General features: G+C 43.8%; 5 protein-coding genes across 7 annotated transcripts in view; all 5 read right to left on the minus strand.

Moving 5' to 3' along the window:
- Positions 1–13,102: 13,102 nt before the first annotated feature.
- Positions 13,103–26,289, minus strand: LOC124036530 (FYN-binding protein 1-like). 2 transcript variants are annotated; one of them, XM_046351231.1, is made up of 18 exons: positions 25,796–26,289; positions 23,956–24,835; positions 23,597–23,701; positions 22,081–22,154; positions 21,823–21,845; positions 21,396–21,442; positions 20,670–20,823; positions 20,431–20,590; positions 20,195–20,324; positions 20,045–20,064; positions 19,815–19,863; positions 19,470–19,498; positions 19,249–19,306; positions 16,577–16,676; positions 16,138–16,300; positions 16,024–16,054; positions 15,858–15,892; positions 13,103–13,280 (listed from the first exon to the last, which is right to left on the minus strand). In XM_046351231.1, the coding sequence occupies exons 4-18, from the start codon at positions 22,109–22,111 to the stop codon at positions 13,258–13,260; spliced, it is 1,053 nt and encodes a 350-aa protein (XP_046207187.1). In that variant the 5' UTR covers positions 22,112–22,154; positions 23,597–23,701; positions 23,956–24,835; positions 25,796–26,289; the 3' UTR covers positions 13,103–13,257. The 2 variants fall into 2 exon arrangements, with proteins under 2 accessions (XP_046207187.1, XP_046207186.1); XM_046351230.1 differs by lacking the exons at positions 23,597–23,701; positions 23,956–24,835; positions 25,796–26,289 and having other exon boundaries at positions 22,081–23,467.
- Positions 26,290–30,023: 3,734 nt separating this feature from the next.
- lg05h5orf34 (linkage group 05 C5orf34 homolog) lies at positions 30,024–45,953 on the minus strand. Of its 2 annotated transcripts, none has more exons than XM_046351233.1 (11): positions 45,651–45,953; positions 45,482–45,571; positions 44,953–45,249; positions 44,550–44,716; positions 44,319–44,420; positions 43,979–44,099; positions 40,540–40,631; positions 40,162–40,231; positions 38,383–38,465; positions 38,170–38,216; positions 30,024–30,982 (listed from the first exon to the last, which is right to left on the minus strand). In XM_046351233.1, exons 1-11 carry the CDS (start codon positions 45,858–45,860, stop codon positions 30,771–30,773), a joined length of 1,491 nt encoding a protein of 496 aa, XP_046207189.1. In that variant the 5' UTR covers positions 45,861–45,953; the 3' UTR covers positions 30,024–30,770. The 2 variants fall into 2 exon arrangements, with proteins under 2 accessions (XP_046207189.1, XP_046207188.1); XM_046351232.1 differs by having other exon boundaries at positions 44,550–44,827.
- Positions 45,954–46,362: 409 nt separating this feature from the next.
- Positions 46,363–59,484, minus strand: LOC124035261 (polyadenylate-binding protein-interacting protein 1-like). The gene is made up of 11 exons (XM_046348709.1): positions 59,123–59,484; positions 55,855–56,003; positions 55,309–55,506; positions 55,072–55,184; positions 54,844–54,955; positions 54,398–54,523; positions 54,063–54,169; positions 53,749–53,863; positions 53,478–53,532; positions 53,314–53,395; positions 46,363–48,224 (listed from the first exon to the last, which is right to left on the minus strand). The coding sequence occupies exons 1-11, from the start codon at positions 59,310–59,312 to the stop codon at positions 48,137–48,139; spliced, it is 1,335 nt and encodes a 444-aa protein (XP_046204665.1). The 5' UTR covers positions 59,313–59,484; the 3' UTR covers positions 46,363–48,136.
- Positions 59,485–63,819: 4,335 nt separating this feature from the next.
- LOC124035262 (fibroblast growth factor 10-like) lies at positions 63,820–86,014 on the minus strand. The gene is made up of 3 exons (XM_046348710.1): positions 84,648–86,014; positions 69,706–69,809; positions 63,820–64,836 (listed from the first exon to the last, which is right to left on the minus strand). The coding sequence occupies exons 1-3, from the start codon at positions 85,261–85,263 to the stop codon at positions 64,645–64,647; spliced, it is 912 nt and encodes a 303-aa protein (XP_046204666.1). The 5' UTR covers positions 85,264–86,014; the 3' UTR covers positions 63,820–64,644.
- Positions 86,015–96,211: 10,197 nt separating this feature from the next.
- The window catches only part of adamts12 (ADAM metallopeptidase with thrombospondin type 1 motif, 12), a 66,528-nt gene continuing 39,660 nt past the window's right edge, over positions 96,212–123,079 (minus strand). The window contains exons 16-26 of the mRNA XM_046348327.1: positions 112,503–112,747; positions 107,828–107,969; positions 107,432–107,558; positions 104,276–104,486; positions 103,466–104,005; positions 102,726–103,088; positions 102,289–102,441; positions 100,198–100,374; positions 99,965–100,111; positions 99,686–99,836; positions 96,212–98,386 (exon numbers count right to left, since the gene is read on the minus strand). Of these exons, the coding sequence (XP_046204283.1) occupies positions 98,271–98,386; positions 99,686–99,836; positions 99,965–100,111; positions 100,198–100,374; positions 102,289–102,441; positions 102,726–103,088; positions 103,466–104,005; positions 104,276–104,486; positions 107,432–107,558; positions 107,828–107,969; positions 112,503–112,747 (2,372 nt within the window). The 3' untranslated portion in view covers positions 96,212–98,270. The remainder of the gene's footprint in view (positions 98,387–99,685; positions 99,837–99,964; positions 100,112–100,197; positions 100,375–102,288; positions 102,442–102,725; positions 103,089–103,465; positions 104,006–104,275; positions 104,487–107,431; positions 107,559–107,827; positions 107,970–112,502; positions 112,748–123,079) is intronic.

Raw genomic sequence — 123,079 nt, forward strand, 5'->3', positions numbered from 1 at the left:
GGCTTGGTTTTTGCTCTGACATGCACTGTCAACCGTGGGACCTTGTATAGACACGTGTGGGCCTTTCTAAATCATGTCCAATAAATAGAATTTACCACAGTTGGAGTCCAATCAAGTTGTAGAAACATCTCAAGGATGATCAATGGAAACAGGATGCACCTGAGCTCAATTTAGAATCTCATAGCAATGGGTTTGAATACTTATGTAAACAAGGTATTTGTTTTTTAATTTTTAATAAATTTGCACACAAAAAAAAAATTCTCACTGTCATTATGGGGTATTGTGTGTAGATTGATGAGGAAAAAAGTTAATATATTTTAAACACTGTAACATAACAAAACGTGGAAAAAGTCAAGGGGTCTGCAACACTGGAGAGAAACTGCTCTACAAATGGGTTAGAGAGGTGCTCTATAAGCACAGGGGTTAAATGTATCTACGATACAGCTGACACTCTTAGCAGACAACCTGAGAGACCAACACACACAGCTATTACTCCTCTGAACCAGCAGACACACACGGTTGCTGCTTAAGAGGACTAATAACCGGTGGCGATACAACGCACAACACACACACACACACCAGTGTTGCTACTAGAGACTACAGCTAACCCTTTCTCAGACAAGCTGACAGCACCATCACATCCAGGTATCTAAACGTGGGGTGGGTGGAGAGGTCCACCCACCGAGGGATGTAGACTCTGGATGGCCTGTGGTGTGCATCAGCGAGGCTGGAGCCTGGACAGCTCACTCTCTTAGCAGACAACCTGAGGTACTCCACCTCAGTCTGCTTCTCTCTGTCTACCGACCAAGACTGGGCTGTAGGGAAGAACCCCTCAGGAGCCCAATCTGAGCTAGAACGAATGGAGAGTTCAATGTCTTCACAAACAAGCACACCCAAACGCACACACACCTGGCCACAATAAAGACACACAGATGAAAAGGAGAGTGAAGAATGATTAAACACAGCAGGAGAACATTGATTTGACCAGACACAGAGACAGACAATCATGTACGATTGAGAAAAGCATCTGAGCTGACAGCTAGCAGCCAAGATGACAGCTAGCAGCCAAGATGACAGCTAGCAGCCAAGATGACATTGAAAACCCAACAGGAGAAGTTGTGTATTACCTGTCTATGTTAATGTGTGTTTGTGCGCATATATTGCATTACCCATACATGTATGTGTGTGTGCAGCGCAAGTTACCCTATGTGCATTAGTGTGTGTGTGTGTATGTGAGACCGAACTGACCTGCGCACCATCTGCCTCGAGTCCAGACTACCAGTCTTCATAGTGATAACGTCAGTGAACAGTACGTCTTTAGCAGGCGACGCTAACGCCTTGCTATGAGACAGAGACGGGTGGATCCTCTGCTGCTGCAGCTTCTTCAGAGTAGCATAGCCTAGTGCATCCCGCGGGCTGGTGTACATGAAGCTGCAGTCCGCCAGGCTATTAATAGCCGCCATGGAGGGAGACTTGAGACTCTGGGTTCTACGGGGGAGGGTATGTGAGTAGCCAGCGGGTAACAGGGAGACTTGGAAAGGGGCAGGTGGTTAGTCTGGGCCTGGGGTGGGCTGAGGGAGTACAGCGTTTTCACGGTCTTGGCCGAGACCACTGTGTAAAGGCTGACGCAGTCCGAGGAGTCTGGTTCGGGCTCAGGGTTTCCAGTGGTCTCACAGGAGGGGCTGGAGATCATGGAGTTGATGCCGCTAGTGGTGGTGTCCGTGTTGAAGCTCTGACTGCGGCTTTTAAAATGAGTCCCTCCCCCTTCAGAGGAAGAGGAACCACCATCTCCTCCCGCTAGACGTTCCCGGCTACTCTGATCCCTGGAGGGAGGCTCTCCAGGACCCCCCATCTCAGTACCTCCTCCACCAGCCTGGTCTAGCCTCCTCTCTGCCAGCTGCTCCTCTGACCCCTCCACCGAGCCGCTGGTCACCACAAAGGAGGTTTCCAGGCTGACTGTGGGACTCTTGGGTAAGCCTCTCCCATTGAATACAGATGTAAACACATCTCCCTGCGACGAGGAGTAGATAGAGGGCTCTGTGACCGTCCTGTTCCTTCTCAGCCCCCCCAGTTTGGGCTCGGTGGGGGTGCAGCTTCTTGCTGGGGAGGTTCCTGGGAGTTGAGGAAGCGGTTGCGTACGAAGCGGGTGGAGGCCAGGATGGTGAAGGGGCTGCGGTCCTTCCCGGGTTTGGAGTGCAGGTAGGCATCGTTTGATTGGTCCAACATGTCACACTTGGAAGGTACATGTCTGAGGACACACACACACACACACACACACACACACACACACACACACACACACACACACACACACACACACACACACACACACACACACACACACACACACACACACACACACACACACACACACAGCAATGATTTTTCTGCCTAAGAACACATATCCATAGTATATAAAAGTAGAATAAAAAACTGGGAAAGCAAGAGCTGCCGAGGATGTACTTGAAGGAAAACTATCTTTTGGTATTTGTGTCATTAGTCCATTGCTCATGTGATGCTGTGTTTTGTATCATACAATGTATTTTAGGTCATATAACGCAGTGTTTTGTATCAGCAGCAGTAGTGGCAGTAATAGTAGGAGTAGTGATAATAGTAGTAGTATCAGCAGCAGTAGTGGCAGTAATAGTAGGAGTAGTGGTAATAGTAGTAGTAGCAGCAGCAGTAGTGGCAGTAATAGTAGGAGTAGTGATAATAGTAGTAGTATCAGCAGCAGTAGTGGCAGTAATAGTAGGAGTAGTGGTAATAGTAGTAGTAGCAGCAGCAGCAGTAGTGGCAGTAATAGTAGGAGTAGTGGTAATAGTAGTAGTAGTTGTAATAGTAGCAGCAGCAGCAGTAGTGGCAGTAATAGTAGGAGAAGTGGTAATAGTAGTAGTAGTTGTAATAGTAGCAGCAGTAGTGGCAGTAATAGTAGGAGTAGTAGTATTAGTAGTAGTTGTAATAGTAGGAGTAGTGGTAATAGTAGTAGTAGTTGTAATAGTAGCAGCAGCAGCAGCAGTGGCAGTAATAGTAGGAGTAGTGGTAATAGTAGTAGTTGTAATAGTAGCAGCAGTAGTGGCAGTAATAGTAAGAGTAGTGGTAATAGTAGTAGTAGCAGCAGCAGAAATAGTAGGAGTAGTGGTAATAGTGGTAGTAGTAGTGGTAATAGTAGTAGTAGCAGCAGCAGTAGTGGCAGTAATAGTAGGAGTAGTGGTAATAGTGGTAGTAGTAGTGGTAATAGTAGTAGTAGCAGCAGCAGTAGTGGCAGTAATAGTAGGAGTAGTGGTAATAGTAGTAGTAGCAGCAGCAGTAGTGGCAGTAATAGTAGGAGTAGTGGTAATAGTAGTAGTAGTTGTAATAGTAGCAGCAGTAGTGGCAGTAATAGTAGGAGTAGTGGTAATAGTAGTAGTAGCAGCAGCAGAAATAGTAGGAGTAGTGGTAATAGTGGTAGTAGTAGTGGTAATAGTAGTAGTAGCAGCAGCAGTGGCAGTAATGTCCGACAGATCTCAACTCATTAAAAGGAGGAAATGGCCACCGCCCGACCTCACTGCTTTCTCTCCCCCAACTAAATCTAATGCAGCCATTGTATGCGTCCACAAATCAACGCAAGTCTGCTGAATCTTTCATCTGAAGTATGTGTTGCGCTCTGGAGAGCAGGCCATCAGTTATTGTTTATAGTTCTAGTTATTTTGGTACATTTGACCCCTTTTTCTCTCCAATTTCGTGATATCGAATTGATAGTTAGTCTTGTCCCATCGCTGCAACTCTGATGGACTCAGGAGAGGCGAAGGTTGAGAGCCACGCGTCCTCTAAAATACGACCCTGCCAAGCCGCACTGCTTCTTGACACACTGCTCGCTTAACATGGAAGCCAGCCGCACCAACGAGTCGGAGGAAACACTGGCCAGCTGGCTACCGAAGTAGGCGCCCGGCCCCCCACAAGGAGTCGCCAGAGCGCAATGGGACAAGGAATTCCCAGTCAGCCAAACCCTCCCCTAACCCGGACGATGCTGGGCCAATTGTGTGCCGCCTCATGGGTCTCCCGGTTACGGCCGCCTGTGACACAGCCTGGGATCGAACCCTGGGCTGTAGTTACGTCTCAAGCACTGAGATGCATTGTGCCTTAGACCGCTGCCTGTTAGGACTGATTTATTACTGGAGTGGCCCTGCTACAGGTATGAAGGAAGGGGGAGGAGTATCAGTTTGCTGGAGACGGTGAAAGAAAGCCACCATAGATTGACAAAGTGTGATGTGTTGGGTGTGAACCTCGAGCTCGATGCCTGTGTGTAGATACTGGCACATGACTGTGTGTGTGTGTGTCTCTCTCTCTCTCTCCATAATACCACCACACCGGCAGTCAACGAATCACGACCAGAGTTAAATTACACGTGACCGTTTACTCACGGTAACTAAATGGTCATCAGTAACCTACCAAACATTCTAACTGCCTGATGCTCAGCACTCCATTGTCCCTCTAATCACTCTGACATCAATGCAAATGTAATCAAAAATCATATCCAACACTTCATGAGAACCCATGAGCTCATGTTGCGTAACCTTTCTTTGGGCTATGCAATTACATGAAAAAGAGTATTGATGGCCTCTATTAAAAAGAGTAGGAACCCATCAGCTTTCTATAGGCTAGGCATAGTATATTTATTTTTCAACTTTCCTAAATATTAAGCACATTGCTTCGCTTTACAACAGTAGTATAGCCTACCTGGCTGGCATTAAAATGAACCACGGAAAATGCGTCCTCCATTCGCTATTAAGTGCATAGATGACATGTATTTTTCCCCTGATCCGAGACAGGTGCATAATAATGGTCCATTCTAAATCAAAACTCATTTCACTCATTTATTATTTAGAATATGTAAAGACAAGATAAAATTAAGACTGAAAATATTATCACTTTTGAATGATGTCTATTATCACTTGTGAATGATGTCTATTATCACTTGTGAATGATGTCTTTATTATCACTTGTGAATGATGTCTTTATTATCACTTGTGAATGATGTCTTTATTATCACTTTTGAATGATGTCTTTATTATCACTTTTGAATGATGTCTTTATTATCACTTGTGAATGATGTCTTTATTATCACTTTTGAATGATGTCTTTATTATCACTTGTGAATGATGTCTTTATTATCACTTTTGAATGATGTCTTTATTATCACTTGTGAATGATGTCTTTATTATCACTTTTGAATGATGTCTTTATTATCACTTTTGAATGATGTCTTTATTATCACTTGTGAATGATGTCTTTATTATCACTTGTGAATGATGTCTTTATTATCACTTGTGAATGATGTCTTTATTATAATATATTCTATTTAGCAGACGCTTTTATCCAAAGCGACTTACAGTCATGTGTGCATACATTCTATGTATGGGTGGTCCCGGGGATCGAACCCACGCTCTACAAGCGCCATGCTCTACCAACTGAGCTACAGAAGGACCACCACTTGTGAATGATGTCTTTAATATCACTTGTGAATGATGCCCAGGGTGTGCATGAAGTCAAGAAACAGCGCATGCCTTTTTTTAAGCAACTTATCAAAACATGTGATACAAACCTTTTCAAATTATAGTCGCACAACTGAAGTGGTCAAATAACTTCTTAAAAATAAACAAATTAATCTTCTTCACAACAGGTGTAGAGCCTAACTGGCATTCATAGGCTGCAAGTGTGTTTTAAGTTTGGGGAAGCAGTTTGGGGATGCACCTTTATAATAAAAGAGTCCCATCACGCTGCCTCAGATTGTATTAAAAATCAAAACAGTTAAACGTTTGTATCACAACCAAAGTTGCAGAAATAACTCTAAGTTAAGCATATAGGAGGACCTGTTTCTTTGTTAACCATTTTACACAGAATAGCCTAATTTGCGCACTCCCTCGGAAATTGTTTGGGGAAAATATTAAGCAAATCTTGTCTGCTAAACTAGTGTAGCCCACAGCCATAGCTAGATCAGGGCCTAACATCAAATCAAATGTTATTTGTCACATGTGCTGAATACAATAGGTGTAGACCTCACCGTGAAATGCTTACTTACAAGCCCTTAACCAACATTGCAGTTCAAGAAATGGAGTTAAGAAAATATTTACAAAATAAACTAAAGTAAAAAAGAATAATAAAAAGTAACAGGTAGTGTTACTATGCATAGATTATAGGTAGTCCGGGTGGCCATTTGATGAGATGTTCAGGAGTCTTATGGCTTGGAGGTAGAAGCTGTTTAGAAGCCTCTTGGACCTAGACTTGGAGCTCCGGTACCACTTGCTGTGTGGTAGCAAAGAGAACAGTCTGACTCGGGTGGCTGCAGTCTTTGACAATTTTTAGGGCCTTCCTCTGACAATGCCTGGTATAGATAGAGGTCCTGGATGGCAGAAAGCTTAGTCCCAGTAATGTACTGGGTTGATCGCACTACCCTCTGTAGTGCCTTGCGGTTGGAGGCCGAGCAGTTGCCGTACCAGGCAGAGATGCAACTAGTCAGGGTGCTCTCGATGGCGCAGCTGTAGAACCTTTTGAGGATCTGAGGACCCATGCCAAATCTTTTCAGTCTCCTGAGGGGGATTAGATTTTGTCGTGCCCTCTTCACAACTGTCTTGGTGTGCTTGGATTTATAGTTCATAAAAAGAAGTAAGTCAATTGGAATAAATTAATGAATTAATTTGGCCCTAATCTATGGATTTCACATGACTGGGCAGGGGTGCAGCCATGGTTGGGCATTGGAGGACATAGGCACACACACTGGGGAGCCAGGCCCAGTCAATGAGAATTAGTTTATCCCCACAAAATGGCTTTATTACAGACAGAAATACTCCTCAGCAGCCCACCCCCCCTCAAACGATCCCACAGGTGAAGAAGCCGGTCCTCGGTTGGCGTGGTTACACGTGGTTTGCGTTTGTGAGGCCGGTTGGACATACTATCTAAAACGATGTTGGAGGCAGATAACGGTAGAGAAATTAACCTTAAATTCTCTGGCAACAGCTCTAGTGGACACTCTTGCAGTCAGCAAGACAATTGCAAGTCCCCTCTCAACCTGAGACATCTGTGGCATAGTCACAAAACTGCACATTTTAGAGTGTCCTTTTATTGTCCCCGCACAAGGTGCACCTGTGTAATAATCATGCTGTTTAAATCAGATTATTGATATGCTACACCTGTCAGGTGGATGGGTTATCTTGGCAAAGGAGAAATGCAAACAATTTGTGCACAACATTTGAGAGAAATAAGCTTTTTGTGCATATGCCAAGACTTTGCAGAGCTGTCATCGAGGCCTACTTGCCTACTTTGAAGAATCTCAAATATAAATATATTTTGATTTGATTTGTTAAACACTTTTTTTGGTTACTATATGATTCCACATGTTATTTCATAGTTTTGATGCCTTAATTATTATTCCACAATGTAGAAAATAGTCTAAATAAAGAAAAACCGGTGTCCAAACTTTTGACTGGTACTGTAAATTCAGACCCTTTGCTATGAGACTCAAATTTGAGCTCAGGTGCATCCTGTATCCATTGATCATCCTTGAGATCTTTCTACAACTTCATTGGAGTTCACCTGTGGTAAATTCAATTGATTGTACATGATTTGGAAAGGCACATACACCTGTCTATATAAGGTCCCAAAGTTGAAAGTGCATGTCAGAGCAAAAACCAAGTCATGAGGTCAAAGGAATTGTCCATAGAGCTCCAAGACAGGGTTGTGGTCGAGGCACAGATCTGTTGAAGGGTACCAAAATAATTCTGTAGCACTGAAGATCCATAAGAACACAGTGGCCATTCTTAAAATGGAAGAGCTGGCTCTTCCAAGAGCTGGCTGCCCGGCCAAACTGATCAATGGGGAGATAAGGGCCTTGGTCAGGGAGGTGACCAAGAACCTGATGGTCACTCTGACACAGCTCCAGAGTTCCTCTGTGGAGATAGGAGAACCTTCCAGAAGGACAACTATCCTAAGCACACAGCCAAGACAATGCAGGAGTGGCTTCGGGACAAGTCTCTGAATGTCCTTGAGTGGCTCAGCTAGGGCCCGGACTTGAACTCGATCTAACATGTCTGGAGAGACCTGAAAATAGCAGGTTGGATGCTCCCCATCCAACCTGACAGCTTGAGAGGATCTGCAAAAAAAGAATGGAAGAAACTCCCCAAATACAGGTGTGCCAAGCTTGTAGCGACAAGTGCTGCCAAATGTGCTTCAACAAAGTACTGAGTAAAAAAAAAAGGGTCTGAATACTTATGTAAAATGTGATTTTTTTTAACACATTTGCAAAAATGTCTAAACTGTTTTTGTTTTGTCATAATGGGATATTGTTTGTTGATTGATGAGGAAAAAGACAATTTAATCAATTTTATAATAAGGCTGTAAAATTACAAAATGTGGAAAAAGTCAAAGGGTATGAATACATTCCAAATGCACTGTATATTGTTCCTTTATGGGGGGTTTTCTCATTTACCTTGACATTAAATGACTTCCCCAATCGGTGCGGATAGAGCAGCTTCCTAAATGCAATCTGTATCCAAAGTCATTAAGAGAAAACAGCATGGTTTAATCATAAAGTAAGACAAACATACACTGTGCTGCCAGTCACTATGTAGGGCGCGGGATGCAAGTAAAATTTTGCGGATGAGGAGAGAGCAAGAGAGGATGGAGGATGCTTGCCTTAACGCATGTCATAAGATGCACAGTGCTTCATCTGAATTAGGCTCACAAAATTACACTTACAGAGGAGTGGCTTCTAAGGAGGGTCTTTGAGCAGCACTAGAATTAAACACGTCTTGCCTTTTTGTAGTTAATGAATCCAATATGAAACTTGACAACTGTAGTATCCTTAACTAGCATTGAAAAAGTTAATCCATTATTTTAAACATCTCTACCTAATTTCGGAATCATTCTTGTAACGTTGTCAATAGGCTACAGCAACCTATGCTTCAGAGGGAAGGGGCAGGCAGCCTACACACACACACAGCCACTTGCAAAGATTTCCAGCTGGCAGGCAGATGTTTCTGAGTGACAGAATGAAGGATTTGCATAGGCAATTTGCTGCAATCTTTGTGGGACTGGAAACAAATGACCAGGATGTAAAACAACATTATTAACCGGTTCACATGCTTTTAAAAATAACAGTGCTGTTCCGGAACAGCATAGATCACTTTCGTTTCTGGTTCGGGTTCTGTTTGGGTTCTGACTTGTATGGTTATGGCATCTTTTGCATTGTCAATCTGACAAAAGCTTTGTTTTATTGGGTTAAATCTATTTTAATTGTACCTTTATTTAACTAGGCAAGTCAGTCAAGAACAAATTCTTATTTTCAATGCCAGCCTAGGAACAGTGGGTTAACTGCCTGTTCAGGGGCAGAACGAGAGATTTGTACCTTGTCAGCTCGGGGATATGAACTTGCAACCTTTCGGTTACTAGTCCAACGCTCTAACCACTAGGCTACTCTGAGCTTAAAACACTTTGCTGTAGGGTTGAAACAAAACTGCCATTCTCACTCCGTAAACCCCCAGGGTCCAGAGAGTAGGTTGGAATGGGCCAAAATTCCCCCAACTTATTGTGGGAAGCTTGTGGAAGGCTCCCCGAAATGTTTGACCCAAGTTAAACCATTTAAAGGCAATGCTACCAAATACTAAGAGTGTATGTAAACTTCTGACCCACTGGGAATGTGATGAAAGAAATAAAAGCTGAAATAAATCACTCTACTATTATTTCACATTCTTCAAATAAAGTGGTGATCCTAACTGACTCCTAATTGACCTAAGACAGGGAATTTTTACTTGGATTAAATGTCAGGAATTGTGAAAAACTGAGTTTAAATGAATTTGGCTAAGGTGTATGTAAACTTCCGACTTCAACTGCAATGTCCCAGATAACAACTGATCTGACATATTCTTTAAGTACCAACAGACAATTTCACCTGGTTGAGAAAGGGAAATATTGTTCCATTCCACAAAACTTTTGATGTTACCATACTCTCTCTGTTATCAAAGGGCTTTCCAAGAGACCATACTGTAGAGTGGAGAGAAAAGGGGAAAGGTATTTATAGGGGGGGTTAATAAACCTCACCCAACAGGGCAACGTCATGACACTACGAACAAAGCAGGTCCTACAGGCTCTAGTTTTGTCACACCTGGACAACTGTTCAGTCGTGTGGTCAGGTGCCACAAAAAGGGACTTAAGAGAATGACTACAGGGCAGCACAGCTGGCCCTTAAATGTACACAGAGAGCTAACATTAATAATATACATGTCCATCTCTCATGGCTCAAAGTAGAGGAGAGTTTGACTTCATTACTACTTGCTTTTGTAAGAAGTGTTGACAAGCTGAATGCACCGAGGTGTCTGTTTAAACTACTAGCACACAGCTTGGACACCCATGCATACCCCACAAGACAAGCCACCAGAGGTCTCTTCACAATCCCCAAGTCCAGAACAGACCATGGGAGGCACACAGTACTACATAGAGCCATGATTACATGGAACTCTATTCCACATCAGGATACTGATTCAAGCATTAGAATCAGATTGAAAAAAATCAGCTAGTGGGGGATCCATAATAAATATAAAAGGAGACGCAGGCCTCGATGCCACACACACAGCAATGGGTTGTGTTAACCTCTTGAAGCTAGGGGGCATAATTTTTATGTTAGGAAAAGTAACGTTCCCAAAGTAAACAGCCCATTTCTCATGACCAGATGTTAGAATATGCATATAATTGACAGATTAGGATAGAAAACACTAAAGTTTCCAAAACTGTAAAAATATTGTCTGTGAGTATAACAGAACTGATATTGCAGGCGAAAGCCTGAGGATAATCCAATCAGGAAGTGCTTCTTATTTTGAAACCTCTGTATTCCTATGCGTGCCTGTCCTTCATTTGACCACCTTGAAGTAATGGTTCCCCTTGCTCTGCAAGGGCCGTGGCTTTTGTGGAGCGATGGGTAACGATGCTTCGTGGGTGACTGTTGTTGATGTGTGCAGAGGGTCCCTGGTTCGCGCCAAGGTATGGGCGAGGGGACTGTCTAAAGTTATACTGTTACATTGGTGCCGTGACCTGGATCACTGGTTGTTGCCGGAAAAGGAGGAGGTCAAAAGGGGGGTGATTGTAACGATATGAAACGGCTAGCTAGTTAGCGGTGGTGCGCACTAATAGCGTTTCAATCGGTGAGTCACTTGCTCTGAGACCTTGAAGTAGTGGTTCCCCTTGTTCTGCAAGGGCCACGGCTTTTGTGGAGCGATGGGTAACGATGTTTCGTGGGTGTCAGTTGCTTCGTGGGTGCAGAGGGTCCCTCGTTCGAGCCCGGGGATGGGCGAGGGGACGGACTAAAGTTATGTTACACAGACTGGTGCCTTCAGAGTGGGAGAGGAAGTGGCATCAGGGACAATATGAGGGTATGGACACTAGTAAATACTCATACTCGCGGTCAGCTATATCCAACCATAACCTCTTGAGTTGTCAAAATGGCAAATTGGGCAGACGCCCACAGCAAACAGGGAAATCCTCCAGTTGGAAGTCATAGTAATAGCAACAACTGCAACTGCCGTGACCCGACTTCAAATGAACCTATTGGCTAATGTTAACTAGCTAGCTAGTTATAATAATTGAATAACGTTAGTTAGTTAGTTAGTTACCACAATGCAAATATAGGTATGTAACGTTAGCTAGTTAGCCAGCTATAACTACATGCCCAAATCATTAGCCAGGCAACGTTAGCTAGTTAAATGCGTAACTACCTTGCTCATCCTGGCCATAACAACTACATTTATAGCGAAGCTAGCTAGATAATGCTAGTCCACTAATCAAAACAACACTCGATAGAGGAGCGTCATCTTGACTCGGATGGCAGATAATGTTAGGTTCGCTGCGCCTCTTTGGTGCTTGCGACTCGGAAAGCTGGTTATCAAAGAATTCAGCAACCAATAATCAGTAGAATGCATTTTAATAGATTTACCAGCCTCATCATCACCTTAAGTTGCTGCAAACAATATCCATTATTACAATAATAGCGTTCACTCCGTATGAACCCCTAACGTTAAAACGACTTAACGTTACCTCTTGTCAGATCGAGCGGTACGTTCTCTTCCCCGCTGTCATTCCGACCTGTCCAAGACAACGGGGACATTGTAAGGCTACCCATCTGGGTCATCAGAAAGAAAAGCAAATAGTGGCATAGAATTTCAAGTTCATAAAGGTTATGTCGGGGTGATATTTCAGGCTTCCCTCGCATCCGAAGACTTCGGATAGAGCGGCCACGGATGCTTGTCGCCATGTTTCCAGAAATATACACAACAGCGGAAACTTGGTAAATTCTCGTGAGAGAATAGGGGATTGGGTTTATCGCGCCGACATTACTTTAGCGCCGCATATCTCTTGTGTCTCCGGTCTGGTCAGTGGTGGCAAAAGCACCCAATTGTCCTACTTGATTAAAAGTAAAGATACCTTAATAGAAAGTGACTAAAGTAAAAGTCACCCAGTAAAATACCACTTGAGTAAAAGTATTTGGTTTTAAATATACTTAAGATCCAAAGTAAATGTGATTGCTAAAATATACTGAAGTATCAAAAGTAAAATTATAAATCATTTCATATTCCTTATATTTATCAAACAAGACGGCCCAAATGTATTTTTTTATGGATAGCCAGGGGCACACTCCAACACTCAGACATAATTTACAAAGAACCATTTATGTTTAGTGAGTCCTGAGTCCACCAGATCAGAGGCAGTAGGGATGACCAGGGATGTTCTCTATATAAGTGCGTGAATTGGACCATTTTCCTGTCCTACTAAGCTTTCGAAATGTACTTTTGGGTGTCAGGGAAAATGTATTGAGTACAAAGTACATTATTTTCTTTCGGAATTTAGTGGAGTAAAATATGTCAAAAATATATAGAGTAAAGTCCAGATATCGCCAAAAACTACTTAAATAGTACTTTAAAGTATTTTTACTTCAGTACTTTACACTACTAGGTCTGGTGAATGGTCTGAGAGCTTATTTGAATTGAAATACCAACTAAAATACATAGTGAATGTTTCACATTCAAAGAGATATCCATTCATTCACATTGCAAACCAGGTTAAATAAACAAAACAACCATAATATAGCCAAGACACATTTATCAATAGTTATTTCAAGACAATCAATTAAACAGTTTAAGTCATGTGTTTTTTCAGCAGATAAACTAAAGATGACCAGTCGCGGTGTGCATTGCAGATGCCGTGCTGGTTGTCTCAGTACATTCTGACACAGAAGTCTCAGTCATTGTCATAAATGCAGTCTGCAAGAAAATAAACAAGTAGAACCATGTTTGAACAATGCATTGCATTCCAAACAAATACAATTAAAAATAAATGTATGTAGGCCTACATTTGAAGTCAGAAGATTACATACACCTTAGCCAAATACATTTAAACTCAGTTTTTCACAATTCCTGACATTGAATCCCAGTAAAAATTCCCTGTTTTAGGTCAGTCAACACTTTATTTTAAGAATGTGAAATGTCAGAATAATAGGAGAGAGTGACTTATTTCAGCTTTTATTTCTTTCATCACATTCCCAGTGGGTCAGAAGTTTACATACACTCAATTAGTATTTGGTAGCATTGCCTTTAAATTGTTTAACTTGGGTCAAACATTTTGGGTAGCCTTCCACAAGCTTCCCACAATAAGTTGAGTGAATTTTGGCCCATTCCTCCTGACAGAGCTGGTGTAACTGAGTCAGGTTTGTAGGCCTCCTTGCTCGCACACACTTTCCGTTCTGCCCACAAACTTTCTATAGGATTGAGGTCGGGGCTTTGTGATGGCCACTCCAATATCTTGACTTTGTTGTCCTTAAGCCATTTTGCCACAACTTTGGAAGTATGCTTGGGGTCATTGTCCATTTGGGAGACCCATTTGCGACCAAGCTTTAACTTCCTGATTGATGTCTTGAGATGTTGCTTCAATATATCTACATAATTTCCCTTCCTCATGAAGCCATCTATTTTGTGAAGTGCACCAGTCCCTCCTGCAGCAAAGCAGACCCACAACTTGATGCTGCCACCCCCATGCTTCACGGTTGGGATGTTGTTCTTCGGCTTGCAAGCATCCCCCTTTTTCCTCCAAACATAACAATGGTCATTATGGCCAAACAGTTCCATTTTTGTTTCATCAGACCAGAGGACATTTCTCCAAAAAGTACAACCTTTGTCCCCATGTGCAGTTGAAAACCGTAGTCTGTGCTTTTTATGGCGGTTTTGGAGCAGTGGCTTCTTCCTTGCTGAGCGGACTTTCAGGTTATGTCGATACAGGACTCGTTTTACTGTGGACATAGATACTTATGTACCCGTTTCCTCCAGCATCTTCACAAGATCCTTTGATGTTGTTCTGGGATTGATTTGCACTTTTCGCACCAATGTACATTCATCTCTAGGAGACAGAGCGCATCTCCTTCCTGAGCGGTATGACGGCTGCGTGGTCCAATGGTGTTTATACTTGCGTACTATTGTTTGTACAGATGAACGTGGTACCTTCAGGCATTTGGAAATTGCCCCCAATGATGAACCAGACTTGTGGAGGTCTACAAGAGGCACTGAGTTTGAAGGTTGGCCTTGAAATACATCCACAGGTACACCTACAATTAACTCAAATTATGTCAATTAGTCTATCAGAAGCTTTTAAAGCCATGTCACAATTTCTGGAAGTTTCCAAGATGTTTAAAGGCACAGTCAACTTGGTGTACGTAAACTTCTGACCCACTGGAATTGTGATACAGTGAATTATTTGTTAAATAATCTGTCTGTAAACAATTGTTGGAAAAATGACTTGTGTCATGCACAAAGTAGATGTCCTAACAAACTTTCCAAAACTATAGTTTGTTAACAAGACATTTGTGGTTGAAAAACAAGTTTTAATGACTCCAACCTAAGTGTATGTAAACTTCCGACTTCAACTGTATATTATTTCATCAGCCTACTTCTGTAAGTAGGCCTGTCTTGTCTGCAAACTAATATCTTCAAAGCAGCAATGTCATTGTTTAAACAAAGTGTTGTACAGTTAGTAATAAATAATAGTAAAACTTTATTTGGATAGTCTGTAGAGCATCTGCAGATGGACTATCTACAGATTATCAGTAACATTTAAACTAACTATCTACTAACCCTAGCTCTAACCTTTATCCTAACCCTAACCCTTATTCTAAACCTAACCTTAACCCTTATCCTAACCTTAACCCTTATCCTAATCCTAAATGTAACCCAAACCCTTATTCTAACCCTAGCCTTAACCCTTATCCTAATCCTAAATTTAACCCTAACCCTTATTCTAACCCTAGCCTTAACCCTTACCTTAACCCTTATCCTAATCCTAAATTTAACCCTAACCCTTATTCTAACCCTAGCCTTAACCCTTATCCTAATCCTACATTTAACCCTTAACCCTAGCCTTAACCCTTACCCTAACCTTAACCCTTATCTTAACCCTAAATTTAACCCTAACCCTTATTCTAACCCTAACCTTACTGCTTACCCTAACCTTAACCCTTATCCTAATCCTACATTTAACCCTAACCCTTATTCTAACCCTAACCTTTATCCTAACCCTAAATTTAACCCTAACCCTTATTCTAACCCTAACCCTTACCCTAACCCTTATCATAACCCTAAATTTAACCCTTACCCTAACCTTAACCCTTATCCTAACCCTACACTTAACCATTACCCCAACCCTCATTTTTAACCTAACCGTAACCTTAGCAAGCAGTTTCTTATCAAGTTTGTTGATAGTATGATAATCTGTAGATCATATACAGATGGAAAATCTGGACTATCCAAATAAAGTATGACCCAGATCATTTCTAGAATGGTTTTAAAACATACTTTCTCCTATGTCGTCATAAACATCTCCACCATCCCTGTTGAAGTAAAATCATATGTCAAAATATGAGTTTTGTGTATGTGTTTGTGTGCACGTGTGCATGAACGTGTGAATATTTTGAGTGAGCGCATGCGTATTTCAACAATCAGAAATAACTCGTGAACTTACTGTGCAACATTGACCATGGACACATAACCAACTAGAAAAGAGGAATACAGATTGCAATTAATTGTTCATGTTTGATTGTGAATAATTCATCCATAACAACTGATGCCAACTTACACTTCCCGTCTCTATTCCTGCCAATCAGTTTGCCGTATGTTGGCTTCACAATGACATCGATCACCTCTCCTGGCTTCAACTGTAGGTCTTTATTCCCCCATTTCTTACTGTCCAAGGTAGGATCTATGGTAACATCATATAACACCTGGATCTCCCCTTCAAACTGACAGTGGAAGATTTCAACACAGTTACTACTACTCAAATCATGTAAGTAAGTACAATATAAATCTGACCAAATAAAAAAGATACATTCATTGATTATCAATATTTTAGAAAGTTATCTGGGAATAACTGTGATTTTAAAATGTTTTTAAATTGTATTTAGGTTTTCTACTTTATTCAGATATGGATAGTTTGAAACGAGACGGGAGACAGTAATGTGCCCGGCTCAACTAAATTATGTCATTGTGCTTTCACCTGTCACAATTAGACATTTTACCTTGAATTTTTTCCTGAATTCCTTTTCCTCTTTCTCAAACTTTTTCTTCTTCTTGGGGTCCATCACCTCCTGCTTTCCCTTAGGTGTCAGCTGAGGGAGACTGAAATGGAGAAACACAAAATGATTTAACTTAGGTATTGATTTCAAGCTCATTTGTGTCTGAACGGACTATTCAAGAGTATAGCTGAACGGACTATTCAAGAGTATAGCTGAACTGACTATTCAAGAGTATAGCTGAACGGACTATTCAAGAGTATAGCTGAACGGACTATTCAAGAGTATAGCTGAACGGACTATTCAAGAGTATAGCTGAACGGACTATTCAAGAGTATAGCTGAACGGACTATTCAAGAGTATAGCTGAACGGACTATTCAAGAGTATAGCTGAACGGACTCTTCAAGAGTATAGCTGAACGGACTATTCAAGACTATTCGGAATTCAAGAGTATAGCTGAACGGACTATTCAAGAGTATAGCTGAACGGACTATTCAAGAGTATAGCTGAACGGACTATTCAAGAGTATAGCTGAACGGACTATTCAAGAGTAGCTGAAGCTATTGTATAGCTGGACTATTCAAGAGTATAGCTGAACGGACTATTCAAGAGTATAGCTGAACGGACTATTCAAGAGTATAGCTGAACGGACTATTCAAGAGTATAGCTGAACGGACTATTCAAGAGTATAGCTGAACGGACTCTTCAAGAGTATAGCTGAACGGACTATTCAAGAGTATAGCTGAACGGACTATTCAAGAGTATAGCTGAACGGACTATTCAAGAGTATAGCTGAACGGACTATTCAAGAGTATAGCTGAACGGACTATTCAAGAGTATAGCTGAACGGACTATTCAATTCAAGAGTATAGCTGAACGGACTATTCAACAGTATAGCTGAACGGACTATTCAAGAGTATAGCTGAACGGACTATTCAAGAGTATAGCTGAACGGACTATTCAAGAGTATAGCTGAACGGACTATTCAAGAGTATAGCTGAACGGACTATTCAAGAGTATAGCTGAACGGACTATTCAAGAGTATAGCTGAACGGACTCTTCAAGAGTATAGCTGAACGGAACGGACTCTATTCAAGAGTATAGCTGAACGGACTATTCAAGAGTATAGCTGAACGGACTATTCAAGAGTATAGCTGAACGGACTATTCAAGAGTATAGCTGAACGGACTATTCAAGAGTATAGCTGAACGGACTATTCAAGAGTATAGCTGAACGGACTATTCAAGAGTATAGCTGAACGGACTATTCAAGAGTATAGCTGAACGGACTATTCAAGAGTATAGCTGAACGGACTATTCAAGAGTATAGCTGAACGGACTATTCAAGAGTATAGCTGAACGGACTATTCAAGAGTATAGCTGAACGGACTATTCAAGAGTATAGCTGAACGGACTATTCAAGAGTATAGCTGAACGGACTATTCAAGAGTATAGCTGAACGGACTATTCAAGCTGACGGACTATTCAAGAGTATAGCTGAACGGACTATTCAAGAGTATAGCTGAACGGACTATTCAAGAGTATAGCTGAACGGCTATTCAAGAGTATAGCTGAACGGACTATTCAAGAGTATAGCTGAACGGACTATTCAAGAGTATAGCTGAACGGACTATTCAAGAGTATAGCTGAACGGACTATTCAAGAGTATAGCTGAACGGACTATTCAAGAGTATAGCTGAATTCGGACTATTCAAGAGTATAGCTGAACGGACTATTCAAGAGTATAGCTGAACGGACTATTCAAGAGTATAGCTGAACGGACTATTCAAGAGTATAGCTGAACGGACTATTCAAGAGTATAGCTGAACGGACTATTCAAGAAGCTGACGGACTATTCAAGAGTATAGCTGAACGGACTATTCAAGAGTATAGCTGAACTGACTATTCAAGAGTATAGCTGAACGGACTATTCAAGAGTATAGCTGAACGGACTATTCAAGAGTATAGCTGAACGGACTCTTCAAGAGTATAGCTGAACGGACTATTCAAGAGTATAGCTGAACGGACTATTCAAGAGTATAGCTGAACGGACTATTCAAGAGTATAGCTGAACGGACTATTCAAGAGTATAGCTGAACGGACTATTCAAGAGTATAGCTGAACGGACTATTCAAGAGTATAGCTGAACGGACTCTTCAAGAGTATAGCTGAACGGACTATTCAAGAGTATAGCTGAACGGACTCTTCAAGAGTATAGCTGAACGGACTATTCAAGAGTATAGCTGAACGGACTATTCAAGAGTATAGCTGAACGGACTATTCAAGAGTATAGCTGAACGGACTATTCAAGAGTATAGCTGAACGGACTCTTCAAGAGTATAGCTGAACGGACTATTCAAGAGTATAGCTGAACGGACTATTCAAGAGTATAGCTGAACGGACTATTCAAGAGTATAGCTGAACGGACTATTCAAGAGTATAGCTGAACGGACTCTTCAAGAGTATAGCTGAACGGACTCTTCAAGAGTATAGCTGAACGGACTCTTCAAGAGTATAGCTGAACGGACTCTTCAAGAGTATAGCTGAACGGACTATTCAAGAGTATAGCTGAACTGACTATTCAAGAGTATAGCTGAACGGACTATTCAAGAGTATAGCTGAACAGACTATTCAAGAGTATAGCTGACCCAACTCTGGCTCTGTGACCCTCTTCTCACCTGTTGAGAGGAGGGGTGGCAGTGAAGCTCTGGGACTCCACGTCATCATAAATCTCGTCTATGGACATAAAGACAGACAAATGAAGCAACACACTTCTTTAACTTGATTACACAGTACACTAAATAGAATGGTGATTTTATTGAAAGAATACAGGGAAATAATTTGACTGGGAAATAACTGGTAAGACTGTTGTTCCCTTTCCCAGTGACCATATCATTACCTCCCTCTTTAGGTAGTGGAGGGGGAAATCTGAGAATGAAGATCAAACAGTTATTGAACAAAAAGATCAAGCTGTTATTCACTGTATTGACATTATACATGCAAAAGGTTTCAGGGGTCATTCATAAAGGTAAAGCAAAGAAGGGATAAAAAACCATCTAACTATGTGTCAATGTAGCTCTGTTCCAGCATCACTTTTGCAATAATACTTCTGACCACTAGATGTTGTCAGTCACATGCTAAGCAACGATGAGGAACACCTCGTGAGTGAGACACTGAATTACATTTACTGCTCGATGCATAGAATACACACAAAATCACCACATAGTTACATAATTGCATATACCTGTTTGGATTGGATCCATCCACATCATCATAGATATCACCATCTTCAGCTGTCATAAGAAGAAAACAATGACATGGCAAAAGGCTTGTTATTGCTATGCGACTGGCTGAGTAACAATCACTGCCTTGAACGCTGCATATGCTGCAGTCTAGTTGTTTTTTGTAATTTTCTATATTACTGGTCTGTTATAAGTTCTGATGAATTATATATAATATCAATGTGAGACTTACCTTGTTGGACCTTGACCCCACTGAAAAACAAAAATCTAGACTATTGAAGCATAGACACCAATGGGTCACAATGACACATCACATAGACAACAAAGTAAACAACATTTCAAAGCTCTAACATTTAACATTTAGTTCATTTTTTTATTTTACCTGCAGGCATTGTCCAGGATCCCTACATCATCGTAAACCTCAGGCTTTTCCTCAGACTGGTTAGGTAGGGGTCCTTTCTTCTGCTCCTTTATAAGGTCAATGCCCACTGCCTCAGTCCTTACATAGCCATCTACAACACAGCAAGGAGGAGGAGGCAGTGAGAACAGGAAGAGAGAGGGTGGTGTGTGTATGTGTGTGTATGTATGCATGTATTTACTGTATGTGTATACACCCACAGTTTCCCTCATTGTTCCTGGCCAGCCAACGTCCCTCTGGGTTGTCAGTGATGCGTATGATATCTATAGTCTCTCCCTGTGTTAGTGGCAGGTCAGTCTTTCCTCCTTTACATTCCACCTGAGCCTTGGCTTTGTGAATCACCTGAATCGGCTCAGAGAGCTACAAACAGGGATAGGTGTTACTCCACTACACATGGCTGTAATAGATATAACTCCAGATATATGCATATCCTGCTTACCTTGTACTTTTTCTTTGCCTCTTGCTCCTTCTTCTCTCTGGCTTTCTGCATTTTCTTCTCCTGCTCTAGTCGTTTCTTCTCCTCTTTGTCGCTCTTCTTCTCTTGCCCTTTCACTTCGTTGGTTTCTTTCCATCCTTTCGCCTCCTGTTCAATCCTGTCGTGAGAGAGAAAGAGAGTAATTGTTGGATAAATAATTATACTGGGGTTGAGAATCAAACATATAAACTTAGCAAAAAAAAGAAACGTCCCTTTTTCAGGACCCTGTCTTTCAAAGATCATTCGTAAAAATCCAAAGATCGAAAATTGTCTGGGAACTTGCAGGTGCCTTGGTGGAAGACTGGGGTAACATCTCACAGCAAAAACGGGCAAATCTGGTGCAGTCCATGAGGAGATGCACTGTAGTACTTAATGCTGCTGGTGGCCACACCAGATACTGACTGTTACTTTTGATTTTGACCCCCCTTTTGTTCAGGGACACATTATTCCATTTCTGTTAGTCACATGTCTGTGGAACTTGTTCAGTTTATGTCTCAGTTGTTGAATCTTGTTATGTTCATACACATATTTACACATGTTAAGTTTGCTAAAAAATAAACGCAGTTGACAGTGAGAGGGCGTTTCTTTTATTGCTGAGTTTAGATGATAATACTACAGAGGTGTCACTATTATATATAACATCGTTTTACATTCTATTCATTATTTTTCTGTGATAAAGATTCCTCTCACCATCTCTCCTCTAAGTCTTCATACATCTCTTCATCACTCAACTCTGCCTGTTAGAGGATGGGACATACAATATTACAATCAAGCATTAAAGTGAAGCTGCAAACTAACAGAAATTATTGTTATCAAAGACGGATTAAACCTGTTGGAATTGGACTGTAAATATACTGTATCTAAATATGTAAATGACATTCAAACAAATTTTCAGTCAGAAGTGGCTTACTGAAGCTACATACTGCAAGGGTCTAGATATCGCTCTTAACCACTTCCTCTTTTCTCCCAGCATGTTATTTCTACAGCTATATGTGTCACACTTACTTTAACACCAATCATGTGCCCTGTCTAAATGCATGCTATGTACAGTGCAGTAACTAGTTGTACAGTTTCGAAGGCTCCATATTACCATCATCAGGCAAATCAGATATTATACCTCAATTTTTAGGTTGGGATGTCCTGTAATGAAAACCAAACAAACATATAAGTCATTTTCAGTTCTATGTTGATTATTGACATAATTGTTTATGTCTTAGCTTGTATCCACAACATTGAGTATTAAACACATTTTTATTTCTTAATTTGAAACAATCATCTTTGTTCCACCAAATGATTTAGAGTCTAGCTACACATATTATTCACAATGCCACGTAGCGCTCGTATAGGTGAGGTTGTGTAAGAATGGAAGTGGCACCTCCAGGGGGAAGGGGTGAAGGGAGATTCATGACCCCAATGTCGTCATAGCTATCCTCCTGGTTGGGCTGGATTCTGATCATCATTCATGGTTAGAAAGACACACACATACACACACGGTCATTCATGTTATTATCACAACACCAAAGACTTTAGAACAGGGATGGGCTACTTTGATGAGGGTGGGGGCCACAAAAAAAATGAATTTAAGAATAACCAGTGTTGTGTTCGAGACCACCTCAAGCAAGACCGATTCAAGACCAACACCGGAGCGAATCGAGTCCAAGTCAAGACCAAGACCGGAGGGGGAGCGAGACTGAGTGAAGACTGGGAGGGGGACAAGAGCTCTGAGATCGAGTCAAGACCGAGATCAGAAAAATTTGAGACGAATTCAAGACCATGACTGTAATTTTGTCAAATCGTCACTATAATAAGAGTTCAACATTTCCAGTATTTCAGAAGAACATATGGATTCTTTATACATTCAGAATGGTAAAATAAATGCATGCAGAGGGCAAATAGAGACGCTCTACAAATGTTTACTAACACAAACACAGCAGGGAACAATGAGGACCTTCTATGCTTTCAGAGAAAGGCTAAGGAATTACGGCATAATATAAATAATAATCATTATATTATTATTTTCAATGATGTTCTGATTTAGTCTCTTTAATTTTTGTTAGAAAGGAAAAGTTTTTTTTTATTGCAGCTCACATACTGTTGATAACCATCTCTTTGAAAATAACATATGTGTGTTTAACACATTGTTGCATTTAAACTTTAGATCAGGGGTTACTTTGTGTGCTAAACGTGAATTATTTTTTGCAATGGGAAGTAATAGTTGTACATTTCGATTGGGAAATGCTTACCCAATGGTTGTGTTTTTGTATTCTTATGATTGGGACCTACTGGCTTATTATGTCTCAGTGAATGGATTGCTGTCTTTCCATCAAGCCTATGCAGTGGTGTAGTTGTGCCTGGAAAAGTGGGTCCTGTGTGAAGCAAAGGCGCCCTTGGGAAAAATCCTATGTTTTCCTATTGGATTTTTCAGGTTTTCACTCTCAAAATCACACTTTTTTTAAATAACGCCAAATATGTGATGTTGTAAGTCAACAACAATGCTTAAACCACACCAGGAGACCACTGTTGATGTCTGGGAAAAATCGAGAATTTTTATGGGGGAGGATATCGTTGCCCTTTAATTCAATTGAGCAAAACAAATGCCTTCCCCATAGATACAAATCAGCATTATATCATTCTGTCAGGTAGGCCTACATTGCAGTCAACATTTAATTGGGAAAGTTTTTTGTGAAAGCCTTTAGAAATGTTCATGCAAACAGCACATGATGACTGGATTACACATCGCAAATAGCCAACTGACCAAGACTGAGGACCAAATGGGGGGGGGTAAAGGGGTGTGTGGTATGCTAGTGAGTTAGCCTACGGTGGTTAACGTTTGTATGCTAAGGAGTTTCTTCTTGAATCGATGATTTTCATAAGCAAAGTATTGTACTTACATAGCTGCAGGGGAGTTAGAGAGGAGGGAGGGTGTCAGAGGTGCAGGGAAACTGCTGGTGTGGGGAGAAAGAGAGGAGGAGGCCCCGCTGTGCTCAACTCAGGACCTGTCACACAACAACAAAGCAATAGAACCATGCTTGATGTGCATGTTTTCTCCTAATAGTTAAGGTTAGAATTTGAGGGTAAGCTGATTCTAGATCTGTGCCTTAGCTTCTACCTCTGGATCTGTCATTCTCTTTATGAGACATGATGACATATTTAAAGAAGAGGACTGGGTCTTGTGACATGTCAACTAGACCCAATAATTAGGTTTTAATGCAATTTGGGTGTACATAGAGGAAATGAGAAGAGATCTCACCTTCAGTCCTAAACATCTGTAAGGTAACATGGGGAGGCCTGTTGGGTTTCAGAGGAGGGTCCCCCAGAGAAAACACATTAGGCAGGGGTTTCTTCTTAGGGGCAGAGGGATCATCATTCTCTTCACGAGGGACCAGTTCATCCCTCGCTCCAGCTTGTGCTGTCAGGAAGTTGGGTTTCAGAGTGAGAGGAGGTTGGGGAGGCATACATTTGCTAGAGTTCAAAGTTGGGAGGCTTGCTTCACTTTCCTGTCTAGAGAGGGAGTTCTGCTGGGTGTGGGGTGGAAGGAATTTGGACATGGAGATCGGGCGCAATTTGGGGGTGGATGGTGTTGGATGTTCCTTCGGGGTCTCTTGGTCAAGGTTGGACTGCAGTGATGAGATGGAGATCTTTGGTTTGAGGGCTAAGGGCAGTTTAGGGAGTGTAGGGGTGTTTTCTGACTCACTGCCCTTTACCCACGGAGGTTTGGCTGAGCCTGAGGCCGGAGCCAGTTTGACCTTGTTGTCCGGAAAGGCTGTGTTGACAGGTCTTTTCAGAGGAGGTATAGTGAAAGAGGACTCAGGCCCTGAAGACTCTGTGTCCCTGATGGTCTCCACAGGCCTGGATTTGAAGGACTGGGGTTTGGGGAACAAGGTTCCTACATCTTCTCTGGCTGCGGTCTCAAATTTCTTCTGAAACACAGGCTTAGTTGCAGGGGAGTTAGTGGTGGTCAGGGCTCCTCCTGATCGGCTCTTCTCCAGGGCAGCTAGCTTGGCTAAGAGAGGGGAACTAGTGGAGAGGCTGGAGTGGGATGCCAGTTTAGGGTGAGCCCCTCCCTCCATGGGGCTGCCTCCTCCTGTGTTGAAGCGAGCTATAAGAGCCCTGATGTCTGATCTTTCCTCCTGGGTAGAAATATGGTGAGAGAATTACATACATTGTGTCATTTGGGCGTAACTTTGATTGTAAATAAGAATAGATGTTTCTGAACAATTCTACATTAATGTGGATGCTACCATGATTACGGACAATCATCAATACATTATTCACCATTCCATTCTTTTTGGGCACAAAATCATCTGAAACACAACCAAAACAAACAGCAAATGATCCCAACAAGTGTGTAGTCACAAGCTTGATGTAGTCATTGTATGCTAGGAATATTGCACCAAATACTCAACTTTTGACTACTTTAATACACTATGAGTGAATTTGAGTACTCATGATGACTTCTTCAAATTGGGGGAGCAGAAACATAAAGTCCTTTCACTTCTCAACGATAAATTAGATATGTATGAATTCATGAAAATACCCTCAATTAAAAGGTAACATTCTGTACTGTTGCCTCCTATGAGACATTTTAGCTTCACTGTCCAAATAAATACGGAAGTGCATACTGTATTACATTTATCTCAATGGCTTCCTCTCCTTTAATTGCACTGATCTGGAAACCAAGGACAGGACAGATGAAACCACGAAGGTGATGTTGATTTTGCCTGTCCAGTACTTTCCAATCAGTGAGGAGACTATATGATTTCTCTTTAGACCATTGGGATACAGATGGAACCATATTTTACCCATACCTTTAATTCACAACAAAATACATGAATACATGTGACTCAATGACTTGTTCTAACAGACCTTAAAAAGGTTTCCTTTCAGCTTTAGTTGGCAGGCAAATGTCTGTAAGAGACGTCCACACCATGGTATACATCAGAAATAAGATAATGAACTAAAAGGTAACTTCAAATGAACGAGAACGTTCTTTGGGAAAGTAATTCTGAAGACTTTGTAGATATACACCCTCACAACACTCTCACAAATCAATTTCCTCCCATGGCATCCACCCTGACACAAGCACTCACCTAATCTGTCCAAGTCTCTCCATACACTGTATAGCCCTGGCCTTGTGTTGGTCTGGAGACAATGTAACACTATCCTGTACAAAGACCCATGGTTTTATACATACACAGGAAGTGTACAGGCTATTACTATTCTGATCAAGGGAGGTGAGAAATGAGAAGTGCTATCAGCAGTCTGTACAGTTTATATGAACACAACCACTGTCACACCAGTGCTAAGCAACTGACATACATTGGCATTTTAGCTACCAAACCGTAGCTGCTTTGAGCCAACTGGTACAGTGGCTTGTGAACGTATTCACCTTCCTCTGCATTTTTCCTATTTTCTTGCATTACAACCTGGAATTAAAATGGATTTTTTTGAGGGTTGTATCAATTGATTTTCACAAGCCTACCACTTTGAAGATGCAATTTGTATTATTGATTGTGAAACAAGAAATAAGACAAAAAAAGGTGCATACAGTGCCTTGCGAAAGTATTCGGCCCCCTTGAACTTTGCAACCTTTTGCCACATTTCAGGCTTCAAACATAAAGATATAAAAATGTATTTTTTTTGTGAAGAATCAACAACAAGTGGGACACAATCATGAAGTGGAATGACATTTATTGTATATTTCAAACTTTTTTAACAAATCAAAAACTGAAAAATTGGGCGTGCAAAATTATTCAGCCCCCTTAAGTTAATACTTTGTAGCGCCACCTTTTGCTGCGATTACAGTTGTAAGTCGCTTGGGGTATGTCTCTATCAGTTTTGCACATCGAGAGACTGAAATTTTTTCCCATTCCTCCTTGCAAAACAGCTCGAGCTCAGTGAGGTTGGATGGAGAGCATTTGTGAACAGCAGTTTTCAGTTATTTCCACAGATTCTCGATTGGATTCAGGTCTGGACTTTGACTTGGCCATTCTAACACCTGGATATGTTTATTTTTGAACCATTCCATTGTAGATTTTGCTTTATGTTTTGGATCATTGTCTTGTTGGAAGACAAATCTCCGTCCCAGTCTCAGGTCTTTTGCAGACATTTACATTTAAGTCATTTAGCAGACGCTCTTATCCAGAGCGACTTACAAATTGGTGCATTCACCTTATGACATCCAGTGGAACAGTTACTTTACAATAGTGCATCTAAATCTTAAGGGGGGGGGGGGTGAGAGGGAATACTTATCCTATCCTAGGTATTCCTTAAAGAGGTGGGGTTTCAGGTGTCTCCGGAAGGTGGTGATTGACTCCGCTGTCCTGGCGTCGTGAGGGAGTTTGTTCCACCATCGGGGGGCCAGAGCAGCGAACAGCAGCGAACAGCAGGTTTTCTTCCAGAATGGTTCTGTATTTGGCTCCATCCATCTTCCCATCAATTTTAACCATCTTCCCTGTCCCTGCTGAAGAAAAGCAGGCCCAAACCATGATGCTGCCACCACCATGTTTGACAGTGGGGATGGTGTGTTCAGGGTGATGAGGGTGATGAGCTGTGTTGCTTTTACGCCAAACATAACATTTTGCATTGTTGCCAAAAAGTTCAATTTTGGTTTCATCTGACCAGAGCACCTTCTTCCACATGTTTGGTGTGTCTCCCAGGTGGCTTGTGGCAAACTTTAAACGACACTTTTTATGGATATCTTTAAGAAATGTCTTTCTTCTTGCCACTCTTCCACAAAGGCCAGATTTGTGCAATATACGACTGATTGTTGTCCTATGGACAGAGTCTCCCACCTCAGCTGTAGATCTCTGCAGTTCATCTGAGTGATCATGGGCCTCTTGGCTGCATCTCTGATCAGTCTTCTCCTTGTATGAGCTGAAAGTTTAGAGGGACGGCCAGGTCTTGGTAGATTTGCAGTGGTCTGATACTCCTTCCATTTCAATATTATCGCTTGCACAGTGCTCCTTGGGATGTTTAAAGCTTGGGAAATCTTTTTGTATCCAAATCCGGCTTTAAACTTCTTCACAAAAGTATCTCGGACCTGCCTGGTGTGTTCCTTGTTCTTCATGATGCTCTCTGCGCTTTTGACGGACCTCTGAGAGTATCACAGTGCAGGTGCATTTATACGGAGACTTGATTACACACAGGTGGATTGTATTTATCATCATTAGTCATTTAGGTCAGCATTGGATCATTCAGAGATCCTCACTGAACTTCTGGAGAGTTTGCTGCACTGAAAGTAAAGGGGCTGAATAATTTTGCACGCCCACATTTTCAGTTTTTGATTTGTTAAAAAAGTTTGAAATATCCAATAAATGTCGTTCGACTTCATGATTGTGTCCCACTTGTTGTTGATTCTTCACAAAAAAATACAGTTTTATATCTTTATGTTTGAAGCCTGAAATGTGGCAAAAGGTCGCAAAGTTCAAGGGGGCCGAATACTTTCGCAAGGCACTGTACCTATTCACCCCCCCAAAGTCAATACTTTGTAGAGCCACCCTTTGCAGCAATTACAGCTACAAGTCTCTTGGGGTACAGTATGTCTCTATAAGCTTGGCATATATAGCCACTGGGATTTTTACCCATTCTTCAAGGAAAAACGTCTCCAGCTCCTTCAAGATGAATGGGTTCTGCTGGTGTACAGCAGATTCTCAATTGGATTGAGGTCTGGGCTTTGACTAGGCCATTCCAAGACATTTAAATGTTTCCCATTAAACCACTCGAGTGTTGCTTTAGCAGTATGCTTAGAGTCATTGTCCTGCTGGAAGGTGAACCTCCGTCCCAGTCTCAAATCTCTGGAAGACAAACAGGTTTCCCTCAAGAATTTCCCCGTATTTAGCACCATTCCTTAAATTCTGACTAGTTTCCCAGTCTCTGCTGATGAAAACATCCCCCCTCAGGGGATGGTATTCTCGGGGTGGAAGAGGTGATGGGTTTGCGCCAGACATAGCGTTTTCATTGATGGCCAAAAAGCTCAATTTTAGTCTCATCTGACCAGAGTACCTTCTTCCATGTTTGGGGAGTCTCTCACATGCTTTTTGGCGAATACCAAACGTGTTTACTTTGCTTGGCTATTTTCTGGCCACTCTTCCGTAAAGCCCAGCTCTGTGGAGTGTATGGCTTAAAGTGGTCCTATGGACAGACTCCAATCTCCGCTGAGCTTTGCAGCTCCTTCAGGGTTATCTTTGGTCTCTTTATTGCTTCTCTGACTAATGCCCTCCTTGCCTGGTCCGTGAGTTTTGGTGGACGGCCCTCTATTGGCAGGTTTGTTGTGGTGCCATATTATTTCCATTTTTTAATAATGGATTTAAATGGTGCTCTGTGGAATGTTCAACGTTTCGGATAATTTTTTATAATGCAACCCTGATCTGTACTTCTCCACACCTTGGTCCCTGATCTGTTTGGCGAGCTCCTTGGTCTTCATATGACAGTTCAGAACAGGCATAAATATACTGAGATCATGTAACACTTAGATTGCACACAGGTGGACTTTATTTAACTAATTATGTGACTTCTGAAGGTAATTGGTTGCACCAGATCTTATTTAGGGGCTTCATAGGAAAGGGGTTGAATACATACGCACGCACCACTTTTCCATTTGGATTTTTTTCCATTTCACTTCACCAATTTGGACTATTTTGTGTCCTTTACATAAAGTCCAAGTAAAAATCTATTTAAATTACAGGTTGTAATGCAACAAAATAGGAAAAACACCAAGGGGTGATGAATGCTTTTTCCTTTTCTATGTATAAGCAATCCATAAGCTTGTAGGAAAATAATTGCGTTGATGTGGTCTGGTCATCATTTTTGCCACTTAATAATTTAAGTGACATGAGAAAGTGTGACCACCATGATTCTCTGAGGAGAAAGCAGTAATACAAGTTTTTCATCACAGCTCTCTAGTTTCTACAGTCCCTCCCATTGCTGGTGGTATACATTCAATAGCATTTTCCTCAGCGCTAAACACAAACATCATCAGCAGTACAAAAACACAACTAGCCTATTCTACTGTAAGACATTCTGAACAGTTTGGCTTTATTCATGAACATACACTAAGAATACAAAACATCCTTCCATGACATAGACTGGCCAGGTGAACCAGATGAAAGCTATGATCCCTTATTGATGACACTTGTTAAACCCACTTCAATCAGTGTAGATGAAGGGGAGGGTTAAAGAAGGATTTTTATTCCTTGAGACAATTGAGACATGGGCTGTGTGTGTGTGTGCCATTCAGAGGGTGAATGGACAAGACAAAATATTTAAGTCCCCTTGAATAGGGTATGGTAGTAGGTGCCAGGTGCACCATTTGTGTCAAGAACTGCAACGCTGCTGGGGTTTTCAAGAATGTCCACCACCCAAAAGACATCCAGCCAACTTAACTGTGGATTGGAGTCAACATGTACCAGAATCCCTGTGGAACACTTTCAACACCTTGTAGAGTATAAATGACACACATCCTGTATAGCACAACACAAAACATTAGTCATTTCCAGCCACTTCCTTCAGAGTTATTCTTTCCAGTCCTACTGAAGTGAGACCACCATGAACTGATGAGTGATTCAAAATGGGGAATCATGGCACTTATTAAACTGTGCACTTCGAAAAGCACTGACGAGGTGAAATGGACACGACAGATGACTTAAAATCATTATTACTTTTGATTGTCATTGTACAATACGCCTCATGATATTAGATGAAGACAGTACAGGAATTGCAATAAGATGGACAATAAGTATTTTTCAACAAACTGTTGCCTGGCTTCAACACACCACAACCATCATCTTTCAGAGTCTGGTCTAACCAATATGTCTAACCACACATGGGTTGAGGCTGTTGCTGAGCTGGAGGACAGTGTTAGACACCATGACCTATATCTGAGCCTCACAATCATGGAAAACTATTTTTCTTTTTCCTATTTTTCTTTTTCCTGTACTTCAACTGTAAGTAAAGCAATGAAACTGCCACTAGACAATGCTTACTTAGTGATACTGAAACCAATGAATAATTCTGCTTCACATGTTCCTCATTTGCAATAAGTATTTTCTGACAGCAAACCCGACATCACACAGGACTGTATGATCCGCTGCCCTGCATGACGGTGTCTCTAGAAAGTAGGAGGTTGTCGATATCCTGGATGGTTTTGGAGGTTCTCTGGAGGGCCTCCGCAATGCTCTCATTGACTGGCTCACAGTGGGCCACGTGCTCTTTAGAACCACAGCCCACCACTGTAGAAACCCTCTGGGCTTTAGGAAGATGACTGTTATCCAACAGAACTGGGTAGAGCTGGTTAAAGAACACACATCATCCACTGATTAGCCTATTGTTAATCAAGGACAGGTGCAGTGCCTTAAAATATTCATACCCCTTGACTTATTTTACATTGTGTAACAACCTGTATTTAAAATGGATTAACATTTTTATTTTCCCCCCTCACCAATCAACACACACACACACACACACACACACACACACACACACACACACCCTTTAATAATAATAATAATAATAAATGCCATTTATTTATCCAAAGCGACTTACAGTCATGTGTGCATACATTCTACGTATGGGTGGTCCCGGGGATCGAACCCACTACCCTGGCGTTACAAGCGCCATGCTCTACCAACTGAGCTACAAAGTGAAAACATTCTCATAGAAATCTTCACCAATGTATTGAAAATTATTAACATAAATATCTCATTTACATAAGTATCAAACCCCGAAGTCAATACTTTGTGGATTGTGCAACATTTGCCCATTGTTATTTTATAAATTATTCAAGCTCTGTCATATTGGTTGTTGATCATTGCTAGGCAACCATTTTCTTGCCCTAGATTTGTAGATATAAGTAAAAACTAGCTCAGCCACTCAGGAACATTCACTGTCTTCTTGATAAGCAACTCTAGTGTATATTTGGCCTTGTGATTTAGGTTATTCTCCTGGTGAAAAGTGAATTCATCTCCCAGTGTCTGTTGGAAAGCAGACAACCAGATTTTCCTCTGGATTTAGCTCCATTCTGTTTATTATTTTATCCTGAAAATCTCCCCAGTGCTTAACTATTACAAGCATACCCATAACATAATGCAGCCACCACTATGCTTGAAAATATGGAGAGTAGTACTTAGTAATGCGTTGTATTGGATTTGCCCTAAACACAACACGTTGTATTCAGGAAAAATAGTTAATTGCTTTACCACATTTTCTGCAGTATTACTTTAGTGCCATGTTGCAAACAGGATGTACAGTGCATTCGGAAAGTATTCAAACCACTTCCATTTTTCCACATTTTGTTACATTACAGCCTTATTCTAAAATGTATTAAATACACCTTATTTACATAAGTATTCAGACCCTTTGCTTTGAGACAAGAAATTGAGCTCAGGACAATCCTGTTTCCATTGATCATCCTTGAGATGTTTCTACAACTTGGAGTCCACCTGTAGTAAATTCAATTGATTTGAACAAAAAAGGCACACACACCTGTTTATGTGAGGTCCCACAGTTGACAGTGCATGTCAGAGCAAAAACCAAGCCATGAGGTCAAAGGAATTGTCCGTAGTTTTCCAAGACAGACAGAATTGTGTCAACAGAAAAATGTCTGCAGCATTGAAGGTCCCCAAGAACACAGTGGCCTCCATCATTCTTAAAATGGAAGAAGTTTGGAACCACCAAGACTCTTCTATAGAGCTGGCCGATCCCGGCCAAACTCAGAAATCAGGGGAGAAGGGCCTTGGTCAGGAGGTGACCAAGAAACCGATGGTCACTCTGACAGAGCTCCAGAGTTACGTCTGTGGTGATGGGAGAACCTTCCAGAAGGACAACCATCTCTGCAGCACTTCACCAATCAGGCCTGTATGGGAGAGTGGCCAGTCGGAAGTCACTCCTCAGTAAAAGACACGACAGCTCGGCATTCAACACCATAGTACCCTCCAAGCTCGTCATCAAGCTCGAGACCCTGGGTCTCGACCCCGCCCTGTGCAACTGGGTACTGGACTTCCTGACGGGCCGCCCCCAGGTGGTGAGGGTAGGCAACAACATCTCCTCCCCGCTGATCCTCAACACGGGGGCCCCACAAGGGTGCGTTCTGAGCCCTCTCCTGTACTCCCTGTTCACCCACGACTGCGTGGCCACGCACGCCTCCAACTCAATCATCAAGTTTGCGGACGACACAACAGTGGTAGGCTTGATTACCAACAACGACGAGACGGCCTACAGGGAGGAGGTGAGGGCCCTTGGAGTGTGGTGTCAGGAAAATAACCTCACACTCAACGTCAACAAAACTCAACGTCAACAAAACTAAGGAGATGATTGTGGACTTCAGGAAACAGCAGAGGGAACACCCCCCTATCCACATCGATGGAACAGTAGTGGAGAGGGTAGCTAGTTTTAAGTTCCTCGGCATACACATCACAGACAAACTGAATTGGTCCACTCACACTGACAGCGTCGTGAAGAAGGCGCAGCAGCGCCTATTCAACCTCAGGAGGCTGAAGAAATTCGGCTTGTCACCAAAAGCACTCACAAACTTCTACAGATGCACAATCGAGAGCATCCTGGCGGGCTGTATCACCGCCTGGTACGGCAACTGCTCCGCCCTCAACCGTAAGGCTCTCCAGAGGGTAGTGAGGACTGCACAACGCATCACCGGGGCAAACTACCTGCCCTCCAGGACACCTACACCACCCGTTGTTACAGGAAGGCCATAAAGATCATCAAGGACATCAACCACCCGAACCACTGCCTGTTCACCCCGCTATCATCCAGAAGGCGAGGTCAGTACAGGTGCATCAAAGCTGGGACCGAGAGACTGAAAAACAGCTTCTATCTCAAGGCCATCAGACTGTTAAATAGCCACCACTAACATTGAGTGGCTGCTGCCAACACACTGTCATTGACACTGACCCAACTCCAGCCATTTTAATAATGGGAATTGATGGGAAATGATGTAAATATATCACTAGCCACTTTAAACAATGCTACCTTATATAATGTTACTTACCCTACATTATTCATCTCATATGCATATGTATATACTGTACTCTACAACATCGACTGCATCCTTATGTAACACATGTATCACTAGCCACTTTAACTATGCCACTTTGTTTACTTTGTCTACACACTCATCTCATATGTATATACTGTACTCGATACCATCTACTGTATGCTGCTCTGTACCATCACTCATTCATATATCCTTATGTACATGTTCCTTATCCCCTTACACTGTGTATAAGACAGTAGTTTTGGAATTGTTAGTTAGATTACTTGTTGGTTATCACTGCATTGTCGGAACTAGAAGCACAAGCATTTCGCTACACTCGCATTAACATCTGCTAACCATGTGTATGTGACAAATAAAATTTGATTTGATTTGATTTGAGCCCACTTGGAGTTTGCCAAAAGGCACCTATGAGAAACAAGATTCTCTGGTCTGATGAAACCAAGATTGAACTCTTTGGCCTGAATGCCAAGCATCACATCTGGAAGAAACCTGGCACCATCCCTAAGGTGAAGCATGTAGGTGGCAGCATCATGCCTTGGGCATGTTTTTCAGTGGCAGTGACTGGGAGACTAGGAAATATGAACGGAGCAAAGTACAGAGAGATCCTTGATGAAAACCTGCTCCAGAGCGCTCAGGACCTCAGACTGGGGCAAAGGTTCACCTTCCAACAGGACAACAACCCTAACCACACAGCCAAGACAACGCAGGAGTGGCTTCGGGACACGTCAGAGCCCGGACTTGAACCTGATTGAACATCTCTGGAGTGACCTGAAAATAACTGTTCAGCGATGCTCCCCATCCAACCTGATAGAGCTTGGGAGGATCTGCAGAGAGGGAGAAACTCCTCAAATTACCAGGTGTGTCAAGCTTGTAGCATCATACTCATACAAAGTACTGAGTAAAGGGTCTGAATACTTATGCAAATTTAATATTTCCGTTTTATATTTTTAATACATTTGCAAAAAATTCTAATAACCTGTTGTTGCTTTGTCATTATGGGGTATTGTGTGTAGATTTAAAAACAATTGTAGAAAAAAACAATTTAATACATTTTAGAATAAGGCTGCGATGAGGGATGCACGATATATCAGTGAGAATATCGGAAATCTGCCGATATTAGCTAAAAAAATACCAACATCGGCCCGATGTCTAGTTTAAGGCCGATGTGCAAAACCGGTGTCAAAGCTGACGTGGATACGTATATGACGAAGTAGATGAAATAGTGCTACACAGTAAGAACACACTTCCAACAACTAAACAAGTTCAAGTCGAGCAGTCATCTGGAAGAGTAAGAACATTTCAGCGAGACAACTCAAAGGCGAAATCCATTAACTCCAAGATAATGGAATTCATTGCCCTTGATAATCAACCGTTCTCTGTCGTGGATGATGTTTGCTTTCGCCGACCAGTCGAACAACGGTACACACTACCAAGTAATCGTGGGGTTAAAACATAAAAAAGTACTCCAGGCTGTGAACAAGCGATTCGGTGGCATTCTCTCTGAGCCTCTTTACTGTGTCGCCACCATGCTTGATGCAGGCATGGTGGCGAAATGTTACATACACAGCTGGATGGAAACAGACGCGGCGACCGTGGAAACAGACGCGGCGACAGTGGAAACAGACGCTGCGACAGTGGAAACAGACGCTGCGACAGTGGAAACAGACGCTGCAACAGTGGAAACAGACGCGGCGACAGCGGAAACAGACGCGGCGACAGCGGAAACAGACACTGCGACAGTGGAAACAGACACTGACAGTGGAAACAGACACTGTGACCGTGGAAACAGACAGTGGAAACAGACACAGCGAAAACAAACACAGCGACAGTGGAAACATTTACATTACATTTAAGTCATTTAGCAGATGCTCTACAGACACAGCGACAGTGGAAACAGACACAGCGAAAACAGACACAGCGACAGTGGAAACGGACACAGCGACAGTGGAAACGGACACAGCGACAGTGGAAACGGACACAGCGACAGTGGAAACAGACCCAGCGACAGTGGAAACAGACCCAGCGACAGTGGAAACAGACCCAGCGACAGTGGAAACAGACCCAGCGACAGTGGAAACAGACACAGCGAAAACAGACACAGCGACAGTGGAAACAGAGCACAGCGAAAACAGACACAGCGACAGTGGAAACAGACACAGCGACAGCGGAAACAGACACAGCGAAAACAGACACAGCGACAGCGGAAACAGACACAGCGACAGCGGAAACAGACACAGCGACAGCGGAAACAGACACAGCGACAGCGGAAACAGACACAGCGACAGCGGAAACAGACACAGCGACAGCGGAAACAGACACAGCGACAGCGGAAACAGACACAGCGACAGCGGAAACAGACACAGCGACAGCGGAAACAGACACAGCGACAGCGGAAACAGACACAGCGACAGCGGAAACAGACACAGCGACAGCGGAAACAGACACAGCGACAGCGGAAACAGACACAGCGACAGCGGAAACAGACACAGCGACAGCGGAAACAGACACAGCGACCGTGGAAACAGACACAGCGACCGTGGAAACAGACACAGCGACCGTGGAAACAGACACAGCGGCCGTGGAAACAGACACAGCGGCCGTGGAAACAGACACAGCGACAGTGGAAACAGACACAGCGGCCGTGGAAACAGACACAGCGACAGTGGAAACAGACACAGCGGCCGTGGAAACAGACACAGCGGCCGTGGAAACAGACACAGCGGCCGTGGAAACAGACACAGCGGCCGTGGAAACAGACACAGCGACCGTGGAAACAGACACAGCGACAGTGGAAACAGACACAGCGACCGTGGAAACAGACACAGCGACCGTGGAAACAGACACAGCGACCGTGGAAACAGACACAGCGACCGTGGAAACAGACACAGCGGCCGTGGAAACAGACACAGCGACCGTGGAAACAGACACAGCGACATTGGAAACAGACACAGTGACAGTGCGCACCGAGGAAGAGAGGCCACGGACAGACAGAGCTGAAACTTCACTGCTTGATATGTATGATGAAATCCTAGTATTGACTCAACAATTGAAGAACGAAACAGCACAGCAAGTGAAATAAATCGGTTTTGATTATGATTTACTGGTAATGGAGATGTACGTAAATGCTAACAAAATAACTTTTTGGTCCATGTGGTGTGTGTCAGTTAAGAACAAATTCTTATTTACAATGACAGCCAAACCCAGACGACGCCACCCTATGGGACTCCCAATCACAGCCGGATGTGATACAGCCTGGATGCGAACCAGGGACTGTAGTGACGCCTCTTGCACTGCGTCCATGTGTGTGTATTTAACTATTTAACTGTACTAGAATGCTGAAAAGGCCGTAAAATTTTTAATATCGGTTATCGGCCAAAAATGTCATATCGGTGCATCCCTTGCTGTGACATAACATTTTGAAAGTCTGAATAATTTCCCGAATGTTTTGGAATATTTGATTCATGTACAGGCTTCCTTCTTTTCACCTTGTCAATTAGGTTAGTATTGTGGAGTAACTACAATGTTGTTGAACCATCCGCAGTCTTCTACTATCACAGCCATAAAACTAACTGTTTTAAAGTCACCATTGACCTCATGGTGAAATCCCTGAGAGGTTTCCTTCCTCTCCGGCAACTGAGTTAGGAAGGATGCCTGTAGGCCGTCACCGTAAATAAGAATTGGTTCTTAACTGACTTGCCCAGTTAAATAAAGGTTACATTTTTGTAGTGACTGGGTATATTGATACACCATCCAAAGTGTAATGAATAACCATGCTCAAAGGGATATTCAATGCCCCCCCCCATCTACAGTACCAATAGGTCCCCTTCTTTGTGAGGCATTGGAAAACCTCCCTGGTCTTTGTGGTTGAATCTGTGTTTGAAATTCACTGCTCGACTGAGGGACCTTTCAATTGGAAACAGACAGTGACAGTGGAAACAGACATAGTGACAGTGCACACCGAGGAATGACTACCTCCATCTCTGTATCCCACACATAATTGTATGTGTGGGATACAGAGATAGTCATTCAAAAATCATGTTAAACACTATTATTGCACAGAGTGGGTCCATGCAACTTATTATGTAACTTGTTAAGCACAATTTTACTCCTGAACTAATTTAGGCTAGTGATAACAAAGGGGTCGAATACTTGTTTAGAAAAACCTGATTCCACTGAGATTAGGGGGTATTGTGTGTAGGCCAGTGACAAAAACATCTAAATGTAATCCATTTTAAATTCAGGCTGTAACACACAAAGTGTGGGGTCTGAATACTTTCTGAAGGCACTGTAGCTGTTAGCCTGGATGCATTAGCCTGGTCTGTTTCTTCCTAAGCCAATGTGGTCTTGTCTTGCTAAAGACAACGATGTAGATAGTGTTGTAGAATTCAGAAACAGTTATGTACCCTACCCTGGCTTATTACCCATAAAAGCCAGCCAGAATAGTGACACTAAGGATACAGTTGAAGCGTTTGATCTTCTCCAGCTCTTCAGCAACACAGTTAGGCCTGAAACAGAAAACAAATAACATTTTACTAAGCAAACAATTGCTATGCTAGTAAGCACAACACTTACAGTTCCACCATTTTAAAAGACATTTCACTCAATACAACATAGCTGAGCATTAATGTCTAAACTTCGATGATTTTGGTACATAGACCTGCTTTATCTTACCTGCTTTGTCTTGTTTCTGTGGTATTAATGTAACCAGACTCAGAAATGTGTACTTCCTGTATAAAGGGCTCTGAACTGGTCTCCTGCACAGAGAGAGAAATACAATGCATCTCAATGCAAAAATACACACATGACTAACACACACAACTGTATGGATGGATGAAACATGTGCATGGTCTAACCTGGTTGTAGCAGCTCTGTGTAGCAGGGAGCTTTAGAGAGTGTCTAACCTGGTTGTAGCAGCTCTGTGTAGCAGGGAGCTTTAGAGAGTGTCTAACCTGGTTGTAGCAGCTCTGTGTAGCAGGGAGCTTTAGAGAGTGTTTAACCTGGTTGTAGCAGCTCTGTGTAGCAGGGAGCTTTAGAGAGTGTTTAACCTGGTTGTAGCAGCTCTGTGTAGCAGGGAGCTTTAGAGAGTGTTTAACCTGGTTGTAGCAGCTCTGTGTAGCAGGGAGCTTTAGAGAGTGTTTAACCTGGTTGTAGCATCTTAGTGTAGCAGGGAGCTTTAGAAGGGGTCTAACCTGGTTGTAGCAGCTCTGTGTAGCAGTGAGCTTTAGAGAGTGTTTAACCTGGTTGTAGCATCTCTGTGTAGCAGGGAGCTTTAGAAGGGGTCTAACCTGGTTGTAGCAGCTCTGTGTAGCAGGGAGCATTAGAGAGTGTTTAACCTGGTTGTAGCAGCTCTGTGTAGCAGGGAGCTTTAGAGAGTGTCTAACCTGGTTGTAGCAGCTCTGTGTAGCAGGGAGCTTTAGAGAGTGTCTAACCTGGTTGTAGCAGCTCTGTGTAGCAGGGAGCTTTAGAGAGTGTTTAACCTGGTTGTAGCAGCTCTGTGTAGCAGGGAGCTTTAGAGAGTGTTTAACCTGGTTGTAGCATCTTAGTGTAGCAGGGAGCTTTAGAAGGGGTCTAACCTGGTTGTAGCAGCTCTGTGTAGCAGCTCTGTGTAGCAGTGAGCTTTAGAGAGTGTTTAACCTGGTTGTAGCATCTCTGTGTAGCAGGGAGCTTTAGAAGGGGTCTAACCTGGTTGTAGCAGCTCTGTGTAGCAGGGAGCATTAGAGAGTGTTTAACCTGGTTGTAGCAGCTCTGTGTAGCAGGGAGCTTTAGAGAGTGTCTAACCTGGTTGTAGCAGCTCTGTGTAGCAGGGAGCTTTAGAGAGTGTCTAACCTGGTTGTAGCAGCTCTGTGTAGCAGGGAGCATTAGAGAGTGTCTAACCTGGTTGTAGCAGCTCTGTGTAGCAGGGAGCTTTAGAGAGTGTTTAACCTGGTTGTAGCAGCTCTGTGTAGCAGGGAGCTTTAGAAGGGGTCTAACCTGGTTGTAGCAGCTCTGTGTAGCAGGGAGCTTTAGAGAGTGTTTAACCTGGTTGTAGCAGCTCTGTGTAGCAGGGAGCTTTAGAAGGGGTCTAACCTGGTTGTAGCAGCTCTGTGTAGCAGGGAGCTTTAGAGAGTGTTTAACCTGGTTGTAGCAGCTCTGTGTAGCAGGGAGCTTTAGAAGGGGTCTAACCTGGTTGTAGCAGCTCTGTGTAGCAGGGAGCATTAGAGAGTGTCTAACCTGGTTGTAGCAGCTCTGTGTAGCAGGGAGCATTAGAGAGTGTCTAACCTGGTTGTAGCAGCTCTGTGTAGCAGGGAGCTTTAGAGAGTGTTTAACCTGGTTGTAGCAGCTCTGTGTAGCAGGGAGCTTTAGAAGGGGTCTAACCTGGTTGTAGCAGCTCTGTGTAGCAGGGAGCTTTAGAGAGTGTCTAACCTGGTTGTAGCAGCTCTGTGTAGCAGGGAGCTTTAGAGAGTGTTTAACCTGGTTGTAGCAGCTCTGTGTAGCAGGGAGCTTTAGAGAGTGTTTAACCTGGTTGTAGCAGTTCAGGATCCTGTCAAAACAATGTTTCACTTTCAACTTTTAATGTTTCATGCACAATTACAGTCAAATGCCTTTCTTGCAAACTCAAAAAAACTCAAAGGCAATAATATACGCATGAATAGAATTTGAAGTTAAAATAGAATTGGCAACAACCATGAACAGTTTTGTTGATTTACAGTAATTAATCATTCAAATGTTTCTGATGATTAATAACAAGGTAGTAGCACTGCCTGAAGTCTAGAGGTGTGCAACACTATCTACATCGTTGTCTTTAGCAAGACAACACCACATTGGCCATAGTCTACGGCAGTACCTCACCTGCTGGCTCGAGTCACCATAGAGCACACAGAGTAGACCTGCCCAGGTGTGTCAGGGGGGAGGCTGCTTAGGTGGTACGTCACATCCTTTACCTGAGGGAAACACCAGAACATAAGCAATGCTATCAGTCGGTCCTGAAACAGAACTACACACATACTATTAGATGTGCGTCAGCATCCCAAAACTGTTTAAGATTCCACAATTAATCATGGAAGCATCTGTAAAAGTCTGTAATGCCATAAAATCAGTATGATATGGTAATAACAAAATATGGCTTTCTACTGCATGTAAGCACATGACAGAATATAGCCAGCATAAATGTGTAGCATGACAGACTGACATGACAGACTGCTACTCTGTGCAGGGTTCAAATTACAGGGTGAACACTGGGTAGCACAAGTCTTAAGGAAATATCAACAGCTATTGTACGGGCACACTCAAGAGTAAATATGTAATTTTAAAGCGTGATTAGGTCAGGGTTTCTGGAGCAGGACATTTGACCGAAAGGATTTTAATTTACAGGACATTTACCGGCCCCATATGCATTGAATGGATAACCTGATTAGAATGTCCACTCACGGTGCTCAGAATGACAGAAATCACATTTAGATAATTATTCATTCATATTAACAGAACACGTAAGTCTAGGATGCATCGATGTGCAGTCGTTATTTCATTCTGATTTGCACTTTGAAGATGTGAGAATAACTGTCCACATTTACTTTACCTCAGGAAACAAGACAAGCACCGAACCGCAAAATCACTAGCCTGTCAATCTAGTATCCCCATAGTAGAAAAGTGAACCTGTTCTATTGGTCAGCTTGTCGAGAAAGAAGTACCCTATTTCAAAACAGACTCTGGGACAGTTGTAAGACGATAGATCCTAAATTCATACAACCAATAGGACTTTGCTACATTGATTTTTTTTTTTAAGCTATTGAGTCATGCAACAGATTAGAACATTTAACTTAAAATTCTGATATAAAAATTCTGATATAAATAATAGTTTAAGAGATAGCAATGCGCACAAGGCAGTAGACTACGTGCAAATGTTCATTCCATAATGCAATTCGTGGGAAAACACTGTTGTCAAAAGGGCACCGCACAGGAGCGCTTATATGTGACAGAGATGAAAATAGCCGTTGGAACGTGTAGAAAGAGGGTAGATCTAACATGGATCAACTAACATGGTTTGCTAATATGACTAGGATTGTGCTTTTGGCTACTGGACAATAAACAAAAGTTATATATATATATAAATTGCCTCCACGGATATGGTCTGATTTTGGCGAGGCTACTTTGAAGCAGGGTAAGACATGCTTCATACTACACATTAAAACATTCAGGTTTCAAACAATTAAGTATATGTTTTCAAAATGCAAACAGCTCAGTTGTGACACACTGTGACGTGTGACACTCTGATGAAGCCTGCCTTCCGTTGCCTATGTTTGAGATGCTGCAGCATCTGACAGATTTTCCACTCAAAGGCTCTGTATCTGTATGCGTGTGATAAATAACATACATAATGAAAATGCTGAAAACACACGCCAATTATATTCCACTAAATTAGGCGAATTAACTTAAATACCGATAAGCATGACAAGTCAAATGTATTGACATCAACTGGTACAGTTGAAGTCGGAAGTTTACATACACTTAGGTTGGACTCATTAAAACTTGTTTTTCAGCCACTCCACAATTTTTTGGTGAACAAACGATAGTTTTGGCAAGTCGGTTAGGACATCTACTTTGTGCTTGACAAGTATTTTTCCAACAATTGTTTACAGACAGATTATTTCACTTATAATTCACTGTATCACAATTCCAGTGGCTCAGAAGTTTACACACACTAAGTTGACTGTGCCTTTAAACAGCTTAGAAAATTCCAGAAAATTATATCATGGCTTTAGAAATTTCTGATAGGCTAAATGACATGATTTGAGTCAATTGGAGGTGTACCTGTGGATGTATTTCAAGGTCTACCTTAAAACTCAGTGCCTCGTTGCTTGACATCATGGGAAAATCAAAAGAAAAATCAGCCAAGACCTCAGAAAAAAATATTGTAGACCTCCACAAGTCTGGTTCATCCTTGGGAGCAATTTCCAAACTCCTGAAGGTACCACGTTCATCTGTACAAACAATAGTACGCAAGTATAAACACCATGGGCCCACACAGCCGTCATACCGCTTAGGTAAGAGAAGCGTTCTGTCTCCTAGAGATGAACGTACTGTGGTGCGAAAAGTGCCAAACAATTCCAGAACAACAGCAAAGGACCTTGTGAAGATGCTGGACGTAACAGGTACAAAAGTATCTATATCCACAGTAAAACGAATCCTATATCAACATAACCTGAAAGGCCGCTCAGCAAGGAAGAAGCCACCGCTCCAAAACCACCATAAAAAAACCAGACTACGGTTTGCAACTGGACATGGGGACAAAGATGGTACTTTTTGGAGAAATGTCCGCTGGTCTGATGAAACAAAAATAGGACTGTTTGGCTATAATGACCATTGTTCTGTTTGGAGGAAAAAGGGGGAGGCTTGCAAGCCGAAGACCATCATCCCAACCGTGAAGCACGGGGTGGTAGCATCATGTTGTGGGGGTGCTCTGCTGCAGGAGGGACTGGTGCGCTTCACAAAATAGATGGCATAATGACGAAGGGAAATGATGTGGATATATTGAAGCAACATCTCAAGACATCAGTCAGGAAGTTAAAGCTTGGTCGCAAATGGGTCTTCCAAATGGACAATGATCCCAAGCATACTTCCAAAGTTGTGGCAAAATGGCTTAAAGACAACAAAGTCAAGGTATTGGAATGGCCATAAAAAAAGCCTTGACCTCAATCCTATAGAAAGTTTGTGGGCAGAACTGAAAGTGTGTGCGAGCAAGGAGGCCTACAAACCTGACTCAGTTACAACCGCTCTGTCTGGGGGAATGTACCAAAATTCACCCAACCTACTATGGGAAGCTTGTGAAAGGCTACCCAAAACGTTTGACCCAAGTTAAACTATTTTAAAGGCAATGCTACCAAATACTAATTGAGTGTATGTAAACTTCTGACCCACTGGAAATGTGATGAAAGAAATAAAAGCGTAAATAAATAACTCTACTATTATTCTGACATTTCATATTCTTAAAATAAAGTTGTGATCCTAACTGACCTAAAACAGGGAATTTTTACTAGAATTAAATGTCAGGAATTGTGAAAAACATTGTTTAAATGTATTTGGCTATGTATGCAAACTTCCGACTTCAAATGTATTTCCATCAATTAATAGGCTAAAAAGCATTTTTCACAATGCAATTTTTTCTTCTCCCGGACAATTGGCCGGTGCCAATTTTATTAAATCGTCTTTTCTATTATAATTGGGGGGTTTATTGGCCAAAAGCCGGCTATTACTGGCTAACAGAAACCCTGGATTAGGTGACGTATTGTACCTCCCCAGGGCCAGGGCCAGCTCTGTGGTGGGTGAAGTAGCTGGCCAGCACTCCGTTAGACCTGATGACTGAACCATCCCCTGGTGAAACCTCCACAACTGGGATGGCTCCATCCACTATCCTGGACAGGAGAAACACAGACAGACAGGATGTAATGGTTAGACAGAGGAAAATAACTGGACACAAGGTTGGTCAACCACCCTTTTTTAAACAGTGAGATGTCACATGCTTTCTATGATTTATGAATATAGTATCTGATTTACTAATCATCTATATAACAAGAAACAGTAGCCTGTTCAAAAAAAGTCATGTGAATACGTATCATCCTGCAGAAAGGTACCTGTACAGCACCCCTTGGCACCACACCACTTTAACCAACTCTGTAGGGAGGTCTTGGTCTGCCTCCTGTTCATCTTGGACCAGAGAGTACATGGACTTCCACCTACAGTAAAAATACATGCATCTCTACAGTTTACTGCTAGATGTTTACATGCAGATAATTATACACTACCAGTTTTGGCAGTAATATCTTTGTCTATTTTCATATCATAAAATGAATCAATCAATCAACCTGTGCTGATGAGGGGAAGGGCATCTGAGAGGCAGGGCTTGGGGCAGGTGAGACCTCCTCTCTCCTCTAGATGTGCTTGTCATTGTCACTGCTCTCTCAGTCTGGTCTCTCCCCCTGGCTGTCTCTTCTTCTGTCTCCCCCCTGTTCCTCTCTCCAGAGGGCTGGGACTGGGCGCGCCAGAGGTGAAGGGCCAGAGACAGAGGGTAACGCCACACCAGAGGAACACAGGAGACAGAGTGGTGCTGTACCACTCTGGTGGACAGGTATACCTCTCCTTGCTTTGAATATACAAGTTTGTCAGAATAATAAAGAAATGTACCATTGGCTTCACACAACCACATTGACATTGTAATTAAAAACAACATTCAAGAATCCGGAGCACTTTGAGCATTGCAAGCCTTACCTGTTGCTCAGCACAGGCGCCACTCTGTTGAGATGGAGTCTTTGGCCTACAGGTTTGGTTGTCTTGCTGTATGTGTTCAGTGACAGACCTATCTGGGTCTCGGCTCCGAGGCCTGTGGAGTTGGTTGTGACTAAGTCTGCAGGTGAAGTTTACAGAGAACTCCTCTCCAGAGGAAGAAAGCAGCAGACTGGCACTCCGCTCCACTGAACTGACGACGATCTCTCGTTTCAATCCCACCTCGGCAGTACAGGAATAACATGCAGGCCACTCCACCTCAGGGTCAATGCTGAAGACCTGCTGTAGACGAGGTGAAAATCACAGTCTCAATGGTGACTGTTAACTAGGTAGTTTCCTGTGGTAAGTGGACAACTGTGGGCAAAATAATGTCCTGTTAGACATGGGAAATTGTGTGATGTGTATTAAAAATATCCCAATTACACAAAAATTAAGTGTAGGCATAATGTGGTAATTAATTTCTTTCTTCTGCAAAAAAAACGAATAGTTAGCAAAACTGTGTTTAGTTAGCTACCTGTCTGTGGTCGTCCGAGATGAGTTCTTCAGGCAGGTAAGGTCGTGTTGCATACTCGTTCCTGAACTCCAAAGCACCAAGCATCAGGTCCTAGAATATTGACAAATCAGGATTGGCAAACATATGGGTTGTTTTTATTATGAGATTGGGTTCTGTTGATGTTAGCTACCTTGTAGCTGCTGGTTGCGAACCTGGTCCTCTGTCGAACCTTCTCATTAGACTGAAGAGGATGTGCAGATCGTGTAGGGGCTTTCTCCAACATGAACTCCGAGCCACAGGGCGACAAGTGCAAACGGGAATCATCTACGTAACGGACGTCCACCGACTCATCCTTGTACATGATCATCAAACAGATATTAGTTTTACTGCTGGTCATCATAAATGTTATTTTATATATTCCAGCTAGCTAGATAGTAAACCAAATCACAATAGCAGCGTTGTTGTCAACAACAAAATTTGCGCTACATGAAAGGTGTGCTCCTATTGGCTGCTGCTGCTTCTTCTACTGCACATACTTTGACCAAAATGATCATAGCGCCACCTACTGAGCTTCTCAGGTAACGCGAATATTGAAAGAAGCCACACACTGCTAGACACAAAATAAAAGTCCATCTGTAAGTTATGCATTTCACAGGGTGGAAAAAGTGCACGGCGATCTTGATGCTCCTTTCCAATAAATATCGAGGGTCTTATTCTGGTGACATGGTGATCGATGCTTGACTGCCATTTGACAAATATTCTTGCTCTAATCCATAATGTCATCATGTAGACTAGCCTACCAGCACTGTATCAGCGAGCTGTTGGCTAGAGCGCACAAGCCAAGGCCAGAGTGGGCACAACTGCTATTTAACACAACAGTATGTGTGACAAAACTATCGGTAGAGTTTAAAATGTGAAGAAACACATTAAACTTTAGATTTTATTTGGTACGTGAAAATTTCAGCAAAAGTACATTTTGTGTACACCATGTCATCACGCACTGACTTTTATCAGCAACAAGTCTGTTTGCGGCAAACACTAGTGGGAAAATGTGCATATTGTTTTAATGCAGATTTTATAATATTCTCATGAACATATGTCGCCAATATGATGGATGTCTAGCTAGACTAGTGTGTGAAATATTCAGATTATGAAGAATTTATTGCCGACAAACAATACTATGAATATTATTTACAAACTTATAAAACAAACATTCCTTTGTATGGGGTTCATCAATTGATGATACAAACTAAGAATATATTGTGGAATCCATCCTGAGAGATTTCTGTTGCAGCGGTCTCTTAATCAGTTCCAAACTGCCAACTGCAAAGGTGTTAAAACAGATTAATTGGATTCAAAATGACCCCGTTCCCACTTCCCAGCAAGAGACAGAACTGTACTACTCAACAATTCTGTGAAATAACTTCACATTCTAAAAACGCTACTTTGAACCTGTAAAAGGGAGAACAAAAACACCCCTAAAGTCAAAGTAACTTTTGTGTTCTCTCTTATGGCCAGTTTGCTGCCACTTGCCTGTATTCAGTACTTTAAACTCCTTTGTTAGTTGCACAAACCACCACCTTAAAATGCATAGACTGATAATGGGTGGTTGACCATCAAACTGAAATAAATGGCCAACTCCTCACAGATGTATAATTAACTAAATGGCCCTGGAGTCCAGTAGTGCAACATTCTATACACTGAACGCTGATGTACTATAGAGAACATACAATTCTCTTGAATACTGTATTTATTTACCCTGTAGCAACATCCGATGCAGTGCAGTGTCCGTTCTATACATCATGTTTGTATCTGCAAGTCAGTGTCGCCTCCAACTGAATAAGCCCTTGCAGTATTCCTGGAGATGAACCCTATGTTGTCATTGATCATACAGTTAGTTTGCTACTCTGCTGTTGAGATAAGTTTACATAGGAAGCCCATTCCGATTGTCAATTACTTGCACATCTGATACCCATATGCTATTTTACCGAATGTGTAAACACCACAAAACCCCATGGAATCTGGTCTTTCGACTTCAGATTAATAACACATCCATATGTGGACCTCAACCTGATACCATCTGGATTATCTATGTGCCCTCATTCTGGATGCTCATATCAGATTTTTTTGCTCTGAAGTGGGGGTTTTTGCCAATTGCCTACAGTTATCAGGACAACCACCCCAAAATGGAAAGTAACAGGAAATGAGCATTGCATCTGTGTGCTACTTCAGAGGCTACATCAATGTGAATGCCAAATATGATATGGGTCACCGAGTGTGGACAGGAAGAAAAACAGATTTTCTTTCTATATCTAGTTGGGTTTTTATGGTGGCTGTGTAAACAGTGTTTCAAATCCACAGCACACATTTTCCCTGTGGCGTTAAGATGAAGACCAAGGGAAATAAGCGTTTCTGAAAGAAGCAAAAGCAGAGAAGGAACTCCACCCACCCCCCAAAAAATGCAAACTCAGAACAGTCCGTATGACTCAGCGGATTATTGATGCAGTTGATTGTCCCCATCTTCCAACCAACACAAATCCAGAAGAAAATCTGTGAACTGCCAGGAAGAGCAAACTGTATATAAAAAAGGGCTAGTTCTTAGATTTTTTCCAGTCGCAAACATTCCAGCATGTTGAACACGAAAGTTATGTGCCAGCTCAGTCTGTCGCAGCGCTCTCATCGTCGTCTCCTCTCTGACTCTAGGCAGAACTTCTCAAAAGCTTCCTCGATCTCAGGGTCCATCTCATCCTCGTCATTGAACGACCTGGAACACAAAACAATGTATATTCATTAAGAATTAACTGAATAAAGTGCAGGCAAATTCATGTTCATCTATGACTCAAGTCATAGAGTGTTCTCTCTGCTACCGCACGGCAAGCAGTAACAGATTGCCAAGTCTAGGTCCAAAAGGCTCCTTAACAGCTTCTACCCTCAATCCATAAGACACCTGAACAATAAGACTGCTGAACAATTAATCAAATGGTCACCCGGACTATTTACATTGACCCCCCTTTCTTTTTACACTGCTGCCACTCCCTGTTTATTATCTATGCATAGTCACTTTACCCCTACCTACATGTACAAATGACCTGGACTAACCTGTACCCTTTTTACACTGCTGCCACTCCCTGTTTATTATCTATGCATAGTCACTTTACCCCTACCTACATGTACAAATGACCTGGACTAACCTGTACCCTTTTTACACTGCTGCCACTCCCTGTTTATTATCTATGCAGTCACTTTACCCCTACCTACATGTACAAATGACCTGGACTAACCTGTACCCTTTTTACACTGCTGCCACTCCCTGTTTATTATCTATGCATAGTCACTTTACCCCTACCTACATGTACAAATGACCTGGACTAACCTGTACCCTTTTTACACTGCTGCCACTCCCTGTTTATTATCTATGCATAGTCACTTTACCCCTACCTACATGTACAAATGACCTGGACTAACCTGTACCCTTTTTACACTGCTGCCACTCCCTGTTTATTATCTATGCATAGTCACTTTACCCCTACCTACATGTACAAATGACCTGGACTAACCTGTACCCTTTTTACACTGCTGCCACTCCCTGTTTATTATCTATGCATAGTCACTTTACCCCTACCTACATGTACAAATGACCTGGACTAACCTGTACCCTTTTTACACTGCTGCCACTCCCTGTTTATTATCTATGCATAGTCACTTTACCCCTACCTACATGTACAAATGACCTGGACTAACCTGGACCCTTTTTACACTGCTGCCACTCCCTGTTTATTATCTATGCATAGTCACTTTACCCCTACCTACATGTACAAATGACCTGGACTAACCTGGACCCTTTTTACACTGCTGCCACTCCCTGTTTATTATCTATGCATAGTCACTTTACCCCTACCTACATGTACAAATGACCTGGACTAACCTGTACCCTTTTTACACTGCTGCCACTCCCTGTTTATTATCTATGCATAGTCACTTTACCCCTACCTACATGTACAAATGACCTGGACTAACCTGTACCCTTTTTACACTGCTGCCACTCCCTGTTTATTATCTATGCATAGTCACTTTACCCCTACCTACATGTACAAATGACCTGGACTAACCTGTACCCTTTTTACACTGCTGCCACTCCCTGTTTATTATCTATGCATAGTCACTTTACCCCTACCTACATGTACAAATGACCTGGACTAACCTGTACCCTTTTACACTGCTGCCACTCCCTGTTTATTATCTATGCATAGTCACTTTACCCCTACCTACATGTACAAATGACCTGGACTAACCTGTACCCTTTTTACACTGCTGCCACTCCCTGTTTATTATCTATGCATAGTCACTTTACCCCTACCTACATGTACAAATGACCTGGACTAACCTGTACCCTTTTACACTGCTGCCACTCCCTGTTTATTATCTATGCATAGTCACTTTACCCCTACCTACATGTACAAATGACCTGGACTAACCTGTACCCTTTTTACACTGCTGCCACTCCCTGTTTATTATCTATGCAGTCACTTTACCCCTACCTACATGTACAAATGACCTGGACTAACCTGTACCCTTTTTACACTGCTGCCACTCCCTGTTTATTATCTATGCAGTCACTTTACCCCTACCTACATGTACAAATGACCTGGACTAACCTGTACCCTTTTTACACTGCTGCCACTCCCTGTTTATTATCTATGCAGTCACTTTACCCCTACCTACATGTACAAATGACCTGGACTAACCTGTACCCTTTTTACACTGCTGCCACTCCCTGTTTATTATCTATGCAGTCACTTTACCCCTACCTACATGTACAAATGACCTGGACTAACCTGTACCCTTTTTACACTGCTGCCACTCCCTGTTTATTATCTATGCATAGTCACTTTACCCCTACCTACATGTACAAATGACCTGGACTAACCTGTACCCTTTTTACACTGCTGCCACTCCCTGTTTATTATCTATGCATAGTCACTTTACCCCTACCTACATGTACAAATGACCTGGACTAACCTGTACCCTTTTTACACTGCTGCCACTCCCTGTTTATTATCTATGCATAGTCACTTTACCCCTACCTACATGTACAAATGACCTGGACTAACCTGTACCCTTTTACACTGCTGCCACTCCCTGTTTATTATCTATGCATAGTCACTTTACCCCTACCTACATGTACAAATGACCTGGACTAACCTGTACCCTTTTTACACTGCTGCCACTCCCTGTTTATTATCTATGCATAGTCACTTTACCCCTACCTACATGTACAAATGACCTGGACTAACCTGTACCCTTTTTACACTGCTGCCACTCCCTGTTTATTATCTATGCATAGTCACTTTACCCCTACCTACATGTACAAATGACCTGGACTAACCTGTACCCTTTTTACACTGCTGCCACTCCCTGTTTATTATCTATGCATAGTCACTTTACCCCTACCTACATGTACAAATGACCTGGACTAACCTGTACCCTTTTTACACTGCTGCCACTCCCTGTTTATTATCTATGCATAGTCACTTTACCCCTACCTACATGTACAAATGACCTGGACTAACCTGTACCCTTTTTACACTGCTGCCACTCCCTGTTTATTATCTATGCATAGTCACTTTACCCCTACCTACATGTACAAATGACCTGGACTAACCTGTACCCTTTTTACACTGCTGCCACTCCCTGTTTATTATCTATGCATAGTCACTTTACCCCTACCTACATGTACAAATGACCTGGACTAACCTGTACCCTTTTTACACTGCTGCCACTCCCTGTTTATTATCTATGCAGTCACTTTACCCCTACCTACATGTGTACAAATGACCTGGACTAACCTGTACCCTTTTTACACTGCTGCCACTCCCTGTTTATTATCTATGCATAGTCACTTTACCCCTACCTACATGTACAAATGACCTGGACTAACCTGTACCCTTTTTACACTGCTGCCACTCCCTGTTTATTATCTATGCATAGTCACTTTACCCCTACCTACATGTACAAATGACCTGGACTAACCTGGACCTTTTTACACTGCTGCCACTCCCTGTTTATTATCTATGCATAGTCACTTTACCCCTACCTACATGTACAAATGACCTGGACTAACCTGTACCCTTTTTACACTGCTGCCACTCCCTGTTTATTATCTATGCATAGTCACTTTACCCCTACCTACATGTACAAATGACCTGGACTAACCTGTACCCTTTTACACTGCTGCCACTCCCTGTTTATTATCTATGCATAGTCACTTTACCCCTACCTACATGTACAAATGACCTGGACTAACCTGTACCCTTTTTACACTGCTACCTACTACCTGTGCCACTCCCTGTTTATTATCTATGCATAGTCACTTTACCCCTACCTACATGTACAAATGACCTGGACTAACCTGTACCCTTTTTACACTGCTGCCACTCCCTGTTTATTATCTATGCATAGTCACTTTACCCCTACCTACATGTACAAATGACCTGGACTAACCTGTACCCTTTTTACACTGCTGCCACTCCCTGTTTATTATCTATGCATAGTCACTTTACCCCTACCTACATGTACAAATGACCTGGACTAACCTGTACCCTTTTTACACTGCTGCCACTCCCTGTTTATTATCTATGCATAGTCACTTTACCCCTACCTACATGTACAAATGACCTGGACTAACCTGGACCTTTTACACTGCTGCCACTCCCTGTTTATTATCTATGCATAGTCACTTTACCCCTACCTACATGTACAAATGACCTGGACTAACCTGGACCCTTTTTACACTGCTGCCACTCCCTGTTTATTATCTATGCATAGTCACTTTACCCCTACCTACATGTACAAATGACCTGGACTAACCTGTACCCTTTTACACTGCTGCCACTCCCTGTTTATTATCTATGCATAGTCACTTTACCCCTACCTACATGTACAAATGACCTGGACTAACCTGTACCCTTTTTACACTGCTGCCACTCCCTGTTTATTATCTATGCATAGTCACTTTACCCCTACCTACATGTACAAATGACCTGGACTAACCTGTACCCTTTTTACACTGCTGCCACTCCCTGTTTATTATCTATGCAGTCACTTTACCCCTACCTACATGTACAAATGACCTGGACTAACCTGTACCCTTGCACATTGACTCAGTACCCCTGTATATAGCCTCGTCATTGTTTTGAGTTACTTTATACTTTAGTTTATTTAGTAAATATTTTCTTAACTATTTCTTGAACTGCATTGGTGGTTAAGAGCTTGAAAGTAAGAATTTCACAGTAAGGTCTACACCTGTTGTATTCAGCGCATGTGACAAATAACATTTGAGTTGAGTGAGGGGTAGACAGGGGTCAGCTAAGCCCCCTTTCTGGTCCATCTGCTGACTAGTCGGAATCAGAGGCTCTGGCTTCCCCTGTTGCATTGTGGGCAAGACAATCACACTGACCCATACTAGCCCCACAAGTGAACGACCTCACGCTGCTCTCAGGTCATGTGACCTTGGCATTTGGACACATGATATGGGCGAGGGAAAAAAGTCACAAGACCAATCCTACAGTGTATTAGTAACTACGGCACTGGATTGTCTGACCTATTTGGTGTGTTTGACTGGCTCCCACAAACAATTCTAGGACTGCAGAGAGATATTCAAGAACTACCCAATAGAATTCTAGAACTACAGAGGAATATTCTAGATCCACAGATACATATATTTTACGGATTCAGTATCACAATGACTCACACGAGAAACCAACCGATTCCACTGAAAAAGAAAATATCATGACCACAACTAATCACGGTATAGACAATTAACACATGTACATTTGTCATTTAGCTATACTCACGATTCATTTCCATTCTCTTCGCAGTCCTCTGGGAAACAGTCATCTTCCCGATCCAGGATATCCTGGTATTTTTCTGAATATTCTGTAACACAAAAACACACCTTTAGGGACAATGCAAAGCTTTTGCAGGGTTTTACATTGATGAATAATGTAGATATACTCACCAGGGTCGGCTGCTGTGAAGGGAGTGCCGTCTGCAGTGTAGAACGTAGGCTCATTCTGAGAGGAGAAACGCACAAAGACACAAAGAACAGCGGTGAAATGGTTAGTAGGCATGAAATTAAAATGTGAACATCTAAACCAGTTTCCCAAAATGGTAGATCGGTGCCAATTCCTTTTGGATCACGGGTTAAAGCTGGGAGCTGGCTTGAAACTTGAGAAGTTTAGAAGATTGGATGGAGGGAGTAGTGTTGTTATCTAGACCCAACTCCTCACCATAAAGTAGTTGGGGTCATTGTCAGGTGTAGCGTCAGAAGCAGCAGCAGCATGGACTCTGCCCCAGTTACTAGACCTCAGCTCCACCAGCCGCAATAACATCTGCTTCACATCTCTGATGGACACACAGACAGTCCTATATTCATTGGACCAATCACTCACTCAGCATCAATAACATCTCCTTCACACAGACAGTCAGTCATTCATTCAACCAGCTTTTATCTAATCCAATCTAAGAAGCATTCATTTGGCAGAGGTAGTTTTGACAAGAGTGTTTCTACTAAACAGTCTCTTTATTCATCTCACATGCACACCTGCTGCACTGGGCGTCCAGTACAATGTTCTCAATCCTCTGGACTATCTGGTCCATGTCAGACTTCCCTTTCTCTTGCCACACATCCTCCAGAACCGAGCCGGTCAACTACAGAAGACATCACAGATAAACAGTGCAACAAAGGGGAATTTGTCTTTCGCATTATAACAAACTTAACAATAAACATTATTACATTGTAATACAATACAATATTTTCCATTCACTTGGGATGATGGCCTGCAGATTTATCTTGAAACACAGTAAATAACTGTACCACAGATGACGTGGAACCTTGAGTCAGCTTGAATTTAGAGATCAGAAAACTTGCGAAATCACCTTAAGCAGTTTGACAGCACAGATGAGGTTTCCATCCACTGGGTTAGAAAAGAGGACATTAATCAGCTCCCTCAGGGCGATTAGCAGGATCTCAGCTCGGGACGGAGGCCCCTTTGCAGTCTTTACCTGAGACAACAGGAGGTCAGGTTCTGTCATTCTCTAGGGTTTATTATCAACTCAAAATGGATCTAGGGGAGGGGGTATGGAAGGAGGTTGGGTTATGGGAGGCAAGTGGCAAAGTTGTGAGGGGCTGAAATGGAAATAGTTATTAAAATCAAGTGTCACTTGGGAAATAAGTGTTTTAATGGATACTTTTAAGTGCTTTTGTTCTGGAATACAATGTACATTTTGCTGTATATGTTTTTACCAAATTAAATTCAGCTCAATTCAACAGATGCATAAATACCCCCAAAATCCTGGGACAGGACAACGGTGCTCCTGCTCACCTCCAGTCTGAGATAGAGCTCCCCCAGAAAGAGCACATAGGCCTGGAACTTCTTCTGTGTCTCCTGGTCTCCTCGCACCGCTACATCCCTCTGTTCATACTCTGTCCGACACCTACAGCACCCAGATACAGAGCAAGAGAGTGGGTTTCTGTATAAATGACTACAAGGGTTTCTTGTGGTGAAGCAACAGGATTAAGATGGTGATGAAATTATACTAACAAAGCTCACCGTTTTAGTAAAAGCTGACGAAAGTTTCCACTTGCTGGGCTGAGTACGAGGTTATGAGACAGGAAGTTACAGAGCCTTGCCCCCGTGTATGAGAAATTGGGGATAGCAGTAGACTGCAAAAATAAACAAAATGAACAGAACACATTTTTTTTAAACAACACTAAAACAAAATACAGTAAACTACAGTATAGGAGACGCTCGTAGATGACCGAACCGTGTGTGTGTTGATACACATACTTGTGTGTAGATGAGTTCCACCAGTTCTTGCAACGTCTCCTCAGTAGTAACCCAGCTGTTCAGCATGTTTACCATGTGCTCAATGTCCGTCTCAAAGGACCCCGGCGAGGAGTTTAGGTAGCTGAGAAACTCCTCAACCAATTCAGCCAATGTCATCTCAGTATAATAGCCATCACTGCCATCCTCCGAAACAGATTCCTTTAAAATGGAGAACACTGGTAATAGAAGATATGTGAAAAACACAGAAACTAGCTAGTAGCTACAGCCAGTACCTCCAGCTGAGAGCTACTCATTAGTTGTGGATGAGGTGATTGATTAGTTTGGTCCTTATAATGTAAAGTGCAGTCACCAAGACACTAGGCAACACAATCTGTCATTATCCATTATTACAGGGGGTGCAGACTTTATTCCAACCCAGCACCACCACACCAGATGTCATTTAATAAGGGGCTTAGTGATTACCCTAGTTGAACCAGGTGTTAGGAGTACTGGACTGGAACAAAAGCCTGCACCCTGGGTGGGTTTCCAGGACCACGGCTTTCATACCTCATAGGGGGAGAAGCTAGCAGGGTAGAACTCCGGTGCATTGGCTGATAGAATGGAGGTATTCACCAGAGAGTCCACACTTTTCACTTTGGAGGCAGGAGTGCTGTGGTTTTGAATGAATTGGTGGGGTTTGCTTGGGCTTCTGCTTTCTGAGGAAGCAAATTAAGATTTATTTTAAGAACATGTAACTAGCAATAAAGGTCTGGGTGGCACATGAAGTAATGTGCTTGCCCTGTAACAGGGACACTCAGTGGCAGGGACCTAGGTTGTCATGTGACGTGATTTGGCCGCCGTCCTTGAGCTTCATTTAGCAGCTAAGTCACTGACTTTTAAATTTAGTGACAAGTGCAACTAGTTAGTTAGCTATTTAGGTAAGTGTTCTAGGGGCGTTTTAAATGACGACTGTTTGGGCGCTCTAGCACCAAGGTAAAGACAGTTTCAAGTTGGATATTCAACGGATATTAGCGCTTTCAAACCTCAATAGCTTTCAAACCACTTGAGCTACAGACTCCAAATAAGTGTCGTAATGTTGGAAAAATTGTGCACAACATTGGACAGGTCTTATTTTCACAATTTGGACATTACACTTTCCAAAGCCAATAAACATGTGGAAATTTGAGCAGCATTTTGTACTCTTTGTTGAATTAGTTAGGGAGCGTAAACAAAGTACATTTCTCTACATTTAAGATGTTAAGAGCTCCTTGGTCATGTGACCTAATGACTTCAAACAAGGTTCAGTTTGTCCACTGACTACCCTTCTATATTGCACATGCTTAAGTTTGTCCATTTTCATCTCATATGATTTTTTCTAAATTTTGAATTTCAATAGCTCCTTGGTCATGTGACCTACTGACCTCAAACAAGGTTCAGAATGTCCACTGACTATACCTTCATAATCAGACACTGATGTTAGTCTACTTTAATCTCATGCTATTAGACTTAAATCTGTAAGCTTTTGCAGGCCTTCATTTTACATGGTTGTCAAAAAAAATAATGTTAAAGTTAACAGCCTCGCAATAACCATCTTTCACATGGACACTGAAAAGAGCCGCAACTGGCTGCATGTGCTATGCATCAAGGACAGGAGAGGTGTTCGAACAGAGGTGCTTAAAGGAAGACACACAGGTAGGCCTCATGAAAAACAATGTTTCATATGCTCTTTTTAATCACAGTAAAAGGCAGGGATTTGTCAGATTGAGCTTGATAACATGAAAAAGTCCTTTTCATAGCATCACTTTCATATACTGCACATTAAGACAAATCCTTCTACGTTGAGTATTAGAACGCAGTTTACATAACCTGATAATGACTTGATATTTGAGTGCATTGACAACAAGCCACCTGCAGACAACTTACAAAATGCAATAGCGCATTTGACAGTTCACTTTTCTGATGAAAATAGTTATTTGATGCATGGCCTACTATTTCTAACTAGGAAAATAAATTCCTACATCTTTTGTGAGTAAAATCCTTTTTCCAAAATTGATTTAGGTACATTTTTGTGAAGAGGTATGAAGGTTGTGATATGGGTCATTTAATAGTAAAATCATTTAAGGGATCAATACATTTCTATATTGCTTCCCCAGTATCTGCATGAACCATCAGGCCAAGTGTTTTTGGTTGACCCTGCTGGACAGCCCTCAATCTCACACAAATTATCATGGAATTTACCAGGTACAATCCTAAATCCGTAAACTTGGGCACCCTCATAGATATCATCCTGACCAACCTGTTCTCTAAATACACCTCTGCTGTCTTCAACCAGGATCTCAGCGATCACCTCATTGCCTGCATCGGTAATGGGTCAGCGGTCAAACGACCACCCCGCATCACAGTCAAACGCTCCCTTAAACACTTCAGCGAGCAGGCCCCTCTATTCGACCTGGCCCGGGTATCCTGGAAGGATATTGACCTCATCCCGTCAGTAGAGGATGCCTGGGTATTCTTTAAAAGTGCTTTCCTCACCATCATAAATAAGCATGCCCCATTCAAAAAATGCTCTTCAACCGATTGCTGACCACACCTGCCTGCCCGCCTAGCATCACTACTATGGACGGTTCTGACTTATGTGGACAACTACAAATACCTAGGTGTCTGGTTAGACTGTAAACTCTCCTTCTAGACCCATATTAAGCATCTCCAATCCAAAATTACATCTAGAATCGGCTTCCTACTTCACAACAAAGCATCCTTCACTCATGATAACAAAAATACCCTCGTAAAACTGACCATCCTACCGATCTTTGACTTCGGCGATGTCATTTACAAAATAGCCTCCAACACTCTACTCAGCAAATTGGATGCAGTCTATCACAGTGCCATCCATTTCATCACCAAAAACCCCACCACTGCAACCTATATGCTCTCGTTGGCTGGCCCTTGCTTCATATTCGTCGTCAAACCCACTGGCTCCAGGTCATCTATAAGTCCTTGCTGGGTAAAGCCCTGCCTTATCTCAGCTCACTGGTCACCATTGCAGCACCCACCCGTAGCACACGCTCCAGCAGGTATATTTCACTGGTCACCCCCAAAGCCAATTCCTTCTTTGGCCACCTTTCCTTCCAGTTCTCTGCTGCCAATGAGTGGAATGAATGGCAAAAATCACCAAAGATGAAAATTCATATCTCCCTCACTATCTTTAAGCATCAGCTATCAGAGCAGCTTACATATCATTGCACCTGTACATAGCCATCTGTAAATAGCCCACCCAACTACCTCATCCCCATATTGTTCTTTTTTTTTGTTGCTCCTTTGCACCCCAGTATCTCTACTTGCACATTCATCTTCTGCACATCTATCACTTCAGTGTTTAATTACGAAATTGTAATTATTTTGCCACTATGGCCTATTTATTGTCTTACCTCCCTAATCTTACTTCATTTGCACACACTGTACATATACTTTTCTATTGTGTTATTGGCTGTGTTTGTTTATCCCATGTGTAACTCTTGTTTGTGTCGCACTGCTTTGCTTTATCTTGGCCAGATCGCAGTTGTAAATGAAAAAGTGTTCTCAACTGGTTTACCTTGTTGAATAAAGGTTAAATAAAATTGTTAAAAATACTGTATGTGGGAATGTCTAGTACATGTAGTGTTGGTACATTGAATATTCCTCAACTGCATGTATCAAACTGTCTTTACCTCGGTCGCGACAATGTTAGCCTAGTGCCATTAGTTGTTCGGGCTAGTTACCTAGCTAACTTGTTAACACACATAGCCAGCTAAAGCAAATGGGTAAATTGCAAAGTTGATCCGGCAGAAAATCTTACCTCCGCCGATAGCTTCACTATAGTTTGGGTTGTTCTCAGTCAAAGGTGGCGAAGTCCGAGGTTGCCGAAGAGGCTCACGCTGGTTGAAAACAGATGTGGCGTCCCCGTCTCCTACATCTGCAAGGCCGGGGCTTCTTGGCTTTATATGGGCTCTACCAGCGCCTGGAGCTCGGTCGAAATTCTCAGTCATCTCTGTTGCTTTTTTTGTGTTATGACCTTTTCGGTGAGGCGCAAAAGAAAAAACGTAGGCGGTTTGGCAATTCCAATCACTTGTTACGGAATTATTTAGTTTGGCCTCACTCACCCTCCCTCATTTCCATATTTACTAGCAAGCCAGCTACTTTATGTTCTCGAACGGATATTGCAACATATTTCTGTAAGGGCTACTTCCTTCAACAAATCCGATATCGGCTGAGTTGATCTATAACCGTGTGAACGTGTTGTCGCCCTCTACGGGAGGGGAGCGGTAGAGCACCAACATTGCAGAGCCTATACCTCATTGAGCGTACTGAGTAGCCTGGAAAAAAGTCACAGGAAGCCTACTTTGATCTGTCTGAAGCAAGAAAGTATGTTTAACTAGCTAATACACATACTGTATGTGTTATCTAACATCATGTTAGATGTGACGCAGTTTCTTCAGCAATGAAAGCGGGTGGGGTGTTCAAGTAATAAACACATACCTCCCAATCTACAATAAAACTACAGATGCATCAGAGAGCGGAATCAGAATCCTGTGGATCAAACCAACCCTCACATGTGCCGCTCTCCCCCTGCTCTCTCAGTAGCTGCCCACTATAGCCATGTGTGTTACACCAGAACTCAGAAGAGGCATTCATTAATTGTTTAGCCTCCAGTCATTTTCCACTTGTTTCCCAAAGCTGGATCACATTATGTCAAAGATCATACCCCTTGCAGAAATGTGGAGACCCACTTTGATAAAAGATTACGGCCCCTATTTTCTGTTATTGCAAAATGGGTGTCTTGGAGGGAGTTCAAACATTCACAAGTCAAGTCCTGGGAATGCGTACAAGATGAAAGATGACAATACCTTTAGGAATCCACGAAGGAGTAATAGACTAGCTAGAGTTGGTATAGCCAACAGCGGCACTGTGTGTGTTCAGTGCAATTAGTTTAAAGGAAAAGCCACACACACCAGTAGCTCCGATAGGGGTTCATTTTGGACTGGGCAGGAATACATTTGTTAGTATTCTTGCAAATGGTGGGGCAGGTAAGCAAACCCCGAGGGGCAGGGAAGCAAACCCCGAGGGGCAGGGAAGCAAACCTTGAGGGGCTGGGAAGCAAACCCAGAGGGGCAGGGAAGCAAACCCAGAGGGGCAGGGAAGGAAACCCCGAGGGGCAGGGAAGCAAACCCAGAGGGGCAGGGAAGCAAACCCCGAGGGGCAGGGAAGCAAACCCAGAGGGGCAGGGAAGCAAACCCCGAGGGGCAGGGAAGCAAACCCAGAGGGGCAGGGAAGCAAACCCAGAGGGGCAGGGAAGCAAACCCAGAGGGGCAGGGAAGCAAACGCCGAGGGGCAGGGAAGCAAACCCAGAGGGGCAGGGAAGCAAACCCAGAGGGGCAGGGAAGCAAACCCAGAGGGGCAGGGAAGCAAACCCAGAGGGGCAGGGAAGCAAACCTTGAGGGGCAGGGAAGCAAACCTTGAGGGGCAGGGAAGCAAACCCAGAGGGGCAGGGAAGTAAACCCAGAGGGGCAGGGAAGCAAACCTTGAGGGGCAGGGAAGCAAACACCCTACGCATTGCACCAATACCATGATAGTTGGGAATTGTAATATGCCTCATATAGCGAGCGATGCTACAATACCCTATGTTGGACTGCATTGCAACATTCAAAAGCGTTGATAATTCGTTGTGACTCCATAAACCATAATTACAGGGACAATATGAGCAGTTCAAGCTCAAAGCAAATACCATCATGATCCCTGGCCTCCTGCAGTAGCTCCAAGCATCTTCACAGTAGCTCCAGACCAGGAATCACGGTCTCTAGTTAAATGGGATAAATCTGGGAATTTTGGAAACGGTCTGTCTTTCATGTTAGTTTTGCACGCACTTTGTGCTCTTTTCCCAATTGCACACCCTTACATAGATACAATTAGATGTTCAAAAACAGGATGAGAGAGGCACGGGACTTTCATGGTGTTAACATTCCCCCCTTAGTCTTTTGATCTGACATCTGACAGCTGTCATTGATTAGACTATTTGATGACAATTAAAGGAGGAAGTGGGTGGGGAGACACAGTTCATAAATACTAATAATACAGGTGAAGTCGGAAGTTTACATACACTTAGGTTGGAGTCATTGAAACTTGTTTTTCAACCACTCCACACATTTCTTGTTAACAAACTATAGTTTTGGCAAGTCGGTGAGGACATCTACTTTGTGCATGACACAGTAATCTTTCCAACAATTGTTTACAGACAGATTATTTAACATATAATTCACAATTCCAGTGGATCAGAAGTTTGCACTAAGTTGACTGTGCCTTTAAACAGCTTGGAAAATTCCAGAAAATGATGTCATGGCTCTAGAAACTTCTGATAGGCTAATTGACATCATTTGAGTCAATTGGAGGTGTACCTGTGGATGTATTTCAAGGCATACCTTCAAACTCAGTGCCTCTTTGCTTGACGTCATGGGAAAATCAAAAGAAGCCAAGACCTCAGAAAAAAAATGTAGACCTCCACAAGTCTGGTTCATCCTTAGGAGCAATTTCCAAATGCCTGAAGGTACCACGTTCATCTGTAAAAACAATAGTACGCAAGTATAAACACCATGGGACCACGCAGCCGTCATACCGCTCAGGAAGGAGAAGCGTTCTGTCTCCTAGATATTTATTAACGTACTTTGGTGTGAAAAGGGCAAATCAACAGCAAATGACCGTGTGAAGATGCTTGAGGAAATAGGTGCAAAAGTATCTATATCCACAGTAAAACGAGTCCTATATCGACATAACCTGAAAGGCCGCTCAACAAGGAAGAAGCCACCGCTCCAAAACTGCCATAAAAAAAGCAGCCAGACTATGGTTTGCAACTGCACATGGGGACAAAGATCATACTTTTTGGAGAAATATCCGCTGGTCTGATGAAACAAAAATATAACTGTTTGGCCACAATGACCATCGTTATGTTCGGAGGAAAAAGGGGGAGGCTTGCAAGCCGGAGAACACCATTCTAACGCCATCATGATGTTTGGGTGCTTTGCTGCAGGAGGGACTGGTGCACTTCACAAAATAGATGGCATAATGACGAAGGGAAATTATGTGGATATATTGAAGCAACATCTCAAGACCTCAATCAAGAAGTTAAAGCTTGGTCGCAAATGGGTCTTCCAAATGAACAATGACCCCAAGCATAATTCCAAAGTTGTGGCAAAATGAAGGACAACAAAGTCAAAGTACTGGAGTGGCCGTCACAAAGCCCTGACCTCAATCCTATAGAACATCTGTGGGCAGAACTGAAAAATCATGTGCAAGCAAGGAGGCCTACAAACCTGACTCCGTTACACCAGCTCTGTCAGGAGGAATGGGCCAAAATTCACCCAACTTATTTTGGGAAGCTTGTGGAAGGCTACCCAAATGTTTGAGCCAAGTTAAACAGTTTAAAGGCAATGCTACCAAATTCTGAGTGTATGTATACTTCTGACCCACTGGGAATGTGATGAAAGAAATAAAAGCTGAAATAAATAATTCTCTCTACTATTATTCTGACATTTCACGTTTTTAAAATAAATGGTGTTCCTAACTGACACAAGACAGGCAATTGTTACTAAGTTTAAATGTCAGGAATTGTGAAAATCTGAGTTTAAATGTATTTGGCTAAGGTGTATGTTAACTTCTGACTTCAACTGTATGTTTTATTGTCAAATACGCCAAATAGATGCAGTGAAATGTGGGGTTTTACAGGGTCAGCCATAATAGTACGGCGCCCATGGAGCATATTAAGGTTAAGTGCCTTGCTCAAGGGCACATCGGCAGATTTTTCACCTTGTCTGCTCTGGTATTCAAACACACACACTTCCTATCCCACATACCCTGCAACAGATGTTGTTAAATAGTGCTTGATGTTGGATATTACAATGCAGAAATGTGAGATCTACAGGCTATTACATTTTTTTCACATTACTTACTGTCTGAAACAAGTGATTCTTGCTTGTTCAGTATCCATGTGACCCAAGGTCTCCTGCCATTTGGGAAATGTGCATGTAATCCCATACCAGTGTAGCTATCTCCCTTCCATTTTCATGTGGTTTCCAGTTTGTTTGGGAACTCTAATCATTAGTGCAACGGTTGCCACATGGAATATGTGGTGAGCCTGTAATGGTTGCCTTTTGTCATTACCTACCTCAGTCAGCCTGAAGAATAGTTCCTCAGCGCGACCTGAAAACCACACTGGGTCTCTGTGCTGTGGGTTTTCATCCTTTTACCATAACCTGTCACCTTAGAATATATCTACTTTAACCGTAGTTGAGACACCAAGCATTCTGATCGTTCTTTCAGTGTTATTGTATTATAATATAATAATATAATAATAATATATGCCATTTAGCAGACGCTTTTATCCAAAGCGACTTACAGTCATGTGTGCATACATTCTACGTATGGGTGGTCCCGGGGATTGAACCCACTACCCTGGCTTTACAAGCGCCATGCTCTACCAACTGAGCTACATAACAGGATCTCATTTATTGGGTCACATTCTCAATCATATGTGTATTTGTCAGATTTGTCAACCAGTTTCAGTTGCAGACTTTATTGATGAACATGAGAACATTTGGATACCGAGGAGGAAATAGCAAATGTATGTTATTTACTTCACAGACATAAGGTGTAAAGAATGCAATGAAATGTTCACCTTCTTTCCACCTTCAGTTAAATATTACACAAAATAAATTATTTACTTCACCACAGTCAAAACTCAGTGGTTAAATATCATACATTAGTGTTTCCTTTCACTGTATTCACTTTTGATATGGTTCCAAGATCTCATAACCACGAGGATCTTGCTCAATTATATACATGTTTCCTGCATTTAGCGATCTCTTAGGCCTTCTTCTTCATTTAAGAATGTTCAGATCATTGAAATGAGAATGAGGACCATGAACAACAGTTCAATCGTTTTTTGGGATACACAGAGCCAGTGCTTCCTCACTTCATCCACGCGGTGTGTGAAACAGCGTCCTACTTTGTTCCCACATGTCCCACCCTCCTTCAGTCCACATCTTTCCAATGATTTAGCACAGAATATGATTCAAATTTCACCCTGTGCCACAGAAAGCACTGCACATCCTCAAACCAATAAACCATCTCAACGAAAGTCAAAAGCAGGGAGTATATGCACAGTTAATTACCTTCCTTAGAGAAAATATGTCTTTTGGAAATGGTATAGTTCAGATGCTCTCTGTCTAGATTATAGTACATTTAAAAAAAAAAATCTTTATCTGAAAGATTGTTCAGTGCTGAATAGCTCTCCCACAGGGTATGTTTAGTACAGTGAAATGCTCTTCTTCATCACACCATGGTGGGGAGGAAGTGGGTGGACCTTTTCCTCCTCCTTGTTTTCTTCCCTCTCAGTGGCCTCCCGTGGACACTCAGCCCCACAAACATCTGTCTCTTCTTGTTCCTCCACTCGGCTGAGGCATAGGTGTTATAGCCGTTCTCCTCAATACGCTCCTTCAGTGTGCAGTCAATGCCAAACTCTCTCTGGAAGAACAAACGACATTACTGGGATACATTCTCATATGTATTTGGATACTGACTCAACACATTTCATACGGAGTCAACTATTTTCAATGGTGAAGTGCATACACTAGCAAAGGATGTGAGAATACTATATTTATAGTGAATGTACTGTTCATACAAGAGTCCAAATATAAAATATATCAATGTTGAACTGTCTCCAGGTATGTATTCAACCTTTCTACAGAGCATTCAGACCCCTTGACGTTTTCCACATTCTGTTACATTACAGCCTTATTCTTAAATGGATTTGTATTAAATCCCACTCATCAATCTAACTGAAATCAATCAAAATCAAATCACATTTACTCATGTAAATATCACATTTACATAAGTATTCAGACTATTTACTCAGTACTTTGTTGAAGCACCTTCGGCAGTGATTACAGCCTAGAGTCTTCTAGGGTACGACGCTACGAGCTTGGCCCACCTGTATTTGGGGAGTCTCTCCCATTCTTCTCTGCAGATCCTAGCAAGCTCTGTCAGGTTGGATGGGAAACGTCGATGCACATTTCTTTTCAGGCCTCTCCAGAGATGTTCGATCAGGTTCAAGTCCGGGCTCCGGCTGGGCCACTCAAGGACATTCAGCGACTTGTCCCGAAGCCACTCCTGCGTTGTCTCAGCCACTCCTGCGTTGGCTGTGTGCTTGGGGTTGTTATTCTGTTGGAAGGTGAACATTTGCCCCAGTCTGAGGTCCTGAGCGCTCCGGAGCAGGTTTTCATTAAGGATCTCTCTGTACATGGCTCCGTTCATCCTGCCCTCAATTCTGACTTGTCTCTCAGTCACTGCTGCTGAAAAACATGCCTACAGCATGATGCTGCCACCACCATGCTTTACCTTAGGGATGGTGCCAGGTTTCCTCCAGATGTGACACTTGGCATTCAGGCCAAAGAGTTCAATCTTGGTTTCATCAGACCAGAGAATCTTGTTTCTCATGGTCTGAGACTCCTTTTAGGTTCCTTTTGGCAAACTCCAAGCGGGCTGTCATGCGTCTTTTACTGAGGAGTGACTTCTGTCTGGCCACTGTCCCATAAAGGCCTGATTGGTGGAGTGCTGCAGAGATGGTGGTCCTTCTGAAAGGTTCCTCCATCACCACAGAGGACCTCTGGAGCACTGTCAGAGTGACCATCGGGTTCTTGGCCACCTCCCTGACCAGGGCCCTTCTTCCCCGATTGCGGAGTTGGGCCGGGCGGCCAGCTCTAGGAAGAGTGTTGGTGGTTCCAAACGTCTTCCATTTAAGAATGATTCAGGCCACTGTGTTCTTGGGGACCTTCAATGCTGCAGAAAAGTTTTGGTACCCTTCCCCAGATCTTTGCATCGACACAATCCTGTCTCTGAGCTCTACGGAGAATTCCTTTGACCTCATGGCTTGTTTTTTGCTCTGACATGCACTGTCAACTGAGGGACCTCAAATAGACAATCGTGTGCCTTTCCAAATCATGTCTAATCAATAGAATTTACCACAGGTGGACTCAAACCAAGTTGTAGAAACATCTCAAGGATGATCAATGGAAACAGGATGCACCTGAGCTCACAGCAAATGGTCTGAAGACTTTTTATTTTAATACATTTTCAACTATTTCTAAAAACCTTTTTTTGCTTTGTGTAGATTGATGAGGGAAAAAAGTAATTTTAGAATAAGGCTGTAACGCAGGGGTCCCCAAACTTTTTCCTGTGAGGGCCACATAACTTTTCCCTTCTCTGATGGGGGGCCGGTGTCAGTTTGTAACAGAAAAAGTGTGACGATCGTAGGGGAGCTTAAAAAATGTATTGTTTTCCAGAAAGCCACACATAACCAAATAACCCTTTCCAGGTTCTTTACAGAAAAAAAGTCAGGAAACAAATAATAACACTATTAATGAAATAAATAATAACTAAATAACCCTCTCTGAGTTCTTCACAGAAAAAAACAGGAAATAAATAATAACTAAATAACTCTCTCTGGGTTCTTCATAGAAAAAAAAGCCATGGAACATTAACTTTCTGTCGTGCCATGCACAATCTTAACAGATAAAAGTTCAGCTCAGTTGTCAGAGCAGAATCTCTCTGACACATATGAGCAGTCTCTTAAATTTCTTGTGTTCCTTCCTTATAATCCTTTTGTAGGTTCCAGTAGGCTTGTAGACACCGCTGTTTGCAGCTCTCTCTCTCATCAACTTCCCTGTGAAAACCACAAAAGAAGCAGGTTGAGAAACTGAACTAAGTGATACAGCACCTACACCGCACAATACATTTCACTACCAGTATGGTTGTAAAGATGGATTTTATCCTAGTAGATTTTATTATGATTATATTTGTTTATGCTCAGAATGACTCATTCAAGTCAGAAAAGTGAGCTTACCTATGTATGTTCATCAGTGTGAACTGTGGGCCTGCATCTGGCTGGTGAGAAGTTGAATATCAGGTTCCATTCTAGTTACAGCCAGTCTCAAGCACTGATGCAAATGTTCATCTGTCAATCTTGATCTCATCGGGGTTTTCAGCAGTTTCATGCGAGAAAAGGTTTTCTCGCAGATATACGTGCTGCCAAAAACTGTGGACATTTTCATTGCGTGTTTTTTGATGTTTGGATATGTGTCGTTTGGGAGGGCGGCATAGAAGTCAATGAGACTGTTGGGCTTGAATGCGTCTTTCAGAACATCACAGTTCTGTAACAGCCAACTCAAACTGATATGAAGGCTGGGCTTCATCAATGTCGGCAACAAAGGGGTTCTGAAAAAGACGGATTTCTTTCACTGAATCGCACACCGAACTCCGCCTTCAGCATTTCCAGTGCTTCCACGCACTTTTCAGCTGGGAACGGGACCGCTGGGTTCTCAGTCGACAGGTTTTGGGTAGCAGGAAGATGGACGAAGTTGCGCTTTTTCACTTGTTCCAAAAGCAGCGCTAATTTCACCTCAAATGCTTGTATGTGTGAATACATGTCGCAAATGAGTTTCCCCTCGCCTTGTAGCTACAAGTTAAGGCTGTTAAGTATTTCTGTCACGTCTGTTAAAAATGCGAGGTGCCATTTCCATTCTGGGTCGATCAGCTCTGGGACCGTTTTGTCTTTTAAATGAAGAAATACGTTAATTTCGGGTAGCAGCTCGTAAAAACGCCTCAAAACTCTGCCCCGGCTCAGCCATCGGACCTCTGTGTAGTACAGCACATCTCCGTGCGTAGACTCCAGTTCAGACAGGAATTCTTGGAACTGCCTGTGTTTAAGTCCCTTTGCTCTGATGAAGTTTATGCACGACACCACAACCTTCATTACAGAATCCCACGTCAACACTTTGCAGCACAGTGCTTGCTAGTGAATTAGGCAGTGGACTCGTAGCGGGGCGGTGAGACCCCTTTTTTCCAACTCCCGGTTCATGCGTCCTATTAGACCGCGAGTTTCGCCCACCATGCTAGGAGCCCCGTCAGTCGTGATGCTAGCTAGCTTTGACCAGTCCAGGTCCAACTTCTCCATGGTTTGGCACACTTTGTCAAAAATATCCTCTCCCGTTGTAGTCCCTTTGAGACTTTGGAGGGCTGCCAGCTCCTCGCATATCTCAAAGTTTGCGCTAACTCCACGAATAAAAATGAGCAGTTGCGCTGTGTCTTGCACGTCCGTGCTCTCATCAAGTGCTAATGAAAAAAGTCAAATTCTTTCGTCTTCTGCTGCAGCTGGGCATATACATTACTCCCGATTTCTTCAACGCGTCTGGTGATTGTACTCGCCGACAGACTTACGGCATTAAATGCATCTTTCTTCTCGGGACACACCTCCTCCGCGACAGCATCCATACATTTCTTAACAAACTCTCCGTCAGTGAAAGGCTTACCGCTTCTTGCTATCAGTTTAGCAACCCGAAAGCTGGCCCGAACGGATGCCTGGTTCAGCTGAGCTTGGCGTACAAATGTATTCTGCTGAGATAGTAGTCCACTTTTTAGCTTTGAGAGTTTGTCTGCTCGTATTTGGCCTTGCAAGCTATCGTACTTGTCTTTGTGACGGGATTCATAGTGTCGGCGAAGATTGTATTCTTTGAATACCGCCACCGTCTCTTGACAGATGAGACAAACAGCCTTTTCTTTGCATTGAACAAAAAAATAATCGTTTGTCCACTGCAGGTTAAATACCCTGCATTCTGAATCAAATTTTCTCTTACCTAACCTTTTCGCCATTATTCCGTTCTCTCTTTGACAGGGCCGGGCCTAGGATTTTTTTTCTGGAGGCCAAATAGGAAAAAAATTCGATAGCGTCTCTGGTATTGTTCAGAGGGCCGGGCCAAATGTGCTGACGGGCCGTAGTTTGGTGACCACTGCTGTAACGTAATAAAATGTGGAAAAAGTCAAGGGGTCTCAATACTTTTCGAATGCACTGTACACTGTATTTATTTATCTGCATTTTGCAGGATTAAATCTCTTGACATGCACCATCTCATTCAAGTGTCCAAATGTAAAAACAAAATAAATAAACAATACTTAGTGACAAGAATAATTTGGCAACTACTGTCTAACAACAACCCAATTCAACTTAGTCAATATGTACCATGTACTGGTACCATGTACTAGAGGGGTACATTCAATAGAAATAGTTAGTTATGTAAATCGGTTACAGTGATAGATGTGATATATTCTAATGTCTGTGTCACTTAGCACTATAGTCATTACTTGCTGACCTCCAATTTCCTCTTTGAATCATATGCACTTGGTTTGGATGGGGTGCTCTTTGAACTTCTGATAGTTTCCACTGCACCATTAGTTAAAAGTGAACTCAGCTCCAAAGATAAGAACTCTTGTGATAAAGTTGAAGGAATCTAAGTGTCTGTCTTTGAGGCTGGTTAAATGACCGCTGACTCGGATACTGACCGCTCCGTACAGCTCACCCTTCCTGCTGATAGCCAGGTAATAGTTACTGCCCAGGCCTTTGATAGCCACCACCCCCACATCCACCGACGTGATCTCCAGAATACCTGAGAACACACAAAATAACATGTATAATAATTTAGAAACAAGTGATAAACCTTTTATAAATAATTTATATTCATCATAGGGGAGGATTTAGGGGAAATGTGTAACCGTTCAGGCAGGGAATTTTAAGGCAGACCGCAGACATAACGTTGGCCCAGATCAGAACACAGAGGCAGAGTACATAGAAGCTATGTTTTCTGGATCTGCTGTAGTCATAAAGATAAGAGATAAGAACTATCAGGAGTGTCTGCCTGTCCCTCCTTACATGAAATATTTGTTTGTATTTGTGTTGTTTATTAGGTTTAACCAAATGGGAAAAGTAAGTTAAATGTGTACAAAAGAAGTATTGCCAGTTAAAATATAAGTTTGTTAATAATCAAATATAACAGTTGGCATTGTATCATGTATTTGGTTTCATCAAATATATGTACTTTTTTTTTAATTGAGAAAAATTAACTGATTTACTTGTAACCAGCTGAAGTAAAAAATAATCACGTTGATCCGAAGAGTAATTGTGTTTATAGTGTAGAGCCTTTCTCAAGACAAAATAATCTAGATGTGTTTTAGAAAGCCTCTATCTGAAATCCTGTGGGTTCATAGCCAACTGTCATGCTGTCAGTCATATTTCTGTTACTCTAATACTCTAGTTCATAGCCAACTGTCATATTGTCAGTCATATTTATGTCCCTCTAATACTTTAGTTGATTTTCAGAGAAAAGCCTGACTAATCTCTTAAAACTGTAGGGTAGAGTTTTCATCCATCCATCCAGCCATCCTTCATATCACCCATATAAGCGTGCTTCATCTATGTAGGGCCACAGTCTACACAGAAGAACAGACTTCAGCTTAATAACTAATTTGGCATGAGGATTATAATGAAAGCAGGTTGGATTTATTTATGAATAGTTTGGCTCATTTGGAATATAAGCCACCAATTCCCAGTGTAAATATACATACACACTCTCACACGCACGCATGCACGTACACACACATGTATCTAATCTGACGCTGGTGTGTGTTAATGGCCCCTCTCTGGTTCCTATGGTATGTTTGACTTCCTGACACCCTCCTTCACTTCCTCTCCATACTTCCCGTGTGGTGTTGTTATCCTATCCTGACACACACACAACACACACACACACACACGCTACAGGGAGTTGTCGTGACGATGGCCTTTGATCAGACTGCCACAGCAGTTCCCCTCCTTCGTCCCTGATGAGTATGTGGAGCCGCCTTTGTCACTGTCAAGCTCCCTTGTTTGTGGTCAGACCGTCCAAAGGTGCCGTGTGAACTTGAAGGGGCAGGTGTCCTGGAAAAAGTGCCCTTCGAAATATACTGTGACCTACATCCCTGTCTCCACATCAGTGAGGTAACCTCTGCATTAGTTTCCAGTTCAAACAGGTTCACACCGACAGGTGAAGTGGTGGTGGGGACCATGACACAACGGCCATTGAAGATCTGAGAGTTGCTTCTGTAAGGGATTAGGTGTCAGGTATCGAGTGAGGATGTAAGACTATCTAAGGCTGTTTCTGGGCCCTCTGTAAACATGCCGGGATGAAAGGAGAGAGAACAGAGGAGGACAGATGAGCCATGACAGAAAGACAGGGAGGGGAGGATTAGAAAGACCTCAATGACCACTGATCAAACACATACACCGGAGGCTGGGGCGAGATGACTTATATGGGCGGCAGGTAGCCTAGTGGTTAGAGCGTTGGGCCAGTAACTGAAAGGTTGCTAGATTGAATCCCTGAGTTGACAAGGTAAAAATCTGTTGTTCTGCCCCTGAACAAGGCAGTTAACCTTCTATTCCCTGGGAGGCCGTCATTGTAAATAAGAACGTGTCCTTAACTGACTTGCCTAGTTTAAAAAAAAGGATAAATAAAAAATACAAATACAATTTTAAAAATCAAGTGTGTGTCTGGGACACAGAACACACACACACACATAGGTGTGCATATTGTTGCGAGCAAGCATTGTGCACACATATACACAGTCTCTACAGCATTTCTCTATAGAGAAAAGCCACCCGTATCCACTCAGTCTTTGATGATTAATGTTCAGCACTACTGTCTACTTGCTCACTCAGGAATGATATCTACAACGGAAAAAAAATAACCGAAGCCATTAGGACAAATGTGTTTTTTGTTCAACATATTACGTCTCACAACACTCAACACCAAATGTGTGTGTAATGAACTTCGTCTGCTGTTAGAAGAGAGGCAGACCGAAATGCAGCGTGTAGGTTACTCATGACCTTTAATAAAGATAAAGCGGTACATGAAATAATTGAAAATACAAAAACAACAAACAAGTGAAACAAAATACAGCCTATCTGGTGACTAACACTAAGACAGGTACAATCACCCACGAAATACAACGCGCACTCAAGCTACCTAAATACGGTTCCCAATCCGAGACAACTAGAATCAGCTGACTCCAATTAGGAATCGCCTCAGGCAGCCAAGCCTAACTAGACACACCCCTAATAATACACACTCCCAATTAATACAAACCCAATACGAAATAACAACGTATAAACCCATGTCACACCCTGGCCTACCCAAACATATAACAAAAACACAAGATACAATGACCAAGGCGTGACAGAACCCACCCCCTAAGGTGCGGACTCCGGGACGCACCTCAAGAGCATAGGGAGGGTCCGGGTGGGCGTCTGTCCATGGTGGCGGTTCTGGCTCGGGACGTGGACCCCACTCCATAAATGTCCTAGTTCCTCCCCTACGCGTCCTAGGATAATCCACCTTCTCCGCCGACCATGGCCTAATAGTCCTCACCCTGATCCCCACATAACTGAGGGGCAGCTCGGGACCGAGGGGCAGCTCGGGACCGGAGGGCAGCTCGGGACCGAGGGGCAGCTCGGGACCGAGGGGCAGCTCGGGACAGAGGGGCAGCTCGGGACAGAGGGGCAGCTCGGGACAGAGGGGCAGCTCGGGACAGAGGGGCAGCCCGGGACAGAGGGGCAACTCAGGACAGAGGGGCAACTCAGGACAGAGGGGCAACTCAGGACAGAGGGGCAACTCTCTATCCCCGGGACAGAGGGGCAGCCCGGGACAGAGGGGCAGCCCGGGACCGAAGCAGCCCGGTACTGAGGGGGAAGCCCGGTACTGAGAGGAAGCTCGGTACTGAGAGGAAGCTCGGTACTGAAAGGGAGCCCAGTACAGAGAGGGAGCCTAGTACAGAGAGGGAGCCTAGTACTGAGAGGAAGCTCAGTACTGAGAGGAAGCTCAGGCAGGTAGTAGGCTCCGGTAAATCCTGGCTGGCTGGTGGACCTGGATGATTAAGGTTGTCTGGCCGATCTAGAAGATTTTGGTAGACTGGCACTTCTGGCGGATCCTGGCAGACTGGCACTTCTGGCGGATCCTGGCAGACTGGTGACGCTGGGCCGACTGGTGGTGCTGGGCAGACAGGAGACTCCGGCAGCGCAGGAGAGGAGAAAGGCTCTGGCTGCGCTGAACAGGCGAGGCGCACTGGACGCGCTGGGCCGACTGGGAGCACTGGTGGCGCTGGACAGACAGGAGACTCCGGCAGCGCAGGAGAGGAGAACAGCTCTGGTTGCGCTAAACAAGCGGGAGACTCCGATAGCGCAGGAGAAGAGAACAGCTCTGGTTGCGCTAAACAAGCGGGAGACTCCGGCAGCGCAGGAGGGGAGAAAAGCACTGGCTGTGCTGAACAGGCGAGGCGCACTGGAGGCCTGGTGCGTGGTGCTGGAACTGGTGGTACTGGCGCGAGGACACGCACAGGAAGCCTGGTGCGGGGAGCTGCTACCGGAGGACTGGTGTGTAGAGGTGGCTCTGGATAGACCGGACCGTGCAGGCGCACTGGAGCTCTAGAGCACCGAGCCTGCCCAAGCTTACCTGGCTCGATGCCCACTCTAGCCCGGCCAATAGGAAGGGCTGGTATGAGTCGCAGCTGGCTCTGCACCCGCACTGGAAACACCGTGCGCTCCATAGCATAACACGGTGCCTGCCCGGTCTCTCTAGCCCAACAGTGAGCACAGGGAGTATGCACAGGTTTCCTACCTGGCATAACTATTCTCCCTTTTAGCCCCCCCCAATAATTCTTTTGGGGTGACTTTCCGGTTTCCAACCGCGTCGCAGTGCTGCCTCCTCATACTCACGCCTCTCCGCTTTAGCTACTTCTATTTCCTCCTTGGGACGGCGATATTCTCCCGGCTGCGCCCAGGGTCCTTTTCCGTCTAATATCATCTCCCAAGACCAGAAGTCCTCATATTGCTGCTCCTCACAATTAACAGGGAGAGTAGGCTCAGGTCTGACTCCTGACTCTGCCACTCTCTCTCTGCGCTTTCCCCCGTTACCTAAGGTTTTCGCTCTGTATAGCCGTGCTCTCCTTTTCGATTCCATCCGTGTATAGCCCTCCTCGCCTTTTCGATTCCATCCGTGTATAGCCCTCCTCGCATTGCTGTAGGGAATCCCAGGCGGGCTCTTGCACTCGCTCTGGGTCCGATGCCCACCTGTCGATTTCTTCCCACTTCGTATAATCCATATCGTCCTCCTTCAGATCCTGCCAGTTCACACGCTGCTCGGTCTGTGAATCGTGGTGGGTGATTCTGTAATGAACTTCGTCTGCTGTTAGAAGAGAGGCAGACCGAAATGCAGCGTGTAGGTTACTCATGACCTTTAATAAAGATAAAGCGGTACATGAAATAATTGAAAATACAAAAACAACAAACAAGTGAAACAAAATACAGCCTATCTGGTGACTAACACTAAGACAGGTACAATCACCCACGAAATACAACACACACTCAAGCTACCTAAATACGGTTCCCAATCCGAAACAACTAGAATCAGCTGACTCCAATTAGGAATCGCCTCAGGCAGCCAAGCCTAACTAGACACACCCCTAATAATACACACTCCCAATTAATACAAACCCAATACGAAATAACAACATATAAACCCATGTCACACCCTGGCCTACCCAAACATATAACAAAAACACAAGATACAATGACCAAGGCGTGACAGTGTGACACTGTGTGTTATGTAGTGGTGATTCTGATACACCACACAATAAATCATGGCCGTGGGTCAACCACACATTTCCAACTGTTTATTTAGTGGAAAATGAGTTGCATGCTGGACACTTTCTCCTAATGTGTGGCTCATTTGATACGCTCTGTTTTGTAGTTACTGCAGTAAATGGTGTGTTGGAGTAGGTGCAGACAATGCCAATGTGAATTGAAGGTGGATTTTCCACAGTGGGTTGCCAGTTAAAGGTAGATTTTTCACAGTGGGTTGCCAGGTAAAAGGTAGATTTCGCCATTTTACATGTCTATTTAGGGTAACTGGAAGTTACCTCTTCTAAAAAAAATGGGACAGAGTTTACAGTACAGATACACTGTAGCCAACTTGATTTAAGAATAAGGAAAACATTTACTTAGATATCTGAAACCATTCCAACTGTATCGTCATGTTGAAATATGGGAATGAAACCAATCATCTGTAATGTAGATGAGGACCACATTGAACGTAATTAGTTTGTTCATACCCTGCCCCTCTCCACGTCCATAAACATCTTCACATCTCTTATCTCAGTGTCCCTTAGAGTACTGGCTGTGGTTTCCCTTCTGAGGGACACACACACACACGCACAATCACACACACACACACACACACACGATCACACACAATCGCACACACACACACACACACACACACACACACATGCGTGCGTGCGAATGAGGAACATGCCAGTCCCAATCAGGAGGCACCTCAGCACACATGACTCCCCACAGAGAGAAAGACACAAACACATTTGGTGGCCTCCTATATTTCCCTCCTGCGCTCTTGGCAGGCTGAGCTCACACTCACACCATCCCAGCTTGGAGTAATTAGACTAATTCGTCCGCCGCCACACATCTGTTAGAGCCTCAGAACTGGTCGAGTCCACCATTACTGTTCTCAGTAAATGTGTATTCAAAATATTTTGGGCTTTTCAAATGTGATGAGATGCAACAATATAGCAAACCAGGTTACCGATAAACACAGTTTTGTCGAGTTGTTTTTTTAAGCTGATGCCGTTTAAATGTGTAGCTTTAGTTAAATGCGCTTATTTTCACAAAGCTCCATATTGCCCGGGAATCACTTCCAGCCCTCTGTAAAAGCTCCCAGCAGAATCCCAGCACGATGGAGCGACATGTGGGAAAGTTTTTCACAGGCATCCCCATAAATCTGTGGGAGGTTGGATACATGCTCTTAAACAGCCCCCAAAACCACCACCTCTACATCTGTTGAGATCTTTGCTAGCAAGGTTGGTAGTTCAAACACAATACCAGTTGTTCCCCCTCACTCATTACTATGCTGTAACCAGGTTTCAAAGTTCGGGTCTCAGCCTTGGACAAAAACAAACTGAACCAAAACCATATCTCCAAAAAGGAGGAGTAATAAGAATGACTAGTGAAAGATTGAAGATGCTTTTAATTAAAACTACTAACTTGGTCTCCAGATATGCTTCAGTGCAAAAAAATCAGTGCATGATTTTACATTATCTATGAAAAGATTGCCACATACTTGCTGATAGTAAGAACAAACTAACATATATTTTTGGGAAATGTCCTTTTCTAGTTTTATTCATACAGTATAACCATTATTATGTTAATATTTTCTATCAACCCAGAGTTTAACTGGGCATTGCCACAGAATCAATGCCAAAAACCTGATGCTGTGTCATTTTCAGGGGCTACAAAGGACATCATCCCAGGGATCATGTCTAGGCCCTGGGCCAGAGCAGAGACTGGAGCTGCTCTCCTGTAGTATCTCTTGCCCTGTGAACCTGATAGTGTGCCAGATAATCCACACTGTCCCCAGTCCCCCCCAGGAAATGACTTTGTGGCAGCACCATTGATACTGAACACTAGCCGCTTTGATGTGACCACAATGATGTTCAACTATGTCATTCATGAATTAGTACCCCTCCCCTGCTACTGCAGTCAAACCCAACCCAAAGATAAACTTGGTCACTTCATGCAAAAGATTAGTATTATATACAGCAGTATATTACTAATACAGTGGGGAGAACAAGTATTTCATACACTGCCGATTTTGCAGGTTTTGCAGGTTTTCCTACTTACAAAGCATGTAGAGGTCTGTCATTTTTTAAATCATAGGTACACTTCAACTGTGAGAGACGGAATCTAAAACAAAAATCCAAAAAATCACATTGTATGATTTTTAAGTAATTAATTTGCATTTTATTGCATGACATAAGTATTTGATCACCTACAAACCAGTAAGAATTCCAGCTCTCACAGACCTGTTAGTTTTTCTTTAAGAAGCACTCCAGTTCTCCACTCATTATCTGTATTAACTGCACCTGTTTGAACTCGTTACCTGTATAAAAGACACCTGTCCACACACTCAATCAAACAGACTCCAACCTCTCCACAATGGCCAAGACCAGAGAGCTGTGTAAGGACATCAGGGATAAAATTGTGGACCTGCACAAGGCTGGGATGGGTGACAGGACAATAGGCAAGCAGCTTGGTGAGAAGGCAACAACTGTTGGCGCAACTATTAGAAAATGGAAGAAGTTCAAGATGACGGTCAATCACCCTCGGTCTGGGGCTCCAGTCAAGATCTCACCTCGTGGGGCATCAATGATCATGAGGAAGGTGAGGTATCAGCCCAGAACTACACGGCAGGACCTGGTCAATGACCTGAAGAGAGCTGGGACCACAGTCTCAAAGAACCATTAGTAACACACTACACCGTCATGGATTAAAATCCTGCAGAGCACGCAAGGTCCCCCTGCTCAAGCCAGCGCATGTACAGGCCCGTCTGAAGTTTGCCAATGACCATCTGGATGACCCAGAGGAGGAATGGGAGAAGGTCATGTGGTCTGATGAGACAAAAAATAGAGCTTTTTGGTCTAAACTCCACTCGCCGTGTTTAGAGGAAGAAGAAGGATGAGTACAACCCCAAGAACACCCTCCCAACCGTGAAGCATGGAGGTGGAAACATCATTCTTTGGGGATGCTTTTCTGCAAAAGGGACAGGATGACTGCACCGTATTGAGGGCAGGATGGATGGGGCCATGTATTGCGAGATCTTGGCCAACAACCTCCTTCCCTCAGTAAGAGCTTTGAAGATGGGTCGTGGCTGGGTCTTCCAGCATGACAACGACCCGAAACACACAGCCAGGGCAACTGAGTGGCTCCGTAGAAGCATCTTAAGGTCCTGGAGTGGCCTAGCCAGTCTCCAGACCTGAACCCAATAGAAAATCTTTGGAGGGAGCTGAAAGTCCGTACTGCCCAGCGAGAGCCCCGAAACCTGAAGGATCTGGAGAAGGTCTGTACGGAGGAGTGGGTCAAAATCCCTGCTGCAGTGTGTGCAAATCTGGTCAAGAACTACAGGAAACGTATGATCTCTGTAATTGCAAACAAAGGTTTGTGTACCAAATATTAAGTTCTGCTTTTCTGATGTATCAAATACTTATGTCATGCAATAAAATGCAAATTAATTACTTAAAAATACAATATGATTTTCTGGATTTTTATTTTATATTCCGTCTCACAGTTGAAGTGTACCTATGATAAAAAATTACAGACCTCTACATGCTTTGTAAGTAGGAAAACCTGCAAAATCGGCAGTATCAAATACTTGTTCTCCCCACTGTATGTGCTAGTATAACTGTATAATTGCCTGTAGTATAAAGAATTGTGAGGAGTAATGATGAGACAATAGAAGGGTTCAATAAGTTAACACCTACTAGCTTCAAGTTGAACCCTCCGATCATTTTAGAACAACGGTCGGTCTAGCAATGTCTTCACTATGTCATAAACACCCAAAAGAGGCACTTTGAAATTCATTGCATATTTGCCTCAGTGTCAAATAAAGACAGTGTAAAATCTATAAAGACATGAATAAGTGTAGGTCTCTAAAGACATGTATACAAGTGTAGGTCTCTAAAGACATGTATACAAGTGTAGGTCTCTAAAGACATGTATACAAGTGTAGGTCTCTAAAGACATTTATACAAGTGTAGGTCTCTAAAGACATTTATACAAGTGTAGGTCTCTAAAGACATGTATATAAGTGTAGGGTCTATAAAGACATGCATATAAGTGTAGGGTCTATAAAGACATGTATAAGTGTAGGGTCTATAAAGACATGTATAAGTGTAGGGTCTATAAAGACATGCATATAAGTGTAGGGTCTATAAAGACATGCATATAAGTGTAGGGTCTATAAAGACATGTATAAGTGTAGGGTCTATAAAGACATGTATAAGTGTAGGGTCTATAAAGACATGCATATAAGTGTAGGGTCTATAAAGACATGCATATAAGTGTAGGGTCTATAAAGACATGTATAAGTGTAGGGTCTATAAAGACATGCATATAAGTGTAGGGTCTATAAAGACATGTATATAAGTGTAGGGTCTATAAAGACATGTATAAGTGTAGGGTCTATAAAGACATGCATATAAGTGTAGGGTCTATAAAGACATGTATAAGTGTAGGGTCTATAAAGACATGCATATAAGTGTAGGGTCTATAAAGACATGCATATAAGTGTAGGGTCTATAAAGACATGTATAAGTGTAGGGTCTATAAAGACATGTATAAGTGTAGGGTCTATAAAGACATGTATAAGTGTAGGGTCTATAAAGACATGTATAAGTGTAGGGTCTATAAAGACATGTATAAGTGTAGGGTCTATAAAGACATGTATAAGTGTAGGGTCTATAAAGACATGCATATAAGTGTAGGGTCTATAAAGACATGTATAAGTGTAGGGTCTATAAAGACATGTATAAGTGTAGGGTCTATAAAGACATGTATACAAGTGTAGGGTCTATAAAGACATGTATAAGTGTAGGGTCTATAAAGACATGTATAATAGGGTCTATAAAGACATGTATAAGTGTAGGTCTATAAAGACATGTATATAAGTGTAGGGTCTATAAAGACATGTATATAAGTGTAGGGTCTATAAAGACATGTATAAGTGTAGGGTCTATAAAGACATGTATAAGTGTAGGGTCTATAAAGACATGTATAAGTGTAGGGTCTATAAAGACATGTATATAAGTGTAGGGTCTATAAAGACATGTATATAAGTGTAGGGTCTATAAAGACATGTATACAAGTGTAGGGTCTATAAAGACATGCATATAAGTGTAGGGTCTATAAAGACATGCATATAAGTGTAGGGTCTATAAAGACATGTATAAGTGTAGGGTCTATAAAGACATGCATATAAGTGTAGGGTCTATAAAGACATGTATAAGTGTAGGGTCTATAAAGACATGTATAAGTGTAGGGTCTATAAAGACATGTATAAGTGTAGGGTCTATAAAGACATGTATACAAGTGTAGGGTCTATAAAGACATGTATAAGTGTAGGGTCTATAAAGACATGCATATAAGTGTAGGGTCTATAAAGACATGTATAAGTGTAGGGTCTATAAAGACATGTATACAAGTGTAGGGTCTATAAAGACATGCATATAAGTGTAGGGTCTATAAAGACATGTATAAGTGTAGGGTCTATAAAGACATGCATATAAGTGTAGGGTCTATAAAGACATGCATATAAGTGTAGGGTCTATAAAGACATGTATAAGTGTAGGGTCTATAAAGACATGTATAAGTGTAGGGTCTATAAAGACATGTATAAGTGTAGGGTCTATAAAGACATGCATATAAGTGTAGGGTCTATAAAGACATGTATACAAGTGTAGGTCTCTAAAGACATTTACAATTGAAGTCGTAAGTTTACATACACCTTAGCCAAATACATTCAAACTAAATTTCACAATTCCTGACATTTAATCCTAGTAAAAATTCCCTATTTTAGGTCAGTTAGGATCACAACTTTATTTTAAGAATGTGAAATGTCAATAATAGTAGAGTGATTTATTTCAACTTTTATTTCTTTCATCACACTCCCAGTGGGTCAGAAGTTTACATACACTCAATTGATATTTGGTAGTATTGCCTTAATTGTGTAACTTGGGTCAAACGTTTCGGGTAGCCTTCCACAAGCTTCCCACAATAAGTTGGGTAAATTTTGGTCCATTCCTCCAGACAGAGCGGGTGTAACTGAGTCAGGTTTGTAGGCCTCCTTGCTTTTGCGGGCAAAAGCACAGCGTATGTTGAGTTCCACATTATATAATAGTGAAACTTAGCAAAACAAACAAACGAAATAACAAACCGTGACAACAGAGGTGCTACACACACTTACTCAAAACAATATCCCATAACACAAAGGTGAAGAAATGCTACTTAAGTATGATCCCCAATTAGAGACAATGATAGCCAGCTGCCTCTAATTGGGAATCATACCAAAACACCAACAAAGAAAAAAAAACTAGAACCCCACATAGAAAATATAAACTAGACTAAATCCCAAGTCACGCCCTGACCTACTCTACCATAGAAAATAAAGGCTTCCTATGGTCAAGACAGCCTCCTTGCTCACACACGCTTTTTCAGTTCTGCCCACCAATGACCTATGGGATTGTGGTCAGGCCTTTGTAATGTCCACTCCAATACCTTGACTTTGTTCTCCTTAAGCCATTTTGCCACAACTTTGGAAGTATGCTTGGGGTAATTGTCCATTTGGAAGACCCATTTGCAACCAAGCTTTAACTTAACTGATGTCTTAAGACATTTCTTCAATATATCCACATAATTTCCCTTCCTCATGATGCCATTTATTTTGTGAAGTGCACCAGTCCCTTGTGCAGTTGTAAACCGTAGTCTGGCTTTTTTATGGCGGTTTTGGAGCAGTGGCTTCTTCCTTGCTGAGCGGCCTTTCAGGTTGTCGATATAGGACTGGTTTTACTGTGGATATAGATATTTTTGTACCTGTTACGTCCAGCATCTTCACAAGGTCCTTTGCTGTTGTTATGGGATTGTTTGGCACTTTTCGCACCCCAGTACGTTCATCTCTAGGAGACAGAACGCGTCTCCTTCATGAGCGGTATGACAGCTGTGTGGTCCCATGGTGTTTATACTTCGGTACTGTTGTTTGTACAGATGAACGTGGTACCTTCAGGCCTTTGAAAATTGCTCCCAATGATGAACCAGACTTGTGGAGGTCAAAATTGTTTTTTCTGAGGTCTTGGCTGATTTCTTTTGATTTTCCCATGACATCAAGCAAAAAAGGCACTGAGTTTGAAGGTAGGCCTTGAAATACATTCACAGATACACCTCCAATTTACTCAAATTATGTAAATTAGCCTATCAGAAGCTTCTAAAGCTATGACATCATTTTCTGGAATTTTCCAAGCTGTTTAAAGGCACAGTCAACTTAGTGAATGTAAACTTCTGAGCCACTGGAATTGTGATACAGTGAATTGTAAATTAAATAATCTGTCTGTAAACAATTGTTGGGAAAATGACTTGTGTCATGCACAAAGTAGATGTCCTAACCGACTTGCCAAAAATATAGTTTGTTAACAAGAAATGTGTGGAGTGGTTGAAAAACACATTTTAATGACCTAAGTGTATGTAAACTTCCGACTTCAACTGTATATAGAAATGAAGGGTCTATAAAGACATTTATATACAAGTGTAGGTCTCTAAAGACATTTATTTACAAGTGTAGGTCTATAAAGACATTTATATACAAGTGTAGGTCTATAAAGACATGTATATACAAGTGTAGGTCTATAAAGACATGTATATACAAGTGTAGGTCTATAAAGACATGTATATACAAGTGTAGGTCTATAAAGACATGTATATACAAGTGTAGGTCTATAAAGACATGTATATACAAGTGTAGGTCTATAAAGACATGTATATACAAGTGTAGGTCTATAAAGACATGTATATACAAGTGTAGGTCTATAAAGACATGTATATACAAGTGTAGGTCTATAAAGACATGTATATACAAGTGTAGGTCTATAAAGACATGTATATACAAGTGTAGGTCTATAAAGACATGTATATACAAGTGTAGGTCTATAAAGACATGTATATACAAGTGTAGGTCTATAAAGACATTTATATACAAGTGTAGGTCTATAAAGACATGTATATACAAGTGTCAGGTCTCTAAAGACATGTATATACAAGTGTCAGGTCTCTAAAGAAATGTATATACAAGTGTCAGGTCTCTAAAGAAATGTATATACAAGTGTAGGTCTCTAAAGACATTTATATACAAGTGTAGATCTATAAAGACATGTATATACAAGTGTCAGGTCTCTAAAGAAATGTATATACAAGTGTAGGTCTCTAAAGACATTTATTTACAAGTGTAGGTCTCTAAAGACATTTATTTACAAGTGTAGGTCTATAAAGACATTTATATACAAGTGTAGGTCTATAAAGACATGTATATACAAGTGTAGGTCTATAAAGACATGTATATACAAGTGTAGGTCTATAAAGACATGTATATACAAGTGTAGGTCTATAAAGACATTTATATACAAGTGTAGGTCTCTAAAGACATTTATATACAAGTGTAGGTCTATAAAGACATGTATATACAAGTGTCAGGTCTCTAAAGAAATGTATATACAAGTGTAGGTCTCTAAAGACATTTATATACAAGTGTAGATCTATAAAGACATGTATATACAAGTGTCAGGTCTCTAAAGAAATGTATATACAAGTGTAGGTCTCTAAAGACATTTATATACAAGTGTAGGTCTCTAAAGACATTTATATACAAGTGTAGGTCTATAAAGACATTTACATACAAGTTTAGGTCTATAAAGACATTTCTGTCATATTCTTGTCAAAACAAACACCAATGGTGCCTTTCCTTACTCTTTCCCATAAGCCTCTTTGATTCATTTTGTGGTTTAGAACGCCTAGGAGAAACGTTAAAGACTTCCATATACATGAGATGGGGGTGGTGTGTGTAGGTGGGGATGGGGGGTGGTGTGTGTAGGTGGGGATGGGGGGTGGTGTGTGTAGGTGGGGATGGGGGTGGTGTGTGTAGGTGGGGATGGGAGGGGGGGGGTGTAGGTTAAGTGAGCAGATGTGTCTCTGGTGGTGGTTGCTTGGTTTGCTACATCCACACACACACACACACACACACACACACACACACACACACACACACACACGTGGATGCCCGCACACAGATAGGCTCACACGTATCTCACTGGAATAACTGTACTGTGAGAATAGGGCATGAGTACTAAACATATGCATTCATGTTTCTGTACCTCTGTAAATGAATCATATTTACATTATACTCTATTAATCATAAACCACACGGCATCAGCATTATGTACAACATGTGTGGACTTAAACGAAGCGGACTGGTTGTGTGTGGGAGCATGTTAGTGATTGACATATCCTCTCCTATCCCCTGTCCTGCTCCTGTCTAGCTGTTATCAGTACTGTTGACCCTGGGCTGTGAATACGGACAGATAACAGGTTGGTAATCTACCCCTCCTGTTTTAATCATCTTAGAGCTACCATCATTGTACGGAATGTTACGACAGGACAGATATCACAGGGACGTCTGGTAGATACAGAAAGAAGCTTCTTGTCAGGAATGTGTAGCCTAGCTCTAAGAATGTCCAGGTACTGCTGGGAGACAGATCTTGCCACAATTTAGATTCAACATGCCGTATTGATGATCAATGCAAAAACATTCTGCTGGAAACCTTTCTTTCCAAACATAACAGTAAAGTTATTCAACACAAGTCAATCATTTGAAATTGTTTCCCTTTTTTCTGTAATTTGTATGATATTCTGTAGTGAAGAGTGAGGAAAGCCCTGACAACACAATGGTTTATTTTCAATACACTATGGTTGAACCTCTGTTTCCCCTCTTTTGCTCTCCTACTAATTGAAAAACTCACTCGTGGTTACTTACTGAGGGGGTCCTCTCTGCTCTTGGTCCCATTAACTCTGCCATTTGTATCGATCCGCAGGAAGAACTTCTGGAAGGAGAAGAGCTTCCTCCGCCGCACATCTCCCTGCAGGTGGTTGTAGCTACGTATGTGCCTCCCCAGCGGAATCCTAATACCTTCAAAGGGACCTCCAGTTTCCCCAGTCTCTCCTACCCTGGATGCAGCCAGGGAACTGTTCACTGGCGCCCTAAAAGGGCTGCTGGAGCTGGGGAGCTGGGGGCTGGGGGGCTGGGGGCTGTGGGGCTGGAGACTGGGGAACTGGAGCCTGGGGCTGGTTGGCTGGAGCCTGCCTCTGTAGAGAGGTTGATGGCAGACAACCACAGGGAGGGAAAGGGCGAGCAGCAGTGCTAGCAGCAGAGACAGAGACAGGCTGGAAAAGAAGGACCTAGAGATAAAGCTGGACCCAGAGCCAGACCTAAACCTGGACCCAGAACCAGACCTAAACCTGGACCCAGAGCCAGACCTAAACCTGGACCCAGAGCCAGACCTAAACCTGGACCCAGAGCCAGACCTAAACCTGGACCCAGAGGTGGCCCAGGCAGTGACAGCCGTACTCCCTCCAGCAGCCCATGTGGTCATGGTAGAATGGTGTGGGGAGGGCTAGAAGCAACCTCACAGCCTGGGACATGCTGCTGGGGACAACGGGAGGCTGGGAGGTCAGGGAGGGGAGCCCTCCTGGAAAATGGGCCTCTCTGGTACCTAGTCTACCAGGTCTATATGCAAAAGAGATTTCCTCCTCAATTATACCTATCTGGGTTGAAAATCAATGTCTCCTTGCCTTTCTTTTGGTAGCTAGAGCAATTATTGTACTGAAAGTCCATGTATTCCAATGTTCTCTTTCACTTTTGTTCCTATACTGATGTCCTGGTAGATCAGTTAAGACAAATACAACTCGATAAATAAAACAGCCTATTGTCCCACTCGTCGTATTGTTGCCAGTGTAATTGCCGTCAGTGTATTCCAATGACAAACCAGGCAGGCATCATATGTTCCACTTTTGAAACTGTTCTTCTGTCCTTAGCTGTTCCTGGTGCTGAATTTAATTCCAATCCAGAAATCCTTAGATGGCTACTCCCACAATGAAAGGTCCACTGGCATAGGGACATTCTACTATAACACTTTCTCCAGGCTCATCCCTCTGTCCCCTAAGGCCCAAACATTCAACAGCTCACTGCTGCCAGATACCCTCCACACGTTTCTATATTTCACTAAAAAGAGAGAGATGGTCAAACAAAATGTAGTGCTAAGTCCTGGTTGGCCAGTGGGTGCCTGTGAGACATGTCCTCCTCTCTTTCTCTCTCCATGAATGAGTGTGGAGTGGACTCCTCTCCCTCTCAATTACAGTGGCTCCACCTTCACTGAGGTAACAGGCTGAGGAGGGGTGTGTGTGTTTGTGTGTGTGTGTGAATATGAGACTGTCAGCTGATCTACCCCCTCTCTTTAACTTCCACCCTCTCCTCTCATTCTCTCTCTCCACCACCCACCTCTCTCTTTCTCTCCCTTTCTCTTTCCACCACCCAAATCAAAATCAAATCAAATTTATTTATATAGCCCTTCGTACATCAGCTGATATCTCAAAGTGCTGTACAGAAACCCAGCCTAAAACCCCAAACAGCAAGCAATGCAGGTGTAGAAGCACAGTAGCTAGGAAAAACTCCCTAGAAAGGCCAAAACCTAGGAAGAAACCTAGAGATGAACCAGGCTATGTGGGGTGGCCAGTCCTCTTCTGGCTGTGCCGGGTGGAAATTATAACAGAACATGGCCAAGATGTTAAAATGTTCATAAATGACCAGCATGGTCAAATAATAATAAGTGTGAGCGGACCAAGTAATTGGGCGTCACTATCTTCTTCTCCAGATGAAACAGGAACACAATAGGATTATCTTTAAACTACAACAAAAAGTCACAGGATTGTCACCGTCTTAGTGGTTCTTCCTGGATAGCTCCTCTCTCTCGGTGGCCATCTTCCAGAGATAGTTTTCCCCTCTCTCTGCTGGTTCCATTCTCTCTCTTATAGGGGAAGGAGAGTATGTCATTAGTACCGTCAGCTGTGCTTAATTGCCTCTGGTTACCTTGTCTCCCATGCCTTGTTGGGCTACTATCCATGAGCCCAGCCTGCCCTCTGGTGGTCCTTCCACATAAGGCAGAACATTTGAAACTGGAGCAGCAGCACAGTCAGGTGGACTGGGGACAGCAAGGAGTCATCATGTCAGGTAGTCCTGGGGCACGGTCCTAGGGCTCAGGTCCTCCGAGAGAGAGAGAGAAAGAAAGAAAGAGAGAATTAGAGAGAGCATATGTGGGGTGGCCAGTCCTCTTCTGGCTGTGCCGGGTGGAGATTATAACAGAACATGGCCAAGATGTTCAAATGTTCATAAATGACCAGCATGGTCGAATAATAGTAAGGCAGAACAGTTGAAACTGGAGCAGCAGCATGGCCAGGTGGACTGGGGACAGCAAGGAGTCATCATGTCAAGTAGTCCTGGGTCATGGTCCTAGGGCTCAGATCAGTTGAAACTGGAGCAGCAGCATGGCCAGGTGGACTGGGGACAGCAAGGAGTCATCATGTCAGGTAGTCCTGGGGCATGGTCCTAGGGCTCAGGTCCTCCGAGAGAGAGAAAGAAAGAAGGAGAGAATTAGAGAACGCACACTTAGATTCACACAGGACACCGAATAGGACAGGAGAAGTACTCCAGATATAACAAACTGACCCTAGCCCCCGACACAAACTACTCTCTTCCTCTCTCTCACCACCCACCTCTCTCTTTCTCTCTCCCTTCCCCTCCAGCTCCCCCTCCATCTCTCTCTCTCTCCCCCTCCACCTCTCTCTCACCCCCTTCTACAATCTCTCTATACCCTCCACCTCTCTTTCTCCCCCCCCCCCCTCTCTCTCCCTCCACCTCTCTCTCTCTCCCCTCCACCTCTTACTCTCCCAACAATCCACCTCTCTCACCCCTCCACCTCTCTCTCACCCCTCCACCTCTCTCTCCCCCTCCACCTCACTCTCTCTCCACTTCTCTCTATCCCCCTTCCCCCTCCACTATCTATCCCCCCTTCCCCCTCCATCTCCCTTCCACTCTCTCTCCCTCTCCACCTCCCTACATTCTTTCTCATTCTCTCTCTCCTTCCACCTCTCTCCCCCAACTCTACCTCTCTCTCTCTCTTTTTCATTCCCAAACCAATGCCTCCCAATACACTTACCCTGCTCTCATTTCCCATCAACCCTCTCACATATGGGAGTGAGTCGGGTGCGTGCATGAGTGAGAATATAGGGCAGGGGTGGAGGTGTGAATGAAGACCAGGGTAGTATAGGATTTATCTGGGTTGATAGTACAGGGGTGGAGGTGTGAATGGAGAGGATGTAGTGGGAGTGTTTTTTTATAGCTCACTCTGTGTGTGTGTGTGTGTGTGTGTGTGTGTGTGTGTGTGTGTGTGTGTGTGTGTGTGTGTGTGTGTGTGTGTGTGTGTGTGTGTGTGTGTGTGTGTGTGTGTGTGTGTGTGTGTGTGTGTGTGTGTGTGTGTGTGTGTGTGACGCCCTGACCTTAGAGAGCCTTGTTTATTCTCTATTTGGTTAGGTCAGGGTGTGACTCGGGTGGGGAAATCTATGTTTCTATTTCTTTATTGGCCTAGTATGGTTCCCAATCAGCCAGCTGTTTATCGTTGTCTCTGATTGGGGATCATACTTAGGCAGTCTTTTTTCCCACCTTAGATTGTGGGATCTTGTTTGTGTGTAGTTGCTTTCGGCACTGCATGTAGCGTTACGTTCGTTTTTTTGGTGTCATATAAAATAAAAATGTACTCCTACCACGCTGCACCTTGGTCCAACCCATCTTTAAACGATTGTGTGTGTGTGTGTGTGTGTGTGTGTGTGTGTGTGTGTGTGTGTGTGTGTGTGTGTGTGTGTGTGTGTGTGTGTGTGTGTGTGTGTGTGTGTGTGTGTGTGTGTGTGTGTGTGTGTGTGTGTGTGTGTGTGTGTGTGTGTGTGTGTGTGTGTGTGTGTGATTTGAAGTGCAACTACTTGGTACTGGTACTATCAAGATATGAGAAATCAGACCTGGTGCCATTTCCCATCCAACTACTGCTAGTTCCAATCCAATGGCAACGCTAAGAGGATCTCAGTCAGGCCTCTCATCTCGCCACCTTCCTCTGAGACTCAAGTGTCACATGGCAAATTAGAAGATCTTATACTCTTCTACTCGAGTTGTGACACGTCCTCACATTTTCAGTAATCAAATTCAGTTGGAGAATTAAAAAACTTAATCAATATAACTTAATTAAACTACATTTCCAATCTGGTAATTGGTGGTATCTAACATGCTGACTAAACCAGGCTCGCGCTTGTGTCCGTATGCACTATTGCGCGCATGTTGATTTTGTCCACCCACACTAGACGCGATCAGGACACACAGGTTGAAATATCAAAACAAACTCTGAACCAACTATATTCATTTTGGGACAGGTTGAAAAGTATTAAACAATCATGGTAATTTAGCAAGCCAGTTTTCTGTTGCTAGGTAATTTGTCCTGGGATATAAACATTGGGTTGTTATTTTACCTGAAATGCACAAGGTCCTGTACTCCAACAATTAATCCACAGATAAATGGGTAAACCAAGTTAGTTTCTAGTAATCGCTCCTCCTTCAGGCTTCTTCTTCTTCTTTGGACGTTATATGGCGGTTGGCAACCAACTTTAAGGTGCATGTCCACCACCGACTGGAGTGTGGACCTCAGTTCATCGTTTAATCACCCACGTGGGTATATGCTCCTAAAAACCAATGAGGAGATGGGAGAGGCGGGACTTGCACCGCGTCAAGTGTCACAAATAGACCAAGTTCTAGTTTAGCGCCTGGCTACACAGAAGCTTGTTGACGTGTGTGAGCAGTTTGGATGCAATGATTGAATAACATGTATGTGTACATTTATTTTGCAATGCTTGCACACGTAACGCAAGCAGTGTGGTCAGCATGTACTGTGAGAACTGAAAGGTACATTCAGCAAGATAACATCATCATACACAGGGGAGCAACTTCCTACTTACAGAATAAAAATAAACTAATATCTGCAAAGATTGCCAGTATTAGATCTTAACAATGAGGGCGTCATCAAGGAGGAATTTGTTAGCCATGCTGAGTGTAACTGGGTCATTCCATGAAAAGAGTGCCTTTTGCTTCCCTTTGATATTTCAAGTAGAAACTGTGCACCAATTCTGAATTTGAAAAGCCTGTTATATTAAATTAAGTGAACTTTAAAGTTTAGACCACATGGAGAAATCAATAAATCCAATTAGTTTTATATGAAGAAAGGCTTGCCAAAGGGCCAAAATTCAGCATTTTGACATGTCCCTCCATCAACCCTGTGTCACCTCTAGGAACATTTTAACCCACTTTAATTGACAATTTCTCAAAGTTTCACCATCATTGTAAAGCCCTAGTTATTTTGTTGCTTTGACAAAGACATTTCTGAAGATAATTATTTACTTTATGTGATTGGTGATTCATTTACAGCTGTTCCTCATTTTAAGGTCAACCCTGTTAAGTGAACCGAATTTTGTTTTAATATTCCTTTTGAATATATTTTTTTTCCAAAGAAACATTGAACTTCTAATAGTCAAATCATAGTGTAAAAGTCGGTGAGCTGGTTCTACTAATTATGGCTATTTTCTAGTGTTTTGTGATGGAAAACTGAGTGTGTCAAGCATTACATGTCAAACCAGATTACCCGTAGATAGACAGGCTAGGAATTGTATTGAATTGCCACTCCCTGTTGCATACAAGCTTAGATTCTCCCTGTCACAAGGGGATTTATGGCTGATTTAAGATGAAATCATCAACCCTGTTACAGTCAACCCTGTTACAGTCAACCCTGTTACTTTAATTGGCACTTAATAGGCACTTACTATAGTCATTTTTTAAATGTAATCTCTTGAGATAGGAAAACTAGTTTTTTTTAGGAAGTTGGAACGTGCTCTTTATGACAGAACGTAAAATTGAGGTGAAATCCAACAAAGTTACACTTCTCAAAAGGCATGGAATTAGTGGAATGACCCAACTGTAAATGATGGTTCAGAAACGGCCCTTTTCGTATCTCCTCCTCTCACCCCTTGATGCCATGTCTTGCCTTCTGCTTCTCTCCTAAGGCCCCTGCCAGTTTCTAAGTGTCTGCTTTAATGTCTGTCAACAACCTGCGGACAGAGGATGGGTCTGGTCCTAATAAATCTGGTGTTAATCTGTCTGCTTTTATCAGGTACCCCACAGACAAAGTAATCTTATCAGTAGGCTACTTCGTTTGTTCTGTCCCTTCCCACTGTGGTAGCCTTAATCAGCACTGAAGGAAACAGAACTGGAGGAGCAGGGACAAGTTGAATTGATTATTCACCCAATCATAATGGACATCCATAGGATTCCCATGGAACTTATACACTGAGTGTACAAAACATTAGGAATACCTTCCTAATATGAGCTGCACCCCCCTTTGCCCTCAAAACAGACTGAATTTGTCAGGGCATGGACTCTACAATGGTGCCGAAAGCATTCCACAGGGATGCTGGCCCATGTTGACTCCAATACTTACCACAGTTGTGTTAAGTTGGCTGGATGTCCTTTGGGTGGTGGACCATTCTTGATACACACAGGAAACTGTTGAGTGGGAAAACCCAGCATCGTTGCAGTTATTGACACACGAACAGGTGCACACAAACCCTTTCAAAGGCACTTCAATATTTTGTCTTGCCCATTCACCCTCTGAATGGCACACGTAAACAATCCATGTCTCAACTGATTCAAGGCTTAAAAGTCCTTCTTTAACCTGTCTCCTCCCCTTCACATACAGTGATTGAAGTGGATTTGTCAAGTGACATCAACAAGGGATCATAGCTTTTACCTGGATTCACCTGGTCAGTCTGTCATGGAAAGAGCAGGTGTTTCTAATATTTTGTAAACTCAGTTTATTACTGGACGTTTCTTTTAACCCCGACCCATTTGAGGCCTTTCCTTACCCTATATGTGTTTAATGATAGTTACTGTGTATTTTTTGATTATCACTATCAATTGCCAAACTGCAGCCTGTGTTCCTCTCGTGGAAAACGTGAGAGCAAATATCACATTTTCTCGCTGACAGACTGAATGCCCCATCTATAGTTACCACCCCATTAGACACAGCAGGAATGTCTTTGAAAACCTTTATCCAGCTAGCATAAATCCATATCTCCTTATATAACTCTCTCTCTGAGGGGCAAATCTCTTCTTCTGGGTAAAAGTTTACTCTAACCACTTTCTATTGAGTTGTTTTGCTTTCCCTTCAAACAGAGGATATTGTTCTTTGCAGGTTCCGCCTAGAAAGATGGATTTGTTTTAGAGTTGAGATGTGGTAAAGATTTGCAGGATTTCTTTCGAAGCCGAAGAGAAAATGATTTGTAAATGCAACCATGCCTGTGTTTTTTCCCTCCTAAACGTAATATAAGTGAGCTTTGGAGGTACAACAGGGTGGCCTGTGTCTCATCTTCCTCTGCCCTCCCTGGGTTTAGTGTTTACCATATCTTTATTGATCTATCTTAGAGCTTTGTCATCAAAGTTCAAAAAGCAAAGACAATTACCACAGGCCAATGTTTTTCTGATGTCTAACTGCAAGCTGCAAGCTGCAAATCAAATCGAATGTTAAACGCCACATGCTTTGCAAGCAACTGGACTAACAGTGAAACGCTTACTTTACGGGCCCTTCCCATCAACACAGGAGCTGGCTTTATACCGTGCACATCATTACATGTCAGTAATTTGACTTGTGGGATTTATATTCTCTCCACCTCTATTTCTCTAAGAATCAATATAAATCATACATCATGTTATATGTAGTATTTCATATATGCCTGTAATTCAGCTTGTGTTCATTAGGTTATAATGTAGCAAAATGAATAGAAATGGAAAACTAAATGTGACTACAAAAAATTACCTTAGTAAGTGCAAATAAAGTGTTCAACAAAACAAAACTACTATTTCAACGTGGATATGTAGCAACAGTTAAGTAGCATACTCTATGGAATGCTCACTCTTTAAAGCAATGAGTGATACTGACATTGAATTCATTGTTACACTACTTAGGTGAAGCTAAGGCAAATCTCATTCTCCTGGAAAGTTGCATTCTAGAATATTCCATCAGTGAGAGCCAACCGTAGATTTGATGTCTGGGCCCCAGACCTGCTGTACTCTGTGTGTGCTGCCTGGGTCAGAGAAGGCTGTGGTGGAGACTTTAATAAAGGAACAGGCCTGGTACAGTACAGTACAGACAGGGATACCTGTGTTACTGCCTGAGGACACACAGTCTGATGGGGCCCAGATAGGTGGGACTGGGGCCCGCCTCGGCCGACCAACACATCCATTCCTATTCTCACTTCACCTTGATAGATGATGAAACGGACACTGAAATTGGTTACTAATTGTTTTCCATTCATTTGTTAACAGAAAGCATTGTCTTTTCTTCATATTCATCATGTTGTTGAACTAGTCACGTTCAACAGTACGCAGAGACACCTTCCTTGGCAACTGTTGTTCTAGTCTTATAGGTGACCTGAGGCCTTTTTAGCCAGCCAGCCATCAAATGTCAATATTTGATGAGTGTCCCAGGCCGGTGTGTGGTGGTGGAGTGTCTGGTAACCCAGATGAGGTTGCTGTTTCCTGTTTTACGCTGAGCGATAGATGTATGCCATGTTATCTCCCATTAGGGATGGGCGGTCACATCATCAGCCTGGCTGCAGCCCGCGGGTCGGTTACAGCAGGCTAGAGGAGTTTATTTACAGGTCATAGGATGGAGTCACTCACCTGTATTGAGCAGTGGTTGTCATTACTTTGATAACAAAGCAGTAACATTAACACAGACCCCAAACATTCATTTCATCATCAGAACTAAAATGGACAGACCAAGATAGAATAATATTATTGGCTTCTAATACGGTATGATGTCAAGTGAAAATGTACTAAAGAGTTTTTTTATTTTTTTAATCTATGAACTAAAGCCATCTAAACATAAAGGGCTGCTTCCCGGACCCAGATAAGCTTAGTCCTGACTTGAGCCTAGTTCTGTGTAGCTCAGTTGGTAGAGGATGGTGCTTGCTCTGCCAGGGTTATGGGTTTGTTTCCAGGGGCCAACCATAGATGAAATGTATGCATGCATGACAGGAAGTTGCTTTGGATAAAAGCCTCTGCTAAATGGCACATTTTATTGTTTTAAATGACTGAATATTTTTGCAGGTCAGGACGAGTCTTTAGAAAGGGAAAGGGGGATACCTAGTCAGTTACTGAATGCAATTCAACTGAAATGTGTTTTCCACATTTAACCCAACCCCTCTGAATCAGAGAGATGCGGGGCCTGCCTAATGAAGAACTATTCAGCGTGGAGTGCAGCGTGGAGTGCAGCGTGGAGTGCAGCGTGGAGTGCAGCGTGGAGTGCAGCGTGGAGTGCAGTCACTAGGAAAGAAGGAAACCATTGTGCAGTTACTACAGACTCAACCCAATACACTATGACATCACAGCAGTAAGAGAGATGGGGTTTGGTAAAGATCTACAGTTGGATGGAGACAGCTCCGTTATAAACACACTCACTCACACACATACACACACACGCGTACACACACTGACTGTATCTATGACACTGTGCTCCACATTGGGCCGGTGTACCGTTACTGCTGACTAGCTTCTGGCATACTGTCAGGTTATCTGGGACAGAGGAGTTCAATATGATTCCTGAAACAGAACCTGGTGCTATGGTTCTAGGTGTTACACAGCTACAGATGTAGCATGTTAATTTGGTAGCAAGAGAACTTCTGGTTGCAAGAGAACTTTCCTGTATTGCAGGATATGTAAAAGTTGTAGTGTATTTGAGGTTTAAAAAGGCTTCTTAATATTGCAATTTCCACTTTGAAATTTCAGACTTGATTTTACCTTCCCAAAAAAGGATTAGCCCCTACAGAAATGTACATTAAATACAATCCACATAATAATTCTAATGTCTTGTTGCTGCAGGATTTTTTTACCCGCTGTAGCAAACTGGCTCAAATGAAGATCCTACATCTGTAGCTAATCACTGACTGTTTTCAACTGAGAATATTCCCCCTCACCTTTCAGCTGTGATAGCCCATGTCTGTTGTGGGCTGAGCTAGGTATGTGCTCTACATCGGTGGAGTATGTGTTCCTTTTCCCTAAAGACATACGCGGTGGTGTATGTGTTCCTTTTCCCTAAAGACATACGCGGTGGTGTATGTGTTCCTTTTCCCTAAAGACATACGCGGTGGTGTATGTGTTCCTTTTCCCTAAAGACATACGCGGTGGTGTATGTGTTCCTTTTCCCTAAAGACATACGCGGTGGTGTATGTGTTCCTTTTCCCTAAAGACATACGCGGTGGTGTATGTGTTCCTTTTCCCTAAAGACATACGCGGTGGTGTATGTGTTCCTTTTCCCTAAAGACATACGCGGTGGTGTATGTGTTCCTTTTCCCTAAAGACATACGCGGTGAACAGTCCAATTTCATATTAAAGCATGTAGACCAAGCAGGAGGTACTTACAGAGTGGACATATTATTACAGTGGAAGCTGCTGAGGGGAGGACGGCTCATGATAAAGGCTGGAACGGAACAAAAGGCATAGCATCAAACACATGGAAACCATGTGTTTGATGTATTTGATCCCATTCCACCTATTCCGCTCCAGCCTTTGCCACGAGCCCTTCCTCCCCAATTAGGGTGACACCAAACACCTGTGATACTATATACAGTACCCTTCAAACTCAACTCTGAAGTTAAAGCTTTGCTATTTGAAGAGTATTACCACCGATAACTGTGTTTTTCATTGTTCCTCTCTGAACATGGACTGGTTAAGACCTGGAACACCAGGTGGGTGCCATTAAATATGAGTTAAAACACAAAGGCACCAGGCTCTGGACTTCGCAGCGTAAGAGTTGATTAGCCCAGATCCTAACAAGTGCACTTATTCAGATGAATGCTACCTCCAGTCCAAATTCCATTACATTAATTACTCCCGTTTCGCATGAGCAATCATGACAGTGAACTGTACTAGAAAAATGTACAATGCCATGAAACACATTAAGGAGCATAATGTTATAGAATGTATCCTGTTTACCTTGCCAACTATAAAACCAGTTGTGGGTGATGAGAGAACCTGGGATCCCCTGACGTCATGAGCCTGAGGCCAGTGTTAAAGCTTCGCTGTTTGAAGAGTATTACCACCAATAACATCCTCCTCTTCATTTCCTCCTAGATCGACCACATGGCTCATATCTCACCGATACTGTCAGGACAACATAGACAACCAGGGGCACCATGGGCCAGGCAGGACTCGGACTTCATAACATCATCCCGTCAGAACACACACACACACACAAACCCATTTTTTCGGACACCACAATCACAAGAAGGCTGCAAACTCCAAACTAATACCTGATGGTGGGGTTCTGCAGGGAAATAACAGTGAAAAGGAATGATATAATCTTGATGGACATTCAAAGCAAAAAGCAGTCACACCAAACGCTTATTTCATCATTGCATTTATTGCTAAAGGTTTGTATAAAGATAATAGCACCTGTACAATATCATATAAACACATCGGCAATCTTAACTGAGGCCTGAGAGGGATGACCTGCAACAACTCATTCTCATTGGCCAGCCTAATAAAGGGGAGGGGCACCACAGGATAGATATACAGCACTAGAGTAGTATGACGTTACCCAGAGACACTAATCTAGGGTCAGTTTTATGTTTTCCCCTCATGGTTAAAGTTAGGATTTGGGGAGCGTAAACTGATCCCGGATCTATGCCTCAGGTAAATCTCTTTTCAGAGCTACAGTACGCCGGAGAGCTCTTAGAACGAGAGAAATAACACTGAAAAACCCACAATAACACATTTAAAAAAACACTAGACAAAAACATTCATCTTTATTGTATAGTCTACTATTTACCCAGTATTTTCTTAGAAGCAGAGATGTGAAGTATTTAAAATACTTCTGAGTATTGTGTAATTTGTATTACACTGGACTGAACTACACTCCAATCTGTTTTTATCAAGATCCTTTTGAAAGCTGTCATTTGTATTTTCAAAATATTTAGTTGTTGTTGTTATAGCGGTTCACCATTGTGGCCCCATATCACTCTGTATTGGAATCAGAAGTCTGGTGGCACTACGGGGTGATAAGAGCATCTGCTAAATTAGCTAAATATAAATGTGCATGTAAAAATGGACAATTGCAAAGCAAGCTGAGTGTTATGTGAATAAGCTCCGCCCCAAAACAAGGTTTGTCTAGAAGGGATACAGCTTTTGTCAAAATTGACATTTGTAGAAGGTTTAGGAGAATTTACGCAAGCAGGTTAGGAGAATTAACGTAGCAGGTTAGGAGAATTAACGTAGCAGGTTAGGAGAATTAACGTAGCAGGTTAGGAGAATTAACGTAGCAGGTTAGGAGAATTAACGTAGCAGGTTAGGAGAATTAACGTAGCAGGTTAGGAGAATTAATGTAGCAGGTTAGGAGAATTAACGTAGCAGGTTAGGAGAATTAGGCTAAACTGTATGCCATCTAGACGTGACCCTGAAACAAGGCCAATAATAATACCCAGTGTGCTTTGCAGTTCATTTTGGTATGTTCATTTTTACATATACATTTACATTTTGGTTATGTAGCAGACACTCTGATCCAGAGTGACATACAGTCAGTGCAAATGAACAACAACATATCACAGTTATAGCAAGTAAAACGTTTCTGAGAATGCTGTTGCAACTGTTACTGAGAATGCTGTTGCAACCGTTACTGAGAATGCCTTTGCTGTTCGGGCCAGCTAAGTGCTTCTGTATTATAAAATACAAAATACATGTATTTGAATTAAATACATTTAAAAATTCAAGTATTTTGTGGTTTATTTTGATACATTGATCTTTATGGTATTTTGTTATTGTATTTGGTCATTTTTGCCGATCCAGGCTCAGAAGTGACATGGAAAATGTTGATGACATAATAGTTATCTTATCATTACTCATTTGTTTGGGGGATTGATTAAGTATCAGAAAATACCCATTTTCACATCCTAATGTCTTTGTAAATACGAGGCAAAAACCAGCTGAAAGGGGATTGTAAACACAGTGTTATCGGATGTCATCATCATTTCTGTGGTGGGGGAACGGTGAATAGAAAACAACATGGCAGCCGATTACACAGGTATACACAGGTATACACAGGTATACATTCTGAGTGACATTCATCAGTATTGGAAAGCAGGTGGGATATTGGAGAGAAGTTGACATAACTAACTCTTTAGAGGCAGCTGGAGGCCTGATACCCTGGAAGAGCTGGGAAGGTGCAAGACTGGCTAAGACAAACTGCACACAGCAGCAGTACACAGTACCATAGCTCCATGAATTTCTGCCCAATGAAGATAACGACAGTTTGTGGGGGTTATTATGATGATGATGGTGAAAAGGCTGCTGTCGGCTGATTGCACTAGAGATGAAATCCACCAATAGGATCGCAGTGTGGAAGCCCTGTACGTGTGCATTTTGTATGAGAGGGGTCCATGTGGTGGGTGTAGTGCGGGTCAGAGTTTACCCTCTACAGGTGACACAGCACTGTTTCTGGATGGACCTGAGGGAGCAGCGGCCCAGCAGCTTCAACTTGTCACAGAACCGAGACGACATGCTGTTCTTCCTACACAGCAGACCTATAGAACCAACACCAAGGACAGAACAGAACACGGATTTATGTCAACCGCAATGAATTAAAGCATCCAGTGCAACTACAGTTTAGTACCTTGCTTAAGGGCACATCGACACATGTTTCACCTAGCTGGCTTGGGGGTTTAAACAAGCAACCTTTCAGTTACCAGCCTAGCGCTCTTAACGACTAGGCTACCTGCTGTACTGTATGTCCATCAACAGTATCTACAGCTCTGGAAAACATGAAGAGACCACTGCAAAATGATCCGTTTCTCTGGGTTTACTATTTATAGGTATGTGTTTGGGTCAAATTAACATTTTGTTTTATTCTATAAGCTACTGACAGCATTTCTCCCAAATTCCAAATCAAATATTGTAATTTAGACTGGTCATAATAACAAAAAATATGCAGCGTTGTTAGACCTCGAATAATGCAAAGAAAAATAATAACATTTTTAAATAATACAATACTAATGTTTTAAATTAGGAAGAGTTCAGAAATCAATATTTGGTGGAATAACCCTGATTTTCAATAACCCAGCTTTCATGCGTCTTGGCCTGCTCTAAATCCTGAGTGTTTGACGGTAATTAAGTTGTCTGTGGTTTTTCGTTCTCACTGATACTTAGTCACTATTATACTTTGTATGAGTTATGTTACGGGTCTCGTTACCATCCCCCCTAGACTGTCGGGCCAAAGGGATTCCTAACAGTTAGTCTTACCTGTGTTAGTGGTACCTGTGTTAGTGGTACCTGTGTTAGTGGTATCTGTGTTAGTGGTACCTGTGTTAGTGGTACCTGTGTTAGTGGTATCTGTGTTAGTGGTACCTGTGTTAGTGGTACCTGTGTTAGTGGTATCTGTGTTAGTAGTACCTGTGTTAGTGGTACCTGTGTTAGTGGTACCTGTGTTAGTGGTACCTGTGTTAGTGGTATCTGTGTTAGTGGTACCTGTGTTAGTGGTATCTGTGTTAGTGGTATCTGTGTTAGTGGTATCTGTGTTAGTGGACCTGTGTTAGTGGTACCTGTGTTAGTGGTATCTGTGTTAGTGGTATCTGTGTTAGTGGTATCTGTGTTAGTGGTACCTGTGTTAGTGGTACCTGTGTTAGTGGTATCTGTGTTAGTGGTACCTGTGTTAGTGGTACCTGTGTTAATGGTACCTGTGTTAGTGGTACCTGTGTTAGTGGTACCTGTGTTAGTGGTACCTGTGTTAGTCGTACCTATGTTTGTCGTACCTGTGTTTTTCTTAACTGTGTTAGTGGTACCTGTGTTAGTGGTACCTATGTTTGTCGTACCTGTGTTTGTCTTACCTGTGTTAGTCTTACACTCCTGCAAGTTGCATGTCCTGATTGTGTCAGGCCTGTTGCTCTGGTCACAGAGACTGTTCTCCACAGAGCTAGAGTCCTCAACGACACACGGCACCATGCGATGCTGCATCCCCCCACCACAACTCACAGAGCACTGACACACACAGGAGAAAACAGATATTACTCACACACACTAGTCCCCACTGACACACCGTACCATGCAATGCACACTCTGAACATGTAACAGGTGCAAACTGTAAGTATGTTCCCCTGTGCCATTACCTTCTCCCAGTCCTGCGGGTCCCAGTAGCTGCAGCGCTGCAGGTTGCAGGTCTCTGTGTCGTTTGGTCTCTGGGTGGCGCTACAGCGCTGTGGCTCAGGGCAGTACACCAGCCGCTCCCACAATCCACCACCACAGCTACGAGAACACTGGGGATGAAAGGAGTTTATATTAACAATCATATTGTAATTCATATGAACCAAGCCAGTCAACATGTGATAACGTGTGTGTGTACCTGTCCCCAGGGGGAAGTTCTCCAGGGCTGGCAGGGTTGGTGATGACAGGACAGGGTGCTGGGGGGTCTGGAGGAAAGAGCTTGGCAGTGGAACGGTCTCAGTGGATGTCCCTTCTGCCCATCCACACACTGCACCTCACGCTGCCTCCAACCCACCACCTCACATCGCTCTGGACACTACGGAGAGAGAGGGGAGAGAGAATGAGAGAGAGGGTGGGAGGAGAGAGAGAATGAGAGAGGGTAGGAAGAGAGAGAGAATGAGAGAGAGTGGGTGGGAGAGAGAGAATGAGAGAGATTGGGTGGGAGAGAGAGAATGAGAGAGGGTGGGAGGAGAGAGAGAATGAGAGAGGGTGGGAAGAAAGAGAGAGAATGAGAGAGGGTGGGAAGAGAGAGAGCGAATGAGAGAGGGTGGGAGGAGAGAGAGAATGAGAGAGAGTGGGTGGGAGAGAGAGAATGAGAGAGATTGGGTGGGAGGAGAGAGAGAATGAGAGAGGGTGGGAAGAGAGAGAGCGAATGAGAGAGGGTGGGAAGAGAGAGAGCGAATGAGAGAGGGTGGGAGGAGAGAGAGAATGAGAGAGAGTGGGTGGGAGAGAGAGAATGAGAGAGATTGGGTGGGAGGAGAGAGAGAATGAGAGAGGGTGGGAGGAGAGAGAGAATGTGAGAGAGAGAATGAGGGAGAGAGAGAATGAGAGAGATTGGGTGGGAGAGAGAGAATGAGAGAGAGAGGGTGGGAGGAGAGAGAGAATGAGAGAGGGTGGGAGGAGAGAGAGAATGAGAGAGGGTGGGAGAGAGAGAATGAGAGAGATTGGGTGGGAGAGAGAGAATGAGAGAGAGAGGGTGGGAGGAGAGAGAGAATGAGAGAGGGTGGGAGGAGAGAGAGAATGAGAGAGGGTGGGAGAGAGAGAATGAGAGAGAGAGGGTGGGAGAGAGAGAATGAGAGAGAGGGGGTGGGAGAGAGAGAATGAGAGAGAGAGGGTGGGAGAGAGAGAATGAGAGAGAGAGAGAGAGGGTGAGAGAGGGTGGGAGGAGAGAGAGAATGAGGGAGAGAGAATGAGAGAGAGAGGGTGGGGGAGAGAGAATGAGAGAGAGAGGGTGGGAGAGAGAGAATGAGAGAGATTGGTGGGAGAGAGAGAATGAGAAAGAGAGGGTGGGAGGGAGAGAGAGAATGAGAGAGGGTGGGAGGAGAGAGAGAATGAGAGAGAGAGGGTGGGAGAGAGAGAATGAGAGAGAGAGGGTGGGAGAGAGAGAATGAGAGAGGGGGGGTGGGAGAGAGAGAATGAGAGGGTGGGAGAGAGAGAATGAGAGAGTGAGGGTGGGAGAGAGAGAATGAGAGAGAGAGAGGGTGGGAGAGAGAGAATGAGAGAGAGAGGGTGAGAGAGGGTGGGAGAGAGAGAATGAGAGAGAGAGGGTGGGAGAGAGAGAATGAGAGAGAGAGGGTGGGAGAGAGCTGAGCAAAGAAAAGAGTCCCCTCATGCAGCAGGTCCTGGGGCTGAGTTCACAGACCTGGTCCACTAACACACTGAAGCCTCAGGACCAGAACATCCAATCAATCAGAATAAACCAAATTACAACACTGTCAAAACAAAACATAAGCACAAGCACAAACTAAAATACAGTGTTATCTGGCCCTAAATCGACATTACACCATTGGCAGCGTGTGAGTTGGCAGATGTGGGTTGGCAGCGCACTACATTGCTGCCTGCCATAAGATGAGGGACAGTGTCTGACAGACCAACCAACCTGTACTATGCTTATTGTTATGGTTCAATGTTGAATAAAGGTTCAATTAAAATAAAAAAATAAATGTATGGTTATTTTGACCCTTGATTATTGTTGATACTGTTGTCCCATTGATAATATGGATTATTATTATTTTAATTATGTTAATATTGTAAATCTCCAAAGTGAGCTCAGGAAATATGTACATTGTAACGTTATGCTAATAAAGCAAATTGAATTGAATTGAGAGAGAGAGAGAGAGAGAGAGAGAGAGAGAGAGAGAGAGAGAGAGAGAGAGAGAGAGAAAGGTATAGTATAATCAGCTCACCATAAGTGAGTTGCTGTCTTGCATAGTTTACCCAGGATACTGACCTTGCTCCAGTTGCCACTCAGCCAGGTGGCACAGGGGCGCAGGTGACAGGTGCGAGCTGGTTCCGGTCTCTCCAGGTTGGCACAGTCCGATTCCTGCTGGGAGCTACACAGCACTGGCCTCCACACTGCCCCCAGGCCACATGACGTGGAACACTGACACAGACAACAGGTGAGAAGAGAGAGAGAGGAAGACGCAACGTCAGTAACAGGGTCAAGGGAGATTTGGTTCATTTGATTGAATTCGGATGTAAAACCCTCGTTCATCAAACGGAGGTATGTTGTAAGTAAGTATAGACGTGTGTCTTCTCCATGACTATACACCGCTATAAGAGGGTTCATTCTTACATTTGGGATTCTAATAAACAAAAGGCATTGTATCTTTATAGGGTCATCATCACTAAGCTCATCAACAGAGGGTTACAGTTTCCTGTACTCACCTCGCTCCAGTTGCCCACCACCCAGAACACATCCATGCTGATTGGCTCCTGGGCGTTCAGGGACCCATAGTCATTGGTGAAGGTCACTACGGTACTTTCTGGTTTCTGCTTCTGACCTTTGCCTTTTGAACAAAGGGAGGGGCCTTTAAAACGTGAGGCAGGCTTCTTAGCCAGTGAGCCTGGCTTTTTAGAACGAGGGGCAGAGATGCCATTCTCTGAGATCTCATTGGGCTTCTTCAGCTTAATGATCCTCGCAGTGGGGTGGGGGGGCATCTGTTGATGGGCTAGTGGAGTAGGGGGCATCTCTAGTGTGGAAAGTGCCTTCTGTTGTGGGGTACAGTGCTTGTTTACTGTGGTAAGGGACTTTGGGTGTACTCCTCACCCCTGCTGTGTGTGCCAGGGGTGTAGGGGTGGTGTGGGGCACTGTGGTTGCCCGTTGGGTGGAAGGGGTGGTTTTGGGGCGAGTGAGGGGGTAGTGGCGGGGGGTCACAGGCCAGCGTCCAGTGCCGGTTTGTGGAGCTGAGGGGGAGGTAGTGCGAAGAACTCTGGTTGCGTGTGGGGTTGTATGTGATGTTGTTTGGACACTTGTGTGCGGTGTAATTGTAGGGTGTAACCTGGTGGTGGTCACGGTGGCTGCTGATTGTTTGGGAGTCCTGAGAGAGGTTGCTGTGGTAAAAATGTCTAAATCTATATGCCCCTCCTTCCCTGTTGTCATGCCGTCCTCCACTACATAGTCATACCCCGGGGTGTACCTCACCCCCCGAGTCTGGAAACACAAAACCAGATGTACTCCCCTCCTCCTTTATCTCTTCTTCCTCTTTTTCTCTCATGCCCCTCTCTCTGTTCTCCTCTTCAATAGGACTGGTCGTAATAAAAAAAACTTTCTTATCCTCTACACTCCCATTCTTCCACTCATAGCCATCTACGTCGATGATGTCAGAAGCTGTGGAGGATGGTGGAAGGGGCCTGGTGGTAGAGGTGGTGATGGGGGTTGTAGTTCTCTCAGTCACAGTGATGGTTCTGGGTGTAGCGGTGGGGCTGGTGCTTCTGGGACCCCAGGCGTGTGTAACCGGCTGCCTGGTGGGGTGTCTCTTGGGCGGGTAGACACGCCGGTATTTAGGGGGTGGTCCCGGACGTCGTCGGAGGCCTGCTCTTGGGCAGCTCAGCAGGGCACATAGAGACTTGGAGCGAGGCATGGTCTCTATGTCACACTTTCGTTCGGGTGCGGTCAGGCAGGTGACCGTCCGGGAGCGCACGCTACCACCACATGTCACTGGGCACTGAGAGGGAGAAAGATTAAATAGGTTATTAACACAACAAGGAGAGAGAGACAGAGAGAGAGAAAGAGAGAGAGAGAGAGAGAGAGAGAGAGAGAGAGAGAGAGAGAGAGAGAGAGAGAGAGAGAGAGAGAGAGAGAGAGAGAGACAGAGCAAGAGAGAGAGGTTTACAAAACAGGCAGGATAGGGAAGCTAGAGAGGAGAATGGATAGAGGCATGGACAGAAACACAGGAAGAGACAGGGTGTGAGAGAGGGAGAGAATAGAACTGTACCGGGCTCCAGCTGCCCACGGCCCAGTCGGGTCCACAGGGCAGGTCTCTGTTGCAGGGCACCACAGGTTTGGGTTTGAGCAGCTCTTTACAGTCACCAGGGTGGAGGACTCTCTCCTCCCCTGCCACCGTGCGAACACACATCACTGTGCGCTTCCTCACCCCTCCTGAACCACAGGTGGCAGAGCACAGCTGCCAGCCCCCCACCCACCACCTACCCAGGGGGAGAGGGAACAGAGTGTGAGAGGGAACAGAGTGTGAGAGGGAACAGAGTGTGAGAGGGAACAGTGTGAGAGGGAACAGTGTGAGAGGGAACAGAGTGTGAAAGGGAACAGAGTGTGAGAGGGAACAGAATGTGAGAGGGAACAGAGTGTGAGAGGGAACAGAGTGTGAGAGGGAACAGAGTGTGAGAGGGAACAGAGTGTGAGAGGGAACAGTGTGAGAGGGAACAGTGTGAGAGGGAACACAGTGTGAAAGGGAACAGAGTGTGAGAGGGAACAGAATGTGAGAGGGAACAGAGTGTGAGAGGGAACAGAGTGTGAGAGGGAACAGAGTGTGAGAGGGAACAGTGTGAGAGGGAACAGAGTGTGAGAGGGAACAGTGTGAGAGGGAACAGAGTGTGAGAGGGAACAGAGTGTGAGAGGGAACAGAGTGTGAGAGGGAACAGAGTGTGAGAGGGAACAGAGTGTGAGAGGGAACAGAGTGTGAGAGGGAACAGAGTGTGAGAGGGAACAGAGTGTGAGAGGGAACAGAATGTGAGAGGGAACAGAGTGTGAGAGGGAACAGAGTGTGAGAGGGAACAGAATGTGAGAGGGAACAGAGTGTGAGAGGGAACAGAGTGTGAGAGGGAACAGAGTGTGAGAGGAACAGTGTGAGAGTGTGAGAGGGAACAGTGTGAGAGGGAACACAGTGTGAGAGGGAACAGAGTGTGAGAGGGAACAGAGTGTGAGAGGGAACAGAGTGTGAGAGGGAACAGAGGGAGAGGGAAACAGTGTGAGAGGGAACAGAGTGTGAGAGGGAACAGAGTGTGAGAGGGAACAGAGTGTGAGAGGGAACAGTGTGAGAGGGAACAGTGTGAGGGAACAGGGAACACAGTGTGAGAGGGAACAGAGTGTGAGAGGGAACAGAGTGTGAGAGGGAACAGAGTGTGAGAGGGAACAGTGTGAGGGAACAGTGTGAGGGAACAGAGTGAGAGGGAACACAGTGTGAGAGGGAACAGAGTGTGAGAGGGAACAGTGTGAGGGAACAGAGTGTGAGAGGGAACAGAGTGTGAGAGGGAACAGTGTGAGAGGGAACAGTGTGAGAGGGAACAGAGTGTGAGAGGGAACAGTGTGAGGGAACAGAGTGTGAGAGGGAACAGAATGTGAGAGGGAACAGTGTGAGAGGGAACAGTGTGAGAGGGAACAGAGTGTGAGAGGGAACAGAGTGTGAGAGGGAGTGTGAGAGGGAACAGAGTGTGAGAGGGAACAGAGTGTGAGAGGGAACAGAGTGTGAGAGGGAACAGAGTGTGAGAGGGAACAGGAACAGAGTGTGAGAGGGAACAGAGTGTGAGAGGGAACAGTGTGAGAGGGAACAGAGTGTGAGGGAACAGAGTGTGAGAGGGAACAGAGTGTGAGAGGGAACAGAGTGTGAGAGGGAACAGAGTGTGAGAGGGAACAGAGTGTGAGAGGGAACAGAGTGTGAGAGGGAACAGAGTGTGAGAGGGAACAGTGTGAGAGGGAACAGAGGGTGTGAGAGGGAACAGAGTGTGAGAGGGAACAGAGTGTGAGAGGGAACAGGGAGGGAACAGAGTGTGAGAGGGAACAGTGTGAGAGGGAACAGTGTGAGAGGGAACAGTGTGAGAGGGAACAGAGTGTGAGAGGGAACAGTGTGAGGGAACAGGGAGTGTGAGAGGGAACAGAGTGTGAGAGGGAACAGTGTGAGAGGGAACAGTGTGAGAGGGAACAGAGTGTGAGAGGGAACAGAGTGTGAGAGGGAACAGAGTGTGAGAGGGAACAGAGTGTGAGAGGGAACAGTGTGAGAGGGAACAGTGTGAGAGGGAACAGAGTGTGAGAGGGAACAGAGTGTGAGAGGGAACAGAGTGTGAGAGGGAACAGTGTGAGAGGGAACAGTGTGAGAGGGAACACAGTGTGAAAGGGAACAGAGTGTGAGAGGGAACAGTGAGAGGGAACAGAGTGTGAGAGGGAACAGTGTGAGAGGGAACAGAGTGTGAGAGGGAACAGTGTGAGAGGGAACAGTGTGTGAGAGGGAACAGAGTGTGAGAGGGAACAGGGAACAGTGAGAGGGAACAGAGTGTGAGAGGGAACAGAGTGTGAGAGGGAACAGAGTGTGAGAGGGAACAGAGTGTGAGAGGGAACAGAGTGTGAGAGGGAACAGTGTGAGAGGGAACAGAGTGTGAGAGGGAACAGGGAACAGAGTGTGAGAGGGAACAGAGAGGGAACAGAGTGTGAGAGGGAACAGAGTGTGAGAGGGAACAGAGTGTGAGAGGGAACAGAGTGTGAGAGGGAACAGAGTGTGAGAGGGAACAGTGTGAGAGGGAACAGAGTGTGAGAGGGAACAGAGTGTGAGAGGGAACAGAGTGTGAGAGGGAACAGAGTGTGAGAGGGAACAGTGTGAGAGGGAACAGAGTGTGAGAGGGAACAGAGTGTGAGAGGGAACAGAGTGTGAGAGGGAACAGAGTGTGAGAGGGAACAGAGTGTGAGAGGGAACAGAGTGTGAGAGGGAACAGTGTGAGAGGGAACAGAGTGTGAGAGGGAACAGAGTGTGAGAGGGAACAGAGTGAGAGGGAACAGAGTGTGAGAGGGAACAGAGTGTGAGAGGGAACAGAGTGTGAGAGGGAACAGAGTGTGAGAGGGAACAGAGTGTGAGAGGGAACAGAGTGTGAGAGGGAACAGTGTGAGAGGGAACAGGGAACAGTGTGAGAGGGAACAGAGTGTGAGAGGGAACAGTGTGAGAGGGAACAGAGTGAGAGGGAACAGTGTGAGAGGGAACAGTGTGAGAGGGAACAGAGTGTGAGAGGGAGCAGAGTGTGAGAGGGAACAGAGTGTTAGAACAGACAGTAATAACACCAGATACAGCAATAATAATAACGTAGTACTACAGTAGAAATAAGACAGGTGTTATAGAGTGGTTGTCTTAGTAATGGGGACACTATGAAACCTGACGGGACAGTCCATGTTCTTGCACTTGCGGTGTCTGTCCTCCGGGCGGCTCTCTGGGTCACACAGAGACTCATCTACCACACCCACCTCCAGCTCAAAACACCTGACAGGTTGCTGCTGCTCACCTGGATGGCACAGAACACAGGGAATGTTTCTGCCTGAATAATCACACTGTAGGCTATAACTGTCAATACTGCTTAACTCTCTGAATTGAAATGCAATCATCATCCATATCATCAGAATCCAAAATCGACAACTCTTAATATCTGACAAGTTAACACACGGAGTACAAATATTCTACACACGGATGATGGCCGTCCGACCAAAGCTGAATATGAATTTAAGAGCTTAAGGGTAAAGCATATCATTAGTTATTTAAAAGACAACCACTCACCTAGCCCACATGTGGTGCTGCAGTCTGTCCAGGCCCCATGCCTCCACCTGTACTCCGATTTGATTAACTCATTTCCTGTCTGGCGGCTCTTCTTGATGGTGTACTCGTACTTTATACCTGGGTTCTTCTCCTGGTACAGCAACTGAACAACAGGAACAACACCCAGCTGTTAGTGTGTGTATGACATCTGAATCGTCTTCTGGCTGGTCCATAGTGTATATGGACCAGCCAGGTGCATAGTGTATATGGACCAGCCAGGTGCATAGTGTATATGGACCAGCCAGGTGCATAGTGTATATGGACCAGCCAGGTGCATAGTGTATATGGACCAGCCAGGTGCATAGTGTATATGGACCAGCCAGGTGCATAGTGTATATGGACCAGCCAGGTCCAGCTCAAAACATAGTGTATATGGACCAGCCAGGTGCATAGTGTATATGGACCAGCCAGGTACATAGTGTATATGGACCAGCCAGGTGCATAGTGTATATGGACCAGCCAGGTACATAGTGTATATGGACCAGCCAGGTGCATAGTGTATATGGACCAGCCAGGTGCATAGTGTATATGGACCAGCCAGGTGACATAGTGGTCCATAGTGTATATGGACCAGCCAGGTGCATAGTGTATATGGACCAGCCAGGTGCATAGTGTATATGGACCAGCCAGGTGCATAGTGTATATGGACCAGCCAGCATAGTGTATATGGACCAGCCAGGTGCATAGTGTATATGGACCAGCCAGGTGCATAGTGTATATGGACCAGCCAGGTGCATAGTGTATATGGACCAGCCAGGTGCATAGTGTATATGGACCAGCCAGGTGCATAGTGTATATGGACCAGCCAGGTGCATAGTGTATATGGACCAGCCAGGTGCATAGTGTATATGGACCAGCCAGGTGCATAGTGTATATGGACCAGCCAGGTGCATAGTGTATATGGACCATTATGGTGCATAGTGTAGTTAGATTATGATGGTTACCAGCCAGGTAGATTATGACTGGTTATAGTGTTTATATGGACCATGACTGGTTAGTAGTTTATATGGTGTGTGTAGTTAGATTATGACTGGTTAGTGTGGTAGTTTATATGGTGTGTGTAGTTAGATTATGACTGGTTAGGTGTAGTTTATATGGTGTGTGTAGTTAGATTATGACTGGTTACCAGCCAGGTGCATAGTGTATATGGACCAGCCAGGTACATAGTGTATATGGACCAGCCAGGTGCATAGTGTATATGGATTATGTGTGTAATTAGATTATGACTGGTTATTTGGTGTGTGTAGTTTATATTGTGTGTGTAGTTAGATTATGACTGGTTATTTGGTGTGTGTAGTTTATATGGTGTGTGTAGTTAGATTATGACTGGTTATTTGGTGTGTGTAGTTTATATGGTGTGTGTAGTTAGATTATGACTGGTTATTTGGTGTGTGTAGTTTATATGGTGTTTGTAGTTAGATTATGACTGGTTATTTGGTGTGTGTAGTTTATATGGTGTGTGTAGTTAGATTATGACTGGTTATTTGGTGTGTGTAGTTTATATGGTGTGTGTAGTTTATATTGTGTGTGTAGTTAGATTATGACTGGTTATTTGGTGTGTATAGTCCTTCTGTAGCTCAGTTGGTAGAGCATGGCGCTTGTAACGCCAGGGTAGTGGGTTCGATTCCCGGGACCACCCATACGTAGAATGTATGCACACATGACTGTAAATCGCTTTGGATAAAAGCGTCTGCTAAATGGCATATATTATTATTATATTATATGGTGTGTGTAGTTAGATTATGACTGGTTATTTGGTGTGTATAGTTTATATGGTGTGTGTAGTTTATATTGTGTGTGTAGTTAGATTATGACTGGTTGTTTGGTGTGTATAGTTTATATGGTGTGTGTAGTTAGATTATGACTGGTTATTTGGTGTGTGTAGTTTATATGGTGTGTGTAGTTTATATGGTGTGTGTAGTTAGATTATGACTGGTTATTTGGTGTGTGTAGTTTATATGGTGTGTGTAGTTAGATTATGACTGGTTATTCTGTGTGTATAGTTTATATGGTGTGTGTAGTTAGATTATGACTGGTTATTTGGTGTGTGTAGTTTATATGGTGTATAGTCTGCATGAAGCAGCCAGAGCTGTCAGTTTATATGGTGTGTGTAGTTAGATTATGACTGTTATTCGGTGTGTATAGTTTATATGGTGTGTGTAGTTAGATTATGACTGGTTATTTGGTGTGTGTAGTTTATATGGTGTATAGTCTGCATGAAGCAGCCAGAGCTGTCAGTCTGCATGAAGCAGCCAGAGCTGTCAGTCTCCAAGGTGCTGCCAGCCTGCATGGAGCAGTCAGAGCTGTCAGCCTGCATGGAGCAGTCAGAGCTGTCAGTCTGCATGAAGCAGCCAGAGCTGTCAGTCTGTATGAAGCAGCCAGAGCTGCCAGTCTGCATGAAGCAGCCAGAGCTGTCATTCTGCATGAAGCAGCCAGAGCTGCCAGTCTGCAAAGAGCTGTCAGTCTGCAAGGAGCTGCCAGTCTGCAAGGAGCTGCCAGTCTGCAAGGATCTGTCAGTCTGCAAAGAGCTGTCAGTCTGCAAGGAGCTGCCAGTCTGCAGGGAGCTGCCAGTCTGCAAGGTGCTGCCAGCCTGCATAGAGCAGCTAGATCCGCCAGTCAGCCATGATCTTCTAGATCTGCCAGTCAACCAGATTCTTCCAGATCTGCCAGTCAACCAGTCTCTTCCAGATCTGCCAGTCAACCAGAATCTTTCAGATCCGCCAGCCAGCCAGGATCTACCGGAGCCTACTACCTGCCTGAGCTTCATCTCAGTACTGGGCTTCCTCTCAGTACTGGGCTTCCTCTCAGTACTGGGCTGCCCCTCAGTCCCGGGCTGCCCCTCAGTCCAGGGCTGCCCCTCAGTCCCGAGCTGCCCCTCAGTCCCGAGCTTCCCCTCAGTCCCGAGCTGCCCCTCAGTCCCGAGCTTCCCCTCAGTCCCGAGCTTCCCCTCAGTCCCCGAGCCCCTCAGTCCAGTGGGGTTCTGGGTGAGGACTATTAGGCCATGGTCGGCGGCGAGGGTGGATTATCCCAGGACGCGAAGGGGAGGAACGATGACATTTATGGAGAGGGGTCCCGAGCCGGAACCGCCACCATGGACAGACGCCCACCCGGACCCTCCATATCGTTATCGTTGTGAGGTGCGTCCGGGAGTCCGCACCTTAGGGAGGGTTCTGTCACGCCTTGGTCATTGTATTTTGTGTTTTCGTTATATATTTGTTCAGGCCAGGGTGTGACATGGGTTTATTGTGTTGTCGTATTGGGTTTTTTGTAGGCATTGGGATTGTGGTTGAGTGGGGTGTGTCTAGTATAGGCTTGGCTGCCTGAGGCGGTTCTCAATCAGAGTCAGGTGATTCTCGTTGTCTCTGATTGGGAACCGTAATTAGGTAGCCTGGGTTTCACTGTGTATTTCGTGGGTGATTGTTCCTGTCTCTGTGTAGTGTTCACCAGATAGGCTGTAATTAGATTTCACGTTCCGTTTGTTGTAAGTTATTTCATGTATCGTCATTAGTTTCATTAAAGACATGAGTAACCACCACGCTGCATTTCGGTCCGACTCTCTTTCGACGAACGAACGCCGTTACATATATGGTGTGTGTAGTTAGATTATGACTGGTTATTTGGTGTGTATAGTTTATATTGTGTGTGTAGTTAGATTATGACTGGTTATTTGGTGTGTGTAGTTTATATTTGTGTGTGTAGTTTTAGATTATGACTGGTTATCATGACTGGTTGTTTGTGTTATAGTTTAAAGTTTATTAGATTTTGACTAGTTATTTGGTGGGTATAGTTTAAAGATTATTTTGACTGGTTATTTGGTGTGTGTAGTTTATATGGTGTGTGTACCTGGATCATGACTGGTTGTTTGGTGGGTATAGTTTAAATGGTGTGTGTACCTGGATCATGACTGGTTGTTTGGTGGGTATAGTTTAAATGGTGTGTGTAATTAGATTTTGACTAGTTATTTGGTGGGTATAGTTTAAATGGTGTGTGTAATTAGATTTTGACTAGTTATTTGGTGGGTATAGTTTAAATGGTGTGTGTAATTAGATTTTGACTGGTTGTTTGGTGGGTATAGTTTAAATGGTGTGTGTAATTAGATTTTGACTGGTTGTTTGGTGGGTATAGTTTAAATGGTGTGTGTAATTTTGACTAGTATAGTTTAAATTTGACTGATTTTGTTGTTTGGTGGGTATAGTTTAAATGGTGTGTGTAATTAGATTTTGACTAGTTATTTGGTGGGTATAGTTTAAATGGTGTGTGTAATTAGATTTTGACTGGTTGTTTGGTGGGTATAGTTTAAATGGTGTGTGTAATTAGATTTTGACTGGTTGTTTGGTGGTTATAGTTTAAATGGTGTGTGTAATTAGATTTTGACTGGTTGTTTGGTGGGTATAGTTTAAATGGTGTTGTTTGTGTAATTAAAGATTTTGACTGGTTGTTTGGTGGTTATAGTTTAAATGGTGTGTGTAATTAGATTTTGACTGGTTGTTTGGTGGGTATAGTTTAAATGGTGTGTGATTTTAATTAGTTTAAATTTTAACTGGTTGATTTTTGTTATTTGGGTATAGTTTAAATGGTGTGTGTAATTAGATTTTGACTAGTTATTTGGTGGGTATAGTTTATATGGTGTGTGTACCTGGATCATGACTGGTTGTTTGGTGGGTCCAGAGGAGGTAAGATTCTCCAGGTTCCCACTGCGTTCATAGTAGAAGGTGGCTCCGCCTGCCTTGTACTCCCCGTTCCATTGGATGATGTACTGGCCATTCAGGAAGTACTCCTCTGACATCTGACCCCGCAGAGCCAGGAAGTTCCCCGCCTCCTCCACTTCCTGGACAACAATGTCACGAGCCCCCTCTGGGATCACTCCCACATCCACATAGCCTGGGACAGGAGGATGGAGGAAGAGGGGAATTGGCTGTGTTAGTGCTGGGCTGGAACAAAAGCCTGCAAACCCATGGGTCCCTGGGACCGAAAAACAGAAAGTATTCTTACTCCTTGTCTTATTCCACATTTTGTTGCGTACAGCCTGAATTCAAAATTTATTAAATTGACTATTTTTCACACCCATCTACACACAATACCCCATAATGACAAAGTGAAAACATGTCTTAGAAAGGTTTGCACATTTATTGAAAATGAAATACAGAAATATCTCATTTCCATACAGTAAGTATTTACAATATATGTTAAAATCACATTTGGTAGCAATTACAGCTGGAAGTATTTCTGGGTAAAAGTCTCTAAAAGCTTTGCACAACTGGATTGCACACTATTTGCAAATATATACATTTTTTACATTCTTCAAGATCTGTCAAGTTGGTTGTTGATCATTTGCAGATAGCCATTTGCAAGTCTTGCCATAGACTATCAAGCTGATTTAAGTTAAAACTGTAACTAGGCCACTCAGGAACATTCAATATCGTCATGGTAAGCAACTTCTGTTTTAGGTTATTGTCCTGCTGAAAGGGGAATTTGTCTCCCAGTGTCTTTTGGAAAGCAGACCGAACCCGGTTCTACTCTAGGATTTTTCCTGTGCTTAGCTCTATTCCGACCCTGTCAAGCCGCACCAACGTGTCAGAGGAAACACTGTACAGCTGGCGTCAGAGGTCAGCTTGCAGGCACCCAGACCGCCACAAGGAGTCGCTAGAGCGCAATGGGACAAGGAAATCCAGGATGTTCAATTGTCTGCTTTTTTTCTCTCACCCATCTACCAATAGGTGCCATTATTTGCGAGGCATTTGAAAACCTCCCAGGTCTTTGTGGTTGAATCGGTGTTTAAAATGACGGACCTTACAGATAATTGTATGTGTGGGGTACAGAGATGAGGTAGTCATTCAAAAATCATGTTAAACACTATTATTGCACACAGAGTGAGTCCATGCAACTTGTAATGTAACTTGTTAAGCAAATTTTCACTCCTGAACTTGTTTAGGCTTCACATAACAAATGGTATGAAATCTTATTGACTGAAGACATTTTAGATTGTCATTGTTAATTAAACAATTTGCAAAACCTTGAAAAACATAATTCCACTTAGAAATTATTGGATATTAGGTGTAGGCCGATAACAAAAAAATCTACATTTACTCAATATAAAATTCAGGCTGTAACACAATGAAATGTGGAAAAAGTCAAGGGGTGTAATACATTCGGAAGGCATGTAATCATAAACCTACTCCTGAAATTGTAGCAAAGCGAGAAGCAATGAAATGCAAGCAAAGGCATGATGAAGACACTGTTAAACAATCAAAACATAATTCATGGTTGCAGGCCGCAACGTGGGAGAGGCCAGAGCACACAGAGAGGCCACCATGGCAGACTCTCTGTGATGTTTAATAGAGGGTGTGTGTCTGTTAGGTGACGGGGTTGGGCTAACCCTGTCTCTTTGTGGGGAGGCACTGCTCTGGCTGTGCCTCAGTTTTTTAATAGTGTGTGGATGGGTGGGGGAGGTGTTGTTGTGTGTCTGTTTGTGAGGGTAAGAGAAGGGGCAGCATCGCTTTGGATCTCAGCTCTGCCCTTTGAAGATTCATATAGCTGAGCCGGCCGGTGCCTGGAAATGGGCGGACACACACACACACACACACACTCACGCACGCGCGCACACACTCACGACGCGCACACACACACACACACACACACACACACACACACACACACACACACACACACACACACACACACACACACACACACACACACACACACACACACACACACACACACACACACACACACACACACACACACACACACACACACACACACACACACACACACACACATTCCAAACAGAAAGCTCACTCCCTTCTCCCAGTCCTGATGACTTGTCCTATCAGATATAAAGGCACCATGAAGCCGAGTGAAATCAGTCAAACATGGTACTGTAATGGATCTTCCTACTCCCTGCCACCAGTTCCAAATGGATCCCCATTCTCTCGCCCATGCTATGGAACTTCTGATAGGATTGGATAGCTAGCAGTGGTAACTTACCCCCTGATTGGCTAGGTGGTATTGTGTGCCATACTGCTTATATCTGATGCCTGATGCCTCGTTTCATCGACACTATAACTGTCTGGGGGAAGAGTCTATAACTGTCTGGGGGTAGAGTCTAGAACTGTCTGGGGGTAGAGTCTATAACTGTCTGGGGGAAGAGTCTATAACTGTCTGGGGTAGAGTCTAGAACTGTCTGGGGGAAGAGTCTAGAACTGTCTGGGGGAAGAGTCTATAACTGTCTGGGGGTAGAGTCTAGAACTGTCTGGGGGTAGAGTCTAGAACTGTCTGGGGGAAGAGTCTATAACTGTCTGGGGTAGAGTCTATAACTGTCTGGGGGAAAGAGTCTAGAACTGTCTGGGGGTAGAGTCTAGAACTGTCTGGGGGTAGAGTCTAGAACTGTCTGGGGGAAGAGTCTATAACTGTCTGGGGAAGAGTCTATAACTGTCTGGGGGAAGAGTCTAGAAGTCTAGGTAGAGTCTAGAACTGTCTGGGGGTAGAGTCTAGAACTGTCTGGGGGTAGAGTCTAGAACTGTCTGGGGTAGAGTCTAGAACTGTCTGGGGGTAGAGTCTAGAACTGTCTGGGGGTAGAGTCTAGAACTGTCTGGGGGTAGAGTCTAGAACTGTCTGGGGGCAGAGTCTAGAACTGTCTGGGGTAGAGTCTAGAACTATCTGGGGGTAGAGTCTAGAACTGTCTGGGGTAGAGTCTAGAACTGTCTGGGCAGAGTCTAGAACTGTCTGGGGTAGAGTCTAGAACTGTCTGGGAGTAGAGTCTAGAACTGTCTGGGGTAGAGTCTAGAACTGTCTGGGGGCAGAGTCTAGTACTGTCTGGGGTAGAGTCTAGAACTGTCTGGGGGTAGAGTCTAGAACTGTCTGGGGTAGAGTCTAGAACTGTCTGGGGTAGAGTCTAGAACTGTCTGGGGTAGAGTCTAGAACTGTCTGGGGTAGAGTCTAGAACTGTCTAGTCTAGAACTGTCTGGGGTAGAGTCTAGAACTGTCTGGGGTAGAGTCTAGAACTGTCTAGTAGAGTCTAGAACTGTCTGGGGTAGAGTCTAGAACTGTCTGGGGGCAGAGTCTAGAACTGTCTATAACTGTCTGGGGTAGAGTCTAGAACTGTCTGGGGTAGAGTCTAGAACTGTCTGGGGTAGAGTATAGAACTGTCTGGGGGTAGAGTCTAGAACTGTCTGGGGTAGAGTCTAGAACTGTCTGGGGTAGAGTCTAGAACTGTCTGGGGCAGAGTCTAGAACTGTCTGGGGTAGAGTCTAGAACTGTCTGGGGTAGAGTCTAGAACTGTCTGGGGTAGAGTCTAGAACTGTCTGGGGGTAGAGTCTAGAACTGTCTGGGGTAGAGTCTAGATCTGTCTGGGGTAGAGTCTAGAACTGTCTGGGGCAGAGTCTAGAACTGTCTGGGTGTAGAGTCTAGAACTGTCTGGGGTAGAGTCTAGAACTGTCTGGGGTAGAGTCTAGAACTGTCTGGGGTAGAGTCTAGAACTGTCTGGGGGTAGAGTCTAGAACTGTCTGGGAGTAGAGTCTAGAACTGTCTGGGGTAGAGTCTAGAACTGTCTGGGGCAGAGTCTAGAACTGTCTGGGGTAGAGTCTAGAACTATCTGGGGGTAGAGTCTAGAACTGTCTGGGGTAGAGTCTAGAACTGTCTGGGGTAGAGTCTAGAACTGTCTGGGAGTAGAGTCTAGAACTGTCTGGGGGTAGATTCTAGAACTGTCTGGGGCAGAGTCTAGAACTGTCTGGGGTAGAGTCTAGAACTATCTGGGGTAGAGTCTAGAACTGTCTGGGGTAGAGTCTAGAACTGTCTGGGGGCAGAGTCTAGAACTGTCTGGGGTAGAGTCTAGAACTATCTGGGGGAGTCTAGAACTGTCTGGGGTAGAGTCTAGAACTGTCTGGGGTAGAGTCTAGAACTGTCTGGGGTAGAGTCTAGAACTGTCTGGGGGTAGAGTCTAGAACTGTCTGGGGTAGAGTCTAGAACTGTCTGGGGTAGAGTCTAGAACTGTCTGGGGCAGAGTCTAGAGTCTAGAGAACTGTCTGGGGCAGAGTCTAGAACTGTCTGGGGTAGAGTCTAGAACTGTCTGGGGCAGAGTCTAGAACTGTCTGGGGTAGAGTCTAGAACTGTCTGGGGCAGAGTCTAGAACTGTCTGGGGTAGAGTCTAGAACTGTCTGGGGTAGAGTCTAGAACTGTCTGGGGGCAGAGTCTAGAACTGTCTGGGGTAGAGTCTAGAACTATCTGGGGGTACAGTCTAGAACTGTCTGGGGTAGAGTCTAGAACTGTCTGGGGTAGAGTCTAGAACTGTCTGGGGGTAGAGTCTAGAACTGTCTGGGGTAGAGTCTAGAACTGTCTGGGGTAGAGTCTAGAACTGTCTGGGGCAGAGTCTAGAACTGTCTGGGGTAGAGTCTAGAACTGTCTGGGGCAGAGTCTAGAACTGTCTGGGGTAGAGTCTAGAACTGTCTGGGGTAGAGTCTAGAACTGTCTGGGGTAGAGTCTAGATCTGTCTGGGGTAGAGTCTAGAACTGTCTGGGGCAGAGTCTAGAACTGTCTGGGTGTAGAGTCTAGAACTGTCTGGGGTAGAGTCTAGAACTTTCTGGGGTAGATTCTAGAACTGTCTGGGGTAGAGTCTAGAACTGTCTGGGGGTAGAGTCTAGAACTGTCTGGGGTAGAGTCTAGAACTGTCTGAGGGTAGAGTCTAGAACTGTCTGGGGCAGAGTCTAGAACTGTCTGGGGCAGAGTCTAGAACTGTCTGGGGTAGAGTCTAGAACTGTCTGGGAGTAGAGTCTAGAACTGTCTGGGGTAGAGTCTAGAACTGTCTGGGGGCAGAGTCTAGAACTGTCTGGGGTAGAGTCTAGAACTATCTGGGGTAGAGTCTAGAACTGTCTGGGGTAGAGTATAGAACTGTCTGGGGTAGAGTATAGAACTGTCTGGGGGTAGAGTCTAGAACTGTCTGCGGGTAGAGTCTAGAACTGTCTGGGGTAGAGTCTAGAACTGTCTGGGGCAGAGTCTAGAACTGTCTGGGGTAGAGTCTAGAACTGTCTGGGGCAGAGTCTAGAACTGTCTGGGGTAGAGTCTAGAACTGTCTGGGGGCAGAGTCTAGAACTGTCTGGGGTAGAGTCTAGAACTGTCTGGGGCAGAGTCTAGAACTGTCTAGAACTGTCTGGGGCAGAGTCTAGAACTGTCTGGGAGTAGAGTCTAGAACTGTCTGGGGTAGAGTCTAGAACTGTCTGGGGGCAGAGTCTAGAACTGTCTGGGGTAGAGTCTAGAACTATCTGGGGGTACAGTCTAGAACTGTCTGGGGTAGAGTCTAGAACTGTCTGGGGTAGAGTATAGAACTGTCTGGGGGTAGAGTCTAGAACTGTCTGCGGGTAGAGTCTAGAACTGTCTGGGGTAGAGTCTAGAACTGTCTGGGGCAGAGTCTAGAACTGTCTGGGGTAGAGTCTAGAACTGTCTGGGGCAGAGTCTAGAACTGTCTGGGGTAGAGTCTAGAACTGTCTGGGGGTAGAGTCTAGAACTGTCTGGGGTAGAGTCTAGATCTGTCTGGGGGTAGAGTCTAGAACTGTCTGGGGCAGAGTCTAGAACTGTCTGGGTGTAGAGTCTAGAACTGTCTGGGGTAGAGTCTAGAACTTTCTGGGGGTAGATTCTAGAACTGTCTGGGGTAGAGTCTAGAACTGTCTGGGGGTAGAGTCTAGAACTGTCTGGGAGTAGAGTCTAGAACTGTCTGAGGGTAGAGTCTAGAACTGTCTGGGGCAGAGTCTAGAACTGTCTGGGGCAGAGTCTAGAACTGTCTGGGGTAGAGTCTAGAACTGTCTGGGAGTAGAGTCTAGAACTGTCTGGGGTAGAGTCTAGAACTGTCTGGGGGCAGAGTCTAGAACTGTCTGGGGTAGAGTCTAGAACTATCTGGGGGTACAGTCTAGAACTGTCTGGGGTAGAGTATAGAACTGTCTGGGGTAGAGTATAGAACTGTCTGGGGGTAGAGTCTAGAACTGTCTGCGGGTAGAGTCTAGAACTGTCTGGGGTAGAGTCTAGAACTGTCTGGGGCAGAGTCTAGAACTGTCTGGGGTAGAGTCTAGAACTGTCTGGGGCAGAGTCTAGAACTGTCTGGGGTAGAGTCTAGAACTGTCTGGGGTAGAGTCTAGAACTGTCTGGGGTAGAGTCTAGATCTGTCTGGGGGTAGAGTCTAGAACTGTCTGGGGCAGAGTCTAGAACTGTCTGGGTGTAGAGTCTAGAACTGTCTGGGGTAGAGTCTAGAACTTTCTGGGGGTAGATTCTAGAACTGTCTGGGGTAGAGTCTAGAACTGTCTGGGGGTAGAGTCTAGAACTGTCTGGGAGTAGAGTCTAGAACTGTCTGAGGGTAGAGTCTAGAACTGTCTGGGGCAGAGTCTAGAACTGTCTGGGGTAGAGTCTAGAACTATCTGGGGGTAGAGTCTAGAACTGTCTGGGGTAGAGTCTAGAACTGTCTGGGAGTAGAGTCTAGAACTGTCTGGGGGTAGATTCTAGAACTGTCTGGGGGCAGAGTCTAGAACTGTCTGGGGTAGAGTCTAGAACTATCTGGGGGTAGAGTCTAGAACTGTCTGGGGGTAGAGTCTAGAACTGTCTGGGGGCAGAGTCTAGAACTGTCTGGGGTAGAGTCTAGAACTATCTGGGGGTAGAGTCTAGAACTGTCTGGGGTAGAGTCTAGAACTGTCTGGGGTAGAGTATAGAACTGTCTGGGGGTAGAGTCTAGAACTGTCTGGGGGTAGAGTCTAGAACTGTCTGCGGGTAGAGTCTAGAACTGTCTGGGGTAGAGTCTAGAACTGTCTGGGGCAGAGTCTAGAACTGTCTGGGGTAGAGTCTAGAACTGTCTGGGGCAGAGTCTAGAACTGTCTGGGGTAGAGTCTAGAACTGTCTGGGGGCAGAGTCTAGAACTGTCTGGGGTAGAGTCTAGAACTGTCTGGGGCAGAGTCTAGAACTGTCTGGGAGTAGAGTCTAGAACTGTCTGGGGTAGAGTCTAGAACTGTCTGGGGGCAGAGTCTAGAACTGTCTGGGGTAGAGTCTAGAACTATCTGGGGGTACAGTCTAGAACTGTCTGGGGTAGAGTCTAGAATAGTATAGAACTGTCTGGGGGTAGAGTCTAGAACTGTCTGGGGTAGAGTCTGGGGTAGAGTCTAGAACTGTCTGGGGTAGAGTCTAGAACTGTCTGGGGTAGAGTCTAGAAGAGAGTCTAGAGACTGTCTGGGGGGTAGAGTCTAGAACTGTCTGGGGGGGTAGAGTCTAGAACTGTCTGGGGGTAGAGTCTAGAACTGTCTGGGGCAGAGTCTAGAACTGTCTGGGGTAGAGTCTAGAACTGTCTGGGGTAGAGTCTAGAACTGTCTGGGGGCAGAGTCTAGAACTGTCTGGGGGGTCTAGAACTAGAGTCTAGAACTGTCTGGGGGGTAGAGTCTAGAACTGTCTGGGGGTAGAGTCTAGAACTGTCTGGGGTAGAGTCTAGAACTGTCTGGGGTAGAGTCTAGAACTGTCTGGGGCAGAGTCTAGAACTGTCTGGGGTAGAGTCTAGAACTGTCTGGGGCAGAGTCTAGAACTGTCTGGGGTAGAGTCTAGAACTGTCTGGGGTAGAGTCTAGAACTGTCTGGGGTAGAGTCTAGAACTGTCTGGGGGTAGAGTCTAGAACTGTCTGGGGTAGAGTCTAGAACTGTCTGGGGTAGAGTCTAGAACTGTCTGGGGCAGAGTCTAGAACTGTCTGGGGGTAGAGTCTAGAACTGTCTGGGGTAGAGTCTAGAACTGTCTGGGGTAGAGTCTAGAACTGTCTGGGGGCAGAGTCTAGAACTGTCTGGGGTAGAGTCTAGAACTGTCTGGGGCAGAGTCTAGAACTGTCTGGGAGTAGAGTCTAGAACTGTCTGGGGTAGAGTCTAGAACTGTCTGGGGGCAGAGTCTAGAACTGTCTGGGGTAGAGTCTAGAACTATCTGGGGGTACAGTCTAGAACTGTCTGGGGTAGAGTCTAGAACTGTCTGGGGTAGAGTATAGAACTGTCTGGGGGTAGAGTCTAGAACTGTCTGCGGGTAGAGTCTAGAACTGTCTGGGGTAGAGTCTAGAACTGTCTGGGGCAGAGTCTAGAACTGTCTGGGGTAGAGTCTAGAACTGTCTGGGGCAGAGTCTAGAACTGTCTGGGGTAGAGTCTAGAACTGTCTGGGGGTAGAGTCTAGAACTGTCTGGGGTAGAGTCTAGATCTGTCTGGGGGTAGAGTCTAGAACTGTCTGGGGCAGAGTCTAGAACTGTCTGGGTGTAGAGTCTAGAACTGTCTGGGGTAGAGTCTAGAACTTTCTGGGGGTAGATTCTAGAACTGTCTGGGGTAGAGTCTAGAACTGACTGGGGGTAGAGTCTAGAACTGTCTGAGGGTAGAGTCTAGAACTGTCTGGGGCAGAGTCTAGAACTGTCTGGGGTAGAGTCTAGAACTGTCTGGGGGTAGAGTCTAGAACTGTCTGGGAGTAGAGTCTAGAACTGTCTGGGGGTAGAGTCTAGAACTGTCTGGGGGCAGAGTCTAGAACTGTCTGGGGTAGAGTCTAGAACTATCTGGGGGTAGAGTCTAGAACTGTCTGGGGTAGAGTCTAGAACTGTCTGGGCAGAGTCTAGAACTGTCTGGGGTAGAGTCTAGAACTGTCTGGGGGCAGAGTCTAGAACTGTCTGGGGTAGAGTCTAGAACTGTCTGGGGTAGAGTCTAGAACTGTCTGGGGTAGAGTCTAGAACTGTCTGGGGTAGAGTCTAGAACTGTCTGGGGGTAGAGTCTAGAACTGTCTGGGGTAGAGTCTAGAACTGTCTGGGGCAGAGTCTAGAACTGTCTGGGGTAGAGTCTAGAACTGTCTGGGGCAGAGTCTAGAACTGTCTGGGGTAGAGTCTAGAACTGTCTGGGGCAGAGTCTAGAACTGTCTGGGGTAGAGTCTAGAACTGTCTGGGGGCAGAGTCTAGAACTGTCTGGGGTAGAGTCTAGAACTGTCTGGGGTAGAGTCTAGAACTGTCTGGGGGCAGAGTCTAGAACTGTCTGGGGTAGAGTCTAGAACTATCTGGGGGTACAGTCTAGAACTGTCTGGGGTAGAGTCTAGAACTGTCTGGGGTAGAGTATAGAACTGTCTGGGGGTAGAGTCTAGAACTGTCTGCGGGTAGAGTCTAGAACTGTCTGGGGTAGAGTCTAGAACTGTCTGGGGCAGAGTCTAGAACTGTCTGGGGTAGAGTCTAGAACTGTCTGGGGCAGAGTCTAGAACTGTCTGGGGTAGAGTCTAGAACTGTCTGGGGGTAGAGTCTAGAACTGTCTGGGGTAGAGTCTAGATCTGTCTGGGGGTAGAGTCTAGAACTGTCTGGGGCAGAGTCTAGAACTGTCTGGGTGTATAGTCTAGAACTGTCTGGGGTAGAGTCTAGACCTTTCTGGGGGTAGATTCTAGAACTGTCTGGGGTAGAGTCTAGAACTGACTGGGGGTAGAGTCTAGAACTGTCTGGGAGTAGAGTCTAGAACTGTCTGAGGGTAGAGTCTAGAACTGTCTGGGGCAGAGTCTAGAACTGTCTGGGGTAGAGTCTAGAACTATCTGGGGGTAGAGTCTAGAACTGTCTGGGGTAGAGTCTAGAACTGTCTGGGGGTAGAGTCTAGAACTGTCTGGGAGTAGAGTCTAGAACTGTCTGGGGGTAGATTCTAGAACTGTCTGGGGGCAGAGTCTAGAACTGTCTGGGGTAGAGTCTAGAACTATCTGGGGGTAGAGTCTAGAACTGTCTGGGGGTAGAGTCTAGAACTGTCTGGGGGCAGAGTCTAGAACTGTCTGGGGTAGAGTCTAGAACTATCTGGGGGTAGAGTCTAGAACTGTCTGGGGTAGAGTCTAGAACTGTCTGGGGTAGAGTATAGAACTGTCTGGGGGTAGAGTCTAGAACTGTCTGGGGGTAGAGTCTAGAACTGTCTGCGGGTAGAGTCTAGAACTGTCTGGGGTAGAGTCTAGAACTGTCTGGGGCAGAGTCTAGAACTGTCTGGGGTAGAGTCTAGAACTGTCTGGGGCAGAGTCTAGAACTGTCTGGGGTAGAGTCTAGAACTGTCTGGGGGCAGAGTCTAGAACTGTCTGGGGTAGAGTCTAGAACTGTCTGGGGCAGAGTCTAGAACTGTCTGGGGTAGAGTCTAGAACTGTCTGGGGCAGAGTCTAGAACTGTCTGGGGCTAGAGTCTAGAACTGTTTAAGGGTAGGTATAGAACTGTCTGGGGTAGAGTCTAGAACT

This window comes from Oncorhynchus gorbuscha, linkage group LG05, assembly GCF_021184085.1.
Source record: "Oncorhynchus gorbuscha isolate QuinsamMale2020 ecotype Even-year linkage group LG05, OgorEven_v1.0, whole genome shotgun sequence".
In the NCBI taxonomy this organism is placed as follows: domain Eukaryota; kingdom Metazoa; phylum Chordata; class Actinopteri; order Salmoniformes; family Salmonidae; genus Oncorhynchus; species Oncorhynchus gorbuscha.

What these genes read in the sequence shown, in the direction of transcription:
- LOC124035261 (XM_046348709.1), bottom strand. Translation starts at nt 59,312, where the DNA reads ATGACTGAGAATTTCGACCGAGCTCCAGGCGCTGGTAGAGCCCATATA. An exon ending in CTAGCTTCTCCCCCTATGAG is followed by an intron (nt 55,507 to 55,854) that starts GTATGAAAGCCG and finishes TCCATTTTAAAG; the next exon opens with GAATCTGTTTCGGAGGATGG. An exon ending in GAAGAGAATGGAAATGAATC is followed by an intron (nt 48,225 to 53,313) that starts GTGAGTATAGCT and finishes TTTGTGTTCCAG; the next exon opens with GTCGTTCAATGACGAGGATG.
- LOC124035262 (XM_046348710.1), bottom strand. Translation starts at nt 85,263, where the DNA reads ATGACCACATGGGCTGCTGGAGGGAGTACGGCTGTCACTGCCTGGGCC. An exon ending in GAGCAGAGAGGACCCCCTCA is followed by an intron (nt 69,810 to 84,647) that starts GTAAGTAACCAC and finishes GTGTGTTCTCAG; the next exon opens with GTATTCTGGAGATCACGTCG. An exon ending in AGGGTGAGCTGTACGGAGCG is followed by an intron (nt 64,837 to 69,705) that starts GTCAGTATCCGA and finishes TTGTTCTTCCAG; the next exon opens with AGAGAGTTTGGCATTGACTG.
- LOC124036530 (XM_046351230.1), bottom strand. Translation starts at nt 22,165, where the DNA reads ATGATGATCAGAATCCAGCCCAACCAGGAGGATAGCTATGACGACATT. An exon ending in AGGCAAAGAAAAAGTACAAG is followed by an intron (nt 20,591 to 20,669) that starts GTAAGCAGGATA and finishes CCCTGTTTGTAG; the next exon opens with CTCTCTGAGCCGATTCAGGT. An exon ending in TCCACTACCTAAAGAGGGAG is followed by an intron (nt 19,307 to 19,469) that starts GTAATGATATGG and finishes TTATGTCCATAG; the next exon opens with ACGAGATTTATGATGACGTG.
- lg05h5orf34 (XM_046351232.1), bottom strand. Translation starts at nt 45,860, where the DNA reads ATGATGACCAGCAGTAAAACTAATATCTGTTTGATGATCATGTACAAG. An exon ending in CTGGCCCTGGCCCTGGGGAG is followed by an intron (nt 40,632 to 43,978) that starts GTACAATACGTC and finishes TGTTTCCCTCAG; the next exon opens with GTAAAGGATGTGACGTACCA. An exon ending in ACAGAAACAAGACAAAGCAG is followed by an intron (nt 38,217 to 38,382) that starts GTAAGATAAAGC and finishes TTTCTGTTTCAG; the next exon opens with GCCTAACTGTGTTGCTGAAG.